General features: G+C 35.5%; 9 protein-coding genes and 1 pseudogene across 22 annotated transcripts; 5 read left to right on the top strand and 5 right to left on the bottom strand.

The window, feature by feature from the left end:
* Positions 1 to 25,737: 25,737 nt before the first annotated feature.
* Positions 25,738 to 27,450, bottom strand: LOC109112218 (protein LRATD2-like). The gene has a single exon (XM_042776902.1). It carries the CDS (start codon positions 26,815 to 26,817, stop codon positions 26,017 to 26,019), a length of 801 nt encoding a protein of 266 aa, XP_042632836.1. The 5' UTR covers positions 26,818 to 27,450; the 3' UTR covers positions 25,738 to 26,016.
* A 2,983-nt stretch (positions 27,451 to 30,433) lies between these two features.
* On the bottom strand, positions 30,434 to 49,809 carry LOC109111587 (protein FAM91A1-like). The gene is made up of 24 exons (XM_042776901.1): positions 49,502 to 49,809; positions 48,644 to 48,728; positions 48,286 to 48,437; positions 47,752 to 47,809; positions 42,855 to 42,922; positions 42,517 to 42,630; positions 42,089 to 42,179; positions 41,315 to 41,377; positions 41,014 to 41,120; positions 40,864 to 40,902; positions 39,355 to 39,467; positions 38,208 to 38,317; positions 37,930 to 38,039; positions 35,586 to 35,672; positions 35,135 to 35,264; positions 34,186 to 34,334; positions 33,673 to 33,807; positions 32,947 to 33,060; positions 32,773 to 32,845; positions 32,510 to 32,647; positions 32,074 to 32,181; positions 31,766 to 31,889; positions 31,152 to 31,221; positions 30,434 to 30,799 (listed from the first exon to the last, which is right to left on the bottom strand). Exons 1-24 carry the CDS (start codon positions 49,571 to 49,573, stop codon positions 30,599 to 30,601), a joined length of 2,511 nt encoding a protein of 836 aa, XP_042632835.1. The 5' UTR covers positions 49,574 to 49,809; the 3' UTR covers positions 30,434 to 30,598.
* A 2,503-nt stretch (positions 49,810 to 52,312) lies between these two features.
* Positions 52,313 to 53,515, top strand: LOC109072344 (annotated as a pseudogene).
* Positions 53,516 to 57,949: 4,434 nt separating this feature from the next.
* spire1a (spire-type actin nucleation factor 1a) lies at positions 57,950 to 95,943 on the bottom strand. 7 transcript variants are annotated; one of them, XM_042776893.1, is made up of 20 exons: positions 95,453 to 95,943; positions 91,784 to 91,815; positions 90,026 to 90,061; positions 75,092 to 75,325; positions 72,570 to 72,695; positions 70,267 to 70,338; positions 70,016 to 70,180; positions 69,761 to 69,847; positions 69,489 to 69,618; positions 68,490 to 68,531; positions 66,324 to 66,371; positions 64,925 to 65,094; positions 64,726 to 64,819; positions 64,491 to 64,633; positions 63,336 to 63,353; positions 62,847 to 62,984; positions 62,586 to 62,656; positions 62,475 to 62,502; positions 61,893 to 62,047; positions 57,950 to 59,694 (listed from the first exon to the last, which is right to left on the bottom strand). In XM_042776893.1, the coding sequence occupies exons 1-20, from the start codon at positions 95,763 to 95,765 to the stop codon at positions 59,445 to 59,447; spliced, it is 2,352 nt and encodes a 783-aa protein (XP_042632827.1). In that variant the 5' UTR covers positions 95,766 to 95,943; the 3' UTR covers positions 57,950 to 59,444. The 7 variants fall into 7 exon arrangements, with proteins under 7 accessions (XP_042632827.1, XP_042632828.1, XP_042632830.1 ...); XM_042776894.1 differs by lacking the exon at positions 63,336 to 63,353; XM_042776896.1 differs by lacking the exon at positions 68,490 to 68,531 and having other exon boundaries at positions 95,453 to 95,942.
* A 1,815-nt stretch (positions 95,944 to 97,758) lies between these two features.
* On the bottom strand, positions 97,759 to 99,122 carry LOC109106692 (brain and acute leukemia cytoplasmic protein-like). 4 transcript variants are annotated; one of them, XM_042776890.1, is made up of 3 exons: positions 98,843 to 99,122; positions 98,482 to 98,608; positions 97,759 to 98,301 (listed from the first exon to the last, which is right to left on the bottom strand). In XM_042776890.1, the coding sequence occupies exons 1-3, from the start codon at positions 99,030 to 99,032 to the stop codon at positions 98,214 to 98,216; spliced, it is 405 nt and encodes a 134-aa protein (XP_042632824.1). In that variant the 5' UTR covers positions 99,033 to 99,122; the 3' UTR covers positions 97,759 to 98,213. The 4 variants fall into 4 exon arrangements, with proteins under 4 accessions (XP_042632824.1, XP_042632826.1, XP_042632825.1 ...); XM_042776892.1 differs by having other exon boundaries at positions 97,760 to 98,301; positions 98,538 to 98,608; XM_042776891.1 differs by having other exon boundaries at positions 97,760 to 98,301; positions 98,849 to 99,122.
* An 804-nt stretch (positions 99,123 to 99,926) lies between these two features.
* On the bottom strand, positions 99,927 to 106,481 carry LOC109105861 (V-type proton ATPase subunit C 1-B). Its single transcript, XM_042776889.1, has 13 exons — positions 106,320 to 106,481; positions 105,821 to 105,980; positions 105,656 to 105,723; positions 105,331 to 105,416; positions 104,455 to 104,549; positions 104,275 to 104,366; positions 104,086 to 104,184; positions 103,669 to 103,737; positions 102,880 to 102,972; positions 102,263 to 102,356; positions 101,961 to 102,058; positions 101,751 to 101,874; positions 99,927 to 100,568 (listed from the first exon to the last, which is right to left on the bottom strand). The coding sequence occupies exons 2-13, from the start codon at positions 105,947 to 105,949 to the stop codon at positions 100,473 to 100,475; spliced, it is 1,143 nt and encodes a 380-aa protein (XP_042632823.1). The 5' UTR covers positions 105,950 to 105,980; positions 106,320 to 106,481; the 3' UTR covers positions 99,927 to 100,472.
* A 1,619-nt stretch (positions 106,482 to 108,100) lies between these two features.
* LOC109105862 (antizyme inhibitor 1-like) lies at positions 108,101 to 116,005 on the top strand. Its single transcript, XM_042776885.1, has 12 exons — positions 108,101 to 108,296; positions 110,240 to 110,383; positions 110,975 to 111,151; positions 111,272 to 111,445; positions 111,554 to 111,726; positions 112,544 to 112,672; positions 112,770 to 112,851; positions 112,949 to 113,023; positions 113,110 to 113,275; positions 113,974 to 114,089; positions 114,174 to 114,391; positions 114,855 to 116,005. The coding sequence occupies exons 3-12, from the start codon at positions 111,050 to 111,052 to the stop codon at positions 114,928 to 114,930; spliced, it is 1,311 nt and encodes a 436-aa protein (XP_042632819.1). The 5' UTR covers positions 108,101 to 108,296; positions 110,240 to 110,383; positions 110,975 to 111,049; the 3' UTR covers positions 114,931 to 116,005.
* A 134-nt stretch (positions 116,006 to 116,139) lies between these two features.
* LOC109106488 (ribonucleoside-diphosphate reductase subunit M2 B-like) lies at positions 116,140 to 119,908 on the top strand. 2 transcript variants are annotated; one of them, XM_042776887.1, is made up of 9 exons: positions 116,140 to 116,362; positions 116,866 to 117,015; positions 117,607 to 117,723; positions 117,813 to 117,946; positions 118,306 to 118,400; positions 118,499 to 118,632; positions 118,793 to 118,897; positions 118,980 to 119,093; positions 119,181 to 119,908. In XM_042776887.1, the coding sequence occupies exons 1-9, from the start codon at positions 116,315 to 116,317 to the stop codon at positions 119,331 to 119,333; spliced, it is 1,050 nt and encodes a 349-aa protein (XP_042632821.1). In that variant the 5' UTR covers positions 116,140 to 116,314; the 3' UTR covers positions 119,334 to 119,908. The 2 variants fall into 2 exon arrangements, with proteins under 2 accessions (XP_042632821.1, XP_042632822.1); XM_042776888.1 differs by lacking the exon at positions 116,140 to 116,362 and adding an exon at positions 116,407 to 116,791.
* A 3,598-nt stretch (positions 119,909 to 123,506) lies between these two features.
* On the top strand, positions 123,507 to 132,299 carry LOC109099963 (protein LYRIC-like). Of its 4 annotated transcripts, none has more exons than XM_042776882.1 (12): positions 123,507 to 123,951; positions 124,560 to 124,682; positions 126,111 to 126,195; positions 126,350 to 126,514; positions 126,667 to 126,714; positions 127,751 to 127,918; positions 128,140 to 128,214; positions 128,331 to 128,408; positions 129,532 to 129,653; positions 129,753 to 129,854; positions 129,933 to 130,047; positions 130,648 to 132,299. In XM_042776882.1, the coding sequence occupies exons 1-12, from the start codon at positions 123,598 to 123,600 to the stop codon at positions 130,713 to 130,715; spliced, it is 1,503 nt and encodes a 500-aa protein (XP_042632816.1). In that variant the 5' UTR covers positions 123,507 to 123,597; the 3' UTR covers positions 130,716 to 132,299. The 4 variants fall into 4 exon arrangements, with proteins under 4 accessions (XP_042632816.1, XP_042632815.1, XP_042632814.1 ...); XM_042776881.1 differs by having other exon boundaries at positions 124,557 to 124,682; positions 126,353 to 126,514; XM_042776880.1 differs by having other exon boundaries at positions 124,557 to 124,682.
* Positions 132,300 to 134,566: 2,267 nt separating this feature from the next.
* On the top strand, positions 134,567 to 141,886 carry LOC109100235 (lysosomal-associated transmembrane protein 4B-like). Its single transcript, XM_042776884.1, has 7 exons — positions 134,567 to 134,861; positions 136,004 to 136,121; positions 137,044 to 137,117; positions 137,387 to 137,509; positions 137,595 to 137,693; positions 138,731 to 138,826; positions 141,368 to 141,886. Exons 1-7 carry the CDS (start codon positions 134,769 to 134,771, stop codon positions 141,440 to 141,442), a joined length of 678 nt encoding a protein of 225 aa, XP_042632818.1. The 5' UTR covers positions 134,567 to 134,768; the 3' UTR covers positions 141,443 to 141,886.
* The last annotated feature ends 2,293 nt before the right edge of the window (positions 141,887 to 144,179 follow it).

The raw sequence follows: 144,179 nt of genomic DNA, 5'->3' as shown, positions 1-144,179 counted from the left end.
TAAACTGGCATCTAAGAGGAAATCTCCTGTCAATTTTAATAACTAGTGCTTGTTAAGATCACTGTTATTATGACTCACAGGGGTAGAAATTTAAACAATACGTAGGAGTGTATCTAATCCTGTCAACGTAGTCTACGACGTACTAAATTGAGCATAAAGCGCCCAGTTTAATGTTACCTTAAATGAGATGTTATGGGCAGAATTATTTTAGTGATGTACCTGTATTAACTGAACTTCAGATGTGCTTCACATCCTCTGTCATCGCGTGCTCATCAGACGTAGCCTACTCACCACGTTTTGTACCCCATTCACACTCCTATATAGCTGTGTTGGGATTCATCTTAAGTTAAACAAATGCCTCAAACACCATAAAAACACTTGGAATGCTTTTGCTCATAATGACATAAAGTTTTAAAAGTTTGAGGTTTAAAAAAATATATATTTTTAAGTCCTTGTAGTGTTCCTTGTGATTTTTACCCTTTTCTGCTTTGTACTGAATGTGATCCAGGTTTGAACTAGCTTCCTTAACATTTCAAAAGGTTTTTGTCTCCTGCATGTGACAAATAACATGGGGAATGTTGCAACAAATCTGAGAGAGAGGGATAATCTTTTAATAATCGTTCTATGGTGCTCTGAATGCGAGCTGCAGTAATGCTTGCTCTCCCTCATGAGATCACGGGTTGGTCAGAGCTCTGTTGGCTGGGTTATATCATTACCCCTCCTGATGGAAGTGAAACTTTCAGTGGAGCCATAATTTCAAAACTGCACAAACAGATGACTTTTGGGTTACATCTGTCATTTTATTACCACTCTCACTAAATGTCATGTTCATTCCTGCTCAGTCATTCATCAGCCTGCACATCTGTTATCAGACTGCTTAAGTCTGCTCTGGAAATCATACATTTTGTACACCACTGGGTTGGTAATGCTAAACTGAGAGGTTGAGCTGTTGAGCCTGTTTTCACTCACAGCATCGACTGGTTTTATAATAAAAGTGAATCATTATAATAATAGCAAGTTTATTGATGATCGTGATAATAATAGGTTAAAATGAACATAATAGGTTTACAAGAGTTAAAAAGGAACATATTTCTGATTTGGTGTTGATGAAGGAGTGTTTGAATGTTTCTAATGGGACTGAGAGGGCAATTAAAGCAACAAATGAAAAAAAAAAATGTTTTTGTTCCTTAAATTATGTTGATGAAACTTAATTGCTTTATGTGTAACCAATGTACAAAAAGCATACTTTTTTAGTGAATAAATGTTGGGAAACATCTATTTTTATAGAGATGTTCTATTTAGTTGTTAATCTCAGGGTTATATGCCATTAGTATTTGAGAGGGTAAAATTATATATTATATACAGTTTTATTAGCAAGAAAACATTATTCTGTCAAATAAAATTCAAAGAGAGAGGATTTTTTTTTATGTTTAAAGTGGGCCAAAATGAGCACTAAAGCAAAAACATGCTGTAGCATAAAGATATAAACAAACATTTCTTTGTTCAGGTAAAATAATATTTAAAAATATTGCTGCTTTATTCAAATAGTGGGCTCTTTATTGAGAGTAAATTGGACATGTTGGATGTATTTAATGTGACACAGTGAAGCAAGAGGCCTAAGTAGCTTATCTTCCAGGCTCCATCAGCAAATACCTAATCAGCATTTCGGAAAAAAAAACAAAAAAAAAAACACCCAAAATAGCCAGAAGATTAATTCTAATCAGACTTACACCACATTGTGAGAGGCTTAGGTGCACTTTCCAAAAATTGACCATTATATCCAAGCGCACAGGCTGCTTTTTGTTAAGGAAGCTCTGCATTTTTTGGTGTAAAAATTAGTTAATGCCCAGCCTTCTGTAAAGCCACAGAAGACAAAAACCTGTCTTGAGAAACAAGATTAGATTCTCAGCACATAACACCTATTGTGTTTGCTTCGAATCCCCCAGATCAGCCATCTCATTGGCAGGCTTGCAGGTTGTTCTCCCCATATGACTACGGGGATGTGATGTGTTAACAAGAACATAAATAAACTCTGGCTGAAAAAAGTAACTATAGAGAAACTATAGGAATATAAATTAAAAGTGAGGAAGTTCTTGTATGGAGGCCTTTATGTTACTGCCGAACAATTCCCTTTGTGAAGGTGTGAAAATTCTACAGTTGTCAAAAATCAATTTATTTTTTCAACAGTAATATTGGTGTATGGATATTTAAAATATAAGATATTTTGGATTTTTGCCTTCACTAGTTTATTTTAAATAATGCTTATATAATGACTTTGGGTCAACCATTTCTGTCAGTAATTTGGGGTTAAGATTACTGATAAGGTTTCTGTTCGAGCATTTGTTTAATGCATTCTGCTTGTAATCAAACTTGTGTCATTAGTGATCACAAAAAGTTTTTTAAAAAGCTTTTTTTAACCACATGTTTTACATATAGCTTATAATTTTGTAAGAAAAAAAGAATGCAGCATACCTTCAAGCCCGCCCAACCTTTTGCTTTTACATGCTTTTAACACCCCCACTCCCTGCTGTCATGTGACAAATTCATTTCTAAACATGCAAATGCAAATGCTCGTTTCCCAGTTAACATGAAATCATAAAAGCATTTAACAGAAGTATTTAATGTCAACTGCCTGTATGTGTGCAGTGTTTACATTTACATTTATTTATGCATCTGGCAAATGCTTTCCTACCAAAGCAATTTACAAAGACCGCAGGAGTGAGTCAGTGCATTGTTTTAATGATGTGAAAAAAAAAAAGTTTTGTTACATTATTATGTCAGGGAGAATGCAAAACCTTAAATTAACTTCACCCACACAGAAGACCTTGCATTGCCTTTTTGTTGCTCTTGTAAAATCTTTCAAAGGAACAAGAAGGACTTTTGCTTCAATTTTTGCTGATATCATGCACTTATGTTCTAAAACTTGCAAAGTGCACAAGCCTACTCTATCAGTCCATTTTAAGGTGTTTTTTTTTTACATTTTTTAAAAAAATTTATTTTTATTTTTATGTTTGCTACTGCATTCTTGTGGTTGATTTCAAGGTGTAGGATGGTTATGCACAGATCTCTCAACCCATCACCATAAACTGTCCTAAGGCCATTTGCCCTATAAATGCAGTGAAGAACATAATCAGAAACCATAGAATGTTTTACAAAGATGAACAAAACATTCAGAGGCTGGATTAAAAGCCGTGACCTGTACAGATGTGCAACAGCATGAGATTCACATGTCAGCGGGTGAAGTAAAAGGAGGAGAGTGGTAGCATGACCTCCTGGGCTACTTTAATTACATTTCAGCCATGTTACTTTTCAGAGGCATAGACCATGGTTCTGATCATCTCCTTCTGATTATTAGACCTTTGTGAAGACTCTGTATGCTGTCAGGCTGTAATTATAAGAAGCTCAGATAGCTTTTTACATGGCAGTGCCTTACACAGAGCAGTTTCGGAGAATCTCCTGGCATAAGGAGAAGAAAAAAAACTTTGATGAGAACAGCACCAACTATATAACTAAAGACAAAGAAGAAATTTCTTACTTCAACTGTAACTATTTATGTTTCTTTTCTTTATTCTTTTTTTTTTTTACATTAAGTTGCATTAACTCTCAACCTTAAAATTAATTTCAGTTACATGGAACGAATGTAAAATTGTGTTAAATGTCATGGCGTAAAAGCAAATTGCTTATTAACTGCACCATAAAAAGCACAGTGTGAAGTCTGTATGAAGAAATGGCATGAAATTGTGAGATGTATTAAAATTCACCAGCTCCAAAAATGCCAAAAATGAAAAGAAAAAATTTTAATTTGATGAAAATGTACTCACCCTAAGGCCATCCGAAATGTAGATGAATTTGTTTCTTCATCGGAACAGATTTAGTGAAATGTAGCATTACTGTATATCACTTGCTCACCATTGGATCCTCTACAGTGAATGGGTGTCACCAAAACGAAAGTCCAAACTGCTCCACTACTCTAGTCCACCAGTTAACATCTTGTGAAGTGAAAATCTGTGTGGTTTTAAGAAACAAACAGGTTTCTTAAAAACACAGTCTATAATCCATAATAACCCTTCCTCCAGTGAAAAAGTCCATCCTCTGTTGTCCACTCACATCAAAGTCCACCAACATAATTGTTTATAACTGTTTTCACTTGTAAATTGTGCTTGATCTGTGCGTATTTCTCTCCTGATTCAGATAAGATGACTTTTTCACTAGTAAAAGCAATGTTATGGATAGAGCACTAATATTTTAGACAGGAGCAATTGTTTGGAATTATAAATCTTCTTAATGATGGATTTATTACGAACACGCAGCTTTTCACTTCACAAGACATTAATTCATGGACTGGTGTCATGTGGATTACTTGTGGATTATTCTGATGATTTTAACAGCTGTTTGGACTCTCATTGACGAAACACATTCACTGCAGAGGATCCACTGGTGAACATGTGATGTGATGCTAAAGTTCTCCGGATCTGTTCTGATGAAGAAACAAACTCATTAACATTTTGGCCTGAGGGTGTGTACATTTTCAGCAAATTTTCATTTTAGGATGATCTATCTATTTCTCTAAAGTAGGCCATATTAGAAGTAGTCCATATGAGCTATATTCTAAGTCTTCTGAAGTCACCCAATAGCTTTATGTGAGAATCAGACTAAAAATATGCACACATGAAAGAGATTTAAGAGCTGTGGCAGAGGGTAAGCTATTCGGTGAACGACAACTTTTAATTGTTCCTCCACACAAAGCGATCGTATGGCTTTAGTTGACTTGTAACACAGAGCATGAGTATAGACCACTTTTGCTTTTTTTTTTTTTTTTTTTGAAACTTGACAGCTCGTGGTCCCCATTCACATACTTCATGACAAAGAACAGCTTAGACTTACTGCCACACATATAGGTCATTCGGTTTTAGAAATACTTGATGGTAAATAATGACAGAATCTTTATGTTTGAGTGAACCATCTCTTTAAGTATTGTGGAAAATTGGTCAGAAGTGGATTGGCCTCATTGAGTTCAAAGATAAAAGGAGCTGTCCAGAGAATGGGAGAGTGAGAACTTCTTTATGTGAGTCATCCTTTCAGCCAGAAGCAGCTATAAAAAAGGCTTAACACAAGCAAATATACAGTCATGATGCTGTGATATAAATAAATCTTTTTCATTTTTCTCAGTGTTGTAGAGAAATGTCCAAAATCAACCAAGCTTATGGAATATGAGAGTTTCTGTTGTTAGTTGTTTGTTATTTATATATTTATAGATGATGATCTGTTGCAGTGCTTGTGCCAGTTCTTGCTCATCAAGATTACCCTCTTATGTCTCACAATACCTTTCAACTGGACCACAGAACGCAGCAGGTGTTCACTGATGTCCAATAGTGTCCAAAGCTCCGTATCCCACAATTCCCTTCACCTGTGTGGACTGAAGGTCTTTCACCCTCTGGGTGAACAGGAGGCTTCAAACAGCTGCTGCAGAGCTTTGAGTGGATCACTCTCATCTCTGTCTCCAAGTTGGCATAAACTGAGAGGTGCTTCATACTCCCCATCTCCTGAGAGAGATATGCTCTCAGGGCAAAGAACGATGTGGACTTCAAATCCAGGATTTGCTCTGGAAATGCAGTATGGGAAAAAACTATTCACATCCAAAAGTTTATTCTTTGAATATAACTTGATAGATTTCTAGTAGATGAAGTCAGCTCTCCACAAGTTAACAGAGGAACTACAGGTGTAGTTCAACACATTAAATATGAACATGACTAGCATATGTTTAGTCTTCATTTTGATCTGTACCGTATTTGTTTTGTTTAGTAACTTATCTAATAGATTTATTTTTGCTTGTATTCAATATTTTATTTATTGCTGATTTCTGAAATGATGTACTGTGTTTAATGTCGTACTGTTTTGAAAATAATGGTGGTGAAAATAGCTTTTTCAACAAAGTGACTAAGTCTTGCTAAAGCTAAGGTAGAATTTTATGGATCCAAAATGCATGTAAATAAATAATATTTCACCATTTATTTACATAATTTAAAAAAATAACAACTTGATTGGGAATGAAACACAGTACCAGGCCTAGTAAGAATTTCCAAAATAGTTTTAATGTATATAATCCAGATATAATGTGTATAATCTTCAAATAGCCAAAAAGAAAAGAATATTCATTAAAAAAAATAAAACAAATCAACCCTTGAAACATTAAAATTCCTGAAGTAAAAAAATAAAAAAAAAGCTTATACTGTATATGTATGTGTCACTTATCAGTCCAAATACTCTTTGGGACCACTGCATGTCTACACTGATGCTAAAAGTGATGCATCTTGAACAGATCCCTTCATTATCACTCCTGACAGTAATACCAAACAGTCTGTTCTTTCAACAAAGCTAAAAGGCTTTTTGAAGACCCCTGGCATCGTTCTGTTTCTTTGGACAAGAGTGTTTTGCTAGTTGATATTAGACTTGATATCAAGCTTCATGGGTTCCCCCACACAAGTTTCTTTTGACAATACTGGCCACATGGAGGAGGCTGGGATGTGAAATTAACATTCTGCTCTGATAGCTCTGACCCTGAGCTTGCTGTATTCAGTGCTCCAAATTTGGTTGTTCATAAAATGCATCCGAGGCAATCACCGCTGGGCACCAGTAAGGTGCTGTGAATGAATCATTCAGGCAGCCCATGGGAAAGTGAACAGGAGCAGTGATCGGATCATTCAGGCATTACGTGCAGAACCAGCAACAAATTAAACCAAACTGGCAGAGATTTTGCGTCTGGTATAACTGAGGAATGTATGATTCAGCATTTGGTGTTCGTCACAGTGACTCCTGGAGTTATCTTCACAATACTGATCAGAGGAAACTGTCCTGCCCTGCAGGTAGTCTGCAGTAGCTCTGGAGTTCTTCTGAGTATTCAGAGAGAAACATGGCAGCTATCAAAACACATTCAGACAGGATAAACAGTGAAAGTAGCCTGTACATTGTTTGGTTTTAGGCATGATATTAAATAACTTGTTTGCTCAGGGAAATAAAACGTTCCCACAATGTATCTGGACACAAAATCATTGCATTTGATAAACCAAGTGGCATCTGCAAACAAATGATGCTAGACCCTTTCTCAGAATCAAACATATTCTAACTATTTTTAACCGTCTGGTACCAGGATCATTTTAGTGGATGAAGTCAGATCCCTTAAAGTTCTATAAGAAAGTAAACACAGGTGTAGTTCATCACATTAACTATGGACAGAATCCACTTTGAAAACTTTAATACATTATTTTAAAACAGTGTAGCTAGTTCTGTTGTTTTTACTGTTTTTATCACTCTGCCTGTTTTTGCGCAGTAACACAATTCATCATTTAAAATCAAAAAAATAGAAAAATTAAAAAATAAAATGTCTTTATGAGTGAGTCACTGAATCAATAATTCACCCTTTTCACTCAAAAACATTGATTAATTAAGACATGAAACAAGCGATTGTCTTTCAATCATTTATTTACAAAACAGTGATTCATTCAGGAAGGAAACATCACTACTGTCTATCGCTCCTGTTTAATAGATTGGAAACATTCCACAGCGGTGATAACTATAACTCAAAGCTTTTAATAATAGTTTTAATTCTATGATAATAGACCATTTGGAAATACTTTAGAAAACATATTTACACTACTGCAGTTGTGTGTGCACTTTGGCGGCATTGGAGAAAAACAGGTGAGATAGATAAAAATATATTTTTGTGTCTTACTGTCAGAATTAGAATGCAAAAAAAGACTGTCTTTATTTTTATATAATACCATCTGCTGAAGACCCCCTTTGAAGCTAAATGTAGAAACGTATGGTTGCAAGGCATTAAACAGATGACCCCTGTAATGATGAGCCTACTACAGTGTGAATCTGATGTAAACAATCTACATTATTTACCTATGCAGTTCATAGAGATCCAAATGTATTAGCCCTTCAGTTACACTACAAAATAATATTTCATAAATAAAAGGGGTGTTGACATGACACCTTTTTCAACTAAAAATGGAAAAAAAATTTTACCACTCATTTACATGACAATGGAGTTTTGGGGGCCTAAAAACAAACGTTTTTAAAAAGCAGTATGATTTTGTCAATCAGTTTAATTATTTGTGCATTTGTTGTATGATTTTTACATTTAATAATATCATCTCATAATAATAATGATATCATAATATCATATCATTTTTAGTTGCATCGTTGTGATGTAAACATACCCTAAACCTATAACATTTAACATAGACTAGATAATAGCATTAGTTCTAGTGTTTTATCATGAAAAACAGTTAATAGAAACTGAGACATGGAAGTGCAGTTCACCATATGTTTTATTTACAAAGTTTGGGAGGAGCACGTTCAGATTATAAACCAATTTAGCACAGGTGGAGAATGTTCAGATAATTAACTCAATTAGCATGGTAGTGTAAGTAGCCTATAAATACAGCCAACTTACCTGTGTCCCACGACAATTTTTCTGGCATCCCTCCTCCACCTTAACTCCTCACTCCTAAATATTCTCATCCCAGGGCGTGGATATTGAGTTCTCTTGGTTCAGGCTAAATTCTGAGCTCGGAGCCCACCCTTCAGGACAGCACACCAAATATGTATTCTATTTGCTCAATCTGATTACAAGTGTAAACTTGTGCATGGTATAGTTGTTTGACTTATTTCTATGTTTGTATAGCTAGATTTTGTGTGCTTGACTGGCTCTGCCCACAAAACATGGCTTTTTACCACCAGAATGCACTATAGGAAAGTCCACCCCACAGGTATAACGATAATGACACACAGGAACAATATCGTTGGAATCACTTTTAGAACCATTCAGCCAATCAGAGTCTACCCGACTTTAACGAACTTGAGCATTTAAAGTGAAAGACAGTATGCAACCCACTTACATATTATAAACAGAACATTATTGTCTGTTGGTGTGGACACTAATACAGTTATCATTCTTGCTTGTGATCGTACCTTTAGATAGGTTCATTTATCTTTGTTTAGAACTATTTTCACTGGATGTAACTCTCAATATTCTAAATATAGGTTGCTCAATAAAAACATCTTGTTTATTGAACTGTAGGCCTGTAAAAGATATCAATATCACACTGTGCTGTTGGTTTGAATGTTCAGCAGGACTGTGATTACCTGTGACTGAAGCACAGCTGTGCTGATATACAGACAAACTGCATTCTTGTGAGATTGCTTAGGCTTAATTGAAAAACCAAATTTAAAATGACAGATACACACTGGAAAACGCTCTCTCACTGACTGAAATAGCCTAACATATGATTCAAGCACTTATTTTAACAGTGTTCAAACATGCAGACAGCATCATTTATGCTGCTCCTCAATTCATTCTGTTACTAAAGTAAGTGTGAAAACAAGTGACTAAGAAACAAGCTGTGGAGGGAGAATATGCTCCAGTTTATTGGAACCATGTAATTAAATGCAAAGCAGATTACCCAGTGAACACACATCAGTGAAGGCTTGATTAGAGCCTGGAGTATGTGACTATTGGTGTTTCGCCACAGACAAAAAAAAAAAAAAAAAAAAAAAAAAAACCTTTTACACTCATATTCTCAGATGTTTGGTCTCAGATGTTTGGGTTTTTTGTATCTTGGCAACCATTTAATCTCCCCTTAAACACGGTGGCGTCTAAATGGACTTCATTTCCCAGCAAACCACTCAAAGGTATTGTCATGTCAAATATTATGGTTGCTAAGCCTGAGTAATGTCAAGAGTGTGTGTGTGTGTGTGTAAACATCCAATAACATTTAAATCACTTTAAAGATTTTACTTCAGGTTAATGGGATCGTCCACCAATGTTAGCATCACTCACCCTCATTTCTGCTTTCAAAGAAGGGCATAAAATAAAAGTTCACCTATCTATTTTCTAAATGCATATTATAAATTATTTTCTTCCATCTGCCATTTGCATATGCACATATTGAAACTTGATTGATCAAAATGCCAGTTTTGAAATCAAAAACACCACTATATGTATTGGTTTAAGAACTATTACAGTGGCCATAGTTTTTAAGATTTTCAATGGCTTACATTTAAATTTTGTGTTTTTTGGGGCTTGACAGTCCCTGGTCACTGTATTTTTACATTTTATATTTTTTTAAATATATTATTTTGGATATTACTTTTGAACAACATGAGAGAAAATTTATGTAAATGATCACAGAATTTCTTTTTTTATAAGTGCAATATATTTGACCATTGTGTTCTGTTGCTTTGTTCCAATAAGCAATCCCAGTTCTTGCTGTTTGAAAGTGCTGTGATTGTCTTCCATCAAGTCTATCAAATTTGCCATTACTATGAATATAAGATGATGCATAAAAAGCGTCATACGGGATGCTGTTCCTCTTTTCCACACGCATCTCCTGCATTTCATGCTGTGTTTGAAAACCATTTAGTGGCCTCCATCAGCCTTGTTTCACATTCACAGTCCTCTGGAGTTGAGCAGAACACATTTACTACCAATTACCTTCCTCAAGTCATTTACTTTTCCGACATAAAACTTTTAACTCACTCACCATTGGGTCCTCTTAGCAGTAAAGGTGTAGTATTATGAATGATGGAGGTTTGGGCTGGAGGAGCTTTTATGAGTCAGACAGGAGAAGTGAGAGAGCTGTAATGATATAAAGTCCTCCACAGCACTTATCTGCATGATGCAGACCTCAAGACGCCCTCTTCTCTTAAATGTATTAATGCATAACCAATTCCTGTCTCAACACTCAGAAAAAAAGCGTTGATTATTCCCAAGACATTTAAGCTCTCTCACAAAGACATTATGCTGTTGTTCAAAAGTACTCAATTGATCAGAAAGTATTGTGCACAGGTAGGGATGTGCAAAACTACATATATTTTCTTAATCGACACATCAGTGAGTTTCCCAAATGACTAGCTGACAAAGAGATCTTAAGAAAGGTTTGCATAATCAAGGAAGTCTATAAAATAAAGCTATACAGTCTGTTTTTGAAGGAAAATCACATTCATTTTGTCCATAGAGAAATTGATTTTAAAACAATTGTGTATAAACCTTTCAGACTGGCCTGTTATGAGATCCAAGATTATTAATCAATGGAATATGGTTCTCTTGAAGACATTAGTCAGTGTTATTTCAATTTCCATTTTTAAAAATCACATTTAATAACCAAATCCCAGGTGATCAACTACAGTACTGATGAATCCTGAAGAGACAGATCCATCAATCAAGGAACTAAATAAAAAAAAAAACAAAGAAATAGATAGATAGAAAGAGAGAGAGAGAGAGAGAGAGATGGGGTCGGTAATATTATTATTATTTTCCTTATGCTACCAATAGAGAGAGAGAGAGAGAGAGAGATTTATTTTCAGAGAGAAAGAGAGAGAGAGAGATGTCGGTAATATTATTATTATTTTCCTTATGCTACCAAGGCTGCATTTATTTGCAAATACAGCAAAAACAGTAATATTGTGAAATATTATGTTTTTAAAAAACTCTTTTCTATTGTAATATATTTTAAAATGTAATTTCTTCCTGTGATGGTAAAGCTGATGTTTCAGCATCATTACTCTACCCTTGTCTCCTGATCCTTCTGAAATCATTTTAATATGCTGATTTGCTGCTCAAGAAGCATATCTTATAATTAACAGTGGTGAAAACAGTTGTGCTGCTTCATATAGTTCAACAGAACTGCATTTATTCGAAATGGAAATCTTTTGTAACATTAAAAATTTTGCTGCTGTCACTTTTAAACAACTTAATGCATTATTGTAATGTAAAAGTATTGATTTCTTTAAAAATTGTAATGACCAATGACCGATCAGAAATTGTATAACAGCCTACTGGTTAGTTTCCTCAAACAGTCATAAGTGACTCATAACTGACTGACTATTAAGAGCAAGTCAGGAGTGAGTGAGTACACTGGTCCTTTCCATAGTAGGTATACACACAAATAAACAAACAGAGTGTTAGTGTGTGTGTGTGTGTGTGTGTGTGTGTGTGTGTGTGTGTGTGTGTGTGTGTGTGTGTGTGTGTGTGTGTGTGTGTGTGTGTGTGTATCTTGAACCACAGTGTATGGGTGCTGTCCAACTGGACCGATTCTGAATGATGGGGCGTTTGGCCTTAAAATGCAAAGGCTGATTTTTTGTCCCAGTCCAGCCCTGGCCTTTAGTCATGTTCTAATGTCATTTATCAGTGCATTTAAAAATAATCACATGTATGGCTAAACAATTTAATAAACATGCGAATAAGATATTCTGACATTATCTCCACACATTATCCTAATTTTAAACTGTTATCTACATCATGAAATATTTAATGAATCTGATCACAATTCTGACAAAGGCACCTGATATGATTGATATGCTAATGTCTTGTATTTTCAGACATGCATGCTTGTCTCATAAAAGAGAAAAATCTACATTAATCAAATTAGAATTAGGCGCTGCGTCTATCAGCACCACATGCTGTGACTTTCTGTTGTGCGCCCAGTGTTATGATGCTGCCTGCATCACAATGAGGCCCTGGAATTTCCATCGCTTTGATTGAGCCAGCAGGTACTCAAGCTAAGAGTGATCCAAATACACCCGCGTGAGTTCATTATAATACATATCCAGAATGAAAATATAACTCATGGAGTCTGGATGATTGATAGGTGTGTTTGGCATTTTTATGTCACCTCATTACGCTTCAGGCCTTTTATTAATTATCACCAGCTTTAGAAGTAATTTAATCCTTTAAATTCAGTGTCATTGCGCTGTTTAAACAGCAGTTTTAAAGGACAAACTCTAAAACCCTTAAAAGCTTTCTTGAACATATTGGCACTCTTACATCTACAATATAGGACTGAATTCAATCTACCTTTATAAAAAATGGATTGATGTGGTTTTTTGAGACGGGGGAAAAACAATATTTCATGAGTCCAGCAGTGGTTTCCATGTTCTTCTATGATAGCTTTTATGTTGCCGATCAAATAGGGTTTTCTTCTGGAGAAATAAGATAAATAATCAAACAGGCTTTCCTATTTCTAGGATGTTCAAAGCAGAACACAGACAGTGGGTAAAAGTTAATTTTACTACATAGGCTGACAAGATTGCTTCATGACAATTTTGTCTTTCATGTGGAAAAACAATGGTAATTAAATAAGCACTAAATTATCTGGTTTATATTCAGCCACATTTTTGCATTTTATTGTAATATATTTAAAATAATAATAATAATAATAATAACTACTACTACAATAATAATAATTAAATACAAGATAACATAAGCACTAAATTAACTAAAGTTCAAATTCAGACACTTTATTTGCATTTTATAATAGTAATAATTAAAAATACAAGATAAAGCACATAATTAACAAAATGTTTATATTCAGCCACTATATTTTTGAATTTTAAATTATTATTATTATTAATCACACAAATTTCCCCTGGTAGTTGGTTTTATGCAACACTTAACTCAAATCTTTTCAAGTATTATATATATATATATATATATATATATATATATATATATATATTATATATATATATAAATTTATAATAATTTATGTAATAATGTAATGTAATGTAATAAATATAATTTATAATATAAAAATATAAATAAAATATTTTAGTTATCTGTGAGCACAAAACTTCATATTTTAATTAGTCAGCCAGGGACTATTTTCACATAGAATATCTAGTTGCAATAATTAGTTCTTATAGAAATGCTGTATTTCAAGACCACTGGCCCCTAGACCCAACAGAGGTGTCATAGACTGTCTCTTTTAGGACATTGTAAGGAAGGATTAAACATTCAGAAAGGCCTTGCCTTCTCTTTCTGAAAATATAATTTTTTTCCAAAATACAACAAAGCCTTTTAAATGCAGAAAAACTGTGCACAAGATATTACTGTACTTACAGCATTTTGAAATGGCTGAGGGCCATTATCTTAAAGGTAATACAACTTCCGTTTAGTAGTTTTCTTCTAAAAACATTGTATTGCATACTGAAAAAGCTGCACAATTATACAATATTCAGGAATGCCGCTGACTGTGTGAGGTCTCAACTTAAACAGTTGCTTAAAAAAGTGTTTTAATTCAACTTTGAGACAAAGTTGGAGAAGTCTGTCGGAGCTTTGAACCATGATACAACAAGACCGTCTTATCAAACTGAGAACAAGGGTAGCTTTCAGAGAAATGACCAAGAGGCAGGTTACAACCCCCTGAAGAGCTGCAGGTCTTTTCTGGCAGAAATAGTAAAAACAGCCCAGATATCAACACACACTACAGCACTTTGCAGATCACGGCTAAGAAAGACACTTCTGAGACCAAGACTGAATCATGCCTGGAGTTTGAGAATATCAGAGACGACGAAAGACAAATCTACTTCTTATGCTGATAATGGTATAGCTAAATATTTTAATTTACTTCCTTGATATTTCTCTTGTGGCCCGAGCATATAGGCTAGTGCAAAAAATAATAAAAATAAATAAATAATAATAATAATAATAATAATAATAATAAATAAATACATTTATAAATAAATAAATGAAGAGAGAAGAAATGTATTTCACTATTTTTTTTCTTTTTAAAAAAGTCGGTGCTTGAAATAAAGTTTTTATTTTTTTTTATTTTTTTTTTATGATTGCAGTGTTAATAATTGTAATTATAGGCCTATAATTAATAAACCTGTTTTGAAAGACCTTTTTAAAAACATTTTCAATAAGGAGTAAGCTAGCCTAATCTTTACCTCGCAGCGCATCAGTTTTGCGGTGATGCACTATGAAATTATTGTGGGGCAAAATAACTGTAATATTAATTTAAGAATAAAAGTAATCTTGCACTTCCCAAAACAGGTCTGAAACTACAATACACACTGCAGCTCCTTGCAACAGGAAGATTCATAAGTTCAAGAAGTGAGAAAGCAAATTTACAGCAAGTAACTTCCTTCCTGCTGTAGCCTTTCATATCTAGTGAAAGAGAGGCCTTGTATAGTGTGGCTACTGCAGGTGTTAAAAAGATGGTTGAGGCTTAATCTCAAACACTGAAATATTAGCATAATTTAAACATGGCTTAAAAAGGCATTTTGTAAAGCCCTGAGGATATCATAGGTATATCATTAAAAGACACACTCTTAACTTGCATAGTAATTTGCAAGGAAACTGTGACTACATTTATAATATTAATTAAATGTTATTATGAAAGACTACTGAATGCTTCAGACATTACAGCATAAATTGGATTTACATAATGAGTCAGGTATGAAGAGTATGATAATGAGATGATGTGAAGCAAGGGAAAGATTTTGCTGTGGTTAAACAAGCATGTTTGATGAAGTTGATAAGCTTTTTATCACTGACAAATGAGCTGCACAAGTTCACTTCAGCCCACTTCATCTGAAGTAAAAGTCTGCCAGAAATCATGCAGCTAAGGACACACAAATTCTGTCAGGATTTTTGTCACTGGACTACACTTTTTAAATATTTAGATTTGTTTATTTACAGTAGGTAGACATCCAAAACGTTACTTCTACCGCCGCTCGTACCGCCGCCGCCGCGTCTGCAAAGTGCATTTGCAGCTTTTGACCACTGAGTGGCGCTTTAATCACAAGTTTTCAAACAAGCGCATCAAAGCACATTTTCGCAAATAGACGTCAGTTTTTGCCTCGCTGATGTGTTACATTTGACGGCTGCAGTCAGGGAAAAATGAAAGAAAAAACACTATAGTTAAAATATTTAATATTCACAGATGAAAGTTTGGTACTTATGAAGTTATATGCATTTCTTAGAATGAATTCAAGCAGGATAAACGTCAAGCCTATATGAGCCTGTGCTTATATTTTCTCTAAGCTACACAGTATTACACCATATTTTAGATTTGACACATTTAATAGGTGTGCAGTATTATTTATATAATATGAATTATGTGTTATATTATTCAAAATAAATTGTGGTTTACTTTGCATCGTAGCATTAAAAGTGGGTAGCCTATTTTTAGTGAGCTAGGCTACATGGATTTATATGCAAAATGTCAACATTCTCATATATTAGGCACTATAATTTTAATTTATATTTTAAAATTCCTTTAATAAAACAACATGCATTTTTGTTATTCGTTACCTGCCCTTTATTTTGACAGACAACTTCTTGGGAAAATATATTTGTCTATAGACTGATTAAGAAATTGTTGCGTGTTTTATAAATTATTTTCTTTATTTTAGTAAAACGTGAGGCACTGTATAATTTCGTTCCCATTATTTAGGCCTAATTAAAACAAGAAACGAATAAATTAAACCTGCACGATTTAGCTAAATCATTGAAATTCTGAAAAACTGATTAATAAAACGTCCTCACGATTAAACTCAAGTTCTCTTATTATAATCACCAAAGTTCAAATGATGTAAAAAAGAGCTTCATTAATAGACAACTTCAGTGATTTTAAAGGGAGCCGCCGTTACTTGCTTACATAGAATTTAAATAAAAAAAAATACAAAAAATTGCAGCCGCATTTAAATGCAGGTGTGTAAAATGTCTGCGTGCAAGATTTGCGCGGCGCGAGTGATGCTGAGTGCACGCGCAGCATTTATTCTCATTTGTTGTATCTTCATTACAAATCTTGTTTGGTTTTATTTTGGATAATTGCATGTAAAAAATAATTTACGTTGTAATGCATATGCAAAATGTGAATAATTATTCATATTTAAGTGTTTGTGCGAAAAATTATTAATGCGCATGCAGGACAGGGAGGCGCCCTCTAGATCACTTGAATTTTTTCCTGATAATGAATTAACTTAAAATTGTGGTGTCTCACATACATGATAAATATATCTACAGAAAGCTTGAAATGTCTTTTAAAAAAATCAATTCAGAACGAAAGCATGATGTAATCTGTGAAGGTTGTATTTCTCTTTAAAGGCGAGTCCATGTGGATAAAGTCAGCACTGTGAATTTCATCTTGCAGCCGACAAGAAAACTTTGTTTATTAATAAATAATTAAAAATGTCTCCTTTTTTGCAATTATTAGGCTACTTCTGCCTGTGCTTTTGGGGGCAAACTTAATGCACGTGCTTGAGGCGGAATATATTAAGGTTCATTATGGATAATAGATGTAAATGTAATATAAACCTGCGATTAGTTGAATAATGACAAATGAACGACTAACTAGAAAAATCTTACATGGGAGGCAGACCTATTAAATACCCTCTAGACATCTCTGTTAAAGTTTTTAAAGCATTTCATACACGTTTGCATAAATTCTCTTTCAGTACGGTCTGTAATGGAGAGATACCTTAACACTGATTTTCCTCTGAAACACAAAAACGAAAATTGAAATAAAATTGATATTTTTTTTTTGAGAATGGCCAATCCTTCCATACATATACAGTCAGCTATCTATTTATTTATTTTTTTTTTTATTTTTTAGTTAAGGCAACTTCCTCTGAAGTTATAATAACTAATAAACTATATTGCGCTATACATTAGTCAACATTTGAAGTGGATCAAAACCTTTCTTCAAAGTTGCCCTAAAACCAAAATGAGGAGTCCTATCTAAACCTGTTCTGCAAGTTTGATACCCTCATAAGACAATGTGCATATGAAAGACCAAGAGATTCACACATTTATCTCGACCCCCACAAGCTATACATAACTACCCCAACCCCCTCCAGCTGAACTGAGCTCGGTCTGTTTTTTGGCTGTGAGGAACGGTGTGTTGTCATGTTACTGGGTTGAAAATTGCCTGCACTCACAGCAGCCCTACTCTATTTATTCATTATTTTCCCGCAGCCCATATTATTGTTTTCACAAGACCATAATAATAACAAATTATCAATTGATAATTAATCATTATTTTACGAAAATCATTGTTATTTGTGAACATAGCGTTTGAGGAAGGCTTTAAGACCAGGCGGAGTTCTCCATCAGCTGCTCCCGCTTCACAGCGCGCGGGACTTTGCGCTAACTGACCCAGCTTCAAAGTCCGCAAGTTTTGATTTAAACTAAATCAATTTGAGCGAATACAACTTACTGATCATGAGCCCGACATTTAGCAAGACAGAAAAACATTCAGTCTACCTGAAGGAAGATGTATTTCATTGTAAGTTAATGCTGTTATATAGAGAGTCAAATGGAGAGAGAGAGAGAGAAAAAAACCCCGTGTTGGCTATTCCTAAACTTGGAGCTCATTATATTGAAGTACAAATCCAAACACCAGAAGCAAACTCTCAGTGTTCTTTCATTGAAAAGTATGTCATTTTGTTTATTCACAGGCTATATGGTTGAAATAATATTTTAGTTCCAAACTTTAAATGCCATTGTTTAATAAAAATGCTTTATTGGCTAACGTTTCATAGACCTTCAGTTGTTATGCTTTAAAATCCCATAACATTTGTAATTTCACAGTATTTTCACCTCCTAAATCACTAACCTATAAAAAGTCACAATTCTATAATGGTAAAATTTACTCAGGCCGATGGCACTTTTAATTACATTGTTTTTTTTTTTGTTGTTTTTTTTTTTTTTATAGAATAATTTGTAGCTTACATAAATAGGTGAAGCAAAAACAAATATGAATAATATTTGGATCGTCCCTTATTTTCTTCCCTTATTTTCTTAAAGAATAAACACTTATTTTCTACAAGAATAAACATGATAACATATTATTAATTCATATAAATAATTTAAGCAATTAAAACCTGATAACATATTATTAATTCATAGAAATAATTTAAGCATTTAAGACCTTTTTTTAAAAACTTGAACTTCAATACTATTAAACTGACTTTAAAATCTCAAGGAGTTTATAAGTTAAAAAGGGTAAAATGTCACAGTGCATGTTAAATAGAATATGAACAATTCCTGTATAAAATGGGACAGCAACCTTTATATCAAACACTTTTAAATCGTCTACAACTGAGCAACGCGCGAGGCAGGTTGAGCGTGCGAAGTGAATTTGCTGCACAAAGTCATTTTCAGATGCAATGAAAATAAAAAAATAAAAAACCCTGGATAGCCTAGATTAGGCCCAGACTCTGTTCCTAAGTATATAATAATTATAATTACCCCACAGTAACAAATTTTAACCGATTAATAGCCTATTTTCGTTTGCTGCATGTTATTTTATTTTATTTTATGTATTTATTTATTTTTTTAAAACAGGCTAAAAAATAAATTAAGTTTGTGAGAGGAAAAAAAATATATAAGTCATGTATAAGTTGCATTTTATTACATTCAGAAATAATAACGGCTGGCCTAATAATGTTATTATGTGCCAACAGGATATTTTTAGTTCTCTTCACTTTACAATAAATCCTTTAAATTTAACAAATTTATCAGAACAGAACAATAATTACAAATATATAATTCTAATGGATAAATAAAATTGCAGTATATAATAATATAGGCTTAACTATAAACAAACAAACAAAAAAAATTAATTAATAATAATAAAAAGCGAACCATAGGTTGGGCTCTCATTCGGGAGAAATCCAAACGTTTCCATATTCGTGATGTTGCCTATTTCAAGCTTAACTATTATTCATTAGGAAAATAGGCTTTGTAGTTCACGCATGTTTCAGTATCGACGAAAAAAAAAAAAAAAAATCATAATTAACAAAAATATGCCAAAGTGGACCGCTGCTCGCGCCGAATGGCACGGTGAACGACTACTGTTTCCAATGAATGTGCGTGAGGCACCAGCGTGATCAAACAGCTGAAACAGAAAATACAAAATTTTTGGTCACACAGTAAAGGCATAATTCAAAAATGCAAAAGTATCAGCAGTTTGAAAAATCAAGAATAATAACAGAATTAATAATAATTATTGCTAAATGCTGGACCGTTCTCATTTCGATCTGCAAATGGAACCTGAAGGATTTTTTTTAAACCAAGAATGAACTGAAATGAAAACATTTAGCTTTTTATCCGTATATATAAGCCTTATATTTAATGACTGTTTAATAACAATAGCAAGCATAAGATCCTTTGTGTAAAGGTCTTTCTTTTAATTTTTGATGAGTAGACTGTAGCCTAAGACTATCCTACATTTTGAAATTAACTCACTTTACATTTTTTAATGGTTTTTAAAGATGGTACAATGTTATATCATAATGTTATTGTTGTTTTACCTCCTCCTTTTATCTAATTTAACAATTACATTCAGTTCGCAATCCGTCCCTTTGCGCCACCTGGCGGTAGTTTCGCGAATGAATTTAACACGCGACTGACTTGCAGTTAACGCCGCGGCCATGCGGCAGCGGTACGCGCGGCGGTAGTACACATTTTGGTTGTCTACCATCTGTATTAGAAAATCTATGTTCATGCTTGACAACTCTTTTAAATTGCTTATATTGTTCTTTCTTTCTTTGTTCAATTAATTTAGAGAGTTTTTAGAGTATAATTCAATTTATAGAACTTATGCAGCTAATAATCAAACTTTTTAAATAATTTCACATTTTTTTTAATTTATTCATTTATTTATTTATTCTTTTTATATGCAGCTACAGTGAGGACACTGGTGTTTCATTAATGTCCCTGGACTACTCTTTTTAAATATTTAAATTTTTCATTTATTTATTTATTTGGGAATATATGCAGCTACAAAAATAACTTGTAGCTTGTATGTAGCTTGATTACTCTTTTTTAATTGCTTTGTTTGAATTAGAAAATCTAATCAGCAATGACAAGGACACTGGGATTTGATGGGCATCACTGGACCACTTATTTATTTATAAACTGTTTAAATTATATTTTTCAATTTCTACTTATTAGAGAATCTATGCAGCTATAGGGATTTGATGGCCATCACTGGACTACTCACATAATTATTGAATTATTACTTTATTTTTTATTATTACTTATTTTTTTCTTTTTCTTTTTTCTTTTTATCTTATTACAGAACCAGTTATGGAAAAGACAAGGGGATTGGTTTAATGTCACTGGTTAGAACATTCTAAGATCTCAGTGAAACGTGAAAGTTCTCTCCAGTATCCATGGTCTATCATTATAATTGTGTAGTCCAAACCAACAGAACTGTTTAATTAAGAGGTCGATGTGTTGCCTAACCCTGGAGGTTGTCATGGGTTCCCTCAGGAACTTCTCATACTAAATCTATTCAGCATTTTTGTACAACAAACCAAAAACTGCTTTACGGCAGAAACTGCTAACTATACACAGCTCAGCTGAAGGAACAGGGCAGAGACCTGCACTCACAGCACAAAGAGCAGTGTCACTGAGGCAGATCACATTCAAAACATCACTGACTAAGTGCTCATTAGGGTCTGTTGTCTCAAGCTGGCTAGAGTGTTGGCTTTCCAGTGATTCACAAAGACTGTCTTGTAGCCTTTGTGAGCAGCCATTACTCACTCACAGTATGACAGTTGTAATTACTTCCCTGTTTCCCAGCATCCCGTGTTTACTCAGAGTGACCCTGTGGCAGTGAGATTGGGCTCAAATCATAAAACACCATTTCCTCCTGTAACAAAACAGGTAATCTGTGGCATATCTCAAAGGCACAGCTCCTGTTCAGAGAGTTAAGTCAAACTGAGTTTCTATGACACTGTGTTTTGACCCTTCGGATTGTGCATTTCAAGTCTGACCAGCTGATGTTTTCCCATGAGCCAGGTTTGAGGTCAAAGTCTAATATGGATGAAGCATTTGCCTTATGATCTCATGAATGAACGGCTAAGACCTTTATTATAGCGACTCAAAGCAAAGATATAAATTACAACCTTCATGGCATTTTATGCCGCCTTGGCCTTTGCTATATTTATTTAACCCAGTGTTAGCAAACTGTTGCTTTCAGCTTCTTTTCTACAGCCTCACATCATCAAATTCAATTCACACACTCAAAGAAAACTGTATTAAAATTCACAAGTGGGAGGACAATTAGAGGGTAAGCCAACTTTTGTATTTCATTTGAAAGTCATGGAGAGTTTGCAGGGTATTGAAGAGGCTCAGGATTAAAGCATTGGCTGAATATTAAAACACTACATCAAATGATTTCTATCAGATTTTTAAAACAAGCTCATATTTTTACCTGTAGCTTTCTAACTCCACCGTATTAAGTGACCTCTAGTAATAAATATATATGTAGATATATATAGTATATATATATTTCTATCTATCTATCTATCTATCTATCTATCTATCTATCTATCTATTATTATCACTATCTAAATCTCTATCTATCTATCTATCTATCTATATCTATCTATCTATACCTATATATAATATATATATATATATATATATATATAGATACATATATATATAATATATATATATATATATATATAGGATATATATATATATATATATATATATATATATATATATATATACATATTATATTATATATATATATATATATATATATATATATATATATATATATATACAGATGAAAAACAAGACATATGCACCTTTTTCCTGAGTAACCTCATGAACCTTTTCCTGAGTGCCTCATGGTGGATTCTTCCGGTCTCCTTAAACACCCTTGTTAAAACTTTATAAAAAGATCTACTGAATTCATTAAACCAAAACTTTTTCAGTATAACCTAAGGTTGCTTCATGGCATCTACCCACTCATTAAACTTTGACCGGTGAGTCACTGCAAAAAGACGGTCATTGCAACAATGTAAAGTGATGAAACTATGGAGCCATGTGCTTTTTAAGACCATTTTCATAGGTTCAATGTTACATTATCAGTTTAAAACATATTAGTTTGACTAGAAATACCAGAGACTGGAAATGTAAAGCATCATTTAGATATGAAACGGGTGAGACTTCCGCGTTCAGGAAGAAGGTGGATACTAATCTCAGAAGTAAAATGAATGTTCAGTTACCTAAAGCAACTGTATGTATGTTTTCTTACTTTCAAGTATCAGTTTCAAAATCATTTTGATGGAACCCTGACTTCTAATAAAGTGAATGGCTTCTGTTTCTTTCCTCCGCTTCCCACCAGACATCTGTTCTGAACGTATGTACTATCAGTGGCCACTATCAGTGGCACATCCGGTGACACTTCTGGTTTTCACTGACTTTTGTCAGTGGAGAGTGGCACTGACACTTGTGACATGTGCCAATGAATTGTGTCAGTGTCATATGTTGCGGCACCTCGAGTGACACTGTAGCATAATTTTTACAAAATATTTAAATACATATTTTAAATATGTTTTTAATGTCAGTGACACTGACACAATCCATCGGCACATGTCACAAGTGTCAGTGCCACTCTCCACTGACAAATGTCAGTGAAACCGGAAGTGTCACCAGATGTGCCACTGAGCATGCTGGAATGTGCCACTGGCTTCCGTACGTCAGATGCCATATCACTTAATGTTAATACCGCCTCTCAGAATTTCATAAAAACGGACAATTGCTTTATGGTAGCAACAAATGCATTCATGCAGATGTACAGTGTAATCACGACAATGAATTTCACTCACTTAACTGCAGGAGGCTGCAAAGTTGCGAAAAAACACAAAATTACATACAGATGCACCGATACGGAATTTCTCTGCCGATACCAATAGCCAATTATTCAGAAACAATACCAACGACGATTATTCATAATGCTATACTGCTAGTTTGATTTTCTTAGAAAAAAATCTCTCCTAACCGATGCTGTGCATATTACACTCAAATAAAAATGTAAATGTCTATTTACAACTTATTTCCACAGTCTTCATAAATACCTGTCTTCATGCCATATTTATTCAGACATACAGTATATATATTATTGTAAGTAAAAAAAAAGCTCCTCTTTGGTGTTTATAGCTAGCTAATGAATTGTGAACGGTGGATAAATTTGCTGAGGTAAATGCCACGTTAAGTGACATTCTGTTCACAATCTGTTTTATCGGCATCTTTCCGCGATTGAAACACTGATTGAGCGATTACATTAGACATGATACATTTTGGTAAGTGTGGAGGAAATTTTATTTTCTGTTTTATTTGCTTCACTGTACTAAAGAGTGTTCTTTAGACTGTCTCAGTTTGCTTCAGTATGCTTGAGTTTTCGATGAGCTGAGAGATAACAGGAAATCTGTTTGATGTGTGTCTGTGTGTGTGTGTGTGTGTGCAAGAAAAGAGTGAGACAGAGATGTTATTTTAGTTTCTTAGATGTCCTGGCTACTTAGAAAATGATTTGCATTAAATTCTTAGAAACTCGACTGGAGGACATAGTTGAACACCTTAAATGGACATATATGTTGAATATGCATTATGATTGGATGAGAATAAAGTATCCACATTTGATGAAGGTATAAATGTTGAGTTTGGTTGTTTTCTCTTCATTGCAATCTACAGCCAACCTTGAATGACTGTATGAATGTAGAGCTTTTCCTGTAGGAAAATAAATATTCAAAAGACTTTTGTCTGATACCTTTAATTGAAATGGAAAATTGCCATGACAGTAATCTAAACTGTATCTTTCAACATACCTTCTGATGTTCATTCATGTTTATTTTACGATATAACTTATTAAAGTGGAAGAGACTTGCTTGAACTGAGGTGCGACTGTGATCTGTCACGTCACATTTAAAAGCATCAAAATGGAAAGAAAGCACAAAGCTCTTCGTGATTATTGGACGGGAGGTGTGCTACAAATAATGTTTGGTGTAGAGAAAAACTGCAGATCTGGCAACCCTGTCTTGAACTACGTAGGGTCGTAGGGTCAAACAGAGCCTGTTTTAATGTCGCTATTTTTAACTGTGAATGTTGTCATGTTCATTTTGACAGCCCTAAATTCAACAGAGAGATTTTCTTCACACACAGGATGAGTCTGACACTTTTTTCCACAGCTTTTTGATTGACAGTATATTATCGGCCCTTATCATTGGCTGATTTTGAACAATCGGCCGATGGCCATTGGCCAGTAGTGAAATAAATTGCTTTTTTCAGCCTATAGCGATTTTTGTCGGATCTGTGAATCTCTATACAGTTGCTTTAGAAATGCACCCTACTGACCCCATTAAAGAGATGTGAGGTCAGATATGTTCTCAGAGCATAATTGTGTAGCTTAATGATAAAAGCAAGAATAACTGAGAGAGAGAGTAAACAGGTAGATTCAGTCACTGTTTACTTGCTGTTATTTCATGTGTGCCAAAACTTTTGAGTGCCAAAACATAGAGAGCCTGATTATACATTATAGAGAACAGCTTACAACTTGAGAGACAATGTGTTTGAAAAACAATACCACTCAGCGTAAAATATTTAATAACTGAGTGTGAAATTATTTTGATTTCCAACAGAAGGAAAGTCTAGTAGCGTGTGATCCTCAGTCATTTAGTGTATGATGGTCAGTTTTTCCTCTGTGACTATTTACAAAGTCGGTAAGTGTATGATGCCTAGTGTTTTAAAAATCTGTTCAGATTTTAAAAGTCATGTGTATTCCAGCCTTAAAGCAAACACCACTGTGTGTTGCTCAGATGAAAAAAACAGCACATTCTGGTTAGGTATGTTTTGTCCACTTCTACCATACAAGCATCAATGTTGAGCTCTGTTACTGTATATAAAATAAACCCTATCTAAGTGGCTGGGAGTGTCCGGCTTGGTGGGTGTTTATGTCAAGTTTATAAATAAACAAAAAGAATATTACTTCCTACCTTTTTTTCAGTGAGATGGATGGGCCTCATATTGGCACAAAGATCATCAAAATCATTCTCAAGCACCCCAATTTGGGAGCCGCTGGCCTAAAGTAGGCTACTTTGTTTTTATAAAGACAGTTGCAAAAAATTAAAAATATTAAGGACACATTTATTATTGAAACGTTTTTATTATTATTATTATTATTATTATTATTTAGTGATTAAATTCAGTAAGTGACATCCTTCCGCTGAAAGATATAGTCCCTGACATGACAGAACATAACAGTGACATGAGTTGACCAATCAGAATGTGTCCCAGTTCTGTCATTTTCTTTGGAAGAAAAAATATATAGATTTTAATTTTGGAATTCAATGTTCTGGACGGGTTTCGTGAGAATCACGCACATGTTATGCTGGGATACGTTTCTCTCCGCTACCTGTTGCGCGTCAATGAACGTTCGCTTCACTTCCGTTATTGCTCAAATGATGCGCCAGTTCCTGTATAACTGCCGCTTTTCCGATCTGATCGTTTCTCCTCTTTTCCATGATCAAATCCTCCAAACTCTGAAACTCCAGCACATGAAACTGTTTGTCCGGCAAGAAGAGCTTTAATCTGTACGGCTGTTTTCCTATCCGTATCTCCCCTCCCATCTTGAACTCCCGTTTACCGAATCTGCACCAGGCGGCGAAACCCTCCGAATTTCTCCAACTTAACTCTCTGTCTTTGGCCCCCACCTGCTCCATCGCGTTCTGCACCACCATGTCAGGACTGAGGGGTTTGAATTTGTACAGCTCGTTTACGATCCTGCCCCTCCTGCCCTGACTAGCATCGGTCAGAAAACTGTTCTTGACCTCCGCCCGGTGCAGGTGCACCACCTGGAAGTCCCCCACGTACACAGCCCAGTGCGGGTACTGACCGGCGCACACGAACTCCAGCACGTCCCCGGGCTTACATCTGTTCAATAAATTCTCCGGGCTGAACGTCTCCAGTTCCGTAGTGTTGCTGCTTCTCTCATAAATGCACTCGTCTCGGTGGTACACGGCGCAGTCCAGCTCGCGCTTCTCTTCTTCCTGCTCCGGTCCATCGACAGGCTGGTGATGGTTATCGTCCAGTTCGTCGTCGTCGGTGGAGAAAATGTACGAGACCCCGACCCGCGGGCCGTCTTCCTCCGTGTCCAGTCCGTTAGGATCGGTCGTGGGAACTTCGGCGTAACTTAGGTGTGACAGTTTGTCAACCTGGTTGCCCATATATGCCACCTTCAGCCGCGGACAGATGGAGTGAAACGAGCTCCACCTGTTACGAGCAGAGAGAGATGGACATCTGGAAGTAGACTGACTGCGATGCTCCGTCTGCGCAGAGAATTGCTTAATAAAGCTGCATATGCCAGATCCGCGCGCATCACAATTACAGACCAAAACAAGCACTTTACATCAGAAGAGCTACGTGCAATTGTTTGGGATAAGTCAGAGGTCACATCCAGTTTGTATATCCAATGATTCGTGTTGCTGCTCCAGGCGGTATGCTAGCTAGTAGTCTGTATCACACCTGACGTTTCCAAGCAGAAAGTTCTTCAAAGCTTCACTGACATACTGATGAAAAAAATAAAATGTTGCTCCGGTATCCGAATACGACAAACCCGTTATATGCGTGCTTATAGAAACGTAAATCGCTTGTTTTTTGTTTTGTTTTTTCCTCAAAATGTTCTCTGTGTTTTGAACTGCACCTGCTGCGTGTTGCTTGGGTCCATCAGATATTATGAAAACTAACACAGACAGAGCTGAAGAAAACCAACCACAGCCACACTTACACACGCTCCCTCATTTAAAGAGACACAGCACAGCACAATATAAAGCAGCTTAGACAGACATCATGAGAATTATTAATATGATAAAGTAGCTCACTCACGGCTGTCCTGTAAACAGTACTGCAACGCTGCTCTGCCAGTCATAATAGAGGACCCACCGGAACTAGATATAGCCTAACTACTGCATATAACTAATGCATAACATAATAATAATAATAATACATAAAATAATAATAATAATACATAAAATAATAATACAAATAATTACTTATAAAGTACATTTTATTCACAAACACAATTTTTATTTTTTACCGTAATATTTACTGTAAACTGTAATATTTTAGCAATCATGTCATTTGTGTTTTCTAACTTGTTAGAATCTGAACCAGCCTTGCTAGATTGGCAAATCAATCACTTATCTTATCGGTCAAACAGGTTTGTAAAATAGTCTGAATGTGATTCATTCACTTGTACAATGAACAGCAGTTTCTCCAAATGGTAATAGAAAAAAATAGTAACACCAAAATAGTAACGGGATACTTCAAAAGACCAAAAACAAGAGCTGGATCTTCACCTACAGTCCATTGTAAGAAGCAAAACTTTAAAATGTCTTCTACTATTTGTCAGCACATAAGGCCCACACCAAGGATGATGATATATATATATAAATATATATACATATTTATATATTATATATATTATATATATATATATATATATATATATATATATATATATATTATATATAATATAAAAAAATAGTTTAAGATTTTAATAATTGTATGTATTCTGTGAGAATAGTGTGGTAGCCCGTTTCTGGCACAGGATAGGAAAAAAAAAAATCCAAAAAAGTAATTGTGTCTTTTAGTCTTAAAATTGAGTTATAACATTTCACAGTTCTAAAAAAAAAAAAAAAAAAAAAAAAGAACTGTGAAAGTTGTACATTGTAAAAAGTTGATCATGTTGGACTTGCATTCAGAAAGATTTTTTCCAGTCACGAACAGCTTGAGCATTTAAAGACAGACAACATAACTGCAGAGCTTGACATGAGCAAAATGTTTATCTGTTGGTCTGGATGCTAGTAAAGTTATCAATCTTGGTGTGAACTGGCCATCTCTTTATTGTGTGTACAGGTTGTGAATAGCTCTGTGCTGTATGTAAAGTCAATTTATATCCATAACAGTATAAGAGTATCAAAATATGGGGGGAGGAGGTGGGTGTTCACAAATGAGCTCTATGAATTTAATAATTCAGAATAAGAATTTATTAATGGTCCTTTAAACTGTAAATAAAACTATTCAACCTTTTTCCAAAAAAGTGACAAATTACATAAAGATATAGTTAATTACATAATGCCAGTTTTGTTTTTCTGCATGCACTGCTTGTCATGCTCTGTCAAAAGACAGAGAGACTGAAGTAGAAGGTTATATTCCTTTCATACAAGTCTGTATTTCTCAGTGTAAAAGTTTCGTAGGCCGCAGAACATCTACAATAAAAATGGATAGGGTAGCCACCCGCTGTCAAATTTTCTCCCGTACACACATTTCTTGAAATATTGAAAGTTTCTGACTAGAGTTACCGACCTAGTTTTAGAGCAAGCCTCCAGATAAAACCAGTTTTAATTAAGCTACAAGAAGATTAATTATAAAATTAATGACAAAAAGTCTAACCACTACATACACCGGCCTCGCACATATTGTAGGATGGAAAATAAAGAACATCTCAACATTTTTTTGTTGACAGGCATCGTCAGATGTTTTTTCTCTTGTGCTATCCCTATGATCACATGCCCCATTTCAGAGCCTCACTGCCCCCTGGTGACACCCTGAATTTGTGTTACTATAGTAATTAGTCACCGGGGACCCAGCCTGTCTGAAGCCAAGCTTCAACAATCTGAAGATAACAGCTTTTTAAATGACAAACTGCATGCTAAGACTTGTAATGGGTGTTTCTGTAACATATTTATTAGTACTTTCATATAGTTTTTACATATTCATTTGTTATGACATATATTTTGGTGAATGGAATTGCGTGAGGGGAAAATGTAACTTCTGTACCCATTTAATTACAAGAGCATGTTCACAGTCCCATCAAGTACACTACAACAGAGGTGCAGGGTGACTTTATAAAACTATCGGTTATTTTATTTCTCTAACACTGTGACTGGGTCAGGCATGGAGCCGGTGTTGTTTTGGGTCGTATTGAAAGGAATGGAAAGGGGAAATAAAGAGATGAGGAAAAAACAGCGCACTATACACACAACAACTCTACACACTCATCATGCAGCACCAAGATCTCTAATCGGTCTTCATACACCAATACCATAAGGTTTGATTGGGAAAACACTGGCAGCACCCTCAGAAAAAGGCATAAGGGAAAAAGTCAGGCCACTGAGGGGGATTTTAATGCTGTATTACTGCATATTCACACAATAAACTCTAAACTTATACTGATATTCAACACATCTAGGTACTGATGGATAATCGATGACCTTGCTGTCACTACTTGAAGGTTTGTGGACTAAAGTAGATAGTTAGTCCAAGTGGAAAAATGTTCAAACTGGCCTAGTGGAATAAACACATTCGGTGATACAGTAGTCTAATGGACACAAAGCAAATAAGGCAGTCAAAAAAGTAAAATAATGGTAAAAATCAACATAAAACAAGTTGGTCTTTGGTCTCAGCAGAAACACTCCTCTGCTAAGCAGAATTGAGACGGACACGCACTCCATCCCAAATAAAACACAACCGAACAAAACCTAATAAACTTTAAAAAAAAAAAAAAAAAAAAAAGGAATAAACCTGAATGTCATCCACATGCTTTGTGCAAAACGTAAACCTCAACTTCGTGTTTTCAAACCCTGCTGATTCAGTCAAGTAGTTTTTGAGATTTTGTGCAGTGATATCATGCATCAGGTCACAAAACATGATAATACGAGTAGGGCAACTTCATCCAACCCCAGGATTGGTCCTATGTTTTCCAAGCAAAGTCTATATACACATTAAAAGGTCAATATAGGACCATTTGTAAATAGATTTTCTATTTTGTAATTGGGTGAATGGGATGATGTGTGATTGAACCCGTCAGGACTTTTAGAGTTACTCTGGACGCTCGCATCCAAACGTGACGGGAGGCGGCAGCAGCAGCACTTGATGGCTGTGTGGTAACTCATGACATAAGTGATCAGAAGTGAGTGGAGTATGCTGTGGATCTCAACAGGGTTATTATGAGGGTGGTATTTTTTGTGGGATGATCTTCTGTGGGGCACAGATGTGCAGGGAGGGCGGCACTCGGCCGCTCCATTCCTTCAGCTCGCCGTCCTTGAAGAGCAGGTTGATTGCAGGTAGAGGGACGCCAGACTCTGCCGTGGGCTGACTCAGGGGACCCGAGACCCCGCTGTCAGGGTCCGCAGGCTGTTTTCCATCCTGTGAGAGACGGTGTAAAATAGTCAACTCAACACACATACAAAGAACATCTGAGAGTGGAAAAATACCAGGGGTCCCAACAATTCTTGCCCAAATATTATAGAGATTGCACTCTCATAGAGCAATTTCTAGCTGATGATGGGGAATGTTTAACACAGAAAAAATTATATTCACTATAGAAATTTCCATGACTTTATAAGATTCCATTAAGTTCCTGTAGGAAATTGCAATTTTAAAACTTGCTGATACTTTCTGGTTTTCCATGACTGTGTAATACATAAGACATTAGCACTGTTACTATGAACTAAATCCACATTACATTAGGAACCATATAAAACTGGTGAAGATTTACCTGGAATGAATGAACAAAACTGAGAACTTTTAATGACAGTTTTCGACTGGAATGTAGTAACTCTTGAAGACTGCAAAAGGAAAAAAAAAAAAATTAAATATGCTTAATTTTTCTTAATATCCACATATATACTATAATAAAGTTCATAAAGGCTGGAATACACAATAGAACATGATTAAATATGCTTAATTTTTATTTTGAAAGCTCAACTAACCATCATTTGTACAAACATTTAATTCAGTAATGTCAGATTATTTCATTACACATTTACATTAGTTTTTTCTGAAAAAACTAATGACAAACAAACTTTTGAATAGTAGTGTATTGTCCTTTTGCCACTTGCTAGCAATGAAAAATAAATAAAAAAAATTATAAATAAAAAAACAAACTCCTTAATACAATTACATTAAAATTCTAGCATTAATATAGACAGTGTAAAAAATATAAATACAAACTTTTGAATAGTATTGTATTGTCCTTTTGCCACTTATATTAATATAGACAGTGTAAAAAATATAAATAATAGGATAAAGAGGTGAGACTGGGATCACAAGAATAATGGGCTGGATTCAAATTTGCTTTGCTAGAAATGTTTGCAGACATGCACTTGTCACCTGTCTTTGCTGCAGAGTTTGTGAGAGACGATCCTCTGACACACTTTGTGATTTAACTCGGAGCTAAAAAGAGGCATCCCAAAGCAAAGCTCCAGAGGAACCCATTCATCCTCACTGGACGAACCTGTGAACAAACAAGATTTTCTGAGCACCTCATACTGACTTAGTCACATAACCAGATTGATTAGCAGCACCCACTAATACTCTCAGCTCAGTGTAACACATTTCTAGCATCTTTAAATCTATTACGCATGTTTTCTCCCTCAAAAAAATCTGCAGACTCTGGCTCTCAGTCAAAGAACACCTACCTTCTGTTCCTGGTTTCTTGCTGCCATCTCCGTTATTCTCCTCCGTAACCAGCTCGAAAGATTCATTGCTTCCGTTGACATCAAGCACTCCGCTAAGATCAGGGTCTCCTGTGAGGAAAGCAAAGAGAGTGAATCTTATTGTTCCTTTGAGACCCCGAAGGTAGCGTTCAGGTTTTCACTCTGATTAGTGATGCAATCAAACGTGTGGACTGCAATTAAAACATTCATTGAATTAGAGATCTGTTCTAATAAAACACACTGGCGAGAGCTTGAACCGGTTGCTCTCATTCTAATCTAATTGCAGCACTTATAGTGGCTAATACAGCCATGATACAGCCTGGAGTGACTAACGATCAGTATAGGCGCCGTCCTTATCAGGCCTTTCAGAGATTGGTTAAATGGACAGTGTGGACTGAGAAGAGGCTCTTAGCCCCACCGTCGGTGTCACTGAGTCGTCTGCGATGTCTGTTGTTGTGGTTCAGCATGGTGATGTAGCCACACTGGTGCTCCAGATCCACTTTGTCCCGCAAGATCTTAAGGGCTTTGTGCGCACACATATTGGAATATGAGAACTCTGGGAAAGGCAACACAAATCAGAGCGGCCAGTTAGAATGACTTAGCCTTTCAGAGTGCTAAACACATCTACAGTGACCCTAAAAAACCCTGGGCTACTATATGTATACACAACTAAGACTTTACCTGCTTTGAGGTCTTCGTCATCAAATGGGAAGGGGACATAGACAGTCTCACCGTGCCCATGCATTCCATGACCCTGAAAAGAGTGAGAGATTTTGGTAAATGTTTTGATAAAATTAGATTTGAGAATGTGTTAGATATGAGAACTCTTGGTTGTTCAAGGTCTCCCTCCATTACCTGAATGAGCACAGCTGAGTGGGTGAGGGCATCGTTCAACATTGTTAGCACGTTGGATGTCGGGACAACCCCGGGGTCATGACCCCATGATGTAATAAGCAGTCGGTCATAAGCCTGAATAACATATTAAATGATTATGTAAGCACTATGCATTATGTTTAACTTTTAATGTTTTTATTTATGCAGAATTGCATTTATATAAAATTATATATGATAGCCTTATAGCAGAATATATAGTATGCTTATAATGCATAAACTACACTTTTTTGAATTTTGATGATGGTAAGTGTTTTTTTTTTTGTTTTGTTTTTTGGGGGGGGGGTTAATACTTAATATGCATTAAATTTATCAACAGTGACAGTAAAGACAATTATAATGTTTATAAACAGAATGATTGAAAAAATTGTTTCCACAAAAAAATACAACAACTGTTTTCAACAATGATAATAAGAAATGTTTGAACAGTAGTTTTGAAGGGTAGTGTTATTTATATGTACTTTTAAAAATTTTGATTAATGTATGGGTAGAGAGAGAAAAATAACAAAAAAATAAAAACTGATTTTTTTTTAATATTCATTTAATTTCAAGAAAATAAATGTATTTAAATGTTTAAAGGAATATTTTTAACGTAATAAGAATTGTATGAAAGAACAGATTTACAGAAAGAATTAAAGCACAATAAAATACAAACAAAAATGAAATAAATATTTGAATGCTGAGATCAACCTGGAAGATCTCTGGCAGCTTCCGGAGCCTGGAGCCCTTGGACAGCAGCAGTGAAGGAGGGCCTTGACCAGTGACAGAGTACAGGTATAGCTTGAACCAGATGGAGCTGACCTCAGGAATGGCTGGACCAATGTGCTGGAAGAGACACATCAGACATATAATATAAAGCTACTCTAATAAACATGTCCAGCTTCCAACCAAATCTCCTAGTGACAAAACATGTAACGCAAAGTTATTCTAAATGCACACCGTAACTTCTCCTTCAGGCCAAATGATGACCTTATTTGTAAAAGACATCTAAACAGCATGTAAAAGATATTTATGGAAATGCAGAGATGTAGTCGGTGGGTGAAACTCTTATAAAGAAACCCCGAGGCAAAGAAAGACCTATTTAGCTTGAATGATACTCTCAAGAGAACAATGATCTGACTGCTCACTGAGCGAGCACAGTCTCGTAAGTCCTAATGATCATATATCCCTTTCTACGGGTCTGACTACAGTCTCCTGGGCTACCTGAGGCGTGCAGCTGCTGATTGGCCGGATCTCGTTGCTGAGTGGCGCCATGGAAACTAGCAGTTTGTAGTTCTTGTTCAACACACGGCTGCAGGTGGCAGGGTCCAATCCCAGCAGGCTTTCACAGCGGAGGAGGTCCAGAGGCAGGCCTGACGAGAAACACAAAGCAGGACATGTGAACATGTGTCTACTTGTACCACTCCATAATTGAAGGAAATTTTGTTTTAATAAAGATCACAGTGATACACTGATAGTGACGTGTATTACCCATCAGAACTGTTTCCATGAAATATTAAGCATCAAAAACTGTTTTCAACACTGATAATCATTATGTTTCTTGAGCGGCAAATCAGCACATTAGAATGATTTTTTAAGGACCATGTGACAAGATTGGAGTAAATATGCTGAAAATGTAGCTTTAGATCACAGGAATAAATTGCATTTTTAAATATATTAAAATAAACTTCTTTCAAACACATTTAAAATTCCTAATTATTCCAAACATTTGGCCACCTGTGTAATTTTTTTATTATGTACTATTATATTTCACATGCTCAATATATATATAGTATATTTGATATATATGTATTTGCTTTTGCTCTGAAATTACTAAATTATTTAAATTATTCATTCTTTTACATTTGTTCAAAAATGAATTTGAATTAAAATTAAGAAAGAGAAACCATTATTAACAAATTCAAGAACTAACAGAGTAAAGAATTATTGCAGAAATTTATGACATCCTTTTCACATAAATTAAAAATGCATCCATGAACATTTTTAAATGTAGATGCAATGATGCAATTAAATTGTTGAACTGATTCAAAAGGACTGATTCATAGATATAAATTTAATTGGTCAACAACAATATAATATTTAATAAGTAAATATTTGATTGATCTCCCAGGTCTAGTACAGTATATACAAACCCTCAGTTACTGACACATACCTATATTTGGTACATCAGGGCCCTGATCAGGCGTGAGATCTTTGTTGTAGCGCAGAAAGAGTATTGTGTTCCTGAGGGTCAGCGCATGGTCAAAATATCTCTGAGCCTCTCCTTCAGCAGTGCTCTCAACTTATAACATAAAAGCATCCTTATCAAGCTCAACACACAAAGACAATCATTATGTCTGTGAATGAAAGAACATGTGCAAACAAAAAAAGAATAACTAAAGGTTGGAGAGATTATTAAGGGAAAATGCAATAGTCTTTATGCTTTTGTGTGCGCAAGAGATGTGAGAGCAGTGCCAAAGTGAAAAATGTGAGTGTGTGTGTTGTATAATCAGCCCCTGGCGGTGGCCCCTTTCCACAGTATTTCAATACAAGCACAGAGAGGGAGATTGTCTGTCCACTGTGTGTCCCTTAGCTTCTTTTGTGTCCTATAATAAGGGTATTACCTTCTCCAGTTCCATGAGAAAACTGTCCAGGGTCTCATCAGACAACTTCCCAACCTCAAACATTGTCACGGCGTGGCTCTTTAAGTTCTGAGACAAAAAAAAGCACATTAAATCCCGATATTTATAGATGATATACAAAACATATTTGATCATATGACAATCTTGGAAAACCCTTTAGCATGAAGACTCCTCAAACTAAATCAGTAGTTCTCAACTGGTTTAGCTTCAAGGTCCAGCTTTTCCACTGGAGTTCAAGTGGTGACAACATAGTACTAAAATTGCTTAGTTTACAGATTGAATTGTGATGGTTTCATGCTCTCGGCAGGCAATAATTCACTACACTAAACAAATTGTAGAGGGCACAATCCGGGTTTTGTCTTTTCAGTACGTGAACTCATATTTAACATATTTTGGGTTGCATTTAAATAGTTTTGTTCATGTTTTTTACACTGTAAACAATGATAGTGATTTTAACAGTAAAACAAAAAATGCTACAGTAAAAACCTGTTAATTGGTTATCAGTAAGTTTCCATACTATATGTAGTTAATAACTGTAATTACATTTAATGTCATTTTACAGTCAAATACTGTTAAAATTATAATTTTTTTTGGAAGTGAAAAAGAACAAGTCATTGTATAATTTTCACTTAAAATCTGTAAATCGACACTTGCCCATATTGCCTTATTTGGCTGCTTCTACCATGTCACAGAAGAATTTGCATCAAAATACCATTGAGGACAATTAGAAGACAATTATATGATCGATTGTAGGAATGCCCAACATATCAGTATCAGTAAGACTGGATATAGGCTGATATTAGAGTTTTAATATTTATCATTAAAGGTCCATATTGGCTTTTTAATTATGCATTCTCCTGTAGACATTAAGATTAAATCTGCCACCGTCTAAGTTAAAAAAAAGTCATATTTTTAATATCGATACAACCCCAGTCAGTTACATTGAATTTTTTGCTTCTACTATCTGTGACCTTATCAAAACAGGCCTGTGACCAGGGATCCCAGGTCTGTGTAACAAACATAGCCCAATGACCAATCAAGAACAGCCCATAACTAGCCCAATGACCCTATGGCAAATATCAAAACTCAAAACATACCACTTCCATGTTATGTGTTTACATCATTTTAGCATGAAAATCACTATACAGCACTAATCATCAACATTATGGTTTTTATAACAGTGTTATAAACTGTTATAACACTGTTATCATGAGGAGCTTAAAGGCTCCCTACCAGTGCCCCTCCCTTACAAATCTTATCATCTAGTAAAATTTTATCATTGGCAGAATGTTAAATGGGTAAAATATTTCAGTTGAACAATTTCAGTCAAATACAATTTATGTAATGTCAAACCTTTAACCCTCAAGAGGGGAAAAAAAATCAACCCGTGGCAATAGTTTAAAAGTAGCTCCGTTCCACAGTAAAACCACAGACTTGGCAACACTGTCTGCAACCTGTTTTCAGTCACAACCCACTAACTGTGAACCACTGCACTAAATATTATCAAACACCTTAAAATAAAAAGTAAAATAAGCCACATGCAGTGTATCAAATATGTGTCAACTGTAAAGCAGAAATACTTAAAGGGATACTCCACCCCTAAATGAAAATTTTGTCATTAATCACTTACCCCCATGTCGTTCCAAACCCGTAAAAGTCTTCAGAACACAATTTAAGATATTTTGGATGAAAACCGGGAGGCCTGTGAATTTCCCATAGACTGCCAAGTAAATAGCAGTGTCAAAGTCCATAAAAGGTACAAAAATAATTTCTTTATTCAACAATTCCTTTGTCAACAGTCTCCTCTCTGTCTCTCCATGTCATGTATGCTGTGTATGCTCCTCTGTATCATCCGTGCCACAAGGATGAGCTGTTTTCTTTTAAATTCAAAGCTAAATACACTTAGAAACAGCGCATCTTGGTGGCGCGGATGATACAGAAGAGTATACGCAGCATACAGTGATATGGAGAGACACAGAGGAGACTGTTGACAAAGGAATTGTTGAATAAAGTCATTTTTTTTTGTTTTCTTAGCTTACAAAAAGTATTCCCGTCGCTTCATATAACCCAGATTGCACGTGATGGCAGATGGAGTATTCTGAAAACGATTTTCATGCCTTTTTTATGGACTTTGACACTGTTATTTATTTGGCAGTCTATGGGACAGTCACAGGCCTCCTGGTTTTCATCCAAAAAATCTTCAATTGTGTTCCAAAGACTAACGAAGTTTTTACAGGTTTGGAACAACATGGGGGTAAGTGATTAATGACAAAATTTTCCTGTTTGGGGTGGAGTATCCCTTTAAATCTATGAATGAGACACTAACAGGGGACAGATTGCCCATCATGAGGAAGGCGGTGAGGGTGGAGTCAAACAGGAAGGCAATCCTCTTAGTCGGGGCGGCTGGAATACTTAGACTGCTCACACTTGCAGTGTCTGGAGGACAGGGAAAAATCACACAGTCAATTTAATTCAGATTATTATGATTTATGTACTGACTGGAGCCAGACTAATGTTTAATAATACACTGCAGTAGAGTGAGTTAGTGTCTAATGGATGAGTGGAAAGCTGTTTATGATTTAATGAAAGCTGTTGTGCTCTCACCCTGGTCCTCCAGGCTGGTGGTGTCTGTATCAGTGGCTGAGGAACCTGCCTCCATCACTGGACTGCCACCCTCCCATGACAGCAGCATCTTCTGAGGGTCCATAGTGCCTCTGGCAAGCATAAGAAAACACTAAGATATAAAACACAATGAAACACCTGACTAAAAAGACATTCACACGAACAGTAACAGCTGGTCAAAATTTCAATGAGATTTTTTTACAGGCTATACATTCCCATTCTGATTAGGGCTGCATATCAACATCGATTTCCTGATTCAGTTTGACTCTCAATCACAAGCTCTCAATTCGATTTTGATTTCAATTTGTTAGTGAATCATTTGGGAATATTTAAGTTACAATGTCAACAGCTATGTACTTAATCGCTTAACATGAATTTTGACTAACTCTACAGGTTCTCTTTTTTTCCTTTCACATTTCCAAATATTTGAGCCATTACAGATTGTTATATTAGATACAAAGATAGTATAACACATTTGTACAGAGAAGGAGATCATAAGATTCTTCCAGATTTGGAATGAAGAGTTGTTACAATGTCACTAGAACACACAAAAATTCAAAGGTTTTCTTTTATAGGAAATTAATAAAGAATAATGCATAATAATTAATATAATACAAATTATTTTATTGAAGGATTCATTAATTTGAATTATTACATCATCAAAAAATGGTTAACTATTATTAAAATTAAAGTATTATCATGTTTAGCATGATAAATAAATAAATAAATAGCAAGCTGAACAGATATATGATAGATGTGGGGTACTGCATGTGTTAGGTGTAAACAATTATCCACAACTGACCCGGCGACATCTGCTAGACGTGAGGTGGCACATATTATATTTTGTTATGGCAGACATGCTCATGCATCAACTACAAATGCATAAATTAAAATCCCAATCCTAGGATTTTAAGAATCAATATTCAATTCATTGGAAGGATTTAATCACTCTTATTTGTGATCATAATATGATATGGTATGATACCAATAACACAGACAAAATCTCTTTCTGTGTGAACGGCACAGAGTTTGAGATTTCTAGAACAGTAATAGTTTTGTTTTGTTTGCTTCTTTGACTTGAGCCAGCAGTAAAAGCCTATTCATCAGTGTCAGGTAGGCCTTCTAATACCTGAGTCTATTGACCGAAGGGGCACTCTTCCACGAGGGGTGCAGCTGGTCCGGGCTGATCACCTGACCCTTTTTGATAGCGAACCCCAGGCGACAATACATGGACACAGCATTCTGGAAGACAACAGAGAAAAGTCCAATATTCTTTCAGCATTCATACACAATCCAGTGATGATTATTAACTACTATAATAGCATGTTACCACTGTTAATTTACGAGGAAGTCTTCCAGTCTCTGAATTATGTTTGGAAAGCATCCACACACATCTTCATGAATAATCCATAGCGTTATCGAAAACAGCTTTATAATAATAAACATCATCACAGCATCACTGCCAAAACACAATTTCCATCTGCACTTTTCACCTGACAACAAAAAACATCAAATCTGTTGCATCCAACTGATTCTGCAGCTAGGCCAGTCAAAAGCTAAAGTTATGAATACACATTCCCTTATTTTTCCAAAGGTTATTCTCTACATGGCTATAAGCTCGACTCAGAATGGTTCTAGGTGAGGTGGAACAGAAAAGAAGATTGCGGTACTGTCACATATGAAGATAAAACTGTCAGCTCTTGAGAAAGATTTAATGGTACTGGAGAAAGGAGGTCAGGATTTGGGCTCCATACAGCCTGATACTGAAGAAAGACAATTTGAATATCACTGCACAGTATTTTTTTTTAGATGTGTTGATTAGAATTCTCACCGTTTATATATGTATGAATGTATATGAATGAGAGTATTAATTTTTTTGAATAAAAATATTAGCAAAATTTAATTCAGTATAAATTATTAATGTTGACAAACTATTTTTACATAAACTGATATATTGATTAGTTTTATAAATGATTTACAAAAAAGTAGGAAAATAAAAGAGAAAAAATGACTCATGTTTCATAAACAAAGACCGATATTCAAGCTTTTCCAATGAAGCTATTTGTCTTCAGGCACATCCCTATCAAAAGGCACTATGTACGCTGCACGTAAACACTGACGGCAATGGATTTATTCAAATATACTCTGTCATCATCATGTTTTCACTAATAGGATGACTGCAGGAAACATTTCATTCTGTTTGTCTTAGTCAAAGAGATAATAAAAATGAACACTAGCTATCTTGTGTAAAAATTAATTTATTTGTAAAGATCGTGTCCTTTGAGTCAGCATTGGCTTTTCTAATAAGGAGTTATGGATTTTCATGATGGATCTCATGAATAAGCTTGCTTTCCACTCTGCCAGATACTGAAATGGGGCTAAACAGCTACAAAGGAAATGTGTGAACACAATGGTTCAGTCCTCATTCTCCTCAGTCTGCATCATACATTCAAAGAAGGACTCATTTCACAACCCATCAAAAGGCCAAAGGATTTGGAAAATTGCCTTTGCGGCGCCAGTAATTCCAGAACCAGTGCATCCTGGATTCACCGCCCTCTCAGTTAGCTATAAAGGCATCATTTCATATCAAACATTCCATGTAAATGGCCTTCCATTTTCATCCCTGCATGACACATACCTTCACCAGGCCCAAGTCAATCTCCAGTACATTAGCCAGCTGAAATGACAAACAGAAAAGTGGTATGACAGTTTCAAAGACAAGCAGAAACACTGAAAAGAAGCGAGACAGCATTTCAAGTGCACTGCAAAGTGAAAACTGCATATGCACCTCCGACACATTAGTCTGCTCATCGATGGACACAAAGATTTTGTAGAGTAGCGTTTCGAAATAATCACCCTGGACTCTGTTCATGACAAACCCCTCAAGCGGCGGCACTGAAAATGAAAACCAAGAAGAGGTTGTGTGTGTGAGCGTTGTACCCTAAACGTCTGCTATTCCAAATGGATTTGTGATCATCCTATCATACTTTTTTGATCAATGATTCTTCCATCCACTATTATGTACATTCTGTGGCAATGGACGAGCAAAATCCTTTTCCAAAGAGGTCATGATAAACCGCAGTGCATACCTGATATACAGCTGTCATCTGATATGGGGACATCAAGATATATATAGCCCCGGTTGTACAAACCTGAAATAATTGAGAAGATAAATAGATAGAAAATTATTGTACTGAATGTACCACCCATAAAAACACAGGGCTTCAGACTGTGACTAAACGGTGGCTTTTTCCAACCACTTTTCCTGCATGTGCGACTACATTTTTGCTAGAGGTTATACTGGTCCGACTTCAAAAATGCCCCACACTTTTGGACTGTGTGCTGCCATTATCTGCTGTGCATGGAAACCAATCATCTGCACAGCTTTGCGCAGACCAGTACAGACTAGATGTTACCATAGTGACTACGACAGTTTGGCTGAAATGTCACAAATTCAATAAATATTATGATGTTTATATTATTATTATTATGTTATTAATATAACTATTTAATAAGAGGGGTGAAGTAATATATCTTTCATTATTTTATTTATTTTATAATTACGGTAGTTATAGTCTCACTGTCAAAATATTTAAAGTCTATCAAAATTAAGCCTATATAAAAAGTATAAAATAAATTAATTAATTTCATTCACAATTATTATTGTTTTTTGTTTGTTTTTTGAAAGCCTGCTAACAAATCAGTATGTTCCACCATATGCGGTCCTGAAAAAGGATGACAATCAATTCTTCATTCAATTATAGCATTAATAATAAAATATGAGTACACTGTATTCATGCGTAGAGCATGACAGTATTTCAAGTGGTTTTCTTAAAGACTGAAACTGTCTCAGTGACACTCACTCAGAACCACGTTGAACTCCATCGATCCAGCCAGCTGAGGTCCAGAATCTATCATCTTATCAATGGCCGTCTTCTCCGCCACAGAGCAGGTCTGAAATCAACCCAGCACAAAAGCAATAAAGGCCAGAGGTATTTCAGTCCAGTTACAAACCTTCAAATGAACAACTAGAAGAGAATTTTTTCGGAAATATGAGGGAAAATGTAGCTGTTGAGAATAATTTGTTCTGTGTTTTTATGTTTTGCTCATATTTTTTTATTTAAAAATTAATAAACTGTTAATGGTGTGTTAGAAAACACAGTTGCATCATAAAATAAGTATTAAATGGATAATTTAGTTTTATTCTCAGTGACTCCATTTCTTTGAAATAATAATAAATAATTTCCAAAAGCCTAATGCAATTTTATGAGCAAAAATTAATCCCCCTTACCCTGATGTCATCCTCGGTGATGTATCCGGTCTGTACCACCCACCAGGGCTCTACTGTGATCTCCACAGGTTTTGCTGGCAGGAGATCCCGAGCCGTTTTCCTCCGGAAGAATTTCTAGCCACAGACAGATGTTGCTTAGGCAACAGTGTGAGGTTATCACCGTGTGTACAAAGCATTGCTCTCTATGGATTACATCTTTCATCTTCAAACGGAGCAATGAAACCATATAGATTTGAGAACTATCTATTGAACATAATGTTGAAATCCCAGAAGAGCTTCCATGGAAGTTAACCACAACATCCTAATTGATCTACAGCGTAAAACCAAGAGCGACTTACTTTGGAAGATCTGCACTGGTTCATTAGGTCAATGTACTGGTTCCTGCCAATCCCAAGCAGCCTCAGACCTGAAAGGTCAACAGTTAGATCAATAAACACACTAATGGATGCCAACTACCAAATACTTCATGTGTGGACACCTAATTTGCTATCTATGACCCTGTTTACACCAGGATTGGATATTAACAGGGGCTTGGGGCAAAATTTCATCATAAGGGCGCAAAAAAACGCATTATTAAACAATCAATTAAGACTGATGCAATTAAGTATTGATTTACACTGTACAGTAAAAGACGACATAAGTAAGAGATTCATTTTGCACTGTAAGACAGCTTCAGTGGTTATACTGGGAGACATGAACCATTTCAGTGAATGCTCTTTGCTCACTTTCTGTATATAATTTATTCTGAGTTTGATTAACCATTTTGTTTTCATGCTGCTAAGACAACCAATTTGAAGTGCTGATTTTCTTATGAAAGCAACAAACTAATTGGTTCTTAGCTTGTTTGCTCTGGGTAGCCAGAACATGACACATCCATGTGTCTATTTTACATAAACATAAAGATTCATTATTACAACATCAAGTCCAATAAATGACAAATAATTTTTGTCATAATATTATAGCCCTACTCTGTACTGGGTTCAAGGTTGTTGTTGTTGTTGTTGTTTTTTTTTTTTTTTTAGAAAACAGTGCCTTGCAAATGTATTCATATGTAACTGCCTTATTTTAAACAGCTTTAAAAATTTTCACATCAATCTACAGTCCATAATGACAAAGCAAAAAACAGGTTTGTAACAACGTTGCAAATTTATTACAAATAAAAAAACTTAAATGATTACATTGCATAAGTATTCATACCCTTTTCTGTAAAACTTGAAATTTAGCTTGAAAATGTTACAACACTTTGAGTGTAGTATGAGTTTGTTTGAGTTAACTATGGCAGATTCATTAGAATGAGTGTGATTTGGAAGCATTTAAAAAGCATTTAAAAGCTTCATGACAGATGAAGCTTCTATTCCATCTTTGATGTAATAAGTTAAATTAATAAAATTTGATTGGTAACAGTCTATTGCAGGGATCGGCAACCTACGGCACGCATGCCAACAGTGGCACGCAGAGGGATAATTGCTGGCACGCGAGCATTAGGGAAAACTGCATACTGACGTACATTTTGAGGTAATAACTTATCATAGTCACACAGCCTGTTAGGAGCTATAAATACTATTAAAGTGTGATAATTAACTTGCACTAGTCTAAGGATGCATGCGTGAGCTCTGCACATAGGCACTTCAGATCAAAGCCTCAGTGGTCTAACAGTGCTCATCAATGTCAAAATGTCAGAGATGCCCAATCAAATCAAAGTAGGTGGGTTTTACTGTTGACAGAAGCCGAGCACAAATACTATTAAAGTGTGAGAATTAAAGTGTGACCGCCTCGGCGGTCTAACAGTGATGTCAGAGCTGGCCAATCAAATCAAAGTAGGCGGGGTTTACTGTTAACAGAAGCAGAGCGCCGAGCGTCAGTTTAACGTTAATAAGCGCGATCGCAGATCTTTGTGCAAACGCGCATCAATTAAAGCAGTGCATTAATATAGAACGGGGATTAAACTGAATATGCAAAGTACTCTAATTGTTTTTTCTCAAATATGGCCATTTTGAGATAAAGAGAGAGAGATGTGTAAATTTTCTGCGTCTGTCTCTCTCTACAAACAATAAAGCTGAGTTTAATTTTACCCCTCTCCTTGCTGAGAAATATAATGTAGCGATTCAGTATTGATTAATAAAAGTTGCGTGGCAGCGCTGACAACAAGTTTATGAGCTTCTGAATGTTACTTTTTGCACAGCGCGATCTCAGATCTGTGTGCCAGTGACGTGTGAATTTAAGCAGCGCATATTGAACGGTGATTAAACTGAACGGTTTTAATCCATTGGCCTTGTCACACACACACATACAGTGATGTTCAGTATGGTCACACTGAATATCTGTTATTCAAGAAACTTTTGAAAAGTTTAAAAAACAATTCATGAAAAAATCTTCCGAAACTATTTGCATGAAAATCAAAGAGGCCTATTGTTTTTTTTTATCATATCATTTAAAAATGTGTATGTACTGTATAAAGCATTAATATTGCATCGTATCATTTAAAAATGTGTATGTACTGTATAAAACATGCCGAAATGCCTACCCACCCCATATATAATTCATACTGATTGAAAAAACTGGATAAATCCGACCCCTGGTATATTGCATTCTGATTGATTGAAGTAACTGGTTAAAAAAATACAAATACATATGGTAATTATAAAAAATGCCCTTAAAAAGGTAAAAAATATTGAAAAGTTTGTTTCAGAACTTGGTTTATACCCGGCAAATCTGTTTTATAACTACATGTTGGTATTGATTGTAAAAAAAAAAAAAAAAAAAAAAAAAAGGCAAACATTCTGCACACTGTTGCTTCCAAATATTTTTTCCCATTTTAACCTCCTTACTTTAACTTACATTACAATCAAAAAATTACCTTAACAACATGTAGGACCCTACGCAATCTGCTTAATTTTTCCCAAATTCCCCAAAATCTTTTTCAATATTACCCATATTACACTTTTTTAATTTTTTAAATTAACATATAAAATTTTATTAATCAAAATTAATAATATAATGTCTTATTAAATTAATTGAAATAATGAAATATTTAACAGCAATTTATTAAAAGTTGAACAAAAAATACATGTTTAAGGTCCTATGAAATACGTTTAAATTTTCTCAAATTCAGTATTTTTACCACATTCTGTTTTCCATTAATTTTCTGGATTAAATTTTAATGGTTTCATTAAATTTCAATGATCAAAAGCATCTTATAAAAACATAATTTATACAAAATAATTTTTTTAATACTGTATTATTATTATTATTATTAAACACTTTTTTATTATTATTATTTAAATTTAATCATTATTAAATAAATTCTGGTAAATAATTTTTCTGGTAAATATTCCTTAAAAAAATAATGGTTTAATAATAATTGTATCAGTAGTAGTAGTGCTATCATTACATTAAGTAAAATATTTCTGTCACAGTTTCTTCACGTTAAACCAAACTTTTATTTTGATGGGTTGCTGTGAAGCCCAAGTGTCTGATTGTATATGATATTACAATAGTTCTAAAAAAATAATACAAAAAATCTAAAAAATGCATCGATAAAATGCTCATGAAGTGACTCTCACAGCAGTTCCAGAGATGATGTTTATGTATTCATGTGCTCATATATTGAGGCTGAAATCATAGGCCCCTACAACATGTAATCATTGCCTGAATACATGCGATTAACTTCATGATTTGTATTATCCTAAAATTGCACATTTCTGCCATATGGACATTACTTTGACAGTCAGCTCTCATAACAAATTACTCTTAATTGTATTGTAGAAATATGAAGCTGATTTAAAACCAAATTTAAACCAAAAAAATATATAAAAATAAATGTAAATAAAAATAAATGTGAATTGAATAATAATGGAATTTTGAGCAGAATCTTTGAATGTGCATGCATGTAAAGCACAGTGGATACTTGACAAGTGACCAGGCAGCCCTACAAACATTATAAATTCACTGTGGCTTACATGCGTTTTCGACTACCTCTGAATGTCGTTTGATGATCACAGAACATTTTGGACCCAGTTTACACCTCTATTGAGTGCTGACTGCATATGCTTGTAATTGGTAGGACATCATGGATGTCCTTTAGTGTTTGGAGGAACCTCTGTGACTTTAACATATTCCTCTATGCCCCAGGTCCTGCCTTCCTGGGGCCTCAGCAGCCCGTCCCTCTCCATGCATAAAGGCACAGGGGTCTGGGATCATCAGAAAAGGCCAGAACTGACTGCGGCGAGCCAGGCATGATGCCAAAGGCTGTGGGGTGAGCTGTGAAGGGCAGGAGTGCAGCCTCACTTCAGACAAAGAGATTAGAGTGAGAGACCCATGCATAGCCTGCTGGCTACCTTCTGTCTACCCAACCCAAAGACCATATTCTGTGAGATCTCTGAGCAATTCACTGCAATTCACATAAGAGTGTTGACATCAATTACCATAAGATACGACAGCACATTTCTTTCAGCTGAATAATGAAAAGACATATGGGTAAATGTAAGGGGTTCATAAAATGCAATTACACTCTGTACAAAAATTCTGTACATTTGATCCACTAAATAATACGTGATTGTTTGTATTGTTGTCAAACTGTTGTTGTATTATTAAACCACATATTCAAAAATTCACATACCAAAATATAAGGCACAGTCCAAAGTCTAAATACATTTTATGTCATTGTCTGTCTATTTACACAGTATTTTACACTTGAACCTCACACTATTGCTTTCAGTACTTTGAAGGGTTTTCCTGATATATTTGTATATTAAACAGTATTATATTCAAAAAACAATATTAAGCTAAATTAACAAATTCTGTAAAAATGTTCATTTTTAGTTCATGACACCTCATGCATTAACTAATGTTAAGAAATTAAACCTTACTTTAAGATGTTACCCATGTTTCTATATTCATATATTTCACATTTTTAAATATTATTTCACTAATCATGATTTAGTAAATGCATTTATGCTACCCCTGAGCAGCATTAAACAGTACAAGTATCTTTTTTGTGGTATATATATAGCACATTTGCGGTGTAAAGACAGCACTGCCATATTTCTTCTGAAGAATTAGCTAGGTTTATTCAATAAAATATTTACATTCACTATTATTCAGAGTAATTCTGTGCCACTTCATTCTGAGTGGGCAATGTACAGCCATCTCTAGTGACTTATGGCCTTGTTATTGTGCATGAGCAGCCAGTAACAAAAAATTATTCCCAGCTCTGATAGAGAGAGAACAACTTACAGTCAGCAGCAGTGAAGTTGGGCAGGGAATCATAACTCTTCTCACTGTTCATGATGTCCTGAATGATGGGGAAAGAGACTGGGTCATGCACTTCCAGTCAAATGAAGTCCAATGAAACAATAGTTTCACCCAAGAGTTATGTTTATTTCATCATTTACTCTTTCAAAACCCATATGACCTTCTTTCCTCGATGGAAAACAAACAGAAATGTTTACAACAGAACTAGAACAGTAAAACACTGAACGCTTGGATGCCAGCTCATGTCTACCATATGTTGCGACTGTTTTCACAGAATCAGTGATAAGTGTAGACAACATAATTTGGTAGTTTGAGAAAATTAAATTAGTAAATACTTTAGAGATGTGGATGTGGTGCTTATATAGGCAATGCATGCTTGAGTTAAGCATCATTTGCTGAGCCGTTACTTCATATTCTCCCCATTACTCTCTCTTCACAATTAAAAGCTGCAAAAATAAAATAAGAAAGAAAAAGCTATTAGGGTAAATGTTATTCAAATAGTTGACTTGACCAAACCTCCATTATGCTGATGTAGTAGGAGAAGGGGGTGACCCGCAGACCCTTGACCATGATGTCTGATAGGTGGTAGGGGTAGAGTATCAGATGGTCCCGGCTGTATTTTAACAGCTCTTCATAATACTTGCGTTCGTCCTTCTTCACATGCCTGACTGTTAGAGGAGAGGTTTTAGACAGTGTTGTGGGACACTAAATCAGGGCAACGATGCTCATTATTTTAGTGTAATTACATCTGCTGACAGAAGCTAGAGTGAGCTTGTTGGTCTGGCCAGAGTGGAGCGGGAAACACAAATGGTTCGGAACAATGACAGAATGAAAAATAGGATTTCCGAAAGTGAAAAGCAATAGATTTTCTTACCTAGGTTATTGCGGAAGCGAAGCTGGTTGCGGATACTGTACAGAAGAACCTGCTTTTCATATTCACGCTGCGAGTTTCCCAGACTCTATGAATAAAGCAAAACACTGCAAAAACATTTCTTACAGAAATGAAGGTGCAAAAAAACATTTAATTCCTATGGATTTAGGTAAACAATGCAATAATTTAAACACATAATGTTTGGCATTATGAGAATGTGAATTTTGGTTTAGCTGATTTTAATGTTAAAGGAAAATTAGGTCAAGAGTCAAAAGTCATTTCCATACAAAAAAAAATTGCAAAATAAATTTAAGATTTGTATAAATAAATAAAAATATATACAAATTCTCAGTCAAATTTTGTTCACTGCGAAAAACAGAATAAACTATTACATAATATTATTCAATAAAAACTAAACATTATTTGAATATTATTGTTCAGTGTACAGTTGTACTGTACATATTATTTCAAAGCACAGAGAAACATTAAGATATTTTATTCCCACAAGCTTTAATAATTCACGCAGCAGAGGGTTACTGTCTCCAAAGGAATTTTAGAAGAAACTTGCACACTTTTTTATGATTAGCCTTTTATATCTACTGATGTGCAGCTATAATGCAGAGGAATCTGATGACAGTAACGAAACGACAATAATGATGATGATGATGATGATGTGTGTGTGTGTGTGTGTGTGTGTGTGTGTGTGTGTGTGTGTGTGTGTGTGTGTGTGTGTGTGTTTACGGATATATCTGAATGAATGAGATGACTGACAGTATATCTGGAAATCATGCTGACGCTGTAAATTATTATGCAGGTAGGGCAGGCGGTGATGGGAAAGTTTGTGAGTGCTGAAGACTGTACCTGTTTGACATTAGCTGGCAGTTTGTTCCACGGGTAATTCTGCCTGATGTGAAATTCTACGTCCGTATTCATAGCTGGATTCGAGCTCCACGGCTATTCTAACAGATACTCACGGGCTTTCGGGTAAGTCCGAGATGACTATACCCTCCCGGTACTTGTTTAGTTATAAGACACCGTTAGACAATTAAATGTCTCTTTTATTAATGTTATTTTAGCCTTGACAGTGAACGTCCACTTCCTTGTATTTTTAAGACAGCCTTGGTCACGCTTTTGGATATGTACGTCACTTCCGTTCAGCGCGTGACGAAAGTCTGAACAGTAGTGAAGGGAAGTCCGGATAATTTTCTCGTATAGGTTCTTTTATACGGCTCGTTTCAATGAACAAGTTCGAAAAACTGATTCAGCGGTTCTTTGCCTGGCATAGCGCATAGGCTAACTTTATCCAACGATGGTTTCCTATTGTTTTATCTATAAGAGTTTTACTGTTCTTTTATGTGTGCCAGTTCAGTTTATTGCAGTCAAGATTAAGCGCATAGTCTTTTAGAACCTAAATATAATTTTAAATTTAGTTCCGTCTTTTTGAGTGGGTTCTACGGAATCATAAAAAAGATCCGACTCAAATGAACGATTCATTCACCAATCAGGCATCGCTGCAGAACGCATTGCATTCATTTGTAGCAAGGATGTAAAAAAAAGGAACCGTGATAACGTAAAATGAAACTCATATGCTAAATCTTTTCTATTATAAACCTATCATTGCAAATATCTTAGGTTTGTGTTAAGAAAAATGCATTAACCACCTATGGTAGGAAAGCAGTGCAGCAGGAAAAGGAAACAGCTGTGTGCATCAAAGGGAAGAGGTGACATGACAGAAGATGATGCTCCCTTGCTGACATACCAGACTCCATGCATTCTGGGACTGTCATATAATCTGCCCTGATGCATGCTTGTTTTCCTTTCACTCTCCGGCAATCTAAACATGACAGTAATTCATCTGTTCCCAGAATGCAGCTGATGATAGGGCTATAAGGAATAGCCTATCTGCACCAGTATCTAGAGTTCAGTTCATCTGATACGTCTTTTGTTTTCATTTGCTAGCTTTTGCCGCACTTTTTATTTACTTTTATGTTGATTTTATACATCAGTATACTTACATAAAAGCAATTCATTGCTAATCCGTCACTATTGGACTTCCTTTTAGACTGAAAGTGAAAAAAGTGAAAGTGACGTGACATACAGCCAAGTATGGTAACCCATACTCGGAATTCGTGCTCTGCTTTTAACCCATCCAAAGTGCACACACACACAGCAGTGAACACACACACTGTGAACACACACCCGGAGCAGTGGGCAGCCATTTACGCTGCGGCGCCCCGGGGAGCAGTTGGGGGTTCGGTGCCTTGCTCAAGGGCACCTCAGTCGTGGTATTGAAGGTGGAGAGAGCGCTGTACATTCACTCCCCCCACCTACAATTCCTGCCGGTCCGAGACTCGAACTCACAACCCTTGGATTGCAAGTCCGACTCTCTAACCATTAGGCCACGACTTAAATATATGAAAAGATATGTTGAGAAATGGGCTTTGCAATTCCCACTGCACATTTTCTAATAAGTCTAATAAACAAGAACCAATGAAAAACCACCAGGATACTTCAAAATAAAACTGTCATTTCAATACAAAAATATACGAACCTAAAAAATGTCACATAAAATCAAGATAAAGAACATGCTGAAAATAGTGAATGTGAAACTAAAGTGGTAGGTAAATAGCAGCCTGTTATGGTCTTTTCCTTATTTTCTCAAGCAAGAGGCAAACCAAGGTAACCGGGCCTAACAGTTCAGCTGTTCACCGTACTCATCCTAGCCATCAGCACTGCACTATATTCACTAGCTTCCTGGGTTACACAAGTCAGCCTTGGGGTATACACAAGCCCTCAACCCCTTCCTCTGTCCTCCAAATAAGCCGGGTTCTGTCACTGCCATAGTAAACACACAAAATGCTTGGTGCACGGCCTACCGCTGTGGGAGCAAACAAGGGGAGGGTCACATGTGAGCCCCTGATGACAGCAGCCCTCCAGACTATTCTAGGTAACTGGAATGTACACAGCGACCTCATGGCAATCATCCAAACTTGAGACCACATGTCTTTCTCCAAGTCACTTTTGACTGTGTTATCTTTGAGAGAGAAATCGGGGAGAAATGTATTTTCATTTTGTCCTGCTAAACTATGTCTGATTTGGTTCAGACTCATTGGAACTTGAGTGTAAAGAGCAAACAGGTGAGTTCAAGAGCTACTTTAAAAATATAAGAAACAGGATTGAATTAATGAAATTATTTCTTGTACAGATTGTGAATTCTAGGGCATTCACTTTTATAAATGTATAGGTCTTCTAGGTCCTGAATTGTCTGGGTATTGCAATGCAGGTTCTTAATAGTCATATGTAAATGCATATTATATTACATGTTTTGATCTAGCATAATGACAGGGTCAAGATTATAGTAAAATCATTATTTATTGAGATTTCTTATGGCAGTTCCCACCTTTTTTAAACAAGTGCCACTGAAATATGATATAGAAATATCTTGTGCCACTGAAATATGATATAGATATATCTTTTTTCTTTGGGGAATACTTCCAGCCTTGTGGTGTCTCAGAATGGTGTTTAATAATAAGACAAAACAAAACAATTAGCATCCTAAAATAGACATCATGCAGGCCCATGTGATCTGGAATGAAATAAAATCACTAGCTGTCTCTGGGGTGATTAGACGACTTAACATTGATAATAGCCCCATGAAATGTCCTTGTCTAAATGGTAAGGCTGTCAAGGGCTGTCAAGGCCAAACAGCTGGCAAGTGATACAACGGTGTTGATAACTTAGCTTTGATAGGCAAAAAGTATCCAAACACTGCACATGGATGCATTAAACTGATTTAAGAGACACTGGAATAGAACGTTGTGGCCTGGCGCTAAACATCAGGGGTGATAAAGTAGGAGAGAAGGGGAGTAAGGAAAGGGAGGAAAGGTTGTGCAATGGCCATGACAATAGCCAACCGTAACCTCGTACTCACCATGACTGAACAGTAATGTTTATTTGTTATTAAACTCTCAATCCTTTCCCCTGGCAGCATGGATAGTACATCAACAAGAGATCTTTCCATTCAAGGACCAAGAGCTCCCTGCTCACCTCCTGTTTCATTTAAACATACTCAGACACCAGCAGATCTACACCGATGTGATTTTGTGCACCGAAGACAAGGAGATCCCGTGCCACAGGAATGTCTTGGTTTCTAGCAGCCCATACTTCCGAGCCATGTTCTGCAGCAACTTCCAGGAGAGCAGCCAGGCTAGAGTGGAACTGAAAGGGATCACATCTTCTGTGAACTCTCTCTTCCTGAGCTAATGTGCTACCTGGAGGACGACCGACTGTGTGCGGAGGAAGAGCAGGTATTTGAGACGTTACTTGCTTGGATTCACCATGACCCCTTCTCCCGTTGAGGAGCCATTCACGACTTCTTCAAGAAAGTCCAGTTTATCGCCAATGATCCGCTCGTCCAATCGTCTACGCTGTGTACTGAGATCATCGAGTCTGTGCGACGTCTAATGTTTTCCGCAAGAGCCAAATACACTCAAGAGCTGAAGCCTCTTTGGACCACAACACGTCACCACACGTGCCGGGAGACTCTGGTGGTGGTTGGAGGCCGCAAGAACAATGAACAGACATCTCGAGAGGCGCCTCTCTACGACGAATGGACACAACGGTGACAGTGGCTCGCCAAACTACCTCTGCAACTCTACAAGGCGGCATAAAACATTATGCATCATTTGATGAGTTGATACATTAATTAAACAGCTTTTTATTTTTAGGATACACAAGAAGAGTGATTGCCTACGACACCAAAGCTAATAAGTTTGTGAAGTCCACCAACATGAAGGAGAGAAGGATGCACCATGCAGCCACAGTCATCAATAACAAACTCTATGTGGCCGGAGGACGTTTCCTCAACGCTCATGATGTCATACTGCTTTGAGTGCTACGACCCTAAAACAGACGTGTGGACTTCTAAAGGATCGTTACCGTACAAACTGTTTGATCATGGTTCACTATCGCTGATCCGCGTCTTCAACCGCCCCAACCCACCATGACTGTTTAGAGAGTGCAACACCTCTGCTAGGGCGTCCCGTTTGCTCCTCTGCTCATTAAGGGAAATGAGAAATGTGGGGCCACAGCTGAGACTGGAAACCATCTAAGGAAGGCTGCATTCGTTTGTGGGTTGAGTACATATCAGCTGGGCCTTTGATGGTATGCTGCTGGTACTTGCCAGCATCTGTGCCATCTTAAATCAAAAGAGATTTGAGCTCACAGTGGACCTCAGAGCAAAACGGCAGACTTACGCAATGCACAGCTGTCCCAGCAAAGCTGTGACCCAAAAATCTTCAGACAGATGTTTCTCATCATGATCTCCATCTCTCAGAATGGCCCGAGCAGCCAACTTTTAGTCAATAGTGCCTTGTTAGCATGAACTTAATTGGAATCCAGGAGATATGATAATTTTTTTTTAGCTAGACTGTTTGATGAAGTAATTGGTGAAATGAAGAGAACATTCCCTGAGAGCTGTTTGTGGTCAGTTCTACGTAATTAGCGAAGGCCAACATGAACCTAATGGATCATGAATTGCTTGATGTGCATGCTAAAGGTATGTGGACACCTGGTTCTAATTAACATGGTTAACTATTTCTGCTACACACATAACTAACAGATGCAAAAAAATCAAGCATACAGCCATGCAATATGCTAAGATGAACATGGGGCCTTTTCTGTTCCAGCATGACAATGGACCCATTTCAGGGGTTTGGAACATGGAAGTAAACTTTTATAGATGTACAAGAGTTATTTTATTAAAATATGTTTTTTTTTGCATTTCCATTTGCTTCAACAGCAAAATAATAATAATTAAAATAAATAAAAATAAAAATCAACTACAGCAGTGGTTCTCAGCCTTTCTGACTCCAAGGTCCCCCTTTTGCTGTTACAGCTTTTGAAAATCCTCTTATCTAAGCTGAGAAGAACCTCTTAGCATATTTTAATTAAGTTAATGAAACTAAATAAAAATTTAAAAGACTTATTGGAGGCCCCCTGGATGTTTGCATAGGTCTTCTAGTGGGCCCCGGGCCCCTTGTTGAGAAACACTGAACTACCACATTTGAACAATTAACTTTCCAACTTTAAGAAAGCCCCTTGCAGCAGTGTTTACTAGTTTTTATATTATTAGGGCCATACAATACAAAGTATAGTGTTGTGCATTTTTTTTTCATTAAAAATATTTTTTAAGACAACACACAATTATGATGTTAATTAATGCAGAAATGTGACTTTACAGGCTGTGATAAATTAAGCCATAGTTAATCCATAACACTAACAGGACGTGTGTGTGTGATCCCGTAAAGGGTACATCTCATTTTCATGCACCGATTTGAACTTAATATTGAAGTTGATTAATAAGTGCAATGAAATTGAAGTCTTGAATATGTGATTAATTAAAACTGTTTAAGCGATTTTTACCTGAAGCTGCTAGTTGACAAATGCCATTCTGAGGCTTTTCCGTGAGCAGAATATATTCAGGTCTATATCTGTAATAAAAACTTGGTCAAGGACAAAATAAACTCGGTGACTAGGCTATATATAATTATATACAGCTACATTATACAAGTGACATATCAGTACGATTCTAGTCAAATAAACATACAGATTTGAGTTTTTCAAAGAAAGTGTTTCTTTTATTCCACTTTTTTTTAGATACCAATCTCAGACAGGTTTGTTAAATAGTTTGTCATGTCTTCTTAGGTAAATGGAAAACCCTAAGCAAGTCACAGTTCTCATGCAATATCATCGAACATAATAATCTGGAACACGATCTGGAAGTGCAAAGGTGACATACTTTTGGCCATACACAGTAAATTAATAAATTGTGGTGTCCACATACCTTAATCCACCCTTATGGCAAAATAGATTTGATGATAAAAATTAAATCATGACTACACTGTTAGACTTTGCCATAATATACTGAACGAACAGGAAGTGCTTGTTAGCAATGATTTGTGTTTGTCGCATTATGTGATCTCAAAGCGCTACGATTTGAAGAGGCTTTCTTGAACGCAAACTCCATTATCAGAAAAATAAATATGGGCTTAAAGAGCCTTGACATCACTTAAGATACAAAGGACCAGTGGATAGAGATTCAGGCAAGATGTTCATTGCCTCCTAGTATTTAATGCTGCTTGGAAATGGTTTACTTTGTGCCTGGTGACCTTACCTTTGAAGATTAAACCAAAAATGAGATCTATAAGACAACTCTGTTTTTCTGTTGACTACTGAATGAAAGAAATATTGAAGGGTTTCTAGGCTATTCATTCCTAAAACTGATCGATTCAGCTTAGTTTTCACTGCACTTTGTAAGTTTCAGGACACAACGAGAAGTAAACAACTACATACTGAGCATAACAAAGCATAGCCCCAAGCTTTTAGATACAAAGTACACCGCTCGATCTTAGATAGCCCTTGACAACTGTTGTCATGGGAACAACCAACCAGACTGCAGGACAGGCTTGTTTTGTCACCATCATTTCAATATACTGTCCTCTCATGGACTCATTAAGACCATTTTCATCTTAAACAAGTCTTTTAAAGTTGATTGATAAGATGATGATTTCTGACTTGCTAAAAAAAATTAAAAGTAAAATATTGAGACTTTCAGTACTTATGTACCTTTGGACATAGTACAAAATTGTTGTGCAATTGTAGTGAGTCAATGATTTAATCACCCATTCATAAAGACAGTCACTTGCTTCTTTCCTAAATGAATCAGGCCTGTGAACAAATCGAATGAATAAATGATTCAATGACAAAGACAGTGACTTGCCGCCACCTATGGGCGGTTTCAGTTTCATTTTTAAAGTATAATTTGAGTTAATTAAATAGATGAATATTTTATATTCAAAACTTTATGTTTAAAACATTAATCTCGTAACACTGTTATTATGAATTTAAATGCATTCATGCCACCTCTGAGATTCGTTAAACAGTCTATTCCTTAATGTTTGTGTTCTTCTTTGCCACATCTGTAATGCAAAGATGAATTGTTGATGCTGATTTCATTTGACTGGTAACTTATTGTTCCTGATTGTGTCTTATTATTTTATTGAATTTATTAATTACATTTAAAAAAAAAAAAAAGTTTAATTAAAAAAAATGACATGGAAGATGCTATACATTTATTAAAGTTAATAAATAATAATAAAAAAATGGTATTACAAAGTTTTTAAAAAATGCAATAACTTTAAGGAGTCAAATATTGCCTCATAACGGGAAGGTTAATTTCTGTCATTGATCAGAATGGGCTCCTAAATTGACTGTGTTCCTAATTTTTTTTTTTTTTTTAAGTAGGAGCACTAGTTCTCCTAAAAAGAAATAGGCCTAAGCGTAGAGTCCTGAAGAATGTAATGTTACCTTTAACAAACTAATTGTAAATGTTTATGCAAAGTGTAAACTATTAAATATAATCTATAATTTACTAAAATAATTTTGTTCGAAAATTGCTCTTGTTTTTGGTTACTAAAACATTTTTAGTAATATTACAGAGCGATTATGTATGATGCATACCTGTTTTAGTCAGCTGTTGAAAGTGATGTTTTTCTGCCCTCTAGTGGAGAATTATAGTTCTGTCTCTTTCCCACTAGTTTGGGTCAAGAATTCGCTGTTATTTAACTGCAGCCAAATTTCAAAATCATAGGGAAAAAAATCAGTTTAGTTGTTTGTTTGTTTGTTTTTCAAACCCAAACGTCCAAAGACCCTAGAAACCCTACAGCAGGCCTCAGGTTAGACGCTATATTGAATTTAACGCGGATGGAAACGAGGTAATGAGGGATAGACTATACAGTCTTTACCATGACACACACTGTAAAAGTCCTACACGTAGGTCACGCAATTTTCAAAGCTCACAACTTCAGAAAAAACTTTTTGCTTTATGGAGTTTTAGTTTACTGAGAGTTTTTGATGTTTCGACAGCTGAACAAACTGTCTTCTATCCCTCACAGCCTCGTTTTAAATGAAATATTACACTAACCTGCTCTCCTCCATAAAAGTAAACAATATTATTAAAGGCTCTATATTAAGGTAAGAATATGGAGAGACGTTTGCATTATTTTCAAGCTTGAATATAATACTCATATAATTTGGCATTTAAACTAGCTGTTAGCATAGTTAAATAACATTCTCAGATTATATTATTTTTCTTTCATATGGTTCCACTGAGGTATTTAATTGCTGTTTTAATACATCTTAATACTGTATCTTCATCATATGAGATAAATGTAGGCACAAGATTCTTTATTGGCGTATCAATGCAAGTCTGATGAGGAATGTGTAATAACTATCAAATGCAATTTCAAATGAGCAAATTCAATGCTTTATTTATTGGCAATTCGATTCTTATTTTTTAAAAAGAATTACAGATTCATCATGCACATCAGTCATTCTTTAGAGGAAGGCAGTAGTGAGTTTTGCACAAAACAAAAGAACAAGTCAACAGGCCTGTATACAATTGCAGTGCATGTCTATTTATAAGAGTGTGGGTTCTTATTATTATTATTATTATTATTTAAGGACAAACTGAAACAATCCTTCCAAAAACCATGACATTATCTCAGTACCTTAAAATGTAAAGTCTCCTGGGGTGTTTCATAGCACAAAATAGCTAATATATTTTAACTTAATTTACAACATTTTTTAATAAATGCAGCTGAAAATTAACAAAATATTTTTAGATGTTGAGTGCAGGTTCGAAATGAACAGGAAAAAAAGAAAGCAACATTTGACACTGAAAAATAAAAGAATCATTATTAATAATATAAATCATAACTTTATCACAATAGAACCTGTTTTAATAGTAAGTGAATCAGATGAGATTGGGATATACAGCATGTACATAAACAAGTCCTACAAAAGTCTGAACTGGCTTCCCTCTTTGGGCCGTCACCATCTCCAGTAAATGTTATTGATTATGTACATCAGGTCCAAGACACATATTCCTCAGATAATGGAGATTTGTGTGGCACAGCCGATCACTCCTTTAAGAAACACTACAGCTTTCAGCATCCGCTCTTAAAAAACACATCTTGACCCTCATCTTTGACTAAAATTTCAAAAACACCGCCATCAGACAGGAAAAAAATATATATCTAAGTACTTTCTGTAATTATCTAAAATGGCATTTGTTTGGACCATATCACATTTACAGCAGCATTTCTTTAACAAACAATAAGAAAAACATTTGGTAAGACTTGACCTTGAATTGTTGTGGAGGTTGATTAAATCTACAGTCTCTTGGTCTTTCAGCAATCGACCAGTACTTCCTAAAAGGGGAAAATAAGTCCGATTGGATGCTTATTTACATCAAGAACATTTAGGCTGATCATTCAGCAACTATTTACATACAATTGAGCTCCATTTTACTATATTGAAAAATTTACATTCAGGCCTTGTGCCTTTTAGTGATCAAAGCAGCCTTGCGATATCTTTTTCACACTGTCATTTCATTAATTTCATTCAGTGTCAACTCAAGACTCATTTGAGAAAAGCTGGTCAAAGTAAGTTTAAAGTGTGTTAAACTACATTCCAAAGCTTTAATCACAGAAGAAAACTTTTCCTGAGAAGACTGGTGCTTAAGGACTCGTGCTGGAAGAGGGACGGCTTTATTCCTTCACCTCTGGCACTTTTTAAACGGAAAAGAAGAGGTATTGAAGGTACGTTACAAAGCTAACAAAAGAGGTATTTTTCATATGTAACATAACAAGCTTATTGACGTCTGGTATGTTCGCAACAGCTGAGAACAGGGAGCGCTTTAATAAGGAGGAGCACACCGTGACAGTTCTGAGCACTTTGGATCCTAAACCTCTTTGATAGTCCGTTCAGACGGTTTGTAGTTGGAAGAACTGGTGTTGGACATGTAGACGGAGTGGGTCCTGCGGTGCAGACGGGCACGTTTGGTGGACAGATTACGCCTGCTGTTGCTGATGATGTCGTTGATGAACTTCTTGCAGTCCACGCAGACCTCCATGGTGCTCCAGTCCTCTGTGAACTGCTCCGGCAGCTCCAGCTCGTCTTTGGAGGATGAGCGCTCACCGTGCTTTGATGATCTGAGAGGAATCAGGACAAGAAATAATCTTACTGGCAGCCCTTGGCATGCTACAGATCAAGAGTTCCCAAATTGTTTTGTTAGCTGAACCCTATAAACATACAATATGTACTTGAAGTACCACGTGAGATTTTAAGTTAATATTTCAATAATTTAAAGACACAATTAGATGTTTACGGTTCTCCGATGCAAGTGAGCAAAAACAAGTAATGCAAGTAAAACTTTTTTAGTAAGGGTTTTATTTGACTCTTTTTTTATTTTAAAGTTATTTATTAAGGGCTGCATGACTTGGCCAAAAAATTATATTGTGATTATTTTGTTATGTGTCAAATTTTGATACAATTAACATTTACTTTGTAGCTGATCTTTAAAGTGACCTCAATCGTCTTTCTAGTCGTGTCTCAGTCTGCATTATATTTATATATATAAATAAACAAAACAAACCAAAAAATAATAATAATAATAATAATAATAATAGTTAAGTATTATTATTAGTTTTATCTCTAATTATATTGAATTATAATTATAATATATTATATATATATATATACAGTACAGACCAAAAGTTTGGAAACATTACTATTTTTAATGTTTTTGAAAGAAGACTCTTCTGCTCATCAAGCCTGCATTTATTTGATCAAAAATACAGAAAAAAAACAGTAATATTGTGAGATATTATTACAACTTAAAATAATAGTTTTCTATTTGAATATACTTTAAAAAAAATAATTTATTCCTGTGATGCAAAGCTGAATTTTCAGCATCATTACTCCAGCCTTCAGTGTCACATGTAACATCCAGTCTATCACATGATCATTTAGAAATCATCCTAATATTCTGATTTATTATGAGTGTTGGAAACAGTTCTGCTGTCTAATATATTTGATGAATAAAAGGTTAAAAAGAACTGCAAATATTCAAAATAAAAAAAAAAATCTAATAATATATATTCTAATAATATATTTTCTTTACTATCACTTTTTATCTATTTAACACATCCTTGCTGAATAAAAGTATTGATTTTATTTTTTAAAAAAAGAAAGAAAAAACTGACCAGTAGTGTATATTGTTATTACAAAATATTTATATTTTAAAAACATAGCTTCTTTTTTTTATCCTTTTCCTTTTTTTTAAACTCTTTATTCATCAAAGTATCCTAAAAAAAAGTATCACATGTTCTGAAAAAAATATTAAGCAGTCAGAACTGTTTCCAACTTTGATAATGAATCATCATATTAGAATGATTTCTAAAGGATCATGTGATAATGATCCTAAAAATTCAGCTTTGCATCACAGAAATAAATGATAATTTAAAGTATAATAAATTTAAAAAACAATTATTTTAAATTGTAATAATATATCACAATATTACTGTTTTTTTCTGTATTTTTGATCAAATAAATGCAGGCTTGATGAGCAGAAGAAACTTCTTTCAAAAACATTACAAATAGTAATGTTTCCAAACGTTTGGTCTGTACTGTATATATATATATATATATAAATTATAATATCATTGTGAATTACAATTGTAGTGTAACATTTTTATTTTACACTACAAGTTATAATACTAATATTTATGCCCGAAAGATCTTCTCTTTCAAACATTCAAAGCAAGGTTATTATAGTTAACTAAAACCATAATAAAAAAATGTGTTACTTTAAAATAAATGTTAACTGAAATAAAAAAAATTTTTATTAAATTTTGTAATATGTTATTTCAGATAGTTGTCAAAGCAATATTTCTCATTTTCATTTTGTTTAATCTAATGTACTAAAATAGCTAATAACTAAAACGGAAATATATAATAAAAACTCTTTAGACATATTTTCGAAACTAAAAAAAATGACAAAAACATCAAAATTACAGAAAACAGAAAGTACAAAAATAAAAACAAATTCAAAACTATATATATATAAATAAACACTGCATAACATTTTGGCACATCTGGTGAAATGCTGTAGACTTCTGCCCACAAGAATGTTGGAAATGATGTGAATATGAAAATAAAATGAGCCCTAGCGAATGCTACATTCTCAAAACAGTTCCATTTGTTTATTTTAATGTTAATGTTTAATGTTAATGCCTATTTTAATGTTGCATTTAATTATTAGCTTTTCATCAACTCACAAACCCCCTACAACTCCTTTACGAACCCTGGTACAAATGCTACATACTCCCTCATCATTTGTGAAGCTCACCTGGACATGGTGCGCTGAAGGCTGTGGCGCTTGTGGCTGGATGTGGAGGAGGTCTTCTCTGTGGCGGCTGACACTGCAGACTCCTTTTTGGGCAGAATGCTGGGGCCCATAGAAGAGATGGGCAGGCTAGCATGGGGCTTGGAGGGCAACTTCATCTGAGTTGAGAGGATGTGTGGTCATTAGCAAAGTGAAAAATGTACACTATTGTTCAAAAGTTTGGGGTCAGTCAGATTTGTTTTTAAAGAAATGAATACTTTTATTAAGAAAGGATGCATTAAAAAAAAGTCACAATGTTTACAGTGTAACAAAAGATTTCTATTTCAAATAAAAGCTGATCACTTCAACTTTCTATTCATCAAAAATATGAAGCAGCACAACTGTTTTTAACATTAATAACAATAGGAAACATTCCTTGAGCTTCAAATCAGCAAATTAGAACAGCCTTGGTGAGCATAAGGTAAAGATGTTACATTTACCTTGATCACGTGAGTACGTTGCATTTGAAAACATATTAAAATACAAAAATAATTTGATCAATTCAATGCAGCCTTGGTGAGCATAAGGTAAAGATGTTACATTTACCTTCTTACAGCACTGTGAACAAACAGGCCTGTGAGGAGAAAAGAAGAAAAGATATGATTCCACTGCACATCACTACTTCATTTTAAGCCTGAAATGAAAATCTCCACCCACCTCTTACAGAACTGGCAGGTGTAGGACCAGGTGAAGAGCGAGAACTTCTTCGTCCGACATGAGAAGCAAAGCTGAGAGGAAGGGATACACAATGAAACACCTAGCATGTTCAAAACCTAGTGTGCTGCCTACCTAGACAGTATTTATAGGCATCATGCGCTTCAAACAAGAAGACAATTCCAAAAGATAAGCTTGGGCTAACGTATATAGTGATGTAGATTTAGAGTGGGCAGTGATTTTAAAAGAGAAGAGAGAATTTACCTTTCCTTTCTTTAGCGCATTATAGACATCTTTATATTGCTGGAACTTTTCCAGCTCTGCTTTTACAAGAACCTGTCTGATATGCATCACCTCCTCTACGGTCAAAGTCAGGCACTCGACGGGGTAGCAGAACTCCTCCTGAAACCAACATATCATTTACACAAACATCCCGAAGCACAAACTGCATATGTAAACATGCCATGCTGTCACACCCGAGAATGAGAGATGGAAAAATCATAACATGCTAGATCACGACACAGCACTGGCAATGGAAACAGAGCTGAACATTTAATTCATTAATGTGGAATGTTAAACTCTCTGTTTATGTTGTTTTGTAAGTTGCAACATTGTGCAACATGCACACATGAAGCAACCGCCCTGCTGGAAGACTGATAAAGCCATTGCAGAATAAATAGTGATGAAATGACTCCTCCAACATAATGTAACAAAATCTGTGGGCATGAGAATGTGGGATATGGTGTGCTTTACCTGTTTGTCCGACGACAGCTTCAGTGTAAGGCAGGAAAAAAAGTAGAGCAGTTACAGCTCTCTATCTATACTGCAATAAAACTACAGTATCACTCACTATCTAGAAGCGTTTAAGAATCACAGCTCTGTGATTATCAATTTTACAACCGTTGAAAGACCTCAGAGTTTTTCAATCAGTACTGATCAGTTACTTTCCTTTAAGGCAGGACCAAACAGCAAGTTGTACGTTTTTCATAAATGAAGCTTCTTGTGAGATTTAGTCAAATATGAGCTGTAATGTAGTAAATCTATCAAATTTTCTAAAGAAAAAAAAAGAAAAAAAAATTTTGAGTTACAAAAGTTTGGGGGTTTTAATGTTTTTGAAAGAAGTATTTTATGTTCACCGAAGCTGCATTTACTTTCTCAAAAAATACAGTTAAAACAGTAATACTGCGAAATATTATTATAAAGTAAGTGTTTTCTATTTAAATGCATAATAGCTGTTTCACATGTTTGTGGAAACCGTGATGCATGGAGTCTTTGATAAACAGGAAGTAAAAAAAAAAAAACGTGTTTATCTGATATAGTAATGTTTTACATTTAACATTATAAATGTCTTTGCTGTCACTTTTGATCATTTTAATGTATTATAACTGAATAAAATTTCTTTAAAAAAAAAAAATCTTTCTGACCTCAAAGGTAGTGTAGCCATTTGAAACTTGTGCGAGGAAGGGACAGAATTTGAGTCATTATTTACTGAAATCTTTTCTTTCTGGCACATGTTTCGTCAACGGGGCAGCTTTTAATGTGTGAATGAGAATGACATGAGAACCAGGCCAGTCAGTGCCCCCTTACAAAACACCCAGGCCCCCTGTTCTGCTGTATGGCAAAGATTAGCCTTTAATTGGGCTTCTGAATTGAAAATGAAAGCACAAGTTCTCCTCTATTTCTCTTTCTCCTCACTCAAGACCTGCAATGCTGCAGCACTGGACAGAATCCTGAGAATCTAATTATACTTTCACAAGACCCGGGACAGTTAAGTGTGACCACAGCCTGCAGCCAACTGACTGCTCGACACTAAATTACTCTCATTTACTGTCCTGGGATCCCTTCAACAAGGAAAAACAACTCTGTAGGCAGAAGCATGGAGCTAAAGGAAGGGTTTGTTGCAATTACCAGAGATTTGGAGTTCTGGCGAGACGGAGGCAGGAAAGGATGTACGCTGGTGGGCGCTTCTTTCTCTATGGAGTGCCTCCTCTGTGGAGCGAAGCGTTTTTCCGGTTGAGGGGTGGAAGAAATGGGCAGGAACTGTGGAGGAGCTGGGAAAAAATTGAGGAGATACCAAATCAGAGACAGGTTTTTTGTTTGGACTGTGAATAAAAAGTTCTGGATATTTCATGACGGTTCTTACTCTTTTTGCCCATGACGGACTCTGGAGACGTGTCCTCAACCAGCGATGTGGATACACTGGAGCTGCTGCCAGACTTCATAGTGTTTTGTTCCTCCTAGAGTAGGAAAAAGAGACAGTTAACAATCACATTTCACCTGAAAGTCTCATTTAACATTTTGCTGGGGTTTTTGCCAATACAGAAGATATAAAACCCACTCACATCAGAGTCAGAGCTGTCGAGCTCGGCCAGCGTAGGCGCTTTGAGCAGCCTCTTTCTCTGGGACAGCGGCTGACCTCCAGCTACACCGTTTACGGGGCTCCGAGCTGGCGACGTCCCATTGGCCAGGGATAGTGTGCTGACGGCCAACTTTCGGGGTCCATCAGGGATGTCTGTGTGTTGGATGGACATTATGGACATAATCAGACACAAATCAGGACAGCAAAGGCTTTCATATTAGGCTTACACTGCACTGAACTACAAATAGTTTTACAAGCCTACAGATCTTGACTACTGACTGTTTGCATTGTCAGTTTGGAACCGATGAAATTGGATCTCTTTGTTCAGAGCAGTAATAAGTGTAGAGAGAGGACAGAAACTAGAGGTTTTGTAGATCTTGGCCTCTCGCTATTACACATTTAGGCTCAAATAATCTAATTTCTGTTGGATTTCAAATCACATACAGTATCTAATGTGGTTTGAAATGTAAAAACGTGTTTTTTATGAAGTCTACAACTGAACAGATTTGAGTTGTATACACAGAAGCAATAATAGCTTTCCTGAAAAAGCAATAAATATTAAATATTAAAAACATTTTTAAATATGATTTTAAATTATTTTTTTCCCAGTGATGGCAAAGCTGAATTGTCAGCATCATTACTCCAGTCTTCATACCAAAATGAAAATTAATAAAACATTCTAACATGCTGATTTGCTGCTCAAGAAACATTTATCATTATTATCAATATTAAAACACCTGTGCAGCTCAATATTTTGGATTTTTTAATTAATAGAAAGTCCAAAAGCACAGCATTTTTAATAGAAATATTTTGCAACATTATTAACATGTTATATACTTTAATGTATCCTTGCTGAATATAAGTATTAATTTCTTTAAAAAAAAAAAAAAAAAATCCTGGGACAATCAGAATCCTTTGAACTGCAGCATACATCTCTTTGGCACAACACCACACTTGACTTAAACTACATGCGTGATGTATGAAGCCTTCAAACAACAAATAGCATACAATCAGATCACTTAAGAAATTAAAGACCAGTAAACTAAAGCTGATCCTTTCTATTAATGTTAAAAAAGCTCATCTGTCAATATTCCTGGTCATTTGAGGTCAAGTGAGATATTTTTATAACTTAGATGGACAGAGTATAAAAATAAACATTGCAGCATATGAAATATTAATGCCTGCAGACTCAGAGTTACATAACCCTGCTTAAACTAGACTAATCCTCATTCAGAAATGAATTCTGCGCGCTTTGCTATTCACCCACGCAGTTTGTGTCTGATTCATACATGAGCTCTCAGAAGCCAGACATTTCTCTCACACTGGGTTCAGAGGCGTGAGGCAGCGATGTGAAAGTCATGCTTGCGTCAGGAATACTTTACCTGAGCTTCGGAACAAGTCCTGTGGGGTGCTCATACTTTTGCCTGCGCCTAGAAAGGAACATATTCTTCAATATGATCCCAAAAGCACAAAACAGGCCTTTCTATACGTGACATTCACACAGTAAGCCAATATATGAGTTTAAACTACACTTAGGTAAACCAATCTGCAGCTCTGTGACATCAGCACACAGAAGCACAAGCGCGGTGTAGCCACAACAGAAGCAGCAGCCAAGAAACAGTGCGGTATAGCAGCAGGAGGTACTGTATTATAGAAGAAAGTCCAGTGCAAGCAGACATACTGGAGGCTAGCAGCTACTATTTTACTTTAAAAACCATAAAACTTTGTGTATGGCTTAACACAATTGAAAGGGAAGCAAATACAGTCCGCTGAAAGGGCTTTATACATTAAACACTGACAGTGATTAAATCTGCACTGTTTCTCATTTGAATAAAAGCTGAGCTTGCTATCTGTCATGTCATCAGAAATTACTAACTCTCATTCAAGACAAATTACTTTAAATTGTTGCAAATTGCTGTCAGTATGAACACCCCTAAAATAAAGGGTTTTAAAACATGGGTAAAACTTTGGTTGTAGACACACTGCCAATATAATACAGCCATAAATGATTCAATAAATGAAAGATGACAGCTGCCAATATTGCTATCCATAAATGATCAATCAAATGAAAGATTAAAACATTTAACGCCTATATATATATCTATGCAATTCAAATTAAATATTGTAAATACAAAGAGCATAACATATTTATATATATATCTATGCAATTCAAATTAAATATTGTATATACTATGATCAAAGTCTATTCATAGATATCATAGGCATATTATCTTGTCATAAAGAATTACATTAAGAACCAGGGCATGAGAGATTAAGAAGTCCATAATCCATCTTACTCTCTTCCATTCACAGACCATAGCAATGATTATCCAAGTCAATCTTGACAAACATTACCAAATGTATTATTGATAGCTACCAACATGGAATTGTACATTTAGTATTTCTACCTAAATTTCAAAATTTAATTTATATTTTTTAAGTTTACATTTTTTGTTTAAAATGGATTTTATTTTTTTATTTTTTTATTTTTTTTTATTTCTTAGTTCTTTTGAAATGTATATTAGTTTAATAAAAAAAGAGAAAATTTTTAATAGTTTAAGTTAACAGTAACAACTCTTGCTATGTTTAAGGGAGTAGGATAAACTTTTTATCCGATAAGAAAAAAATCTGCATACACTACGATGGAAACACATTTACTGAATAAATTCCACCATGCACAATGAAAAAGTGTGACTTTGCGCTATGAGACGGGATAACCTGACTAACTATTGGACCGATCTTGTTCACAGAATCTGTATGTTGTTCTTAGAGATATTTAGTGCCAGTTTATCAGGAAGTTACGATTTTGTTCTCTTTGACTCGTTGGATGGAAACGGTGCTTTATTCACAAATGTTTTATGCGATATTCCAGTTTTGCACATAAGATAAATTCGCATCTTTGGATGGAAACATAGCTACTGTCTCCAACTGGTTGGAATCACATTTTGAAGTCTAAAAATCTGAGTCTGTGTCCATCATATTCTAAAACAACGGTTCTCAATTCCAGTCCAGGGGTACCACTGCTCTGCACATTTTGTATGTTATCTGACGCCCTCGGTTCAGTTCATGGATCTCCTTCCTAATGAGCTGATGATCTGAATCAGGTGCATTAAATAAGGAAGACATACATAATGTGCAGAGCAGTGGTACCACAGGACTGGAATTGAGAACCACTCTATTACACAACTTACTGTAAATGTGTAAATTCTGACTGTCCAAAATCTCTACTGATGACTCATCCAGACTATAAATCCGGGCAAAAATCTGGGCAAAATTTGTGTACCGTTTTACAACCTTAACTAAACAAGTAAAGTTCAACGAATTCGATCCACAGACTTGCAATCTTTATAATATAAGAAGGTTTTCTTTCAGACTGGAGGCACTGCCTTTGTCCCCAGCGTCCTATAAGCACTATCAGGTTCAATGCCACAACCTCACCACCAGAGGAGCGTGACATGAGGGTAGGGGCCACTACAGGGGTCTGGCACAAACACAGAAGCCACAGGGTCAGTGAGCTGACAGCGGTAAAGCCACAGTGAAGTCTTTACCTGATGAGTCAAAACTGACAGACATGCTAAGTGGACGCATTACTGTGAGAAAGAGGCAGAGGTTATGGATGAAGAGATAAATCAAGCCATGAGTTAAAACAAGGCATTAAATGTAAATGCATTTAATGTCAGATATAAAGAATGCTGTTCTGTAACTCCTTTAATAAACATGAACACAATTCAACAACTAAGCAGCCAAACAACAGGTAATTTCCTTTTAGGATCAAGAAAGAATAAATGTTATATTTGTAATTTCATTCCGGACAACCACTATACATTACAAGTCAAACCCAACAGAACTACATTACAATTAACATTACAAAACTGAGGACTGATGAAGCTTTCTGACAACATATAATGTATATCACATTCACAACTAATGGAATACAATCAACTTTTTATACTACTTTAGGATCAAGAATGACAAAAAAAAAATTGTATCAAGCGCTGCTTTAATGGACTAGTAAAAATGTGATAAAACACTGAAGTAAAATCCAGCTACTCACATAACACATACAATACATATTTATGATAATCTCCTTGAAGTTTTAAAGGTTAATAGACTGTTAGTCTCATGTAGCCAGACCTTCAGAGCTGTACTATAGATGCTGTTAGAGAACAAATGGTTGAGTGCAGCACAAGCAGCCATGCATGAGAACGACACACTGTCACACATCTGCACTGCTTTCTGTCACACTGACACACACTCACCTCCTTCCATATGACTGATATACTTGATATATAGGTTAACTAACATAACATGAAGCTGGCTTTGAGTGTAAATGCAATGCTATTTAAAAGAAACAATGTATCCTGAATATGAATAGAATGCATTTTGAAAATTTGACTGGTGGTGTATATACTGTATACTGCCAGACCAAACTAAAAATATATATATTTTGATATATGTAGTCCAGCTTAGGTTTTTAGGTTAATGATGTGCATGAAATAATAAGACTCTGTGTGATTATGAGAGCAAGTGGGTGAAAATGTACTCACCGAGTCGACTTCTGCGGATCATATCAGGTGAGACAGGCCTGAGCTTTCTCTCCGACCGGATCTCTTCCAGGATACGCTCATGAAGGCTGGGAGGGTTTGGAGGATGAGGCTTTAGCTTACGAGCAGAAGCCTTAAAGCACATGCAAACACATGCATGCACAAAGATGAACAGGTTTGTGTTAATAGGTGACATTTGTGCTAATAGATGCATGTCATTTACTTCAGTTCACGTGACCATAAGTGAGTGTATTTGTGTATGTTCTCATGCTCACAGGATTCAGTGGAGGTCTGGAGCGAATGAAGTCCAGAATGATCTCGTGTGCGCTCTTCTTTAACCTCGGAGGAATGTCACCATTGACCTTCAGAAAGAAGGCACAGCAGGGGTCAAATCTTAGATATGTTGTCAGTGAACTAAAACCTAAACCTAAACATTGTTGTGGTTTATGATATCTGCAACAAACAGTAATAAAGTTGAATTGCAATGTGTCACTGTAATTTGGGATTCATTTTTACATGCGCACACTCACCGTGACTTTGCGAAGTTTGTAGCGCTTGGAGCGGATGTCGTCCATGAGCATCTCATAAGGCGTGAGCTGGAACTCGATGGGTAGAAGGTTATACTGACGCTCCTGGACCTTCTTCAGCTTCACACCGTGTCTCAGGTCCCTCATCACCTGCACCCAAAACCGTGCCTGTGGAAAATATACACAACATGTAGTGTAGTGTAACCAACACACACTCTTAACAGTGAGCAATGAGCTTGTCTAACTGTCCTAACCCAGTCAGCGTTCTGCAGCTCATTCAGGTCTCTGGTGGGCTCTTCTGTTTCTCCTTCCATTTTCCGCAAATTCTGAAAAAGAAAAAAAAAAAAAACAGAAAAATATCTTAAGCCTTGTTCTCAGAGTTTTAAACCAGAGGCTGTTAAGATCCTGCAGAAGGTGCATAAACACATATATAATTAATGTTGTTCCTACAAAAAAATATAAAAAATAATGGTTTTTATAAAATTAAGATATCCACTAAAAATATTTTAAAAACTCTATAACTATATAAAACCTTTATATTTTAAAACACAAATATTTCCTAAAAAAAAACGTTTTTTTATACGGTACACATACATTTATTTTTATTTTTTTTTAGAAATAGAAATCACTGGATATATCCTATAAAATGTATTCAGCATTTCTTTGGTGTTGGATATGTAGAATGACAGACTGTCCTCAGTCTGGGGTAAAATAAGAAAAAGTCGCTTTAACCACTGCAGGTCTGGCTTGTTTGTAAATCGATTCCTTTTCATGTGACAGCCAGTTTGCCAATATTAAGCCATGTTCAATATGCAACTAATGCAGTCTTTAACTACTTTAACTAGTCTGCACTAAATCCTCACCCACTGATCATCCAGCAAAAGTTCATTTCCACACACGGGTTGAAGTCGGGACAATGGCATATACGATAGACATATTTTGTGGAAATGGTTTTTCCCTGCACGGGCTAACTGGCAAACTACAAAATGTGTTCAGTAAACTTCAGCCGATAATACTGTATACTCTCATCTTATTTGTTTTGAGTTGTTTGACATTCATGACCAAATAAATTAGATTTACCATCACAGGACATTGTGTACACAAACTGTGTATGATTAAATTAGGATTTTTTCGGCATAGCCTTAGAATTATGTAAGTCAGGTATATTTCGAATGTGCAGGTGTGTGCACAAACTGAGCTGTTTGAGCAGAGACAAAATTCTGGTTCAGGATTGAGCAGGCCTGTTCTAGACCCTGTTTCACCCACCAACATGTGACCACTTGGTGCTGCTGGATTAGGTCTCCTTTTTGAAAGGAGGAGGAGCTGCAGTATAGAAAGCAGGTTAATGCAAACTAATGCCTCTGAGAGAAACATTATGCAGTTTTCATTTATATGCTGTCTATTGCTGATGATCACATTATTTATCATATGCATCTGTTTACAAGATTGCTAGTTCTTCCGTCATGTTCACTTGTTCGGGAGGTTTTGCACTCTTTCAGAAGATGAGTAATTGCACCCCCGAGTGTATAACAGTGAAAACACGAAAAGCAGTAAAAACTCGTCAATGGCGGAGAAGCGTTGTCTTCTAAATGACGAGATAGCTCGTCAATGGCAGGGAAAGAGTTAAAGAGTGTTAGCATCTCAATTCTGCAGACCAATCAAAGCACCATGATGCTCCTCGTAACATCACCATGTTATTATAAGCAGTAACACTACATAATAATGTTTGTTTATAAATAATTGGAAAAAAAAAATTGACAGTCACCTCAATAATACTGTAAGTGGCTCAACTTACCAAGATATACTGAAGAGCCTGACATATGTTGTCTTTATATTTACAAATGACATTCAATGAGACAAGTGAAAAAATATACCGAAAGAACATTTATAATTTATCCTTAACTTAAACTTCTTTTTACAGTGAATACAAACATTATTACATACATCAGTCATGTCATGTAGATAATGTAAATGTAGATGTGAATGTCTAAAAAAAGTCCTGCAGAAAAAAAAAAAAACATCAGTACAAGATTTCTTAAAACCTGATGAAACAAGAATGATAATGTGTTGGGTAATAAAACACTGTTGGTTTCAATCCACCTCCACAGTCCACAACATATATATGAGTCACTTGTGCTGCTAACCCATTAACACTATTCAACCTGATAAACACAAACAGCCTCATGAGGCTTTTCAGAACAGTATTGTACCTGTATTCAGTTATTCTAATTTTCACATTAATAGATTTGTAAGATGATGACTCAAATTTTTGGGGGCATAAATGGCACAGAACTGAGAACACAGCTCTTCAGCGAATGAAAATGAATGAAGCAAAAAAAAAAAAAAAACCTTCGGTACATAACCATTTGGTATGCTTATAATGCTTTCAGTAAACATAAAGATAATAAATAAATATAATGATAATAAAACATATATTGTGCATGTATACATATAAATATATATACATTTATATATATATATATATAAATGTATATATATATATACATTTATATGGAACAAACACTATTGGCACATGAACAGACACGAGAGTCATTACCTCTTTGGCACTCTTGATCTTCTCCAGGAAGGTGCGTAGCTCCTTGGTCTCTGCGTACAGGGCTCGACACACGGCCTGGTAGTGGTTGGGTGCATCTGATGGGCTGGGGAGGTGAGACGTGCACAGCTGGAGAGGAGAAAAAAGTACATCACAGCATTAGAGGCAAAATGTTTTGACCTAAAATATTTACTTGATGACGACAAATCTTGACAACATTTTCATTTTTTGCCATAAATATACTGCACAGAGAAATGCTCTCTGCTCTGGCCCATTCATGAGCAAATTGGTTACAGTACGACTCCAAATCATTAGTAACTGTTCTGTTTGTCAAGAAGTCTCTTCCCTAAAATAGCTGACTGTGTTTCAGAGGACAGAAGTGCATTTAAGGTCAATGCAGGTCTCGTCCAACTCTGTCTGATGAGTTAATCCTTGCATCTTTTACACAGACTTTAAAAAAATCATCTTCCAAATGTGTCTAACAAGTTAACCCTGGCGTTACAGATTATGTTTTGGCACACAGCTGAAAGCCAAACCCAAAGCTTGCGTGCCTGGCAGGTCAAAAACACAGGCCCATTTAAAGTTCAGTGTCTCAGGTACAGTATAGTTTGAGCATGACACCTATTTTAAAATGCATAATTACACTGACCAAATACCCCTCCAACCGGCTCAATGACATTTTTCCCCAAACCTTCTCTTTGACCTCTTCAGGAATGTCTTACTCAGCATAGATTCACCGTCTCCATGACATGTTTTGCTGAGGAATCATGCTTAACGAGAATATTGTCTACGACAATGGAAAGTGAATACAACTTGTAAAAAATCCTGCTAGACTTGACGGGAGAGAGATAAGAAGCAAAAACAGGCAAAAATTTAAATTATTTAAGGAGGATGTGGCAGAGGAAGTTAAAGAAACACTCCAGGAAGCCTTTTTACTTTCCCATTCCAAGCGAATGGGCTGAGATAATCAAAGAGGCACATGTCTCCAAGGTAATCCCCTATCTTCTGTTCTCGTCCTCTTCACTTCTGTCAATCTTTCTCTGTCTAAATAAAGAATTTAAAAGATTTCACCAGGTACAGCTCGGAGAAATCTAGTGTCACGGTTCGTTACTGCGCTCAACCTCATCACTAAAGTAGGAGACTGAAAGGAAGGCATGTAAGTACAGATTATCTAACAGGTCCTGAAATGGCCTTGCAGCATAGTGCAGAGCATACTGTGACCCGAACTGACCATTACCAGATGTGTGTTGTTCGTTTGTTTGTCGTTTAAAAGTTTCCATGGGTATTTTCATAGCGAAAAACAAGTTAATATACAACAAAAGGTATTCCTTATTATGATGCTAATTCATACTAAAGCTAGTATCTGTCTGGTCTCAGTCTGGTCATAATCTTTCTTTCCACAGTTAGTAAAGAGCTTCTCCATTAGCGTATTGATAAATATGACTGTAATTTAAAATAACTGCTGCTGCTAAGTGTCTGAAGGCCTTTATGGAGTCTCAGAGTAATGCGTTACTGGATTGGGCCTAAGGGAGCAGCATAATGAATAACAGCTGAGAGACTAACTCTCAGTAAATAACACTCACACCGATCTTAAGAGAGAGCAGATAAACTCAACTCAGGATCTGTGAGGAAGATCTCATCCCAAGATCCACAGATTTTCAATATTCATACTAAAATATATTCATATATTAAAATTAAATATGAATTCATAAATATATTACTTAATATGTATGTGAATGAATTATAAATAAACTAATTATATTTAATAAATTTATATTTTAGCATTTAATAAGAGTTTCAATTATTGGTAACTTTTTTATTAATAAAAATAGCAACTGTGCATTGTATCCCATAAGATTGTAGTATGCATTTAATAAATAAATGAATGATTCAATAAATATATATTTTTTATTTTTAAATATTTAAAAATAAAAATTGATTTACTGAATTTAATTCAATAAATGTAAAATATTTTCACAGTTTGTATAAAATGTTGATAAAAATAGCATTTGTACATTGTATCTCAAATGTTTTACGTGTTAAATATTAATAAATTAATAAATTTATGTTAAATAAATAAATACATAATTTTAATGTAAAAATACTTTTAAAAAGGTCATTAATACTTAAATTATTATTGATGCAAATTAATTATTAATAAAGTAACCATTTAATTAATCATTGATATTTAAAATTTGACAGATATTAATATATTATTACAAATTATATTATTAGATGTTGTTATATAAAATTCTAATAGCATTTGTAAATTGTATCCCATACTTTTATTATGTAACAATGAATTCAATGTATGGGTTACAACCAGAGGATGGCAAATAGGATGAAAAAAAAATATTTTAAAATACAAGGCTACTGGTAGATTTTGTAACTGGCCAAATGGGCAAACACCACTTGTGTTAATTGGACAGGCAGGCACAGTTGTCCGGCCAATGCCAGTAATGACAAAATTATTGATAATGACAATTATTGGCCTAGCCAATGTATAGCGCTCTATCAATACTCACAGAAATGATGTCACGGTAGCCACGAATGTTGGAGACTTCTGTGGGTTCTTCCTCTCCCTCATCCTCTTCCTCCGTTGCCTCATATCCCTCATCAGGACAGTCTGTTTCGGTGTCTGCCATGTTGGTCATGAGGTCGATGAGCTGCTCCAGAGGAGGGCTGAGCTCTCTCTCCTCATGCTCCTTCAGGCCATAATCCAAAGCCTTGTAGATCATTATACCCAGAGACTCTATGATCTGTAACACACACAGACACATTCATTAAGCAAGAATAGATAATCATAAAGTCATGACATCAGAAGCAACACATGCTATGACATTAAAGGGATAGTTCACCCAAAAATGAAAATTTGATGTTTATCTGCTTACCCCCAGGGCATCCAAGATGTAGGTGAGTTTCTTTAGTAGAACACAAACGAAGATTTTTAACTCAAACTGTTGCAGTCTGTCAGTCATATAATGTAATTGAATGGGAATCAGGGCTTTGAGAGTAAAAAAAAACATACACAAACAAAACCAAATTAAACCCTGCGACTCGTGACGATACATTGATGTGTAAAGACACAAAACGATCGGTCTGTGCAAGAAACTGAACAGTATTTATATTGTTTTTACCTCTGATTCACCGCAATGTCCGAACTGTCTTGAGTGCGTTCTCAACAGCCGGCGCGTGACATGTCTTATTCTTCTTCTTGCTTTACAGTGGATTGCAGACTTATAAGTGCATTACTGCCACCTATCTCTCAAATGGACCATTAACACTCCTAATTGAGATTGTAGATAGAGTGTCAATGGTCCATTAGAGAGATAGGTGGCAGTAATGCACTTTTTAAGTCTGTGATCCACCGTAAAGCAAGAAGAAGACGCAAAGGCGCTCAGGTCAGTTCAGACATTGCAGTGAATCAGAGGTAAAAAACTATATAAATACTGTTCAGTTTCTTGCACAGACCGATCATTTTGTGTCTTTACACATGACTGTATCTTCATGAGTTGCAGGGTTTAATTTGGTTTTGTTTGTGTGTGTTTTTTGACTCTCAAAGCCGTGATTCCCATTCACTTACATTACATGACTGACAGACTGCAGCGGTTTGAGTTAAAAATCTTAGTGTGTGTTCTACTGAAGAAACAAACTCACCTACATCTTGGATGCCCTGGGGGTAAGCAGGTAAACATCAAATTTTCATTTCTGGGTGAACTATCCCTTTAACCTCTAGTTTACAACCCATATCATGACCACGGATAAAAGGCATCAGAAACTAGCTGAAAGGAAAGAGAGAGTCAACAACCTCTTAGATAAGCCTCATTACAGTCTTATGACTCTCAGAGGCCTGCATGCTTTAACGGAGGGGGAATTCAACAAACGCTGGATATTTGTCTCAAACTGGACTTGAAAATAAGGCTTAGTTTTATAATATAAAAATATTCTGACACATTACATAAAATATATATTATTAACATACTATTATATTATATATTATTAAGTCAAGTCACATTTTATTTATTTAGCACTTAAAACAATTCAGGCTGTTTCAAAGCAGCTTCACAGTAATACATAAGAAGAATAACAGTATTAATGTTTCAAAGTTCTACAGTTAGGAAACAAATACAAATTTAGCTTTAAAGCAGTTCTAAAAAACAACAGAATCATTATTGAGCTCAATTTAGTTTAATGTTGATTCTGTGAACGTCGCTAAATTCAGTCGTTATAAAGCAAACTCAGTTCAACTATGAAAGCAGCTCTTCAGAAGATAAAAGCATCAATATTTAGCCCAAGTCAGTTGTGTTGATTCAGTTTAGTTCAATAAGTGCAAAACTCATGCACTTAATTCATTATGATACAAGCTTAATTCATCTATAAGCAGTTTGACAGAAGCCAATAGAGACGTCAGCTTGAGTGAGTTTAGCGTTGATTCATTTTAGTTCAATAACAGTGTCGATGTTGCAGAGTTCATCAATTAATGTTAATTTAACTATTTACATTACTATTTATTTATTTATTAACAATAAAACATATTGCAACACATTATAGGCTATGCAAACTTTCTAAAAAAGTTATATTTAGTTTGTGCCTCAGGGCCAGTGAAAATGAATATCTTTCAGTGCATCACATTTCCAGATAAATATGACCCCATGCAGTATCCCAACATTACCCACCACGTGCCTGACTGCTTCTGTGAACAAAGATGCCCTCTGTTATCATATGAGCCATCAAGGAGCTGATTGACTGGCCTAGTGTTATTTTGCACCAGTTCAATTCAATCATGTCAGAGTAAGTTCAGGCAGCAGGAGCGGATGTACTCGTGAAAATCAGCCTGGGAATCATCGCAGCATGTGCTCACATCAGGAGACCCCACAGCCAATGAGCGATCAATTAAACCTAACTAATACAATTGAGCTGCTAGAACAGTTCATGCGGAGCAAATGACATTATGCAATTACTGAAAGAATGGTAAACTAACTATTTTTTTTTTCATGCAAATGTATGGCAAACATCCCAAAACAGCAAATAGAAGGTCTGATCATTTCCGAACTAGACCAAATAAGGAGGAATACAGATAATCTATATACAGTTTTGTCCTCAACCCTTTGTCAATAAACTACAACCAGACTCAAACATAGTACAGAGAAATAATTATGTTTATAAAGGAGGTTAAACGAAACGTCTTATCAGTGAGAAGATAAAAACCAGCATAATTATTATTATGTAAGTGAGTGCTCAAACAGAACAGCTACTGGGCATCGTGTCTCCTAAACAGTTCACAACCTCCACCGATCACATCTCTATTTCAATATTGACACTTTTACAAGTGTGGATCTGCAGTAGTTCATACCTGGCTAATAACATGCTGTGTTCCAGACTTTAATCCTTGTCACGAGGAAAACAAATATTATAAGTGTCCTGCTCTTATGCAATCTAATCCTCTGTGTAATACACTGCACTAGAGCTCAGCTATCAGAAAGTCTAGCCTGCTTGGGATTTTAAACATAGAAAGGGCCCTAAACGGCTCCCCTTAGAGAAGTCGTGGACTAGTGGTTAGAGAGTTTGACTCCTAACCCTAAGGTTGTGGGTTTGAATCTCGGGCCGGCAATACCAAGACTGAGGTGCCCTTGAGTAGGGCTGTGCGATTTGGGGTAAATATCTAATTGCGATTTTTTTGACAGATATTGCGATTGCGATTTGATGTGCGATTTAAATTTTTAGGCAAATAGTATGGTGATGTAGGCCTGCGTGCGTTTCTCAATACAAAGTACGCAAACTTTGGACTTGCATCCTCGGTAGTTCAGACTTTGTGCATTCGATCTGGGAGTGTGATGTCCGCGACGACACAAATCCGATAATTCTGCAAACAGCAGCGTACTTGATAACATCAGTCAGCTCGCCTTGGCTACTGCAATTTTCCTCACTGTATATTTACAATAAAACGAAATATGATATGAAATACCACTGCCTCCTCTCGTTTTTCATTTAAAAATAACAATAGCAGCAGAAATGTACTTAGTTCAGGGAAATGTGTATATATACAGCCATTACAATGAAACAAAATATTATATCAATTGCTTCTTTTTATTTTCATTATCACATATAGATAAATTGAATACAGACCAAAGATTACCTGTTAGATTTACCCAAAACAAATTATTAACCACTAAGGAGACATCAGAGCCAGCGGCAAATCTCAGAAGGACTAGCTGAGGTGAGAGTGCTCTAAGTGGATACATGATCACTGAGCTCCCGCTGATCGCGTGGAGCTGACCGTCTCCGAAATCGGCGAAACACATTTATAAATAAACCGCAGATTTAAGTTTTAAACAACTACATTCTCGCCTGAAATACTTTTAAAATGACATTTCATGACACAATAACAGTCATTTTTTGAAAATTATCCAACATAATAAATGGTGGTTGAAATCACAATGCTGTGTGAACTCAACCAATCGGCATGTTTAGTGCCCAAGTCCAGCCCCCGAAAGTTCCAGAACTTTGAAAAAGTACTACCTCGCCAGCAGGGACTTTCTGAGGGTATTTTTTTTACCCGGAACTTTATTTAGATCCTGGTTCCTGCGGTGGAAACACACCAAGTACCAGCCCAAAGTCCCTAGTTCCTGGGTAAAGTTCCAGCAGTGGAAACGCGGCTATAGTTTATGTTAAATAACACTTAACTAATAGGAGTGCGCAGTTTGAACAAAATCTCATAGTAATTTTATATCACTGCAATGTTATGAATAGGGATCCATGTACAGTATATTACAATTTTGGCCAATGTGGATAAGAAGATAATTATAAAGGGTCAATGAATGATCAATATTAAAATTCTATACCATTAAATAAAACCAATGGTTTTAAATGCTACCAAGTGCATTTAGGCATCACAACATTATAATGTACAGTGTGTAAAATAAATATTAATTTTGAGATTTGCTTAAAATTACATTTAAAAGTGTTATTAAATTATATACATTACATTTTAAAGATTAAGTAAGCAATAGATAATGGAGACGGTAATCAAAATGTTAAAATATAGGCAGTTATTGATTAGATTTTTTTTTTTTAATATGTTATGTTAATAAATTTAGTACTCCAAAATAAACTAAATGAAAACGGTTTTCTCTGCAACCAGTTGAAATAAAATATAAATTTTTTATTATTATTACTTCAGTTAACATTTATTATATTTCATTTGAAGTAACGTAAATGTTTTAAATAGTTTTTCAAATTCTTGAATAGAGTAAACAAACATACAAAATTTAATTTAAATAATATTATTTATTATTTAACAATATTAAATAATTTAATATTGTTATTCAAATATTTAATGATATTTAACAACAATCAGTGAATATTTAATATCAACTGATACGGATCAATTAAAAAAATATTATAAAATAGATTTTTTGGGGACAAGTCTTGCTCAGTTTTTCAGCATTACTCCATGTTGCTCTCTGTTGTCTTTGTTGCTCTCACGTGTAAATAACAGAAGCCCTGCCTTCATCTTCACAAACATACCATCACAAATACAATCTTTCATTGACGTCCTTTTATTCCAGATTTTCCAGGTGTGGTCAACATTAACAAAGCATCAAACAGCCACCTTAGTTACACATCTGGGAGAGGCAGAGCTTTTACATAACATGAGGACGCCAAAAAGGAGAAGTCAGGAGCACGAGAATGATGTATGATGAGGCAGATGCAGCGAGAGCTCATCGAGTGGCTTGTCATCTGTTAAATACTGAAAATGTTGTTCAGCACATGTAACTGTTTGGCCTTTGTAGTGCTGCCCGTGCTGAAAATACAACACAGTATTTACTTTATTGTATATATATATATATATATATATAAATTATTTAATATAATTTAAATTACATAATCTATATATATATATATATATATAAATTATTTAAATTACAGAATCAACCTGTTTTGGCAAATTTACAAAAGCTGAGGTTCTTTTTCCTGTAGTATTGCGTGTCTGGGTACTGTGCCCTTACATTTACACGCATGTAATTCAGAGGCGGTGGAGTTCCTGCAGACGTCCTAAAACTCTGCAGTTTTCACTCCTGGGTTGTGACTCAGAAGGAATGAGATTGAGAGAGAGCAGTGATGCTGGAGGAAGAGTTACAGGAGAGAAAGCAAGAATCCTGACACACTAACACATACAGAGCTAAATCCAGTCAGAAGCACATGAATCATATAATTCTATCTCCTAATAATCTAAAAATCACCGCCTACCATCTTATAATATAGAAACAATTTGTTCTATTGGCCAATATGTACTGTATATCAAATATAAAACGAGGCCTCAGATCCTCAAATCAAAGTGATATTTCATCTCCCTCAGTATATGTTGACACTAATAATGCCTTGCCTTCCTCTCTCTCTCTGTCTCATACTATTCAAAACAATGAAGACACAGGCTAGTGTTTCGCTCAGCCCAGTTCACATGACATCACTGCTGCGAGGCAGATCCCCGGTTTGTTAAGCTTTTCTCCAGACCTGATTTGAGAATGAACAACTTTCATAACCCTAAAAATGTGTTAATGTTGTTGTGCTTGAATTTGTTTTACTTTTTGTGCATGCATACTTGTGACTTGCTTTTAAATAATTGAGATACCATTAGCTAGTTTTGTGAATTGCCTCTGCCCAGTAATTATAAATAGTTTACTTTGATAGTAATAGTAAACATGGTGACTTATTTTGCATATACATAAAAAATAATAATAATAATATATATATATATATAATTATTATTTATTTATATTATTATAACAATTTAATAAATGTAATAATACATTTAATAAAACAAATATTATAAAACAACAACAACAACAACAACAACAATAATAATAATAATAATAATTTATTTTATTTATCTATGTATATTATTTATATTATTAATTGATCTTATTAATAATAATAATTATTATTATTACTATTATTATTATTATTATTAACAGAAACATTTTGGTCAATTTGTATACTATCATTTACTATCATAAAAATGATGTGTATATATTATTATTATGTTAGCAAATTATAATAATAATAATAACTATTATTATTATTATTATTACAAATAATAAAAACAAAATGAATAAAGAGATAATGATAATCAATCTATATTTATTTTTCCTTCCTATATTCTATTATTTGTATACCAGAACTAGTACAATTAGTGAACCTATTAGATTAAAGCAGTGATTCTGCCTCAATGATTACAAAACTGATGACATTGAGGAGCATCTCCACACAGACTTTTCAGTCTCATTTCAGAGAAAATCAAGACAGCTACTAGCAAACAACATCCTGACACTAACAAGAGCAGTCTGTCCGTCAGACACGGCTCTGTTTCCTCTATTGAGTTAGCATGCCAGTGCCTTTACACCGATGTGGGCAGCAGTCAGCTGTCTGCTGAAGCATCCGCATGAGGCTCACTGCAAACACACACACACAAGCACATGATGCATGAATGAATGTGCGCACAACCGCATACATAAGAGGCAATGAAGAGGCCTTCATTTCCAGGATATTCCGAGACTTTTTTCTGAATCATTCCAGAAACAATCATCCATGGCAGACCTGAAGCATAATCAATAGCACAGCTTGTACGAGTCCAATAACATTATGCATAAGTTAGGAAAGGTTGTTCTTTATTTATAGACGACTGACCCTGTTAAGATGGACCATCTAAAACACAGTGCAGATGAGACATGATGAGACAGGCTCTTCATCACTGTTCATTCACACCACTTATGTCTATTCACCAGGGGGTTATTGCGCTGATCATCAGAGAGCACACTGGGAACTTGGGAAGAATTTAACATCAAACACAAGATTAATTTCTTATGAAGAGTTGCAACCTCAGACTCCAGTTCTGCTATTGATTAAGATGATAAATAGCAGACAAACTTGATATCATTGATGTTTCTGATTGCTTTGCATTATTGTTGTCAAAAATATAGATTTATAGATACATATCAATTCTGAATATTTAAAAAAGTACTAATAATACTTTAATACTCAATTTCCGTGCGGATCATGATCTGGTGTTTCCAGAGCATCTCAGTTCACGATGAATGCAGGAAATTATCTCTGCTTGTGCTATGGATTTAACATAATGAGCACCAGGTACACTTTATTGTCACATCTGCATAATTTCCTACATTCATCAGAACATAATAAAAAAACAACTAAATATACAATCAAAAACAATCATAAATAAATCTTCAGAAACAAACACCAAAAAAAAAAATAAACTTTAAATTCAAAAAAAAAAACAAAAAAAATATACTAATGTAATATTAATCTACTTCATATATAGTGTACTATTGTTATTATTATATAAAATAGTCATTTTAATAATTTAATAATAGTAGTAATAATAAAGAGGGTGACTTATTTTGAATATACACATTTGCATATACATTTATTTTGCATTTATGTATTTCTCATAGTTGTAAATAAAAAAAAAATTAATAATACATACTAAAATATGTTTTATTATTATTATTATTATTATTATTATTATCACAAACCAATATCACTAATATTATTATTATTATTATTATTATATAATCCCATCCCACTCAGAGCTATTAGGCCAGAGGAATCTCAGACAGCAGAGTTTCAGTTGAAAAGAAAATACACTGACTATTATATATTGGCCCTAAATGTTGTGGCATTTTTCTCTGTGATATCAAAAAAGGCATTATAAATTGTTATTTTCAAGGTATTGTAACAAAAGTTAAACATTTCTGTATTATGACAAACTCTACTTGAAGGGATAGTTCACCCGAATAAAAAATCTGTCATCATTTACTCACCCTCAAGTTCCCTCAAGCATAAAAAAAGGAATAATAAATAAATAAATAAATAAATAAATAATACTGTGGAAGTCAATGGCTACCAGTTACTGTTTGGCTACCATCATTCTTCAAAATATCTTCTTTTGTGTTCAGCAGAAGAAAGAAACACACACAGTTTTAAAAAAACAAGAGTGTGTAAATGATGAAAAAAAAATGTCATCTTTCAGTGAACTATTTCTTTAACATGGCAGATGTTCTCTTTTTCTTTCTTGACCTAAAAAAAATGCACCAATCAGTCTGTGAGACCGAACTTTCATAAACCTCCCAAAGACTTTCCAAACCATTCAAAAGTGTTTCCATAGCAACATTCCATTAATAGTTCACCAATTCATTCACCAGGTGGATTTCCAGCAGTACTAAGGAAAAACTTTATACACTGGTAAATCTCTAAGCAAACATTCCCATCTGAACAGCTGAATCTGTGCAGTCTGTGTGGGTTTGACTCTCTCTGTAAGAGGAGACAGAGAACAGTAATGGTGGAAGGAAAAAGTCATTCATGTGGAACTGAGCTGAAAACATCCTGCCACTACTTACACATATATAACATTGCAGCTCTATGACAAAGAACATGAACACGCCTGGTTTGACCTACCAACTCAACAAGTTAAACTGAGTTTGGAGTGATATTTCATCCAACTCAGTATGTCCAAATTCACATTATGATGCAGTTGTTTTCCTTTCTCCCGAGCTCTATCTGTCTCTCACGCTACACGAAACAATGAAGACACAGGCTACTGTTCTTAGAGCGCTTCTCACATGACATCATTGCTCCAAGGCAGAGTTTCTTCATTTTCCCAGCATCATATAGAGATGAGCCACTGGAGATGACCAGAACAATGCCATTCTTCTCTATTTTACATGGCTGCATCATGTTGAGTTTTTGAGGATAAACTAAGGGCAGGATTTCTGACCATGTATGTGGAGCACATACTCCAAGACCGCAGATGCCTAGGGGTCCCAACCACACCTTGATAAACTTACAGTACATAGTTGTTTCACAATCACATGAATCAAACTAGTTATGGGGGAATGACGGATGTGCCCAAGGGTCTTGTGGTCTTTTGTTCCAGCCATGAATAAACTATATGAACAGGGTGAGAAATTAACACATTTACCACCAACCAAATGTGGGAACTTCTCACAAAGTGGCAGGTTTGCTTTTCTACCAAAAAAAACAAACAATCCCATTCATACTGACGACCTACCTTTTCCCATACCATATTCATTTCAAATCAAAACAACACATTTGAAATATTTTGAAAACCTATTTATAATATATATATATATTTTTTTTTTTTTTTTTTTTTTTTTTTTACTGGATTTAAGCTTAAGGAAAAAAAAAAAACTCATGTAAATCAATGAGATTTTCCAAAACAGTATAGCAGACTATTTACATAAACAACAGTTGTCACTATATCCCTCAATGAAAATTCTCAGTAAGATGATAGTTAAATGCTTAGTTTTATGATCAAAGCTAGTTCTCATTGTACATTTGACTGATAATCACTTTTTAACATGGCTTTTCTAAAAATGATGGATAATCAAGTTGCTTCAGTCTAGTAAGTGTTCATCTTAAAATATTACTAACAATATATAAGTTATTCATACGTTTATTTTAGAAAAATCAGTAAACTATCAATCAGATGACAGAAGGCATGAAGTAGATTGTGAACACCAGGCTTTTCAGCAAAGTTTTGATCATGTTGATAATTTAGAGGCCTTTGATATTTTCACATCAAATATGATAAAGTAGGCTTTATACGGTTAAACTTTTTGCAGTGTGCTGGGTTTTGAGTAGCTTACTGTAAATGACCTGAAAAGTGCTGATTTAATGTCAGCTTTGCCATAGTTGGTTAAGGCTAACGCTACCTTTGGATGATGGTGTGTGAGGGAAATCCTAATTTTCATGAGTATTTTCATGATTAAAATGAAGTGGTTGCCTCTAATTTCAAATGCCTACAGACATTTTGGTTTAAGCCCAGTTTGCTTGTTATAGAACAAATAACTAATGAATAAACTGGCTTAAAAAAAATAAATAAATAAAATCAGCAACCAGTAGGCTGTCAGTATCAGCCAATTTGCTAGTTAAAGAAAAATCAGAATCTGAATCGGCCAAGATCGGTGCCTCACTAATTAAAATACTAAATAAAAGGCCTCAAATTGGAGGTACAATCTGGGCTGTCTTTTGCTGTCAGTTCTTCAATAGATAGATCTAGTCTTCCATAAAGTCCGAGGTCAGGGATCTTGGGCTTAAAAAGGTTGGTGACCACTGCTGTATAAGAACACAAACTACATTCAAGGGGCATGTAAGGACTGTTCCCCAGGAACATTTGGATCCTGAAGTACAGAGACATCCACTAAACTGGCACAGAGATGACCCACTGAAAGCAAAAGAATGGAGTACAAAAAACACCATGAGAAAGTGAACGAAAGATAAAAAGTGAACGGTTACATAATGATCTGGGCTACATCCAGACCCCAACAGCAAGCTGGACATTTGCTTCACTCAGACGAACACTGTGACTCACTGTCCCGTACAGAGACTGATAGGGGGACGACTTCTGCTACTATTCTAATGTAGAAAAAATGGTATCTCTCTCTCTCTGACCTCACTCACTCATCTAAGGTGGAAAAGGATGTGCTTTAACCTATACTTCTTTATAATCTTCCATTTTTGACAACTTTCTTGCACATAAAGATAAGCTACAGCTCATAATTACTAAAACAGTGCTTTAATCCTTTAAAATATTCACAATATGCACTACTGTTCAAAGGTTTGTGGACAGTAAGATATTTTTGTTTTGAATCTTGAACAAAATATATCATGGTTTCCAACATATTAAGCAGCAACCTGTTTTCAACATTGATAATAATCAGAAAAGCAGCAAATCAGTATATTAGAATGATGTCTGAAGGATCATCTGACACTGAAGAGACTGGAGTAAAGATCCTGAAAAACAGAAAACAGCTAAAACAGACTTCTTTCAAAAACTTTAAAACATTACCAACCCCAAACTTTTTCAATAGTTATGTAGCTGCTACAGCTCTCATTAAGAAAAAGAGAGAGCATTGAAGAAAGAGCAAGTAAAGACGTCAGATCCAGAACCCCACGATCTGTGTGAGGGGGCCGGAGACGATGTTTCATCCGAAACCTAAAACCATTAGTCTCACTCTGCTGGTGGTCAGAGCCCTTGAAGTCCTCTGGGAAAGGATGTGGTACATTTATGAGGTTGACTCATGGCCAAACCAGCATAAATTTCATCAACGTATCTCAGACAATGAGATACAGATGTGCAAACCTAGCGGTGGATTGCCAAACCATTCCAGATGTGTTTAAGGAAATTTAACAGTGTTTGTTTAATTTGAGTAATTTGCATCTTACACAATCTTAGAAGTTCTGCAAGGACAAGAGCCAGTAATAATGCAAGGTGCAACGCATGCTTGGTTTATGACTGATTAACCAAACAATGACAAATCAGTTCTTGGTTCACCAATCATAGATATGCAGGACATGAAACATTTCTTTCACATTGGATGGAACCATAATAAAGGAGGTCAGGGCGGAGTTCAGGAAATGTGAAGAATAAAACTGATTCAATCACAGTCTAGACTGGCCTTCACACATCTTACATCTCACACACTCTAGTGATCTTCCTCAGCTGACTACAAACACACAAAGCATGGCCTTATGCAAATATGTAGGGGCTGTCACAATCACAATGGTCTTGCTAGAGATCATCAGAGTCTTCATGTCTTGTTCTAAAACTGTACAAACCACAAAGAATCTTCCAGAAGGCACAAGACATCATGAGAGGACAACTTGTTATTTGAGGCTTGCTACGTTGCTAAAAAGTGATGGTTGTGCGTAAATTGGCACCAAATGCGAATGGGAAAATGAAGATTGTGCGTCAAGGCTGTGTGTGACCAGGCCAGAGTACTTACACATTCCACCTCATCCTTACACACAAACACACTCACACCGTCAGCTGTGGAAGGAAAGTTATGCAGCGAGGCGAAAGAAACAAGCTTTGTGCAGTGATTAAAAAACCTCCAGGGATTAAACCACGAGGGCATCAATCTCACAGCTCAAAAAAAAAACAAGCTCTCCAATCATACACAAAAAAAAAAAAAAGCGAAAGCGAAAGAGAAGAGGGGTATTTCAGTGATGGATTATTAAAAAACATCAGTCAATGAAGCCCATGGGAAGTTGTATTGGGAATTTACAGGAGTCTTGACAGGTGTTTTACAGACCTTCAGCATTCCTACCCCTCATCCAAAACCGGTCTAACAGTGGCCTCTCCCTTTAGACTAGAACCACAGACAGGTACTTTAGCTTAAAGAAACTCTCATTAAGAGGTCTGATAATCCCACTTTAGCTACTAAACTGGATCTTGGGCCTAATCCTCTTTGGCGATCCTTACGAATTTTCAATAAACTGCCAAGATGCCTATGGGTCACAATCGACTGTGTCTTTCATCCTTCAGAGCTTGTAGGTAAAATCTTTAATCTTTAATGATCAGTTGGCAAATGCACATCAGTGATTATGGAAGCTCTTGGAAACCCACAAACTTCTCAGGCCATGCTTTCAGCTGTTTTTAGCTGAAGGTCCCTGGTGAGAAGCCAAGGCATCTAAATGTGATCACTATTCTCCTATTTATAACGTATTTGAATCCTGCCAGTAGTACCAAGGTAATGGGAAAACTAAGTCAGCTCGCCACATTCTGTCTGGGTGAAGTGCCAAAGGCCAGACAGAGCGGGCCGGATGAAGCCCAACAGAGAGCACTTCCCCAATCAACAGCATTTATGATTCTGCACTGACAACAAATGCATAACTGTTAACTAATCACAAATAACAGATTGTCTGTAAGCTGAAAAATGTTGCATAAAGTCCGGTCTGCCAAGAAGTCTTCATCTGGTTGGTTTTTGAAGGCAGCACAGATGTGACCTTCACCTGGTTCACTGCCACGAGACCAGTGTTGTTAGAGTTAACCACTACAAACTGTTTTCATTAACTGAAATAAAGCTGAAATAAAATACAAATATTAGATGAAAAACTAAAATTATCAAATTGCTAAAAATAGAAAAAAAATATAAAACCACATGAAATGATAAAAACTAAAAGTAAAATGAACACTAAAGCTAAATTATAAATATTAATGAATACTATGATAAAATAAATATTACTATTTTTTTGTCCTACACATTCATTTATTCAAAATACATAAAAAAATTATAATGTTTTTACATTCTAAATTAAATTTTATATTTTTGAGACATAAAGTCAAAAATAACAGGGTGATACAACTGTCCTGAAATAATAATGAAGACAAAAGTCTAAATACAGAAATTAAATTCCTGAAAATAAATTAAAAAATTATCATCTTTTTTTTTGTTTTGCATTTCTTAGGGAAAAAAAAGTTATATTTTAAATCACAGAGAGGACTCCAGCAGACCTCCAAGACCATGTGTGACCCTGGACCATGTTATAAGGGTCAATTTTTCGAAATTGAGATTTATACATCATCTGAAAGCTGAATAAGTAATCTTTCCATTGATGTATGGTTTGTTAGGATTGGTTAATATTTGGTTGAGATACAACTATTTGAATATCTGGAATCTGAGGGTACAAAAAAATCTGAATATTGAGAAAATTGCCTTTAAAGTTGTCCAAATTAAGTTCTTAGCAATGCATATTACTAATAAAAAATTAAGTCTGAATATATTTACAGTAGGAAATTTACAAAATATCTTCATGGAAGATGATCTTTACTTAATATCCTAATGATTTTTGGCATAAAAGAAAAATCAATAATGTTTTTTTGGGTATTGCTACAAATATACCCCAGTGACATAAGACTGGTTTTGTGGTCCAGGGTCACATGTCAAGATCAACAACTCTTTTAAAATATAAAAAAAATTGACATTTTATGACTGAGTTAGTCATAAAAATTATATTTTTGATATTATGACATTTATGAATAAATAATTGTTGAGAATAAAAAAAAAGTATAATTAAAAACTTTAATTACATAATGACTAAGATGTTTGTAAGACCACATAACATTTCAGAGTCATTAAATTGAAACTTTTTTCCTATTTGAGAAAAATATCCTTTTCTGTATCTTGGATATTTGCATTTGTCATCGACTCTTCTACTAAGAAATAAGTGCTGCAGTAATAAAATAAAAATCACTTTGTTACCTCTTAAGCTCACTTGAATCGGTTGTAGATTATTAGGTGGAACATTATGATGCCTTAGGAGGCCTGTCTTTAGTCACTGACCCTGTCTGTGGCAAGCAGCAGTTTGCTTGTACTTCATTCAGTGTAGAGGCAGCGCTTAAATGAGGGTGAGGTCTTAAACATGCATACTGCAACATCACATGATTGCTCTGCGAGAGGTGCAGTCATGCAGAACAGAGCACACACACACACACACACACACACCCTGTCTCATTACTGCCCTCAGACAGGGTAAGCTTTATGAAGAGGAGGACGCCTTAGCCCAAAGCCCTGATCTCACTGAGTGTACACATGAAACACTGTTTACAAATGAAGATTCTGCCATCGTTTACTTACCCTCATGTTGTTCCAAACCTGTATGGCTTTCTTTTCCTGTGGAGAAAAAGGAGATATTTTGAAGACTGTGCTGGTAGCTCTTTTCCATGCAATTACAAGGAAGAAGGACTGACGTTTTAAAGCTTCAAAAACAGAAGTAGAAACACTATAACTGTCCTGAAGCTTTAAAAATGTATTTTCCACTGATAATTGTGTGATAAACCCAGGAACCAATTTGTTAACGAATATTTCAGAATTAGATCATACTAATCTATTTTAGTTTTATTTATATACTATTACATTATTTATTTATATTTTGAATTAGCTTTTATATTTTTTTTTTCCAGTTTTTATTTTAATTTAGGTCATTTTGTTTTTTATTAGCTATTGTTTTCTATTTCTATTTCTATTTCATTTTTATTTATTTACTGCAGTAAAGGCAGCATTTTTAATTTTCATCAGTTAAGGAAAATTATTTTTACTAGCTTTAGTTAACAATAACAACAATGGTTCAAAGTTTTGATTCAAATGAATCATTCATTACAACCCATCACTGCTACTCTTTTCCATTAATAGAGCTGATTTCAAGATTGTCAGTATTTTGGTCTGGTTCTTACTGAACGCTATCATTTTATTTCAAGTTAAAATGGAATATGGACCATTTTATGATACTTTCACGCCACTTTTGAGTCAATTTTCCTCATGGCAACTGCATGGAAAAGAGCGACCAACACATTATTCAAAATATCTTCTTCTGTGTTCTACATAAGAAAGAAAGTCACACAATTTTGAACAACATGAGGATGAATATGACTGAATTTCCATTATGGCTGCTTTGAATCACACACATCAGCAAGGATCAGACATCATTCAACTTGAAGAACATTCAGTTTTTGAAAGTTGTCACACAGCTCATGAATGTTTACAAAATGGCTTATCTTTGCTGTGTATCGACTTGATAGGAGAAGAGATGGTGTCTGTGTGCCGAATAGGCAGAGCCCTTCTGTTCTCCTCTTTGATTATCCTTTCATTCACTGTCACGAGTCTACAACTAGTGCTCTGCTGATAATCTTGTTCAGAGAAGGCTCCGAATGCATGCACTCACAGCCGCGCATGAGTCTATGTGTGGGCGCGTGTTTGCATGTGCACATCCCTCCTGTGGACCCATCTGTTACCGCTGAGGGCATTTTCAAATCTATTATATTTAGCCAAAAGATTTAATATTTTTAGCAAGACGCACAGTCCTATATGTAAAGAACTCCCTTGTTTACTGAATCAAAAGGCAGTAAATATGTCTTGTTCGGTTCGAGTCGGACAGCAGGAGATCTCTTGGTGCTGAAAAGCTTGGGAAAACTATTTCCGAATGGATTACAGCAAAAGCTCTGGCTACTTCCCAAAGTGGCAGGGAGCTTAGAGACCAAAACACTCAATCTTTGAGGCAGGCTGAGATCCACATGGTTGTCACACCAACAAAGAACAAACAGCTAATGAATACCATCAAGACAATGAGGTTGTCATCCATGCAAACACTCCTGAAAACCACTCACTCGCACCTAAAGGGCAAGTATGTACACCATGGACACAGACAGCAGCATGGAGTCAGCAAAAAATAAAAACCCCTGCAGCTAGACACCTTCAGAAACCATACTGAGAAGAAAACTAGCTTTCTCCTCAGAATGTTTAGTCAAGCAGATGTCTGTAACCAAATATAGCAATAGAATGACTCACTTCACTCAAAAGTCAAAAACCAGTCCGGCACCTCAACAAAAGATGACTCACCTCTATTGATGAACTGGGCGGGATGAGTTTATCTGTAATGGGGAGGAGAAAAATGAAAGAGAAACAAATCAGACATACATTATCATGCTTAATGTTTTTAAATCATATATCTCAAAATATTCATAATATTTCATATATGTTACAATTTTATGTTTATCAGTGTGCTTGACAATAGGATGTAATGTAGAACTAGATTTTTCCATTTCTGGGTAGTTACTAATCTGTCAAGTATTGTTAGTTGGTTGCTAAGGTGTTGTGGGTGGTTGCTAACACATTGCTAAGGCGTTCTGGGCGGTTGTTAGTGTGCTGCTATTGGGATTGTTGATTTGAAGTTCTTCTGGATGGTTGCTGCAACAGGACTTTTTCAGTGGCCTTGGTTCCAGAAGTATTTTTCCTATTTATTTTTCCCACAGGAATTAAAAAGAAAAGAATTTTTCAACAGCCATAAGCCATTAACCAAACCAACCAGCTATGAGGTGAATCAAAACATTACAAACTTTGATTTGAAGCAAAAATAAATGTAAAAATCAGAAGAAAAGACGAAGGTACATGACTGCATTTAACGGCTTTAATGCAGGAAAGAACTACAAAAAGTACTGTGAACAAAATAATCAAATTAAAAACGATGCAGAAATACTGTATAAAACTATTGATGTTGATTATGTATGTAGAAGTAATATATTTTGTGTTTATTCCAAAATATGCATATATAGCACATATATAGCACACCACAACAACCAAAACTTAATACATATGATTATATTTTAATAAAAAAAAAACATACATAATCAAACACCCTCAAAAAACAAAAACATACAATAATGCAATAATAACAGAGATGCTGACTTTAGCAAGCACCATTAATTGACAGCATCTTTCTCGAGAAGTGTGTAGTATGGGTTACAGCCATGCATTTAATTTAAGGGGAATTGACCATGACAAACCCCCTCCCCCATTTCTATATTACACAGAGGGACCCGGGGGTTCATCTCAGGCAACCTTCAAATGAAATATTTAACTCGGATCTGTAAGAGGCTGACAGAGACCCAATTTGTGCCCGTTGAGCCTGAGATACACAACATCTACACAGGTGTTAGAAGAATAAAAATGTCTGTCTTTTAGCCCTTCCTTCAGTGGCACTGGAGGTATAATGTTACAGTGTTAAAAGAAAGATACTTTTCTGGGATTGGCTGAGACGCAGAGTTCAGTGCTGCCACTAATGAATGAACCCAGTGTCATTGCAACGGCCACTCAACAACTGAAGCGCAAATATAACTGAAAATGTGCAAGGAAGTCTGAAACTGAATCCTCCTACAGTCTAACATGCACCATCCAGACGCAGAGACGTGTTTTTGAAGAGGTTCTTTTGTCTTTCCGTGCAAGACAGATACCAATTACACTGTTGTATGAAAACAGCCAACTACTGTAATATTATCTTCCCATAAAGAAGAAAGGAGATCATTGGAAATGATTCATCCTTTACATTGTGATCTTGTTACCATGGAAACCCATTCACAAGGGTGTTTACCTCAATAGGAAAGAAACCAAAACTGGGACAAAAATGAAAAGATCCAAACCCATGCTGCTAAAAAAAAAAATATTTGAAAAATATTTATATTTTTGAGTGGAGTCAGACAATTAATTTAAAATCAATTTAAATTAATTCATTAATTTACATTCATTTATAATTTTTTAATGGAAAATACTAGCAACAACATCTGCGACAAATATGCAATATATTCTGATGCTTTTGATGCAATCACAACACCTTGTAACAGCAGAAAGTGAAAGCATTATCTATCTAAGATGAATCTGTATCTCTCACTTCTCGGGAGCTTGAGAGCTTACACTTTCATATTTCAGTTTTCTTGTTGGAACTTGGAATTCATGCTGTTTCCAGGTTTATGTTGTAGCAAATACAAATCTCTCTATAGCAGAAAATAAATCATAAACATCAGTGAAGCACTGCCTGAAGCTTGGAGACAGACTTATTTACACATCACATCTCTAATAGACTCTCAAACGGTTTTATTCGGTTTGAGGAAAAGATCTATTCATCAGGGATAGATCACGACTGAAACGGGCAGGTTAACCACCCACAGTCTGATATCATTGGTCAGTATCCACATTTGCCAGGCCAGCAAACTTCCCAGGAGAGCAGAATTCAGCAGACTCGCATGTTACATAAGCACTGATTTTTTTTGCCTGATAGGGACCATCTGATCTGATTATTTGCTTGACATTAGGCATTACACTTCTATCCTTAATAAGAAAGCAGGAGACAAGTCTTCTCACATCCTTGAAATATTGTTTGTATAAACAGTGTCATAAACTATCAAGTGCATAACTATACTACGATTGTCTTAAAGATGAATCAGCAGCTAACTGCAGGTCATTCACAGGTTAGTACTCATGACTTCAAGCAGAAGAAACCTACGGTAGTGTCTTTTGGAAATTAAATGTATAAGATACTAGCTATATAAAACAGCAAAACTAAATAAAAATAAAAATAACTGACAGTCATGTCTAAAACCTTATTAGGGAGATGGAAGGATTGAGACATTCATCCCAATAACTGTACTCATAACTATCAGTCAGATTGACTCCCAAAGGAGAAACAGAGATGGAAGCCAAATCCAAAAGCCTCAGGCTAAGGAACCCACATATTCAAAGCCCTACACTATTTGTTCTCAAGTGAAATATATAATTTTAACCAGTAATCTGATGGAATATTTTAATTTATAATGGTTTCATGTTATTAACTTAGAACATTGCACTAAATATGACTGGAAGCAGAAAATAACATCAGATATTTAGATGTTTTTAGCACATTAAATGTTCTATATCAGTGTTCTCTCCATGAAGTACCCCCAGCGCTGCAGGTTTTGTATGTCTCCCTATATCTGACACACCCACTTCAGATCTTGCAGTCTCCACTTAAGAGCTGATGAGCTGAATCAGGTGTGATAATGAGGGACACATACAAAAAGTGCAGGGCAGGGGGTACTCCAGGACAGGTTTGAGAACCACTCTACATGAATCATACTTGGCATTGTCATAATAGTGCATTCTGAACAATACATAAGCATGTCTAAATGTTGATTTAAGATGATATCACACGAGTACTAGGCCAAAGGAGGTCCCTATTATTGCCCTCATGACTGAAGGTGTTTATCGGATGAATCCATCACATGGCCCCATTGTTTACAACGGCACGATGGTCGCCACGATTTAACCGGTTTTATGGAGAGGAAAATGATTTGTGTAGCAATGAATAATGGTAAAAAAAAAAAAAATCACGAGGTGCTACTGCTAATAAAATCAAAGCATATATATATATATATATATATAAAAATCTATATATATATATATGTGTGTGTGTGTGTGTGTGTGTGTATATATAAATAAATATATATAAATATATATATATATATATATATATATCATTCTTGAAAAAAAAAAAACACCTAAAGTAATCGGTGTAAAGCTGGAATTGAGGTGTAGGCACATTCCTATCTTTCTAAAAATGGCCTCCATTAATCATATTTCGCTTAGATTTACGTGTAAGTTGTAAATAACGCGTCTCGATGCCTCTGCTGTTCAGCTGTCTTCATGGTGCGCCATTTCCTGCACATTTCCCTGGACTTCTCAAGTAAACATCACGGTTACCTGTACTGCTCTGTTGATATAATTTCACAGTCCCGTCCTTCCGGATCCTCACATCTCCAGGACCCGCAATCCGTCCAGGTGGACTCCCGCCTGTCCCTTTCCGTCTCTGTTTTTGAGTTAACCACCTGCAGCACTGATAACACACGGCCCAGGCTTGCTCCTCATTGATCGGCTGACTGTACAGAGTTAAAATCTCTTCCAAACACAATTCATCTTCCCCGTCCGTACAATCCATACCGATGTCTTCGGGTTTCGCTCCATCTCCGGGATCCTGGAAAACCGACGGTGAGATTAACGTTCCTCCGTCAGTCATTCTTCTTCTCCAGGCTTCCCGAGAGCAGGAGAGACTGTGTTAGGGTGATAAAGAGACAGAAAAGGTCTGTTTACGTTAGGTCTGTCATCTAGAAGCACGGCGCGCGCGTCGCTTCTTCTGTTCTGAGCTCGAGCTGCTGCTGTTCGGCTCTGAGGCGCTCAGAAGACTTTTCCGCATGGTCTCAGAGTCAGTCGGTCCTGTGACAATATATCATAAATGGCGACTTTTTTTAACATTTTATAACAATGTAAGAACTTTAGAATTAGCCTAAATACGTAGCCTTTTAGAAAATGGTTTGTTTACAATGTTAAAATTTAGTAGACATGTAGCCTACCTTGATGTGAATGTGTATAAAAACATTTAACTTAAATCTACCTCAGAGATTTAAATGATAACCTGTTAAATGTAAAACTATTTGGTGTGCAAATTGTGGTTGGTGCCGGTCAAATGGCTTGTGCTATAGATTAACATTTAGTTTTAGATTGCCCAATTAAAGCTGATTCATAATTAGGCTACTGCACTCCTTTCTCTATAAAAAGTTGTCAACTCAAAACTGCAAACTAAAATTGTGGATTTAATGTAGGGGAGACACTCATTCATAATTGAAATGTTTAAAACAAAAAAAGGATTTAGGCTACAATATCTTTAAAGTAAAATAGGCATGTCTGGTTTATAATTTCATTTGCACTATTGCTAATGGATAGTATATAACCAAACTGGTAAAAACTTAAAGTTAAATATACTGTATGATATCCATATAAGCTTTTCTATATGTCAAAAGACTTCAGAGCTCATTTCTAGAGCAACAAATTCAGTAGAGACTTAAAACCCATTTGTTTTATTTATCCATTTATTTATTTCACTGGACATGGACAGTACACAATAGTGTCACATTTCATGCATCAGATGCTTTGCACATACAAATCTGCAGCCTCTCTTGAGTGTGAAGGTGACTACACAGATATGTTTTCGAGTAAACTGTGTTTATGCATTTCTATATTTGGTGTTTTACATGCTGTTATGAATTGTTAAAACTTCTCCTACGTTTACCATTTTGAATTTCAGTTGTTAAAAGTGAAATGAGGGTGATAAGGGATTGCATAATGATTATGTTGAACAGCTGAATTTAAATCAAATCCATGCACAAAAACCAGGTTACATCTCAGCTCGTCAGTAGGCAAGAGGTAGTTTGCTTAGTTTAGCTCTTTGTACTTGACATTAATTTACATAGTTTTGGGATAAGTTAAATATTTCTATGATAATTGGAGGTATTTTAAACTATGTCTATTCTTTGTCTACTCTGTGTCTATTTTGTGATGCAGCCTTAAGGTCTGGTAAAACCGTGCACAGGTAATGTCTCAGTTTTTTAAATGTGCTTTTCCCCATATTAAATGTTTCATATTACACACACACACATACATACACATATACATATACATATATATATACATATACATATATATATATATATATATATATATATATATATATATATATATATTTCTAAAACACAATAGTTCGTTTATTATGTAATGTAAGATAAACTGCTCCATCTAGTGGTTCCAGTGATTTTTACAGCACTTAGCTGATCATATTTAATTATAATTGTTAAATTAAACCATATTACTAAAAGTAAAAGCATAAAAAAAAGTCAGGAGAAATAAAATACATTTTAACTGAAATAAATTAAGTAAAAAAAAATATTTCAGCTTATTTTATTTTCATTTTTATTTAGTTTATGTTGATGTACTAAAATAACTAAAACTGAAATAATAATAAAAAACTATATTAAACATATTAAAAAAAAAAAAAAATGATGAAACCTATACATAGCAGCCAGAAAGAAATACTAATTTTAAAGAAAACTGTCAGACGTACTTAGAGGCTTTTGCATGTGAACTCTTCATATATATATATATATATATATATATATATATATATATATATATATATATATATATATATACAAGTAAAAATATATATATATAAATATATATATATATAGACATAATATCGCATTAGTATAAATAACACTGGACTACAGTGGGACAAAATCACATCTTGGTTTGGCTGGTTTGTGGTTTTCCTCCATGTCAAAGGCAAATAATGCAACTTTATTTCTAAAATAAAAAAGAAAATTACTATGAAACTGAATCACCAATAAAGATAAAATAAACATATCTATACCTATGCAACATTATGAACATGTGCTTTGTTCAGTAACTCCTGTGAGGAAATTAGGGTTGACTATAATCTCTATTTGCCATGCTAATGATCAGATGCATCTTTTTTTAACCCACTTTTGCAACAAAACTTCAGCAAAGAGTAATATTTCTATAAGTGTGCCTTAATAGGATATCATCTTGTGGAGCTCTATTTCTCTTTACAGCTTAGGCTTCCTAATTCACATCACTGAACTCCTCTGGGTTTCAGAGTGTATCCTCCGCATCAGACGAAGATGTTTTTTCCCTCATGGCTCCCCTGCAGATGCAGCAGTTTCCTCTTTGTGCATTGTCTGTTTTGAGTCACCCACCGGCTGTAAAACACAAAGAAGCTGTCACCATATATCGAATGAAAATCAGACTTAATGTTGTTCTTTCAGTCTGTGTCTTCAGGCTACATTGTCAAAACCTAAAGTTTGAAGAATCATGCATGAGACCATTGAAAGTGTAATATTTCATAAATAGCTGGCAGTGTTTTATTCAGTGACTGAAACCTCATAACCGCAGGATGTATTTTTTGATGGTTTGCGCAGGTGCTGGAAGTCCAAACCTGCTTTCCACACTGAGTTCCTGCATTAACCATCTGTCTGCCTCGGTCTCCACAGGATCTGCCCTCCATACCTGAGGAGGAAGTGACAATCATATTTCACAAAAAGATTCTTTTTTGCCTATAATTAAAAACTATTTAAAGACTGAATTACATTTCAGAAGAGAATAATCAAGCCAAACCAACTTAGATTTCAGAGCAAGCTGCTTTAGAAAACCTCAGCATCTTAAAGCTACAGACTTTTGCATTTAAATCAGATAGCCTATATTTTCAACATATTATAACCTATTACTTTTAGCAAAAACAGCATGTACCTGATAGTTTTGCATTGTCTTTTATAAGATGGCTAGATTCTCCACGCACGACGCGGTTCTTAGAAGTCACGCCGTTGGAGATTTCAGCATCAGTGTTGGTAAGCCACGTCGATTCGGTCTCTCTGGTCCAGCTCTCATGATATCGCGGTTCAATAGCATCTGCTCGACTCCCACCGCAGCCCATTGAAATAATATGGAGCGCTGCATGGGCTGTTAATGATGCAGACGAGCGCGCGCGCGTATGCTCTGGTCCCACGCGCAGCTGTGAGTGAGTGCCCTCGTGCATTTGCCAAACTTGAGATTTGTCATCCTTTACGTCATCAGTTAATTGCGATACTGTGTGGAGGCGATTTGCGCCAAAACAAACAAGAGAGGAATAGGTTTACGTTTTGGACGCATGTTTTAGCACAAAAACGTGTTCAAATAAAACTTTTATATTTTAAAAGTCCTATATTATAAACCGCACACATAAGCTACACATAGTACGAGTGATGAGAGTGCTTCTGTTTTGTATTTTCCAATTTAATACAATATTTTTCACAAATTATAAATCAGTCAGTGTGGTGTAACCAAGCTATTTTTGATCGTCATTACTGTAGGCAATTACAATATATTTATTTTATGTATCTAATTTTTATTTACCACCTTTTTTGTACAGACGTTTTGTTGGGGCCAAATAGAGTAACCCTAAGAAAACGTATTGATATTAATGACTAATATATATATTTACACAAACCCACACACGTGTGTATGTGTGTAAAAAAATTATAAAATAAAAAATTAAATAATAGTATGTATGTTTATTGCATGTAGCCTGATGTTATGTTTTTTATCATAAGAAAGGTGAATTAAAGAGTCATTAAAGTTTTGTAATTAATTTTAATCTTTTATATTTGACATCCTTATTTGCCCTTTACTTTGTGTTTCATGAAATTACCCTGATATTACTGTACAGTGGTGCTAAGGAATCAGTGATATTTATGACTTGTTTTAAAGCAGTCATCCCCTTCCAATAATTCTGCATACAGTCATTTGAATAAAGGTCCTCACTCCTGACAATAAAACAAAATAAACAAAATTGTGCTATAATTTTATTGACTTTGATTGGTCTTACATCCAGCATGTGATCATGTATTTCACCGTTTCCAAAAAAAAAAAAAAAAAAAAAAACATACAGTAAATATATTTAATCTCACAGCAGAAGTACAAACACAAACAAACACAAACACAGTGGTTCTCAGCAACACAATTAAAGATAATCACTGCATTACCAGCACGTGGCACAGAGTAAGCACCAACAGAAAATTAAAAACAACAGAATGCACAACCATTATGGGCTCAGCAAAAGACGAGTGTTCAGTGTTGGACCACACATGCCCTCGAAGGACAGATTTTAAAACCCCTGAAAATCCTTCATTTGTAAACAAATTAAACCAAAAACACAGATGGTGAGATTCTGATTCTTCTTATTAGAATCTAATCTGATGTGCAGGAATGATGAAGGAATGAGGCAGTGAGAGGAAGATAAAGATCAACAGATAAGTGTTTAAGTGATAAGTGTTTAATAACTTATTGGGTACAGTCTCTGTGATGCAGGATGGAATGGTGCATTGGAATCTGCATTCTATTTGAAGTCAAGGAGGTTGCAGTCGATCTTGTAGTAAACGTATGGATAGTACTCTTGCTGGCTGAGATTCAGACCCGGGATATCCATAGAAGCTTAAACACAACACAAATAAACAAATCAGCTGTGATGTAGAGATATCTTCAAATAGGTCAGTTTCTTCGGCTCACCAAAGCTGCATGTATTTGATCAAAAGTACAACAAATACAGTAATATTGTCAAATATTATTAGATTTTCAAAGAACTGTTTTCTATTTGAATATATAATTTAAAATGTACTTCATTCCTGTGATGGCATTTCTGTGGTGAATTTTCATTAGCCATTACTCCAGACTTTATTGCCCTATGATCCTTCAGAAATCATTATAATTTGCTGATTTGCTGCTTAAAGGGATAGTTCACCAAAAAATGAACATTTTCAACTTCAAGTTGTTCCAAACCTGTATAAGTTTCCTTAGTCTGTTGAACACAAAATAAGATATTTTAAAAAATGTGGGTAACCGAACAGTCGCTGGTTCCCACTGACTTTCATCATATTATTTTCATACTTTGGAAGTCAGTGGCTGCCAGCAAATGTTTGGTATCTCAAAATATCTTTTGTGTTCAACAGAAAAAATAACCGGATACAGGTTTGGAACAACTTGAGGATAATGACATATTTGTGGTGAACTATCCCTTTATTTTTATCAATTATTATTGGTGCTCAATTATTAACGGTTCTTATTATTATCAATGCGATTTAATAATTTTAATCAGAATTTTTTTGATGAATATACAGTTCAAACGAACAGCATTTATTTGAAATAACAATCTTTTGTAACATTATTTACTGTCACTTTTAATCAATTTAATGTATCCTTTCTGAATAAAAGTATTAATTTAGTATTAATAACTTATTTACCCAAAACATTTGAATGGTAGTGTCTCACAAAAACTGTTTTCAGCATTGATAATGATACACAAAAAGTTTTTGAGCAGCAAATCAGCATATAAGAATAATTTCTGAATGATCACGTGACACTGAAGACTGGAGTAATGATGCTGAAAATTCAGCTTTGCCACCACTGGAATAAACCGCATATTAAAATATTTCATTTATTTTAAAATGTAATGTATTCTTGTAATAGTAAAGCTGAATAGAAACCAGTTCTTTTAAATTGTAAAGATATTTCCCTTTATTACTGTCTGTATTTTTAATCAAATAAATGCAGCCTTGGTGAACATAAGAGACTACTTTTAAAAACATAAATTTAATTAAGAAACGTAATTATTACTCACATCAATAACAGTACCACTGCTGTCTAAGTGTTTGTAAAGGTCCTGCAGAACCTCTCTCAGTTTCTTCATATTCCTCCTGTTGGGCTGAAGCAGCATGGCCTGGAAATTGACTGGCAGCCCATACCTGTTAAATACACATATGCAGGTCTTACATCAGACAATCTGCATCTACATATGAAACAGATTCATATGCTTTTGTACACACTGTACCTCAAGACTGACTCTGTAAAAACCCGAAGTGCCTTGATGTGTATCCATGCGATGAAAGCCTCACTGAAGTTTACTTTAAGCCAACGCACCAAAGGACCCTGAGGTGCAGAAGCAGATTGACCGTTGTTATCATTACTTATCTTTTTTTCTCTTTCTTATTACTTCAAATGAAGACTAATCAAGGCCCAGGGCCTCTCAAGCTAGCTGTGAGGTTGATGAGTTTTGAGGTTACTCATCAACAACATTGTGGAGGATTTTATAATGTTCAATAGTGAATCAAATTTAGACAGCTGGACGCATACAAATTGCTTTTTCTTGTCAGTGGAGAGGCGAGTCATCTCCTCTTTGTCTGCTTTCATCTCCTCTTCATTGTACTGAAAATCACGCACCATGAACCTGAAAAACAGAAACATAGGGTCAGCTTTCCTCGGATTCAGCTGAAACATCAAAAACTGACAGACACTCAAACACACTGTGATACATTACAACAATCTTACAGCAGTATATCATTCATTATCTGAGAATATATTTACACTGATTCTTGAAATATGGGACAAAACTATTCAAATGCACTGAGGTTTTATTTTGGTTTAAAAAATACTTTTATTCAGCATTAAATTGATCAAATGCGCCAATAAACACAAAGGATTTCTATGTCAAATGAATGCTGTTCTTTTTAACTTTCTGTTCTGTTTATTGAGAATACATATTCACAATATTACTGTTTTTTTTTAACTGTATTTATCAAATAAATGTAGTTTTGGTGAGCATAAGAGACTTCTTTCAAAAACAGTAATGTATTCACAAATCTGCCATTCAAATACACTTAAGAAACTGAGACTACAGGATGATTTCAAACTGATTTTCAGCTCCATTTAACAAAATAACAACTATAGACTGTGAAGTTTCAAAGACTTACTTGTTCTCTCTTGCTTTGTGTTTGAAGTCATCAATAGCCTTCCTGAAGAGTGTGACACTAAACAGCCCACTGTCTTGGTCTTCAAATAAAAGCCTAACAGAAGGTTGAGGTCAGTCACTATCACCATCAAAAAACTCCTATTAAACAAAAAATAAAATTCTAATAATAAAAAAGAATTAAATCCATTCCAAAAGAAGATAAAAACCAACTACACTAATGATTTCTAAAAAGCATAACTATTTAAAGGTTATTTCTTTCTCATTAAGAGTACAACCATTTTTCCTCTAGCACAGTTTTTCCCATGTCTGTCAGGCAGGACAGCACTGCCACTGACCTTTTATTCATCTTCCTTAATGCACCGGACAGACAGTTCTCGCCAGGTTTTGATGTTTTGTTACCTTTTTAATGAGGTATATTAAAAGACTTGGAAATGTTCTTTGCACTGAATTAAATTTATCCATAGTGTTGTTGTATCTCCTTGAAATTTTCCTTGGACTTTTCCATTGTTGTAGAGTTGATTACTTCAGATTAACTGAGCACATAAAGGAGTGCACAATGTTTTGGAAAGCATAGTTTGTGTGCAGATGCACATTGCACAGTAATGCCTGTATTTCTATGTGTCACAGCAATAACAGAAGGACATGGATCCCATAGACACTGTCTGCCGAGTTTACATGTCCACCAAAAGCAAAGCGTAATGATGTCACGCTTTAAATACAGGCGATAGAGAGTTCATAATTCTATACTTTAGGTGAATTCATTTTAAGATCGTCATTGAATTTTACTCACTTTGTGGATCTTGGAACCACCATTTCAGAAAGAGTTTCATATGTCTTCTCCCAGTCAGGATAACTTGTCCTTTTTAGGCCATAAAATTGACAAAAATATGTTTTGCAGAGGTAACAACATATAATTAAAAAAAAAGTGTTCATTCTGAATTATAGAGATTCACCCAAAAATGAAAACTCTGTCATCATTTACTCACACCTTCACATATTCAGATATTCTGAATATTGTTGGTCAGAAAAAGTCAATGGGAGCAGAAACTGTTTTCTGACTGACAATTTAAAATATCTTCTTTTGCATTCCGCAGAATAAAGAAAGTCACACAGGTTTGGAACAACACAAGGGTGAGTAAATATTGACAGAATTTTAAATCCAATGAAGAAACATTTTAAAAGCACAAAATACTCCAGCTTGACTTACTTTGGAACAACTACAAGCAGAGTAATAAGGTATTCAGAGTCCAGAACAAAATCCTCCTTCTTGACTATATCAGCCAAACTCCTAGTCAAAAGACTCCCTCTAGTGGACAAGACATGTTATTATGTTAAAAATGATTAATGTCACACAGTGTCACAAATAAATGAAGAATATGAAGCTCCTCCAACTTACACATTCTTTCTCTCCAGGCTCTGCAGGTTACCCTTCAGGCTATTATAAGCTGAAGCTCTGGCTTTGAGATCATTGTCAATCTGACTCACTTGCTAAGAACAGAGAACCAAACCAGGACATTCAATGAAAAATAAATCTCCTTGTATATAAACAATGACTGAATATTTTAACATGCGTCACCTTGGACATGATCTCGGAGATGTTCTTAAGGGACTGTTTGATTGGATACTTGGCCATATCCCAGTGAAACCGTGTGACATATGTGACCAGATCAACTGTATGGAAACAATTATTAATTATGAATAGTTATAGTTATAAAAAATAAGATTTATGAGTTATTATACTAGGACATTCAAATGTGACTGACTACTATATTAAAATGTATTTGAAATATGTTTATTTTGTGCTAAGTACACTACAAATACATTTACATATTCATGTACTTAATCAAAAATACCCTGCAAATTGTACTTTTAGTGTACATAACTGGTACACTTACAAGTCTGCTAAATTGTAACAACTAATTTTGTGCACTTAAATTGTGTGGCAGTAGTGCTGAAGTTCATCTATAGATCTACTGAAGTATATTTAATTGTGCTAAAGTGGAACTATTGCAAGTATACTTCAAGCACACTTTAAATATCTTGCATTTAGAGACCGATATTATTCAAAGATCATACAATCCTTATTAACAGTAACATTAAAACACATTTTAGGCATAATTTTAAGAAATGTGCATTGTGCAATAAAGAAATGCTCCAAATAAAGTTTAATTATAATTTTATATCAGTAAGTCTTAAGTTGTATATCAATAAATAGGGTAATGAATTTGAAGTATACTTAGTATGAAATAAATGTATTTTAAATAAATTATTGCATAGTTACTTACTGGGGTAGACTATGAAGGATTACATCTTTGTTTTTGAAAATTTGTATGTAAATGTTAATTTGACATTAGTACCTGTTAAATGTTTATGCGATTGTGATAATCGAGACTAGTCTTGTTTGCCATCGATATTATGATTAGTATATATTGAGGATTTTATGTTCACTTGCCTCCATTGGCCAAAAGATTCTCCTGAACTTTATCTCGACTGTCCTCTAACACATCCGCCATGTACTGGGCCACTTTCCTCACTACGCTGGAAGATAACAGTAATTAATAAATACATAAAAATAACAGCAGCACACATGCATTTAAACATATTTAGAGAACTTTAACATGACAGAAGCCTAACAACCCCATTAAGGGGATTTTGGGAGCTATAAGACTGTACCAAAAGCAGTGTGTCGTTGATAATGCACAAAATATATATATATAAAAAAAATGTATAAATTGAAACTGAACACTCTTGTAAAAAGTCAAGTGTAGATATGAAACCTCTCTACGAAAGAGTCCAATTTGGCAAGCTCATCAGACAGCCCTACAAGGATATCCAGAGTCCCCACCTGTTGAGAAACACCGCCAAAACTCATTAGACGAATGAGAAATGTGCTGTAAATAAACCAGTGTTTTAACTGGAATAGATAACGAGGAGTCATTCACTTTCAGTTCGGGTATGTTGAACTTGTGGTTAGTGGACAGGTTGGTCTGAGCTGTGGCCGTGTTCATCTTGTCCCATGTCTGCTGGCAGTTCTTCTCTCCAGGAGCAGAGATCAACCAGAACTCAGTCATGATAGCTGCTCAAATAATCCCGGAAAGGGTCCTGAAACATAGATCAAATTCTCATAGCATATGAGACACTTAAGCCAAAAAACACTAAGGTCCTTTCAAGGTTGCTCATATGCGCAAATTCACACTTCTCCATTTTCATCCCATAAATGTATGACCAGTCACGAGTCATCAGCAGATTAAATCTGTCACGCTTTTAATCGCGTTTAAAAATGTAACACATCACGTTAATCGTAAAAGTGCACACTGGAATGGTTAAAGTGTCCGTGATGTGATGGGTTAAATTCGCTTTTTGGTGTCTGTAAATATTGTATGAGCAGCGTTTGCGCCTGTCACGACTATCAAATTGAAATAATTCTTTCGCGATACTTACCGATTATCTAAATCACTTCAGTAAGATACAAAATAATCTGTTAAAACTGGAAGCTGTTTTAATAAAACATTGCTGAAAACACAGTTGATTGAGTCGCTGTTGAGAACCCTTCGGTCAGCGTCACACTTCCAGTCAGCTGATCAGAGGAGCTCGTGTTTCGTCCAGCTCACAATGCGTTCAGAATGCGCAATGTGGTTTTTTTTTTTCTTTGCATAGATATGTTTATGATTTTTTTTTTGACCCCTTCAAATAGCGAATATTAATTATAATTAATATATTCTTCAAAGTAAGCGTTTTAAGATATTTTAGCTGCTTTTAGGATTTTAAAAAAAGTCAATCTTTCTTTTGTTGTTGTTAAATGCCACAAAATTTGGAGCAGCTTTAAGAAATCTATATTGAGAACCATAAAAAACGTTTTGTGATTTTTTTTAAAAATATCATTACATTGGATGGAGCATAAGAAACAAATGGAGAAAAAACATTCTTGAAAAAAATTCAAATAAAAATGTCCATAAATATACCCATACATTGCATCTAATTTACATATTAATGTGTTATTGGGGCAAACCATAATGAAAAAAGAAGAAAGATGGGAATTATAACTTGGCATCATTTTCATAAAATATCTTATATTTCATAGGAATATTGATCTATAATTTCTTTCCCTGATTAACCTGATGTTTGTCCTGTGTCCTCTACAGAAGACACGTTTCATATCAAAAAGTCATATTCTGATTTGAAACCCCATAACATTTTTCTGAGATTTGTTTTATTATTATTATTTTACGACAAACAATTTGAGCATTAGTCAAATTTAAAAGATAATTACAAAATGATCATATTATCATATGAAATTATCATATTTCCCTAAGTGTGCTAGACTGATTTGATTTGATCATTCTGTCAGTATCAGTATTTTATAGACCAAGGAGAAGGTGTGTTTATGATCAAACCCTGAACTTGCTCTGTACAGGACATCCAGACTTAAAAGTGCAGAGAATTCACTAAAATATAATTTCCTCTACAGAGGACAAAGGTCTATGGGTCCCAGGAGGTTTCATGTAAATAATAATTAAAAATAAATTAATTATTTAAATTAATTCATTATAATTATAATAAAAAATAATTGTTGATGTACCATTGTGTAAGGGTTTGTTATGACCGCTTTGCCAGCTGTGAACCTCACTATTTTTGTTTTCTACATTATGAATCAGAAGGAATATTACTGATGTTTGATGACAAATGCAGATCAAATCAAAGAGAACAACATTTCAATCAAAATTGGTTTTACTGATTCTGGTGGTATTATGGTACAATATAAATCTAAATATAACAACAATGACCTTAATGAAAAATAAAAGGGGGAAGCATTGTATGAGAAAGTCTTATATTTTATATTTTTAGAATATATTTTCATGTATTATAAAATGTATGCGAGAAATTATATTTTATACACGTAACTTCAACGAGATTTTATTAATGAGTCCTTCAAGTTTAGGAAACTAGATGACAGTAATGTTATTGTTCAGAGGACAGAATCTAACCAGTGTGTTTCTCTAAAATAACTTTTTCGCGAGTCCTCTGATGTCCCCGCCCACCGCTGTCAAAGATAACGACAAAAATAACGTCCACGACAAAACCACCAGCCTCCAGCCCCAGAACGACCAGTCTCGAGCAGATCTCGAGCCAGTCACGTAGCTGCGTATCTCACGTAGCCGCGCCTTTGCTGTGGTAGAGAGTGTGCTTTAGGCCACGCCCCGTGTTCTCTAACGGACGGTTACGCCCGCCTTCCTCCAGCAGCGACCATTTCTTCCTGAGACAGACAGCAGCGCTCTCGTGTTCGACCGAGCTACCCTCGCCCAGGCATATGGCCCAGACAGCCTCTTTTCTTTCTTCTATTTGTGTCCCCACCACTCTTTAAAAATTCCGCCGAAAAAGAGAAGACGATTTTCCAAATCATTCAGGCCGTTATCTCACGTAAGTACCGCGTTTGTTGTTGTTTTTAGTCTTCATCCCGGAATAATCCGCCGTCTGCTGTAATGACACAACATGGCGCTTGCTTGCAGTCGCGCTTGTTACACGGGCTACAGCAGTGCTCCGTGAAGGACAACGAGAAATAGATTTAAAACTCGCAGTTTATTAGGATTTAATGTGATTATTTATATAAATCATTAACGTTAGTTGTCGGAGCATGGCGGGTTTAGTTGGCTAAACAGTTAGTGAGCTGATTCAGTGGACAAACCCAGGCGCTTACGACATGCCCTATCAGCTTATTGAATGACGAGCGTGTTACACATTAAATATAAATACTGATTAACTGTGCTCTAATATCAAGTGAGACATTCATATATATCGTAATAAAATATATTATGCTAACACTAGTTAGGTGTGTTTAAAAAACATTTGTTTTGGTAAAGCATTAACGTTAGCTCATACCAAAACAAAAGTCACTTTTCATGCTTATTATACCATAATAACGAAACAATAGTCGGATATATATATATATATATATATATATATATATATATATATATATATATATATATTTAATAGAACGGTTGATTGAACCTTTAGAAAAAAATATAAAACAAAATCGTTACTTTTTTTTGCTATATATCAGGATGTTAAGGCCCTTGTTGTATGATATAGTGAGAATATGGAGATCAAACAAGAGGAAAAACACCCCACTGATGTTATCTATATTACCAAAAATTAAGATGAAGTTCTGTTGCCTTGTAATGTAACAGACAACTTGCATAAACTGTATGAATATTATATATAAATATTAATTGTCAATCTGTATCTTTTAATAAAATGTCTTAGTAAGATGACTGGAAAAAAAAGCTCTAGTGTTCATTTTGGGGGGCAAAACTTACAATGCAATATAATACAAGGATTATAGAATCTATAATCCTCAAAAGCCTGTTGGGTCATATTTGATAATCTTATGATGTTACTAACATTATAAAACATCAAATAAACATATACCATTTAATTTCTAAAAAAACAACAAACAAACAAATACCATTTAACCAAAAAAAAATAATAAAAAACAACAAAAAAAACACATAAACAATTTACTATCAAAAAAAAGTATGAACTAACAAATATCATTTAGAGGCCTTATTTGTGATTTTTTTTTCATTTAGAGTAGGGCTGCACGATAATCGCATGCATTTGTCATCGTGTCTCAAGTAAAGCTTTCACATTAGCAAATATCCGTCACCTGTTTTCAAATGCACAGTTCATACACAGAGCCGTAGTTCACTGACAAGCTACGCAATATCGTGTTCATAATCGAATGCGATAATCTCAATTATGAACAGAATATTGCGTAGCTTGACAGTGAACTACAGCTCTGTGTATTAACTGCCGCTCCCGTTTGAAAACAGGTGACAGACATTTTAATCACGGAACCGGCTTTAACAGGGTTAACCACATTAACAAACAAACAAAAAAACACCATAAAAATCATTTAGAGGCCTTAGAAATTCATGTTTCAAATAATATTCTACATTAGGCTTCACAGGGTTAAGGTGTTGTCCACATTAAGAAACAAACACCATGACCTCTGATAAATGTTACTTCATTTATTGACTCCATGTGGTACGATAACGATACGACAGTGTTGTTTAATGCTTAAAAATGAGAACACAGAGTATCTGATCACCAGTCCAAGTACAAAGTACAGCTGTAAATAAGTGGTCAGTTAATAAAAACATTGTAACCTTTAATAAAGTGATGCTGAAGATGTACAATGTCTCATATCAAGAAAACTGGTTATGTGTCTGTCAAGAGTTATTTTTTTGAATGTACCAACCTGTCTGGCTACATTTCTGCACCATATAAGTTTATTTTATCCATCAGCTGCTCTTGTAAATCAAATATTTACGTATACACCTGTTTTTGTGACTCCACAGGGCTCCCCACTCTCTCTGCGAGTGTATAAACGCTACCCAGAAGGCCTAGGGGAGGCCCTCTACCGCGAGCAGTTCGACTTCAACGCTGAGCCGCCTTGGGATCCTAGTTGATAGCGGGAGAGGACCATCTCCCACGTTGTCCATGTGAGTCCAGAAATATTGGACACATCCCTCCTGAAGTACCGTTTAGAGACAGTTACATAATAATATGATTTATTTAATTACACACAAAATCCGTGTCTGCACTCACCAAACTGTAGTGGATAGTTTTTGGTTTTATATAACGCTATTTATGGCTTATATGTAACAGCTTTGTCCCCTGTTCATAGTGCACAAATCCATTATTAATAACATCAAATGCTCCATTGTGCTTCAAAGCCACAAGGATTTATCTTGATTGGGTCTGAGCAAAAAAAATAAAAATAGCCTGTAGGCCGCATTCTTGAAGCCTTGTCATCATCTCTAAAGACGGGCTCATGTGATGCCTTCTCTAGTCATGTGATTCATTTTCCCTGCCTCTTGTATTTATTAGTCTCATAGAAACCCAATTTAGATCAGTGATAGCCTTACAGTGACTTTGAACTTCCTGTTCAACGTTTGCTCATAAACACACTGTTTTGAAATATGTGGGTTTGGTGTTGTAGTTGTACACCTTGACGTAAAGTTTTGTGTGAAAACATAATGTTATGCACATTGTTGTAACGAAACTACTATGTTTTGGTTTCCCCTGAACAGTTTGTTGCATACCCAGAATACCCCAGCGGCTCAGTAAACTCTCTATGATTGTCGGATTTGCGGAATACGGTTGAGATGAAAGGATTCGTTGATGCACCAAACTACTTCATTGAACTACTTGAGGGAGGAACAACCCTTGACGATGTTATCGACAACCACGTCTATGAGCAAAGTCTGGTGAGTTCAGAAAATCAGTCTCCAAGTAAATGTCTGACTGCATTATGAACATTATATTTTAGTAAACAAATGGAACAAGTGTCTGTCTTTTTCACTGATTGATCTGATTTTGTTTGTCAGGCTGAAAAGAATGCATTTGTTGTGGCCGACCTTGGGGCCCTAATGCGACAGCATGTTCTGTGGAAGACCACTATGCCTCTCGTTCGACCCTTCTACCCAGTCAGCTGTAACAGCAGCCCTGTAGTCATTGAAGTCCTGTCTGCCCTCGGCGTTGGTTTTGTCTGTGCAAATAAGGTAACTTTTTTTTTTTTTTTTTTAAATAGATTACCTTTAGAAATTAAAAAGATGTCGAACATGTATTTTGAAAGCACACAATCTAATAGAAATGTTAACTTCTTTCAGGCTGAAACCACATTGGTACTCAATCATGATGTCCCTCCTGAGAACATCATCCTGTCTGGAGTTTGCAAGCAGCTTTCACTCATTAAACACGCGGCCAAGACTGGCATTAACTATCTGGTGTTTGAAAATGAGGCAGAGCTTCGCAAAATTGCCCGTGCTCATCCTGAGGCTAAGTAAGTCCTTTAAACATATTGTGTATATGTGTAATATACATTAAAACTAAATGTGTGTATGTGTATTTTATATATGTCAATACAATTATCTTTAAGAAATTAGCACTTTTATTCAATCGCTTAATTGTTTTCAACATTGATAATTAGAAGTGTTTCAAATCGGCATATTAGAATGATTTCAGAAGGATCATGTGGCACTGAAAATATATTCAAATATACAAAATTTAAAAAAAAAAAACAAAAATAATTTTTACTGTAAAAAAAAAAACCAAACTGTTATAGTCTTGGTAAGCAAAACGATTATGCTGACTGACACATCCAAAGCATGCACATAAAGACCGTCTGTCTCATTAAAGTTAATATAACATTTTTCTTACTTCAGTGCTTCTGTTTAAATGTAAGATGAAAAAAAGAATATATATATATATATATAGAAATTTAAGAAAAGAATTCTTGTATTATAATTGTTCTACTGTTTATTTGCATTTTTGTTCTAATTATTAATAACAAAGATAAAATAACAAATAGCTATATTGTGATTATTAAAATAGTAATTATTAAGAAAAGAAGTGGAGGAGAAGATGCAACATTGAAGGAAATTTTGTTTTGGGACCTTCAGAAAACTTCAAAAAACTTAATTTTTCTCAAAATTGCCTTTGCTGACTCTATCGACTTCAAACAGGTGTAGCTCAGTCATTTTTGGTTGATTCCAACAAATCATACATCAGGCCAATACAGGTCACATAATATTTATTTATAGTAGATGTTTATTATATATTTATCTAATTCTCTTTCTGCACTTTTCTTGTCTTAACAGGCTTTTGCTTCAAGCCTCTACTGAAGCACAGGTTGAGGAGGCAAGTCTGACCATTGGTTGCTCCCTGAAGGGCTGTAGACACCTTCTGGAAATGGCCAAGGAGTTGAGTGTGAATGTGGTTGGAGTCACGTAAGTCAACTGATTTGGTCACGACTAATCTGCTGTGGCTCACTTTGTCTTGTTAAGAGTTTTTAGAGTGGGACTTTTTTTTTTTTTTTTTTGGCAGGTTCCAGGTACCAGCATCATGCAGAGATCCCCAAGCATACACCCATGCACTGTCAGACGCCCGCTGCATCTTTGACATGGCAGTGAGTAGTCGTACAAATATTATGTGATAATTTAATTTCGATTTATCAGTAAATTTCATGTATCTGTTGGAGTGCTGAGTCTTCTTTGTTACTACAGAAGGAACTTGGTTTTGACATGAAGATCCTGGATATTGGTGGAGGATTCAGTGGTTCTGAGTTTCAGCTGAAACAGGTACGGCAAGTATGTGTCTCATTTGTTTTAATTTTTTGAATATCATCCACTTACTAAAAGCTTTTCTTTCATTTCTCTTTGATCAGGTACATTCGATCGTAAGACCCCTGCTGGAGGCGTATTTCCCCTCAGCCTCTGGAGTGAGCGTCATTGCTGAACCAGGAAATTTCTTTGTGTTTTCCTCCTTCACTCTGGCTGTCAATGTTATTGGCAAAAAAGCAGTATACCGGGATCTCCATTGCAGCACACATGGTGAGTCCAATCATATTTGACACATATATGGCATTAAGGGGATAGTTCATCCAAAAAAGAAAATTCTGTCATTGATTACTCACCCTCATGTTGTTCCCAACCTCATGTCGTGACCTTGGTTCATCTTCAGAACACAAATTAAGGTATTTTTGATTAAATCCGAGAGCTTTCTGAAATGGAAACATTTTATGGCCCAGAAAAGTAGTAAGGACATTGTCGTGTGCATTCCTCTGCTTGTAAACAAGTCTCAGCGCATGCGTGTTCTACGTCAGAACGCTGGCTCCTGCGTCAGCGGCATCATCACACACATGCATCGTGGCACTCTCATGAATGGCAGCGGAGACTGACCCGCAAGAGAAGAAATCATTGAATAAAGTCTTTTTTGCACACAAAAAGTATTCTCGTAGCTTCATAACAATACGGTTGAACCACTAATGTCACGTGGACTATTTTAATGATGTTATTACTACATTTCTGGGCCATAAAACATTTCAGTTGTGTAGCTTTCAATGGAGGGACATAAAGCTCACGGATTTCATCAAAAAAGTCTTAATTTGTGTTCTGAAGATGAACGAAGGTCTTAACGGTTTCGCAACAACATGAGGGTGAGTAATCAAAGACAGAATATTCATTTTTGGGTGAACTAACCCTTTAAATACACATGCCTCATTTTCTCGCTGTCTCCTTTGCACTTTCAGATGAGCTGACCCCAAACGATGCACCAGAATTTGTCTATTACATGAACGATGGTGTTTATGGATCTTTCATGGGGAAGTTGTTTGGAAACGTCATCACCACACCCTCTGTCCACAAGGTAAATAACACACATGTACCTGAACACATGAACAATATTTGTATTGGTTGCCCAAGATTTTAAACTCATTGTTGTGTTTTTCAGATGTCGCTCACCCTAGATGAGCCCGTGTTCTCCAGCAGCCTGTGGGGTCCATCGTGTGACCCACTGGAGCAGGTGGTGGAGCACTGCCTGCTCCCTGAGCTTGCTGTTGGGGACTGGCTCATTTTCAGCAACATGGGGGCCAGCGGTCAGGAGGGTCCAGCAACCCTCAATGACACAGACCAACCACCTGTGTATTACACCATCTCCACAGATGACTGGTAATTAAGATCACATTGAATTTAAACTTTTGTGATCGTCACAGACTGTTTTTGGCTTCCCTTTTTCATTTCACCCATTCCAAAGAGTGATGGTGTAATGTAAAAGGTTGTTTAATGGTTGCGTGGTCATTTTGTGTTCTGGATTTAATCTTTTTATCAGCTTCTATTTGGAACTGATTGGTCGTAGGCCTGATTGATCTGAGCTTATGCGCCTCAGTTTTTGAGTGAACACTGACAAAATTATCAACACGAAAGGTTGCATATACACAGATCAATACAAAGCCTGTGCTATTTGAAAGAAAACAAGTTGACAGAAAGATTGAATCCGAGATTTGGTGATAATAGAGCTTTACAAGCATTTTTTAAAACGCCAGTCATTTTTGACTGGGAAAGCCAAATAAGGTTTTTCAGCACAGCACAGGGGTTAAAGTTAATATCATGCTGTTTTTCCCTTTTCCCTCAGGTTTGAGATGCAAGAGGCTGGAATTTCTCTTGATGACACCATGAAAAACCTCTCATTGGTCCAGTATGGCTTGTAAAAAGAGCCAAGCTCCATCCACTAACCACTGGGCATGTGAATAGCTTGCAGAGTCAACATTCCAACAGTCAAGGGTGGAAAAATGATATTTGCTTTGGTGGGGGGAAAAAAAATATGTTGTTATTGGTCAAAAACGAATTGATTGACATTGTTACCTCAGTTTCTCACAATTACAAAAGGCTCACTTTCCTTATCACTCAAAAGGAACGACAGAAAACCCATATAAAATTACATATGCAACAAAATGGATGACTGGAGATGGCACCCAAATCTTGGGTTTCTTAATCAAACACCGTTTACATAAATGTTCAACTAATTTAATTTTATTATGTGTACATATAGATGACCTACTGACAGTCTTGTAAATGAGTTGTCTGTACATCAAGATTAATTTGTCTCGGATCAGGATAGAGTATAGATTCTGCACAAATAGGCCATGACTCTTAGTGTGTGAACAAGTGAAAATTGATTTAGCAATTCTGTCCTTGTTCTAATTTTCCATGGTTTTATAGGAGTAGGGAGCTTCTCTTTGCTCCTCATGCCAAATTAAGGTTTCCTCATTACATGTGGTGTGTCACGTGACAGTATTTCCAAAGGTTGATATATATTTCATAGTGCTCTATGGTTGAGTGTGCTGTAATTTGCAGTGTCCCTTCAGAAGATGTTAAACCTTCTGTCCGGTTATGAGTAGATATAAATTGGTCTCACGTTTCCTCTAATGATATGTTCTATGAAACTAGAAAGACTGCCGAGTGTTATGAATCTGCTGACAGCCTGCTTAGAGATTACATTTACCTCAAGTAACCTAAAATACAAGTTTCACCACAATCAGATTAAATGCTTTAAAGCACTAGTCCTCAATCTAAAATTGAACATTCAAATGGTGTGTATCTCAAATTCATGTGTGTCTAGCATGGTGTCTGAGATTGATTATAACAGCTCACTGTTTTATAAAATCACGCCCTTTAGAAATGAAATATACCTTTTGTCCACTAATGGACCATTGCCTGTTTTTGACTGTAAATCTGTGCTTGTAAAAGTAATTAAAATATTAATTTAATACATTTCTGACCAAATACGATCGAGTCGTTTTTGTGTCTCTGTTTTTTTTTTTTTAATGTAGAACATTGAAAGCTTAGTACAATATCCCTTTGTAAGTGAATAAATTCAACAACAATACTCAAAGCAACACTGACATTACATATATTTAATTTTTTGTATTGAATCAGCTGACGGGTGGTTTATATTGTAATTTCAGCTTCACGTAAGACGAGAAGCAAAAGGGTTAATTTCTATAGAGAGGAGGAGCTATGAGCGTGATCTAAATGACAGACGACGAAGAGAGAGTGCAGCTTTAGTGCTGCTGACCACAGACGATTATAACCATGAGCTTCAGTATAATAAGCAACACTCCGTCCATTATGGAATATCAGGTAATAATGCAATTATTCTACAGCATTTAAGTGCGATTTCGCGGCCTACACATATAAACGTTGCATCTGCCTGCCTGGTTATGTGTGCGGCTGTAAGCCTCGCACATTAGTTAAAGTAACCTTAGGGTTAAAAAAAAAAAAATTAAAGTATTGTATAATAATGACAGTGTCAATAAAAAGGGTGTTATGTGTTGCGGAAAGCGACAGCAACATTTGGATTAAATATAAAAATTGTAACATTAAGGTCTGGATAAGGTTAATTAAAGACTGATTTGTATAATTATTTTCTAAGTTAAATGTAAATATAGGATTGCGGTGTTGTTGTTGTTGTTGTTTAAATCACATGTACATAAAAACCTTCCATTTAAATATCACGTAAGCAGATTCGTCATCAGTTTGTCTCGGGTGTCTGCTCTCATAATGAATGATGTAGGAAGACAATATAGTTTAAACCACTTTAAAAACACTCATTCCTGTATTTAACAGTTGTGTTTCTCCTGCAGAATGGTCACAAGGATGTTGACACAAACAGTGTTGAAGACGAACCCCTTCTCAGAGAAAACCCGAAGCGATTTGTCATTTTTCCTATTCAGTATCCCGACATCTGGAAAATGTACAAACAAGCTCAGGCTTCATTCTGGACAGTCGAGGAGGTAAATATTATATTTGATTTATCAGTTTAATATTAGGATTATCATTTTGGCAACTCTGACAATTAAAACACTTAAATGTATTGTAATAGCTGTTCAGTATGCCAGGATACTGGTGGTATTAATCAGATAAATCACAATAAAATTCTGTTATCATTAAAAAAAAACCCGTTCAACGATAACTTTAATTATATAACTATACAGCTGTAATACTTTTATTTATTCTGTAAGTTATTCTGTAATTACAACGAAAAACACAGAGGAAGGATATCATTGAAATGGCTTTCAGAATGATTGTTTCCGGCTGATAAACCATAAAACATTGCAGGACATGCATCAGATGTTTATGATAAACAGTTTATCTTCTATTGCTTGTATAGATATTGTTGTAGCTATCGTTTTTGTTGCAAACGGGTCTTTACTCACCCTCACTTTATTCCTGTCCATTAAAGTAAGCAACCCACATTTGAAATAAGCTGAGGGTGAATTTTCATTTTTAATGAACTAGTCCTATAAGAACATTTAATTAAAATTAGTATGTGTGCCTGTCACTGGTGAATGTGAGACTGCTTATCATTTCAATGGTTTGTTTAGGTGGATTTATCAAAGGACTTGGTTCACTGGGACAGCCTGAAGTCTGAAGAGAAACACTTCATATCCCATGTACTGGCTTTCTTTGCAGCAAGTGATGGGATAGTCAACGAGAACCTGGCAAGTGCGCCTCCTAACCTACATGTAAAATTTCAGATTGAATAGATCAGTTGTGTTCCTACTAAACATCATGCCTTTGCTTGTCACAGGTGCAGCGGTTCAGTCAAGAGGTGCAGATCCCAGAGGCTCGATCCTTCTACGGCTTTCAGATCCTTATAGAGAACGTACACTCTGAAATGTACAGCATGCTCATCAACACCTACATAAGGGATCTGAAAGAGAGGTGAGAACAAAATTAAACGTGCTTTTCTACTTCAACAATGTCAGTTATACCTCTGAAAGTGCTTTTACACAGGTGACAGGTGCAAGATTCAGTTAAGCAGTTCATGCATTTTCCTTGTGTGGTTTATGAGCAAACATTGCAAGATATTTTTTTCTAGCCACAAAAAAAAACAAGTATTACACACTTGAGAGTTAAAGTTATTAATTGTATTGATTGTTCTTCTTGTTTTTTATCAGAACGTCTTTGATTAAAATTGTATTTACTTTATAAACAATCACACATGTCTTTAAACATTACATCTTTATGTATTTATGGATTCATTCATTCATTTTCTCTCTCTAAATCCAAACTTCTTAAAGGGACTATTTGTTTAATGCAATTCACACCATGCCTTGTGTAAGGCGGAAAGCAGACTGGGCCTTACAGTGGATCTCTGACACAAACTCAACTTTTGGTGTGTGGAAAATATCTTTTTCTTAAAAAAAAAAAAGTATACAATATTGTTTATTACACTTGTTCAACAACAATGTTTATATATTGATTTCTTTTTAGGAGAGCGATTAGTAGCATTTGCAGCAGTGGAAGGCATCTTCTTCTCTGGATCGTTTGCTGCCATCTACTGGTTGAAGAAAAGAGGCCTGATGCCCGGACTCACCTACTCCAATGAACTCATCAGCAGAGATGAGGTTAAATCTTTAAGATATCTAAAGATCTTTATGATATTTAGATCACATTTTGATCAAGGTTTGTTATTTGTATCCATGATAAAAAATAGAGAGATGATAAGAAATCCCAGTGAAAATCTAATCAAGGCTAGTATTGATTGTGCCATCTGAACCTTCACAGGGTCTGCACTGTAATTTCGCATGTCTAATGTACAGCTACTTGGTGAAGAAACCTTCTGCTGACCGAGTGAAAGACATCATCACAAAAGCTGTGAGCATCGAACAGGTACGTAGTTTGCTGTACTCGAGTAATGCAGAATGCATTATTTCAGACATTAATGTAATTGTATTTGCTTGTTTTTCTGTAGGAGTTTCTCACAGAAGCCTTACCCGTCAATTTAATCGGGATGAACTGCTCTCTCATGAAGCAATACATTGAGTTTGTGGCTGACCGGCTGCTAAGAGACTTAGGATTGCTCAAAGTCAGTATTTTATCAGGACTGTATTATGATTTTGTCTTGATAATCTTTATATTTATATAACAGTGCTTTTTAAATTCTGTCTCAAAAGTTTACAAGTCAGAAAACCCCTTCGACTTCATGGAGTCAATTTCATTGGAGGGAAAAACTAATTTCTTCGAGAAGCGAGTGGCTGAATACCAGCGACTTGGAGTGATGTCAAATGTGATGGACTGTGAATTCACTCTTGATGCAGATTTCTAATGATGAACTACAATTTATATTATTTTTTTGGACAGTTTCAGTAAAAAAAAAAAAATCAAAAAAACAAAAAACAAACAAGCCATATCATCTTCAGACCATGTCGAAAAGACATGCAAATCAAGTCGATCAGCTTCTGAAAAACGTGGTAACAAATTTGTCAAAGAGCTTCCCAAAGTGGACGTGTGGCTTTAGGGTATTCAGACCAGACTTGGTGTGTGTTATGACGACCATTATCTGAGGTTTCATGCACAGCTTCAGCACACAGACACCAGTGGTCAGGAGATATGAAAAATGGCTATTTTTGTTTATAACTTCTTACTGGTTTGGCCAAAAATCACAAGACTCTGGTCTCTTTAAAAGTGGAGCAGCATGCCAAGTCGAATGATTCCCAGTTTTCCCATGTCGACCAATGTGGGCATTCGTTTTTACGAATGCTATTTTTTTACTAATGCATTGATTGGTGTATAGTTCTGAAACTTGGTATGTGTCTTCGGCACAAACTCAAAAAGTTTAGTGCCAGTGCCACCTTGTGGTCAAAAATTATAATGAAATAAAAAAATGCAAATAACTTTTCATTCATTTTGCCTCTTGTCATGAGACTGGTCTTGTTAGATTCCTTGGATTATGCTGAGAACATTAATACAAATTATGGCATAATCGGCTGAACTTCTTGTCCGCCAATTTGATTTACAATAAAAACCTACTTTTTCAAACTCCGCCTAGAAGACCACTGGTCCAAATTTTCACCAAATTCGACCCAAATCATCTTAAGACTATGCTGGCAAAAGTTTATGGATTTCGTGTTGATAGGCATAACAGTTTTCATTTACCGCATTATCAAATTTGATGGCATAATGCCAAACTGCATCTGAGGCTGTATCTCTTCATAGCTTTGACATACTGACACCAAGCTTTGTGTGTCTGTCAAGATCGCCTGTCTGCGCACTACATCTCCCACAATCCTCCCTGGTTACCACCTGCACTTCACAATCACAACACCTGTTTGCTATCACCCTCATCTACATAAGCCAGCACCACACTCACAGAGATTGTCTGGTCTGGTGTCTATCTAGGACTGCTATGTCTTTTATGACTTCAACTAGGACTGTTACACTTACTTACCTGTGTGATCTTCCCATCCTCCATTCATCAGTTTTCCTTCCTTCTTGGATCTGTTTTCTCCAGATTGTCTGGTTACTACCTGTAAAGATAATTTACATTGTTATTATCTGTTCAGTGCAACAGTGATTTTAAAGGTGTGTGGTGCTGCTTACCTCTCTTAAACTTTCATATATTTTAGATTCATTGCACACCAACATATTACAGGTCCTTCTCAAAAAATTAGCATATTGTGATAAAAGTTCATTATTTTCCATAATGTAATGATAAAAATTAAACTTTCATATATTTTAGATTCATTGCACACCAACTGAAATATTTCAGGTCTTTTATTGTTTTAATACTGATGATTTTGGCATACAGCTCATGAAAACCCAAAATTCCTATCTCAACAAAAATTAGCATATTTCATCCGACCAATAAAATAAAATTGTTTTAATACAAAAAAAAAGTCAACCTTCAAATAATTATGTTTCAGTTATGCACTAAATACTTGGTCGGGAATCCTTTTGCAGAAATGACTGCTTCAGTGCGGCGTGGCATGGAGGCAATCAGCCTGTGGTACTGCTGAGGTGTTATGGAGGCCCAGGATGCTTCGATAGTGGCCTTAAGCTCATCCAGAGTGTTGGGTCTTTGCGTCTCTCACTTTCTCTTCACAATATCCCACAGATTCTCTATGGGGTTCAGGTCAGGAGAGTTGGCAGGCTGTTTCTGGTTAGTAATACCATGGTCAGTAAACCATTTACCAGTGGTTTTGGCACTGTGAGCAGGTGCCAGGTCGTGCTGAAAAACGAAATCTTCATCTCCATAAAGCTTTTCAGCAGATGGAAGCATGAAGTGCTCCAAATCTCCTGATAGCTAGCTGCATTGACCCTGCCCTTGATAAAAACACAGTGGACCAACACCAGCAGCTGACATGGCACCCCAGACCATCACTGACTGTGGGTACTTGACACTGGACTTCAGGCATTTTGGCATTTTCCTTCTCCCCTGGCACCTGACTCTGGCACCTTGATTTCCGAATGACATGCAAAATTTGCTTTCATCCGAAAAAAGTACTTTGGACCACTGACCAGTGCTGCTTCTCTGTAGCCCAGGTCAGGCGCTTCTGCCGCTGTTTCTGGTTCAAAAGCACACGCCTGTGCACGGTGGCTCTGGATGTTTCTACTCCAGACTCAGTCCACTGCTTCCGCAGGTCCCCCAAGGTCTGGAATCGGTCCTTCTCCACAATCTTCCTCAGGGTCCGGTCACCTCTTCTCGTTGTGCAGCGTTTTTTTTGCCACACTTTTTCCTTCCCACAGACTTCCCACTGAGGTGCCTTGATACAGCACTCTGGGAACCAGCCTATTCGTTCAGAAATTTCTTTCTGTGTCTTACCCTCTCGCTTGAGGGTGTCAATGATGGCCTTCTGGACAGCAGTCAGGTCGGCAGTCTTACCCATGATTGCGGTTTTGAGTAATGAACCAGGCTGGGAGTTTTTAAAAAGCCTCAGGAATCTTTTGCAGCTGTTTAGAGTTTAATTAGTTGATTCAGATGATTAGGTTAATAGCTCGTTTAGAGAACCTTTTCATGATATGCTAATTTTTTGAGATAGGAATTTTGGGTTTTCATGAGCTGTATGCCAAAATCATCAGTATTAAAACAATAAAAGACCTGAAATATTTCAGTTGGTGTGCAATGAATCTAAAATATATGAAAGTTTAATTTTTATCATTACATTATGGAAAATAATGAACTTTTATCACAATATGCTAATTTTTTGAGAAGGACCTGTATATGTTCCTTCATTAATATTACTCACCTGCGCCATCGAGTCTGTGTTCCCTGACAGTATAAATTGTCACCTCACACTGACCACACCACATAAATTTGGTAACAGCGCCACTTATTGGTCAAAATTTATAAACCATTCAGGGTTTCAGAATTGATAAATTAGATATATACTGGATCTCAGTTACATGTGATGCTTTGAGTTCCGTAAATAATTGTTGTAAGTGTGTACAGGGCTGTCCTTAGCTGACCCGGGGCCCGGTGTGAGGTAGGGAGTGGGGTCCCCCTCGGTCTGATCTCTGTGGGGCCCTGTGCGGTCGCACCAGTTGCACCCCCATAAGCATGGCCCTAAATGTACATTTCATTAAAATATAGCCTAGTCTACTCTTGACAGTTTTTTTCCTGAACTGAATCCTGTAGTCCTGCATGAATGACTCTTGCCCTTTTAAATTAACCCTTTTAAAGGAATCAAAAACATTTATGAATCGTAAAGCAAATTATAAAAAAACCTTTTAAAGTTAAAGCAAATTATAATAATAATAATAATAATAATAATAATAATAATAATAATGTTATTCTGTAGCTAAGGCTAGTGAGACTTAAATCAGCGTCATTGTTGATTTATGACAAACCCAGGCTGAATAAATGGATTAGGTACTAGCCTACGTGTTTATTTGTTTAGTGATTTTATTTAAAATACAGTCAGAACCAATTACTGAAGCAATTTCTGGTGGGTTAAAACTGAAATAATATCATAATTTGGCAATTGACTGATAAGGTTATTAAATGCAATAAAATTAAAAAAAAAAAAAAATTATGTTAACAAAAAAAGGGCAAACACAAGCCCTTATAAACAAATAAATAAAATAAACCTCAATAAAATTATGGGTGAGAAAAAAAAAAAAAAAAAAAAAAAAAAAAAAACAATGAAGTAATTAATTAATAAACGAAAACAAGCTAAGGAAAGCAAACTAATCAATAGAATATTCAAAATAAATCTCATATTGTTTCAAGAATCTGTCACATTTTTATTACAATTTTTTTTTTTCAGAAGTCTACCTTTATCAAAAAAAAAAAAAAAGTGAGATAATAGGAAGTGAGCCCGGAAGCTTTTTTATTTATGGATAAAAATGATCAAACAATTGAGGATATATTCCTTAGATTTATTTCCTCCTTTTGATGTCCAAAAATGCTGCGCCCTGCTTAGACGCACAAAAGTGTTGTCTAGGTAGTCAGATCGATATGTTTTAAGACGCAGCCATCATGTAAAAGGCGAGAAATATTAAAGCCACTCCCTCCTGCCATTCACTCTCTCCCGCTGCCAGCAGCAGCTCACTCTCTCTCTCTGCGTGCGGTTCTTGTCCGCCTGATTAAAATGGACCAGGACTGGCGAGCTTTGGCCACACGGCGAGCCGAATACGTGTCCGACCGTATCCGCGGGCTGCTGTCCTCCGGCTCGGACTTCCTCCGGGCCGAGCTGGGGCTTGATCTGGGGATAAAGCCGGAGCAGTACCCGTCGTGGCTGATTCTGAGCGCGGCGCTGCTCGGGCTGACTGTGCTGGTGCTGCTCGCGGCCTGTGGACGGAGGAAGCGCCGAGCTGCGCCCGTTCCTGTGAGACCCAGCCCCGCCGCTGCCGAGACCCCGGTGAAGGCCGCCCTGCCACCGAAGACGGTCAAGACCGAGCCGAGCGAACCGAAAAAGAAGAACAAAAAGAAAGCAGCCGAGAAGGTAAGCGGCCTGTGATGGAGATCTCCTCCTGCTAATGACTGTGATTCAAAACTAAGTCAGCTGTCTTCCTACACAGCCTTTTTGGACACTTATGTGCCACCCAATAATGAGATCTAGGTAAACTGCTTACTAGGTTTTGAGTTACATTGTCTTTCTATAAATCATATTCGACTGATTTGAATCTGATAGAGATTTGCAAGAGTAACGTTAGCTGCTAACATGCTAACCTGTCAAACAAACCAACTAAACACAATCCATAAATAAAGAAATTACCTACCAAAAAAAACTAATTCAATACCACATCTCATCACACCAACTTAAGGATAAAAAAAAACAAATCTGACGTTGTTATTTGATTTTGAGTAACGTTATAGTAATAATACCGCCACGAAGACTACAGGAGAGCCACGTAGCGCAGTCTAGCAGAGCGCTTAACTCAACACAAGTTTCGTTTTGGCTAAACACCACCTTTTGTGAGTCTACACTATAAAGGAGCCGCCGCAGTGACAGTTTTCGAGGCCCGAGGGGAGTTTTTAAGTAGTGTCAGTTGATAGAGGAAGGAAATGTGGAGTTTGTGGTTGTTGGTAACTGTCATGTTCCCGCAGCAGAAGGCCCAGGCGAATGGACAGACCGTGTCTGAACCTCAGGAGGAAATCAAAGTCATCAAGGACACAAAGAAACCTGCTCCTGCAGCAGCGCCTGCGCCTGCACAGACACCTGCTGATACAAAGGTGGGTCCAGCTTGTACTCATGCTGGTTTCGTTGAGGAAGTGTGTTTATGTTTATATATTTATAGTAACAATAACTAGTAACTAAGGCTTTTTTGAGAGCTGTGGTGCATTTTAGTAAGAGTGGTTTGCTTTTCTGAAGAGCAGAGCAGATTTTTAGAGATTTTGGATTGTTTGCTAACAACAATGAACATAAGTATGCAATGATCTGATTGGAAAACTTATAGTCAGATGTGTGAACAATAACAGACTCAACTCAGAAACATGGAAGTGGCATAAAGCGAAACTATTTTTGTAATAACTACATCTGAATTTAAAATGATGTAAAATACTAATTTCTATCACTTATTTACACGATATCACAACTGAATGTGACGCAAACCTTAAAAGTTGAGTGAATAAAGGCCTGTTCATACCAAGAATGATAACAAGAGGCGATAACTTTATTATAAGCAGTAAGCACATGCTGCAGTTATGTTGTCTTCGGACATATTGGGAGATATTTGCTCTTTAACATTAATTTAACTTTCCACTCGACTTGCTGTATGATTTATCATTAACAATCATCAAAAAAAAAAAATGAAAACTATTAAAGTGAAACCAAAAAATAAAAAACAAAGACTAAGTATTAGTGTTGTAACTCATACTTAGTGATAAAACACTTACAAAAGCAAATGAAATGCATGATTTGTTTTACTACATGTCATGTGACCATCAGAGAACCGTGAACATGCAAATCTCTTGCTAAACTATTAAAAATCCTTTTGGGCTTCTCTCAATATTTTGCAAGTGAAATTAGTCAAATGGATTCAGCAGACAAAAAGTGCACTATAGACTTGCTTTCCGCTCTCTGACTTCCTTAATATAGATCATAACTATATTATGGAATTATTTATATGATTTATGGATGTTTATGATTTTATGAAATCCCAGTCTACATGCCCTGTCCAAAGTCGCAGCTCAGGTGTCATCTGGAATCAGTTTCCCGCTTGTAAATATGACTTTGCTTTGGTCATCATTCAGTGCTCGTAACCCATAATTGTGATATTTCTGACTCCAATTGTAGGGCACATTAAAATTACTTGTATAGACAGGTTTGGAATGTACATTTGACTCTTTTGCGCAGTAGTGCTATGAAGGTTTGAATCAGCCTTGGTTCAGTCTCTAAACAGTGATTGAGAGGTCGGGTGTCAGTATCGGCCTGTAATTTGATAATGCAGATACAGCAAATATACTTGCTGTACTTTGTCCCAAGGCTTCACACTTTAGGTGTAGTTTTTACAAGGCTCAATAAGTACTTTTAGATATCTTGATATCTTTCTTACTGTCTGCAGTGGCACTTTGTTCTTGTAGTAAGCGTGAGAGTATGAAAGTTACTTTGTTTCTGACTTGTCAGGAAGTTCTAAATTAGTATTTTTGGCTCCTGCGTAGACCAAGAAAAACAAAAAGAAACCAAAACCAGAGGTGAAGCCAACCCAAGTTGTTTCCTCCACCGATGGCAAGGAACCTGATGAAGGTATGAAACTGGGTTACCAAACTGTGGTGGCAACTTCACATTTTCAGTGGGAAGGCTGTTTATTAGTAATGAGTCTCGGTGGTTGAAATGCAAAACATCAGAAATTCATACGAGCTGCTCGTACAAGATGCACTTTCAGTATGACTGTGTTTAGCAGGTGCTTGGGAAACCAAGGTCAGTAATCGAGAAAAACGTCAGCAGCGCAAAAAAGAGAAGGGCCCTGGTGACAGCTCTGGGAGCCCTGTGGGTGGAGATCGCACCAGCCAGAAGGTAGAGCAACCTGCGGTTACAGCCCCAGCTGGCACCAAAAAAAACAAAGGTATGTATTTCCTATACTGAGTTCTTTTTTTGAACGCATTTCTGCAAAGGACTATGCTCATGGCATCCAAGAAAATGTGAATTCACAAGGATTTCCTTTAAGATGTTTGCTAGTGTTAGTCATTAGAGCACTCTTCCTTTGATTTATTGTAGAGTCATCACGTGCCAAGGCCTCGAAGGGTGATGTCATTATAGCCCCAGGTAAAATTACAGTTTTCATCAAATCTGTGAATGTTCCACCTTTTCTTTATGAAAAACTCTAGAATTTTGCAGAGTGTACTTAAATATTTAAATACAATAGAACACTTAATTGGCAACTAAAAGTGATATTTAACGTGAGTGACGTGTGGCCAAGTATGGTGACCCATACTGTGTGTGCATCCAAGTGCGCACACACAGCAGTGAATAGTGAACACACACCCGGAGCAGTGTGCAGCCATTTGTGCTGTGGCGCCCGGGGAGCAGTTGGCGTGCCAAGTTCGGTGCCTTGCTCAAGGGTCTCACCTCAGTCGTGGTATTGAAGGTGGAAGAGAGCGCCGGTCAATCACTCCCCCCACCTACAATCGAGACTCGAACCCACGACCTTTGGGTTACAAGTCCGACTCTCTAACCATTAGGCCAAGTCTGCCCCGTAAGTGTTATACATTTCATACGATTTATAAATGATAGACATTTGAATTTTTATTGGGGGCGTAGATTCATGTACACTTTAGTTCAAAAGTTGTGGTACAGTAAGATAATATAATTAATTTAAATGAAATAAATTACTTCTACTAATCAATGATGATTTAAATAAATTGATCAAAAGTGACACTAGAGACTTTTACAGTGTTAAAAAAAGGAGGAATACTGTAAAAAAAGAAAAGAAAATCACGGGTTTCATAGAAATATTAAGCAGCTGTTTTCAACAGTGATAATGAGAAATGTTTCTTAAGCAGCAAATTAGCATATCTGAATGATTTCTGAAGGATCATGTGACACTGAAGACTGGAGTAATGATGCTGACAGTATTAATATTTGTGAATAATATTCCAAAAATCAGCATTTGCAAGCAAAAGAGACTTCTTTCAAAAACATCTCACCTTTCAAAAACTTCATTTGGGCTGTATTTTTGATCAAATAAATGCAGCCTTTGCAAGCAAAAGAGACTTCTTTCAAAAACATCTTACCTTTCTAAAACTTTTGAAACTAATGATGTGACAGAATGTACTTTACAAATTTCACCCTTTTCTTTTAGTGACATCTAACTGTAATGATGTGAACTCTGTAAATGGTGGAGGATGGACAGAGATTCCTGTAAAGTCAACCCAGACAAATGCTTTAAACAATAAGAAGTTGTCTGTTGGGAAAAAGACCCCTGCGCACAAGAACCGTGAGAACTCCACCTGGAAACAAGAACCAGAGGGTAATAATTCAGAGTTGAGAGTTGAACAATTATGGCTGCTTTTAAGGGTTTTTAGCTTTACAATAAGCTTTCTTGTTACATGTAGTAATCAGATGGTACTTCCAGTGAAATTTGAGTTGAGTTATTTCTCCTTACTTAGTTTTATGTTAAGATGTTAAGCATTTTAACAACTCATCTCTCACAGAGCTTTATATTTATGTGCTGTCTTTTTTTTTTGACAGGGCCGTGGACTGGTTTGGATGGTAGAATTAAGGCAGAACCGAAACCAGTGAACATGCTCAGACCGAACCCATCAGGTACTTATTTTGAATTTTCATTAGGCTGTCATTCTTGTGAGGAGCAAATCATTTTGTTCTTGTATGCTAATAAGCACTAGAAACATAACTTTATCTTTTCCCATGTATTTTCACAGGTGGAGAGACTGGGACTAAATCTAACAGTGATAGCAGCCAATGGGACAGTGGACGCATCAGTGAATGGTCCAGCTTAAGTAAGATTAAAACCTATATAGACTCTGTATTTGCTAAATAAACATTTGAATCCAAAATGCACTACCATCCCAACCCTCTACGCACACCTTGGCGATATATTCGCCATTGGCTAGTAAATTTTTTTTATATTAGCCACAATAATAAAATACTACATACACACAAAAAAAAAAAACAATCTTTTTTTTTTTTTTTTTCACCAAATCAGCTTATCTTTGTAAAATGGCAAAGCTTCTTAAATCTTAGCTTCTTAATCAGTTAATCATATTATTATTATATTACGATAATTAAGCACTATTTAATTATTATTCATTACGATAGAACTTTAGTGATTAGACATGGTAATAATGTATGAATGCATATTTGTCATTTTAATTGAATTCAGGACTGGTGGTCATGCTAAAGATATTGTTAACCATTGGGTTTCTGTAAAAAAAAAAAAAAAAAAAAAAGATAATAGTAATAGATTATACTACTACTACTACTAACAATATACAGTGCACTAAGGATTGATGAGCTGCTGGGTTCATGAATATTAATCACGTTGTCTGCGTTGCCTCGAACTGATTTGCTGAAATCAAAATAGGGACGGTAATAGGTCAGCGCCAGCCAATGAGCGCATTAGCTCCGCCCACTACTAGAGAAACCGGCATATCTTCTGCTTGTTCTTAAAAGCTGAATAATTCTAAATGAACTCTATATATTCTATATGAAAATACAACAAAGGATATGGTTTACATGTAGCACGTCGATTCAGCGTGATATGTAAGACTCTCTCGCTCTCTCTTTGCATGTGTGAGAAACAGCGCTATCAGCAAAGCGACGGCGAGTTGCTAGAGTTTACGGTGCGTCAAAAACATTTAGTCACCCAGAGTAACATTTAGTCGAATATGCGAGGGATTTACTCGCAATGTAGAGGGTTGCATTCAAAAGATTGTGGTCGGTAAGATTTTTTGAAAAGTCCCTTATGCTGAGCAAATCTGCATTTATTTGATTAAATCCCAAAGTATACTTTGCTTGTGTACTAGTACAGAAAAGTATACTCCATTTTATAGCATGTGCGACCGCAGTCTTTGTACTCTTTTAACATAACATAACATATAACCAGTGTCCTCATGATTTCAGATGGTCTTCCCACTGGGGACTCCTCAGACTGGAATGCTCCAACTGAGTTATGGGAGAATTATGAAGATCCTAAAGGAGATGCCCCTGTTTTGAAAGAGATTCCAATTTCCAAGACACTTTTGGTATGAAAAAAAAAAAAAAAAAAGCACGCATTCAATTATAGTTTTATAGTTTAAATCAACAAGACTATTAGTAGATTTCAATATTTGTTCTGGTTGCAGGAATCAAATGGTGACAATGACAAGGCAGACCCTGCAGGAGTTGGGAAATCCAAAAGGAGAAAGAAAAAGAAGAGACCAGAGGAAGTCGGTTCAGCCGCTGAGGTAACAATCACGTTTTAATGAACGAAGTATAGACATAACAAATGATTTCCATGTGTAAATTCTACGTTTCTCTTCCAGGTGACTCAAGTAGGTTCTGCTCCTGCAGAGAAGATTGTGACTGTCAAGCCTCATCCTCCTCATGTTCCAAAGGATGAGGGATCCAAGCAAAACATCCCTCCACAGTCTTCACAAAGTGAGTGGGTCAAGGATGAAGTCCGTCCATCCATCCATATTGTAATTTATTAGTTTTAATTTAATTGATTTATTTTAGTACTTCAAGTTAAACGAAATGAAAATTGAGAAATGTTGTTTTATCAACTTGCTGAAATAAAATAAGTTTAAAGGTTTTTATATTGCATTTTTTTTTCAATTAACGTTTATTTTAAATAACAAAAATGTTTATGGTTATAGTTTTAGTTAATTATAATAACCCTGGTGAGAATGATTAACAGCGATAGTATATATGTGACCTAATGCATTTGACTGGGTAAAAATTTTGTATTTTACACTTTTTTTTTTTTTTTTTTTTCATTTATTTTAATACCATTTTCCCATTACAGAGAATATTTTCAACATCATTTTGATGAAACTTTCAGAATATCACTATTTTTTTCCCCCGCAAAAATCCTGAAACTTTATTTACAGGTTTAAAGAACATTTTAGATCCAAGATGTTCAGAGTTGACTCTGGAACCCTGCTGTATATCATAAAAATAATAATATGATAATAATATAATTAATAAAAATCATACTGAATAAAATCCTATTTTTTTTTTTTTTTTGTGCTCCCACAGAGAAATCTGATCAGAATTGGGAACCACCGAAGCAAGTTCAGAAGAAAAAGGCCAGGAGAGAAACATGAACCATGAAAAACATCCAGGATAGCTTATGCAAATGTGATTATGCAATAATTTCACAGTACAGAATTTTATACTGAATAAATTTACTGTGCTTTAAAAAAAAAAAAAAATAAAAAAAAAAAAAATCAAAAATAGAAACAAAACTGGGTTGGAAGAGCTCAGCGCAAGGAAAAAAAAAGAAATCTAGAGTAACGGTGAGCATTCTGTTGGCTGGAACACTATGTATGTGCACTATTAAGCTACACTGAGGTTTGCTGAGGAATACTTATCATCCTTGATATCAGACATGCTTTAAGTGGAGCAAAACATTCACGATCATTGTCAAGTTGGAGTGTTGAATTTAATTTGGGAAATTTTAAGGATCTACCTTCGTTCCATCAATTACTGTTCCTGTGACACTTTATTACTGCTAAATTGCACTTTGCAGTCCAGCAGTCCCAAAATACCCTCAGAAACCACAAGAAACAACAGAGAGACCCTGCGAGCCGGCGTCTCCTCCAGCAGTACTTCTGTGACATCAGCTTGAGCAGTAAGAGGTGAATTACTGTAATCCTGTAATCGCTGTGTTGGAAAACCAGAGAACGGTTATATTACAGAGAATTGTTTTTAATGCTAAACCTATTTTCTTAGAGCTTTTCTTCCGTCCTTATTATATATACATTACCCATATAATTGGGTATGTGGATCTTAGAGATGAGTAATGACTCTTCCCTTTTTAATCAACTGCTAGTTGAATCCAATGCTTTATTTCCTGCAAATTAAAGTAGAAAAAGCCACGCCATATGTATAGAACTATAAGGGCTTTTTTTCTATGGTGAAACTCTTTATAATTGCACTGTGCTGAAGGTTGTAAAATACCATGTCTATTTACCCTTTTTTTTTTCTTGCATAATGTGAACATTTAATTTTTGTTCTTGTTTGTTTTGACTGAGCAAGTTAGTAGGCTTATATGATTTTGATCGGGATTTTGATTATGATTAGCGCAGCTTTAATTCCATGACACTAAAACAGTATCAGTATCAGGAATCTGTTGCCTTAATCTATACTTCGTAGTGTATGCTTTCTGTTCTCTTCCTCTTTTTGAAGTCTTTTTTTAACAGGTTTGGCATTTTATTTCATTTCAGATTTGATTGATGTTAGTGTTGCACTTGCATGAATTTAATAACCATTCATAGTGATGAACAGCGCCCTGATTCTCTGTCCACTCGTGCAAGTACCACTCACTGTAAATAGGCTTTAATGAATGATAGATGATGATGATGAATGGATGTGGGGTGGGTTTGAGAGGGGGGATTTTAAATGCATATTCATATTTGGGTTGACTTTGTGTTGTTTTGCCCATGGTCGTTTTGTAAATTTCAGTAGATCATGTGTTTCTGAGGCACTCATCGGATGCCTGCCTTATAGTTTAGCATTCTAGAGGTTACTCAAACAATGTATTTCTACCAGTTTATGGAATTAAGAATGATCATGTTTACTTGTAAATGCAATATTTCTATGTTGATTTGTTAAATAAAAGAAGATTGCTATTTGAGCTTAGAGCTGTTGATTTGTTAAATAAAAATAAAATGCTGGTTGGGCTCTGAGCCTTTCGATTTTTTTTTGTTTTTTTTTTTTATTAAATCTTAGCAAAAATATACTTCTGTGAATAATTCAGGCAACAGTCTTAAGTTTGCTGTTTAAACTTACATTGATTGAACATAAATATAACCCACAGTCTAGTCGTAATATTTGCATGTTGAATTGCAATTAGTAATTTTTTCTTTTGTTCTCATACTGAATTTTTATTGGCTTCTGTTTAATTTACACAGAAGACTTTATTTATCCAGCAATATTTGGCTTGACAACATTTCTAACTGTCATTTTACACTCCTCATTTATTGCTTTGCAAGAACTAATATAGGAAAATGCTAATCTTTTTTTATTATTTTATTGTTTGTAGTATTTCTTCTTTTTTTCTAATCTGATATTAAACACCAAACATGCACTAGAAAAATATACTAAATGAATTGTTTGTATTGATTTTGCTGCATCCTGACAATAAGTCTTGTGTCACATGTACAGAGACTAACCTCTCTTGCACATTAATCCTTTTTCATTGTTTTATGCTTTTTTCCCCCAAAGGGATAAGGATTTTTTTTAGCAACCATCCTCTGTGGTAGTTATGCTATACCTGACAAATATAGTTTTTCATTTGTTATAGTTATTCATTAGTTAATTGATACAATTAGGTATTGTTAATCACAATAATTATAGTTATCTGTATTTAAGGCAGTTGTCAAATATTTGTCAACTTGATTTTAATAAAGTAGTCATCTGGGAGGGTTTGCCTACCAATATATTCCAGCATTCAAAAGTTTTGGGTTGGTAACATTTTGCATGTTTTTGAAAGAAGTCTCTTACTCTCACCAAGTCTGTGATTGAAAAGATAATTCACTGGCACACAATACTTCAGAAATCACTCTAATATGGTGATTTGCTAGTCAAGAAACATTTCTTATTATCAGTGTTGATAACAGTTGTGCTACTTCATATTTTTGTGGAAACAGAAAATCCTTTTTTTCAGTATTCTTTGATGCACATAAATGATTATGAAAGTTCAAAAGAACAGCATTTTTTTTAAAATAGTTTTTTCCCCTACTAACTATTACTGTCACTTTTGAATAAATGCATCCTTACTGAACAGAAGTAATGATTTCTTTAAAACAAATAAACAGCAAATAAACTGACCCTAAACTTTTAAATGGAATAGTACAATAATTTTAGTATTAAAAATTGACAGAAATCGACAGAAGTTGTCAAAGTGCTGTACAACTAATATATATATATATATATATATATATATATATATATATATATAATATATATAGTGATATATATAATGCAAATAAACATAACTAAAAAGGAATACAAAAAACACCTTGAGGACAAAAATATTGCAATTTTTATATATATATTTCTATAAATACGTATAGCTGAGTATTGCAAAAGTCTGAGTTCCAGGTGAACCTGAGAACATTTCACTCTTTGTACAGTCACCATGTTGTTTTGCTGCTGTTAAACTAACTTACATTGGCTGAGATTTTTAAATCCCCTGATGCTGTCAAGAAGCTGCACGCCGCCTGTGTCCTCATCAACCCTGAAGACACACACACACACAAAAAAAAAAAAAAAAAAACAGACACAGTCTCATTGGTATGGGCCATCTGCTCTCCTCCTGTGTCCTCATCAACCCTGAAGATTACATGAACACTTTTGTAACCAAGGGAGAATAAGTCTGAAGACATGTTTGCTCTGGTTTTACTTATGTTTTTCATATCCACGTGTAACTCCTGTCACTATGGATAGTTTGTCACTATAAAGATTTAAACAGGTGTATGATGTAGATCATAAATTAAGATAAACTAAAAAAAAAAAGGGAGATCTTAATAAAATATCAGTTGTTTTTCCTAGACAGCCATGTCTAGTTTAAGCAAAGAAGCTTAAACTTAATATCATATATCTTCAGGTTGGGGCAAGTTTATTTTATTTATATATTTATGTTTGTTAATATGTTTAAACTGTTATCAGTTTAATACAATTTATTATTTACAATATTTGTCAGGCAAAATGTTTTGTATTTTAAGTGTTTAATATATTATTTTTTTGTTTAATGTTTACTTTTCTGTTTACATTTTACAGATAAACCGAGATTTCACTGTGACAGTAGTATGACAATATTGTTGTCTCAAAAGGTCACAACTGTATCTTCTTAAATGTTTTACATCCCCCTCAAAAATAAATATGCACAGCGAGCTGCACCAGCGGGCACATGACGTCACGCTAAATCCCCCTCCGGTCACGTGGTGCGGAGATGAGCTGGATTAATGCAGCGCTGGGGAACGACGGGACGGTAACGGGAAACGGAAACAACTCGGGATTTAACGGCGACCGAATGCTGCGACGGTGAGCTGTAGCTCTCAAAATCCATCGATTTATATTAATAAAAAATAATAATATTGCTTCGAGCTAAAAAGGCATACATGAACTAGCTCGTGCTGTTTTTGGACGGAACAATGATTTCTCCGTGGGACAGATGGTACACGACCAGCTGCTGCCTGTGCTGTCATGTACGGACGGGCACCATTATCCTGGGCATCTGGTATATGGTGAGTCAATACAACTCTTATATTAAATAACATATATATATATTTATAGCCATTCTGTTTATTTTTATATCCAACAAAAACTATTATGAATATGATTAACGTTAGTAAGTAATAATTGTATTAGTAGAATTCTAATTGAACCTATCTAGACAGCATCTTTGAGCATCCTAAAAAATCTTGTGTGTTACCTATCTAGACAGCATTTTTGAGCATCCTAAAGGTTTGATGTTCAAAATTCTGCACACATCTATATGATGCCCAATAATATTGTCTTGGAAATCGTGCTTGTGCCATAGACAACACTGTTGCCAGAACATCAATACAGAATTAAAGAGAAAATCTGAGACGCATTAAATAATTTAACTACTAAATGTTACCATTGTTACTCCGATGATGTCATACTTCCACCTAGTCTTAATCTAAAAGCTGAGGCTTATTTTAGAAACCAGAACCCTTTTACCTGGTATAAATAGAAAAGTAATCTTATGCCGAAACTGTTACTAAAGGACATTTTGTCTTAGCAAACAAATATAGGAGATATAAATAAACAGCAGCGAATATTCTGGTCACCTCCAGTTTCTTCTGCACTGCGAGGAACAGCAGAATTCATTAACCTAAAACCTACAGTGATGTTTATTGACACAGAAAGGAAAGTGCAGTCACAGACAAAACATTATCAGAGACAAAACAAATCTGACTATACTATTTTGGTCTGGAAAGTAAAAACAAAACATCACAAAAAGTTTAATATGTAGAGCTAACAGCGTAATAAGGCTGATGGGACTATTTTGGTTTGGTCTGGAAAGTCAAAACTTTTCAGCAGGTTTAGTATTATATATAATTTCTAAATATATATGTTATATATTTTTTTAATTTTATTGTAAATATATTTAATTATATATATATATATATAGAGAGAGAGAGAGAGAGAGAGACAGAATTTTAATATGTTAATGTGGCATATATTATAATATATTATGCACATACTTCAGACTGTATGTTAATACTTCACACAAGATATTAATGAAAAACTGAACAGTAAACTTTAATCTGATCAATTTATTTCAAAACTTTTCAATTGATGTTGTTTGTTTTCACCCAATTTATATATATATATTATAAGTAATCTCTGTCCTTTTCAGCTGATCAATGCAGTGGTTTTGTTAATCCTGTTGTCGGCTCTCAATGACCCAGTCCAGTACCACTACCACCTCACCAGCTCCGAACTCGGCACGGATCTGGATGTCATGGACGATGCAAGTACGTTTGAGTCATATAATCCCCCATAGTTATTAAATTCCAGTATGAGCAAACAAGTCATCATCAATTTTTTAAGTTCAGCAATAGCTCAAAGGCTGCTATCGTATTTCCTGGTGATATCAGCGCTGCTGTCTGTGCAGCTATAGATTCTGGCTCCGGTGACTTTGATTAAAACTGTCTCTCATCAGCAGGATTTAAACTATGATTCCTTGTAATTGGTCTGGGCAGCTTTGCATCTGTCCTCTGTTATATGAAGCCTGTTTTGTAATAGGCGCTGAAGTAGACAGAGTACGGTGGAGTGTCCTTTAACATATGCAGTGGATTAACTGGAGGGGGCTCTGTTTCAAAGACCAGCGCCACTAGCTCAATGTACTTACAGTATTGAGAGCATGAGCAGCTCATAATAATTTGATAAGGTTACAGCCTCCCAATCAAAAGTGTCAGAGAGTAAGTGTGTAATAGTTTTTCGGGATGTTAGTGATAATATGACACACTCTAAAAAAAAAAAGGGAAATTATAAACTAAGGCCAGAAATCTTCCTGTTCAAACAATCTCTCTTCTGAAAACTACAGGAGTTAGTTCACTTGTTCTCCTCCACTGTGTGCTTACCAGGCTGTTATATTATCTGTAAAGCTTCTTTGCATGCTGCTTTGTTTGTATTTCTCAATAATATATGAGATATGCCTGTGTTTTGGAAAGAATGAGAGTCTGGCGGCTGTTTTGGAAACACAGCGCTGTAGATAGAAGGTCAGGTAACTAGTTCATGGTGCCTGTGACGTCTTGTGAGCACTAGGCTGAACTACTAGAATTTTAACTTAGGCAGGCAATGTTACCGGCTCATATGTCACTATCTAGCCTTTTCTTTTTCTAGATTGTACATCAATATTGTGCAGATCTGATGTCGCGTGTCTTTCCTCCACAGACATGTGTATCGCTGCTGCAATCTCATTGCTGATGATTTTGATTTGTGGGATGGCGACCTACGGTGCATATAAGGTTTGGCAACTTGCTTGTTAAATGGGTTATTCACCTAAAAATGAAAGTTTTGTCATTATTTACCCACCATCACCATGAGACTTTCTTTCTTGCGTTGAACTCAAATGCAGGGGTGAGCTAATAAAACAGAACATTCCTTTGGGCTTAAAGGATGCTTTGAAACTCATTAAATAAGACTATTTATGACGATTCCGCTAAATTAATAAATGCAAATGCTTAATCCATCAGTTTGTGCTGCATAGTAAAATGATTTCTTTCTTTTCTTTCAGCAACATGCTGCATGGATCATTCCTTTCTTCTGCTACCAGATCTTTGACTTTGCTCTTAACACACTGGTAGCGATAAGTGTTGTCGTTTACCCCAACACTATACAGGACTATCTTCAGCAGCTGGTAAGGATCTGATCTGACTATTGCAGATCTGATATTGCAAAGTATAATTCTGTTTTTGACTTGATGTGTCTTTATGTTTTAACAGCCTGGGACCTTTCCATATAAAGAGGACTTGATGTCCACAAACAACATGTGCCTAGTATTAGCAGTGCTTCTCTTTGTTGGATGCATCTTAGCCTTTAAGGTATAGCAAAACAACTGTACTGCTTTCCCTTTATTGTGATCTGCCAGATCATTTTTGGTTCGCTAAAGCTAGATGTGATGCACAGTAGCCTGCAAGATGACTGTGAATATGACTGCTTCAGACAAACACTGTTGTCCTTCTAGAAGCCTGACTATAGATGTGATACAGATCGCTTTATGACAGCATGCACGCATTAGAGAGAGGCAGATTACTCTGCTGGGATAAACACAGTGTGCTAAAATTAACCTCTTTGCTTGCTTCCCTTGCTGTTACATGCATGACGGTCTAATAGGTTGTTTATTGCATTGCGATCTGTCTAAATCAAGCTGAATGCCTCTAAGAATGATCATTATCATTGAATTTAGAGGTAAATGTGTTGAAAACATAGTTCTTACTGTCAATTTTACTAAAGGAGTGAATTTCTTGAACAGTAAAACCAGATATTAGTTTGACATTTTTTTTTTTTTATATTAGTCATGGGCCAGTTGCATAAACATAGTCACCACGTTAAGACTGACTAGCACTCTTACTTTTCAGATTCAAAGCAGATCAGTCTATCATGTAAATGTATTCATGTAAACAATTATGACCAGTCTTGCAGAAAAAAAAAAGAGGTGTCAAAATATTAAGACTAGTCTAAGCAGTTTATGGAACCGACCATAGCATTGTATTCATTTTGCATTTTTGGGTGAAATATTTCTCTAACATAAATGCAAAAAGATAAAAGGTTATGATTATAAATGAAGAAGAAAAAAAGCAAGGTGACCAGTTATAGCATATTAAACATACACCTTACCTCATACTTTCACTGTGTGAGTAATTTAAACAAACTTTTATTTTAAATGAAAAAATCTTAATGTTTATGTTATTTGTCCCATATGTTCTTGTTATAATTTTTTTGCCATCTGGAAATTAAATAGTGTAGACAAGGCACTGTATCTTTGACTCATTATATTTATTGTTTAAACCATATGCACATGATTTATGGTGGTGTTTTATTTAGCATCAACTACTGTTCTTTCTCTTTTTTTCTTTAGGCTTACCTTATTGCCTGTGTGTGGAACTGCTACAGATACGTCAGTGGAAGAAGCACTACAGAGGTCCTGGTTTATGTCACCACAAATGACACTACAGTAAGTCAGAGGTTTATTTGTACGTTCACTGTTAAATGGAGTCTTGTTTCTTTACACTCACATTTGCAGATGTCTCCATAATGACCACACATAAACTAAATGCGGTTCTTTTGAACTTTTTTCCCCTTATTTTACCAGAATCTTGGAAAAATGTATCATAGTTTCCAGAGAAAATATAAAGCAGCACAACTGTATCCAACAGTACTTAAAAATAAAAGACTGGAGTAAAAGCTAAAAATTCAGTTTTGCCATCACGGGAATAAATTACATTTTAAAATAATGTATTTTTGATCAAATAAATGCATTCTTGGTGAGCATAAGAGACTTCTTTAAAACACACACACATAAAAAAACTTACAGACTCACTCCAAACATTTTGAATGGTTGTGTAATTAGGGATACTTTTATTATGATTTGGACAATCAGATTCAGAATCATGGATCAGTGAGTGAAATGTGAATTGAGTAGTATCTGAAAGGCTAATTCAGTGAGTTAGACCATTGATCTCAAGACACATTCGTAAGCCTTCTCAGTCGATTCACTGAAAAGAATTGATCCACACAAGTCATTCGTTCACAAATCAGGCTAAACTGGTCATGATGCATATGTCAGCAAAAGAATGCAAGTGTTTAAGTACCATTAACCAAACTAAATATAATGAAAATCATCCGGTTTGGTTCCTGGCCCAACACCTGATTCAGTCATGAAAACAGTCTCATGTAGTCTGCTATAGAGTTTATCTTTGCACAGCTATAGGGGATGCACAGATCTTGATGACGGTCTCCTCATGTCCTGTGTATTGTTGAGTCAGTGTTTATGAAGGGCATTAGAGAGGACAATGTGCTGTGTTCCTCTACTGCCTCTAATCCCGCCACTGTCTGGCTGTCTGACGTAATCCCGTCCTGCTTCTCTGTTGACTCTCAAAGCCCTCCAGTCACTGACAACTCACATGTATGAAGAATTACATTTAATGCATCCTGAGCTGAGAATGTGATCCCCTCAGGGCATTCATGACCATATTACTAATTAGCTCACCTTTTCATAACAGAATGTTTTTGGTTGGTGTTTCTGTATAGGCAGGATGACTTTTTCTGTCCAGTGACAGACACCATTTACATTTTAGGTGAAGGCATTTAGGAGACCTCTTACCAAGAGTGGCTTAAAATACTTTTTTTTTTTTTACTTTAGCTTTATGTCTGACACAGCCATGGTTTACAGATTGCTAGAAGCAACAATTACATTTATTTTTTTAAGTGTATTTTTACATATGGAAACAGTAAGAAATTAGGAAATTATGAAGAGAGAAAGATGGAATTTTGGGCGTGATGCAGGCAGGATTCGAACCTGCTTCTTCTGCTTGAGCACCATAGATCAATGACTATTCTCAGAATACATACTTCCATGCTACTTTTATTATATCTTCAGTATATACCATGTATACTATGCCAGGGTCATTATTACTGTTAAAATTAACAACATCAACAACTTAATTTATTTCAGCTAGTTGCCAATTCAACATTTCTAATTTTCATTAAGTTTATCTTGAAGCACTAAAACAACTAAAACTAAAACTTAATAATAAAAAAAGTTATATATGAAAAAAAAACCCACAAAATTTTAACTTGAACTAAAATAACATCTGATTCAATATATTAACAAAATAATATTATATCCAGGATATTTAATAAGTATGTACAGATTGTTCATTTTCTTTAAGAAATACACAGATGTACAGAGCCCCCGAACATGACATGAAAAAGAAAAAAATAGTCATGACCACAAATTAAGAATTTTCTTGCACAACTTATTAATTCATGGTCACATTTGATCAGTTTGGTCCCTAGATTTGATTACGTGGCCACATTGTATTAATTTATTTCCTTATTTGAATTAAGTCATGGCCACACTGTACTAAATTGTTCCCTTGTTTTAAGTTAATTAAATCGTGATTTAACTAAAAATGAGGGAACAAATGAATAAGTTGTGGAAAATTAATTCTCAGTTTGTGGCCTTTTTGTTCCAACATGATATTGTTTTTTTGTTTTTTTCAATCTGAATATGCAGGGCTCTGTATGGATGACCTGCCACATTTGCCAAAATATGCAGCAGCTGACTAGAATAATGTATCCCACAATGCAATACTGTTAACTTGACCCATTATGTCCAGTGGGACAAATCAGACATGACTTCTTGACTCATTATGTTGATTGAGACATTTCTACACAAAATTGGATTATAAAATGCAGAGTAACATTTTATTTTATTTCCAAGATGAACGTGACAAAGTCATATGAATTTTTTTTTTAACTTTTTATTTTGCATAATATGTTCTGTTTCATATACTATATTTTGAGATAGTTTGCAGTTCATAGGATAATCTGCACAGTATTCAGTTAGCAGTAAGCTTCAAGACAAACATTGCTAACGTGTCTTTAGCATGTGTGCTAATGGCTAAATATTGTGTCTTGTTTAATCTAAGAACATAGGGAAATACAACAGAAATACGGAAAGCATTTACTAATGTTACTGCTTTACTTTCAGGTACTACTTCCACCCTACGAGGAGACAGTCGCCATTCCACCGAAGGATCCCCCTCCCCAGTACATTTCAGCTTGAGAATCAACCCTTCTCTAACTATGCTCCTCCCAAACCTACTCCAGAGAAACACACTCCGTCACAGTAGCCCATTCCGTTGTCCCGGTCTCCTGTTTGTCGCTGTGTGACGTAAGTCTCCTCTCTGGAGGCAGCAGTATGACTTTGAGACGCCCTTCCCTCGACGAGGCTGCCCAGCTGTCCTGGCAACCCAACGCTGTGTGTCACCTCCAATCTGATTTGCACTTTCGGCGATTATCTGCTGGCCTTTTTAATACTGTGAATTTCTCAGTAGTGTTATTGTCTACTGATATACCTGAGATTTGAATGCGGCGTGCATGATAAACACGGGAGTTACGTAAGAGCACTTTTTTGAAATGGGAATTACCTAGAAACGTACTGAATGTAAGAAGCCGGCATTTTCACTTTAATTTCGTTGTACTGTGCGAAATAAAAATGACAAGTTTTTATTCAGACTATAACTAAATTAGTTGTAAAAAAAAAAGCAAGCAATTCTACACCATTTTATCTAACAAAGTGAAATCTTTCAAGTCTTCCTTTATACACAGTGTCCCAAAACATGATGCAATCGTTGATTAATATTCTCTTTCAGTCAATCAAATGCTAATTGTTGTATATACTTGATAACATTGGTTTAGATGTGAAATCAAGTAGATTTGAATGATTTTATGGACTGTTTCAAGCATCATGGGGGTCTGACTTCAAATTAAAGGACTTGTCACTTGTTTACTTAAAAAAAAAAAAAAAAAAAGAAGCAAATACTTGGGTTAAGGTGCCATCACATTTACCATTTTTTCAACAGGAATCCATGCGATTAGGAATTTAGTTTCCCCATTAAAAGATTTAAGAACATTAAGTTTGGCACACAAATACGCCACGAACAAAAGCTGCACGGTTTAAAAAAATACTTCTTTAACAACTCTTCATAAAACACCACAACACTAACAACACACAACAAACCACTTTTTTTTTTTGTCTCAAAATTTGTCTAAAATTTTGGTAATGTAAATGCATCTTTATAGTTGAGGCACTTAGAATGGAAGTGAATTGGGCCAGTCTGTTAAAGTTCAAATACTTACTTTATTGCTTTCAATAGCATCACCGGACGACGTTAACATGATTTCAATGTGAAAAAAAATCACAAACTTTCTCTGTGAAGTTATATCCCATTTTACAGTTTAACCCCTAAATTGGCAAAAAAAAAAATGTAAATAGCTTTACAGCTCAAACAATACACCGGTTTCCACAGAAATATTAAAGTGCTTTCATAAAATTAGAAGCTTCACATTTAAAATCCTTTAAAAATATATCCATTCACTTCCATTGTAGGTGCCTGACATACCTTGATTTGTGCTGCTTTTTTTTTTTTTTTTTAAGAAAACCAGAACATTTTGGTGGTAATCAACATTATGCCACAAATGCTGTCAACTGATCTCGTCTTGCATTGAACCAGAAAGTGCTCAGTGAAGAAATGAAAATCATGGGTGTTAGGAAATCATTTTTGTCATTTGGTGAAGATCCATGCTCCTGTTCAGAGAAGTAGAATAACTTTTCTATCATCATCACTAGGTTACAGTCTGTGGCTGCAGACTGCAATGTTTTTGCACATATGAATATTATTAATTTGTGTTAATGTCTGTGATGTGTTAATCAGTAAATGGTGACCCCGGACGGTAGATTAGCTTGTAGCTGAGTTCAGACGACTTGGCATCTCCCCCAGTCACCTTCTAGCTCAAAGTAGCTTCTGTTATTGGGAACATTTTTGATTTTTATATACAGTGGCTATGCAAGGGTATTTTGTAACATGTATCCATAGCTGAAAATGACTATATGCTTACATTTATTCATCATGGTAACATTAGGTATAGAAGCATTAATAAATGTGTTAGACATTGATAGATGTAGGAATTTTCTTTCATTGTTCTGTGCGTAGATTTTGTCTTCAATCCAGCATCTTTGAATCAGCTTCATATAAGCAGTTTTATCATGAAATACATTATGTGTATTTGGAATATTGCTTTTGGTATCCATTGTGACCTGTAAATTTTAGCATAATATTCTCACACTATTACTCATAAAATCTAAGTAATTATCACAAACGTAATTCTCAGAAACGCAGAGCAATGTCTGTCAGTAGGTAGAAGGCCTGTGAATGTTTGTCTTTGTCTTGTTACACATCCTGTATTGGGTTTACACTGGTTTATGTCTTTATTTCTAAACAATAAAATATTCCAGTAATCCTTTGTTATGGCTGCCTGATGTCTGCGGAAGTCCAGGGAGATCTGGGATATATCAGAGTGAACTGACTTCACAGTTATAGCGTGGCATTACCTTTGCTTGACCAGAGGAGATGGATTCACCTTCTTTCAGTTCTTCCTCGGTAGAAATAAAAGTGCATCTCAATAAATTATAATGTCACGGAAAACTTAATTTATTTCAGTAATTCAACTCAAATTGTGAAACTTGTGTATTAAATTCAGTGCACACAGACTGAAGTTTAAGTCTTTGGTTCTTTTAATTGTGATAATTTTGGCACACATTTAACAAAACCCCACCAATTCATTATGTCAACAAATTAGAATATGGTGACATGCCAATCAGCGAATCAACTCAAATGTTTTCTGAGTCTTCAAAATAGTCTCTCAGTTTGGTCACTAGGCTACACAATCATGGGGAAGACTGCTGATCTGACAGTTGTCCAGAAGACAATCATTGACACCCTTCACAAGGAGAGTGAGCC

This window comes from Cyprinus carpio, chromosome A19 (assembly GCF_018340385.1).
Source record: "Cyprinus carpio isolate SPL01 chromosome A19, ASM1834038v1, whole genome shotgun sequence".
Taxonomy (NCBI): Eukaryota; Metazoa; Chordata; class Actinopteri; order Cypriniformes; family Cyprinidae; genus Cyprinus; species Cyprinus carpio.
Note: the sequence above shows the minus strand (reverse complement) of the source record. Positions and strands in the feature narration are given on the sequence as shown.

What these genes read in the sequence shown, in the direction of transcription:
- LOC109105862 (XM_042776885.1), top strand. Translation starts at nt 111,050, where the DNA reads ATGAAAGGATTCGTTGATGCACCAAACTACTTCATTGAACTACTTGAG. An exon ending in GTTTTGTCTGTGCAAATAAG is followed by an intron (nt 111,446 to 111,553) that starts GTAACTTTTTTT and finishes AACTTCTTTCAG; the next exon opens with GCTGAAACCACATTGGTACT. An exon ending in CTGAGTTTCAGCTGAAACAG is followed by an intron (nt 113,024 to 113,109) that starts GTACGGCAAGTA and finishes CTCTTTGATCAG; the next exon opens with GTACATTCGATCGTAAGACC.
- LOC109099963 (XM_042776880.1), top strand. Translation starts at nt 123,598, where the DNA reads ATGGACCAGGACTGGCGAGCTTTGGCCACACGGCGAGCCGAATACGTG. An exon ending in TGGCAAGGAACCTGATGAAG is followed by an intron (nt 126,196 to 126,349) that starts GTATGAAACTGG and finishes GACTGTGTTTAG; the next exon opens with CAGGTGCTTGGGAAACCAAG. An exon ending in AAGTCGGTTCAGCCGCTGAG is followed by an intron (nt 129,855 to 129,932) that starts GTAACAATCACG and finishes TTTCTCTTCCAG; the next exon opens with GTGACTCAAGTAGGTTCTGC.
- LOC109100235 (XM_042776884.1), top strand. Translation starts at nt 134,769, where the DNA reads ATGATTTCTCCGTGGGACAGATGGTACACGACCAGCTGCTGCCTGTGC. An exon ending in CGACCTACGGTGCATATAAG is followed by an intron (nt 137,118 to 137,386) that starts GTTTGGCAACTT and finishes CTTTTCTTTCAG; the next exon opens with CAACATGCTGCATGGATCAT. An exon ending in GATGCATCTTAGCCTTTAAG is followed by an intron (nt 137,694 to 138,730) that starts GTATAGCAAAAC and finishes TTTTTTCTTTAG; the next exon opens with GCTTACCTTATTGCCTGTGT.
- LOC109106692 (XM_042776890.1), bottom strand. Translation starts at nt 99,032, where the DNA reads ATGGGCTGCGGTGGGAGTCGAGCAGATGCTATTGAACCGCGATATCAT. An exon ending in TGCAAAACTATCAGGTACAT is followed by an intron (nt 98,609 to 98,842) that starts GCTGTTTTTGCT and finishes CTTCCTCCTCAG; the next exon opens with GTATGGAGGGCAGATCCTGT. An exon ending in ATACATCCTGCGGTTATGAG is followed by an intron (nt 98,302 to 98,481) that starts GTTTCAGTCACT and finishes TGTGTTTTACAG; the next exon opens with CCGGTGGGTGACTCAAAACA.
- LOC109112218 (XM_042776902.1), bottom strand. Translation starts at nt 26,817, where the DNA reads ATGGGCAACCAGGTTGACAAACTGTCACACCTAAGTTACGCCGAAGTT.
- spire1a (XM_042776893.1), bottom strand. Translation starts at nt 95,765, where the DNA reads ATGACTGACGGAGGAACGTTAATCTCACCGTCGGTTTTCCAGGATCCC. An exon ending in GGACTTGTTCCGAAGCTCAG is followed by an intron (nt 65,095 to 66,323) that starts GTAAAGTATTCC and finishes TCCAACACACAG; the next exon opens with ACATCCCTGATGGACCCCGA. An exon ending in GTCCGTCATGGGCAAAAAGA is followed by an intron (nt 64,634 to 64,725) that starts GTAAGAACCGTC and finishes ATTTTTTCCCAG; the next exon opens with CTCCTCCACAGTTCCTGCCC.
- LOC109105861 (XM_042776889.1), bottom strand. Translation starts at nt 105,949, where the DNA reads ATGACTGAGTTCTGGTTGATCTCTGCTCCTGGAGAGAAGAACTGCCAG. An exon ending in TCAACATACCCGAACTGAAA is followed by an intron (nt 105,724 to 105,820) that starts GTGAATGACTCC and finishes GTTTCTCAACAG; the next exon opens with GTGGGGACTCTGGATATCCT. An exon ending in GTGGTTCCAAGATCCACAAA is followed by an intron (nt 102,973 to 103,668) that starts GTGAGTAAAATT and finishes ACCTTCTGTTAG; the next exon opens with GCTTTTATTTGAAGACCAAG.
- LOC109106488 (XM_042776887.1), top strand. Translation starts at nt 116,315, where the DNA reads ATGAGCTTCAGTATAATAAGCAACACTCCGTCCATTATGGAATATCAG. An exon ending in ATAAGGGATCTGAAAGAGAG is followed by an intron (nt 117,947 to 118,305) that starts GTGAGAACAAAA and finishes AACTTCTTAAAG; the next exon opens with GGACTATTTGTTTAATGCAA. An exon ending in AACTCATCAGCAGAGATGAG is followed by an intron (nt 118,633 to 118,792) that starts GTTAAATCTTTA and finishes GAACCTTCACAG; the next exon opens with GGTCTGCACTGTAATTTCGC.
- LOC109111587 (XM_042776901.1), bottom strand. Translation starts at nt 49,573, where the DNA reads ATGAATACGGACGTAGAATTTCACATCAGGCAGAATTACCCGTGGAAC. An exon ending in AGCAGACTAATGTGTCGGAG is followed by an intron (nt 40,903 to 41,013) that starts GTGCATATGCAG and finishes TTGTCATTTCAG; the next exon opens with CTGGCTAATGTACTGGAGAT. An exon ending in TTGACTTGGGCCTGGTGAAG is followed by an intron (nt 39,468 to 40,863) that starts GTATGTGTCATG and finishes GTTGTCTTCCAG; the next exon opens with AATGCTGTGTCCATGTATTG.